The 121,896-nt window shown below is 40.0% G+C and overlaps 6 protein-coding genes and 1 long non-coding RNA gene across 12 annotated transcripts; 5 read left to right on the forward strand and 2 right to left on the reverse strand.

Moving 5' to 3' along the window:
* The first annotated feature begins 6,622 nt into the window (after nt 1–6,622).
* Nucleotides 6,623–18,155, forward strand: eif4g2a (eukaryotic translation initiation factor 4, gamma 2a). The gene is made up of 22 exons (XM_053512702.1): nt 6,623–6,661; nt 8,412–8,444; nt 9,445–9,554; nt 10,656–10,724; nt 11,217–11,342; nt 11,447–11,549; nt 11,635–11,766; nt 11,972–12,038; nt 12,669–12,820; nt 12,901–13,011; nt 13,131–13,313; nt 13,404–13,536; nt 13,934–14,079; nt 14,174–14,272; nt 14,372–14,500; nt 14,594–14,698; nt 15,731–15,946; nt 16,030–16,288; nt 16,370–16,574; nt 16,846–17,054; nt 17,158–17,279; nt 18,044–18,155. The coding sequence occupies exons 1-22, from the start codon at nt 6,623–6,625 to the stop codon at nt 18,107–18,109; spliced, it is 2,814 nt and encodes a 937-aa protein (XP_053368677.1). The 3' UTR covers nt 18,110–18,155.
* Nucleotides 18,156–20,722: 2,567 nt separating this feature from the next.
* ctr9 (CTR9 homolog, Paf1/RNA polymerase II complex component) lies at nt 20,723–33,928 on the reverse strand. Its single transcript, XM_053513543.1, has 23 exons — nt 33,792–33,928; nt 31,247–31,345; nt 30,880–31,119; nt 30,671–30,788; nt 29,850–29,939; nt 28,745–29,001; nt 28,539–28,646; nt 28,216–28,452; nt 28,031–28,120; nt 27,550–27,678; nt 26,376–26,559; nt 26,180–26,268; nt 25,884–26,069; nt 25,709–25,796; nt 24,716–24,864; nt 24,490–24,606; nt 23,303–23,448; nt 22,683–22,754; nt 22,302–22,587; nt 21,950–22,104; nt 21,730–21,826; nt 21,515–21,627; nt 20,723–21,427 (listed from the first exon to the last, which is right to left on the reverse strand). The coding sequence occupies exons 1-23, from the start codon at nt 33,834–33,836 to the stop codon at nt 21,064–21,066; spliced, it is 3,459 nt and encodes a 1,152-aa protein (XP_053369518.1). The 5' UTR covers nt 33,837–33,928; the 3' UTR covers nt 20,723–21,063.
* Nucleotides 33,929–38,869: 4,941 nt separating this feature from the next.
* On the forward strand, nt 38,870–50,913 carry LOC128542731 (protein KASH5-like). The gene is made up of 16 exons (XM_053512703.1): nt 38,870–39,266; nt 39,778–39,885; nt 39,964–40,144; nt 40,374–40,432; nt 40,970–41,030; nt 41,603–41,761; nt 41,844–42,009; nt 44,740–44,790; nt 44,862–44,939; nt 45,871–45,927; nt 46,962–47,021; nt 47,129–47,184; nt 49,350–49,434; nt 49,551–49,667; nt 50,260–50,345; nt 50,607–50,913. Exons 1-16 carry the CDS (start codon nt 39,086–39,088, stop codon nt 50,911–50,913), a joined length of 1,812 nt encoding a protein of 603 aa, XP_053368678.1. The 5' UTR covers nt 38,870–39,085.
* A 204-nt stretch (nt 50,914–51,117) lies between these two features.
* On the forward strand, nt 51,118–86,668 carry mrvi1 (murine retrovirus integration site 1 homolog). The gene is made up of 27 exons (XM_053512704.1): nt 51,118–51,123; nt 51,799–52,110; nt 53,016–53,106; nt 55,003–55,046; nt 61,324–61,402; nt 61,578–61,731; nt 62,085–62,571; nt 66,086–66,298; nt 73,054–73,160; nt 73,258–73,322; nt 73,658–73,831; nt 74,552–74,629; nt 74,751–74,791; nt 74,883–74,939; nt 75,269–75,679; nt 75,855–75,933; nt 76,931–77,048; nt 77,162–77,192; nt 78,779–78,919; nt 81,009–81,140; nt 82,255–82,408; nt 82,494–82,543; nt 82,673–82,831; nt 83,028–83,092; nt 83,691–83,810; nt 84,938–85,069; nt 85,764–86,668. The coding sequence occupies exons 1-27, from the start codon at nt 51,118–51,120 to the stop codon at nt 85,984–85,986; spliced, it is 3,723 nt and encodes a 1,240-aa protein (XP_053368679.1). The 3' UTR covers nt 85,987–86,668.
* On the forward strand, nt 56,752–61,650 carry LOC128542583 (uncharacterized). Its single transcript, XR_008365667.1, has 3 exons — nt 56,752–56,876; nt 61,324–61,402; nt 61,578–61,650. It is a non-coding gene; the product is annotated as an uncharacterized LOC128542583 (long non-coding RNA).
* A 4,689-nt stretch (nt 86,669–91,357) lies between the features above and the next one.
* On the forward strand, nt 91,358–95,475 carry lyve1a (lymphatic vessel endothelial hyaluronic receptor 1a). The gene is made up of 6 exons (XM_053513046.1): nt 91,358–91,688; nt 92,601–92,766; nt 92,849–92,988; nt 94,026–94,235; nt 94,337–94,412; nt 94,583–95,475. The coding sequence occupies exons 1-6, from the start codon at nt 91,607–91,609 to the stop codon at nt 94,761–94,763; spliced, it is 855 nt and encodes a 284-aa protein (XP_053369021.1). The 5' UTR covers nt 91,358–91,606; the 3' UTR covers nt 94,764–95,475.
* Nucleotides 95,476–95,562: 87 nt separating this feature from the next.
* ampd3a (adenosine monophosphate deaminase 3a) lies at nt 95,563–121,669 on the reverse strand. 6 transcript variants are annotated; one of them, XM_053513041.1, is made up of 16 exons: nt 121,558–121,669; nt 121,347–121,410; nt 106,842–107,064; nt 106,193–106,364; nt 105,491–105,656; nt 105,163–105,382; nt 103,706–103,835; nt 103,364–103,558; nt 102,215–102,346; nt 101,962–102,125; nt 101,347–101,473; nt 100,280–100,443; nt 99,464–99,584; nt 98,476–98,649; nt 97,374–97,484; nt 95,563–97,042 (listed from the first exon to the last, which is right to left on the reverse strand). In XM_053513041.1, the coding sequence occupies exons 2-16, from the start codon at nt 121,399–121,401 to the stop codon at nt 96,869–96,871; spliced, it is 2,328 nt and encodes a 775-aa protein (XP_053369016.1). In that variant the 5' UTR covers nt 121,402–121,410; nt 121,558–121,669; the 3' UTR covers nt 95,563–96,868. The 6 variants fall into 6 exon arrangements, with proteins under 6 accessions (XP_053369016.1, XP_053369017.1, XP_053369020.1 ...); XM_053513042.1 differs by having other exon boundaries at nt 121,554–121,638; XM_053513045.1 differs by lacking the exons at nt 121,347–121,410; nt 121,558–121,669 and adding an exon at nt 117,963–117,986.
* Between the last annotated feature and the right edge of the window lie 227 nt (nt 121,670–121,896).

Raw genomic sequence — 121,896 nt, forward strand, 5'->3', positions numbered from 1 at the left:
TTGGTGGTTAACACTGTCGCCTTGTACTGTACCTCCAGGATTCGGGTTCGATTCCCACCTTGGGTCTGTGTGCATGGAGTTAACATGTTCTCCTGGTGGGTTTCCTCTGCGGATTCTGGTTTTCTTTCCAAAGACGGGCAGGTTAGGCCAATTGGTGTGTGTCAGATTATGTTGAGAGTTGGTACTTGACATGACTTGACATTGCATGACGGACTTGCATCTGTCCTGACCAGGATTTTCCAAAAAAGTATGTTTTTTCCACTGAAAAAAAAGACGTATGTATCAACATATTTATATAAAGGGGAGAATTTTTACAAATAAAATATGTAGGTTTTATATATTTTTTTCCTTTGTTATAATTAATTCATCTTCTTTACCACATATGCTTTTTACAGGGGTCTGGAGCCTATCCCAGACACTCAAGGAGGGTACGAGGTGGGGTACACTCTTGACAGGGTGCAATCGATCACAGGACACACCAACGCTACAGGCAATTTGGGAATGTCCATTAACCTAATCTGCTTGTCTTTGGACTGTGGGAGGAAACCGGAGTACCGAGAGAAACCCCACCAAGCACAGGGAGAACATGCAAACTCCATGCACACAGAGCCTGAGGCAGGAATCAAACCGTTGGCCTTGGGGGTGCAAGACAACAGAGCTAAGCACTATGCCACCAGGCTGCCTTATTGTACAAAAAATCATATATTTAATACCGTAATTGAAGTGTGCATAATGAGGCAGTGGTGGCTCAAACAGTTAAGGGTCTATTGAAGGGTTAAGGGTGTACTGATCGGAAGGTTGGGAGGTTCAGCCCAGCACGGCCAAGTTGCTGCTGTTGAGCCCTTGAGCAAGTCACTTCCCCTTACCTGTTCTGAGGGCTGACTCTGCATTCCAGCTTCCTAAATGGGACATGTGAAAAAATAATCTTAATCATATGAATATCTTGAAAGCTATCATTTTTTGAGCATGAGCATATGGACAACATTTGACAAGGAGCAGTTTCCATCTTGTAGAGAACAGATTAATGCACGAGTGAAGCCAACTAATTAAAGGCTTCGAAAATAATTGGAATGTTTTCAATCTCGATCTTGCCTCGTTTGGATTTGGATTTGATCATGGATTTGCCTTGACCCTTCAGGACTCTGTTTTAATTCAGTCTCAGCTAGTCCTGGTCTTGGACTTAATTGAGGTCTTGACTAAAGGCCTAATTTAGCTTTTCACAAGCTAAGATTCTTTAATTATCCAAAGAACCCTTAACAAATCCTTAACAACCCTTCAATCTTCAAATCTATATACTGATATGCCATACCATTAAAACCCAAAACATTAAGCCCGATATTGTGTGGGTTCCACTTGTGCTGCTAAGGCAGCTCTGACCCTTTGGGGCTTGACTTCATAAGACCTTTGGAGGTATGCTGTGGTGTCTGGTACTGGACCGTTAGCAGTGGATCCTTTGGGTGCTATGGGTTGCGACGTGGGGCCTCCAGGAATCAGAGTTCTTTGTCCATCACATCCTGATCTCAGAATTTGGAGTCTGGATCAACAACCTTTAACTCTTTGCCTGCTGGGCTCCATACACCGGACTCTGTGATGCACTGGGTGTTTGGGTGGCTTTCTTCCATAGCCAACTAGAAAATCTTAGTTGATGACCAGAGGGTCAGGGGTTTGAGCCCCACCACTGCAGAGGTGCAGCTGTTGGATCCTTGGGCAGGGCCCTTAACCTATGCTACATAAAAACTAGCCATTAAAAACGGAGCCAGTCCCAAGCCCAGGTGGAAATAAAATGCGGAGATTGTGACCACCAATGTGGGGGCCCCTGGGACAAAATGAACAAAGCCTAAGACCAAAAGAAAGTGCTTTAGTTTAATCTATTTTCGGCAGCATGGTGGATTAGTGGTTAGCACTGTTACCTTACACCTCCATACGTTCGATTCCCTCCTTAGGCCTGTGTGCATGGAGTTTGCATGTTCTCCGCATGTTTGTTGGGTTTCCTCCAGGTACTCCAGTCCCCTTCCACTGTCCATGCAGTGGACATGCAGATTAGGCTAATTGGTGTTCCCAAATTGCCTGTAGTGTGTGAATTTCAATCGGTCATCAAGTTGGCAACCTGACTCATTAGGTACCTGCCACAGAAACAACAGGTATATCTTCTGAGTGGGGAGTATCTGTCGCCTGATATGCCGGATGGCATGTTGATGGACCAAAATATAATTTAAAAAAAAATCTATTTTTATATTTTGAAAAATTCACGTCAGTTTTTTGCTTTACAGAATTTCCGACAAGCCTAAGCTATTTACATGGAACAAATTGTTATTAAAGAGTTCTTTAGGAGTTCATTAGACAACTCTCTAACTCGCCTATAAAAGAAGAACTGATCTTTGTCCAGAACACTGGAGAACACTCTGCTATAGGAGTCTGCACAGAGCCTATAAGCGTTCTGGTAGACGGAAAACAGAAGCAGCGAAGAACCGCCCTTGCATGTACACCTATTGCATGTGTCAGATGGAACGCAGCAGTCTTGGAAAAGCTGTGATGTTTTTTTTCATCAGAGCAGAACTTCAGAAAATGGAAAAAGTTCAACTTTTTAGAAAAGTGAAGTCATGGAAGGGATAGATTTTTCAATTTTCTAAAGGCACGTTGGAAAGCAAGAGAGGAAATGTTGCAAAGTTACAAAAAAAAGAGTTTGTGATGTTTACAGACACGTGTCACACGTGATTGACGTTCAGTTTTGATCGTGGTTAAGCTACAGCAATGATTACCTCTGCATTAAAGCTAGACTAGTGTGTAATATTATATCCAGGACCGATAAAAGCCTTCTTACAGTCAGCAAAAGTGTGTCTAATAATTCCGATAGAGTGTACTGGAGACGTGTTATGAGTTTTGTAAGCACCTGGAGATATCTAATCAAGCTTTTCTATCATGCAGTTTCTCTGACAGCGTGCGGTGAGAATATATTACCTTAAAGTACAAGACTGAGGGCTTCGTTCTTCTCTATACACCTGCCAGGTACCTCTGAACAGCGTGAGCAAGACTCGGCTGTAATCTGGCACTTTCGAAGCAGATGGTGCTGGAGTGTGTTGCTCAAGGGCACTGTAGCAGCGAGCGGATCAGAATAGTGAAACTTATTTATCCACATCTTATTCTCGCTGGCCTGAGGATCTCGAACGTCTCGATGAATCTGCATGGAGTGAACACAAAGCCTGAGGCTTCAACTGCTTTTAACGTCAAAGCTGCTATCATGATACCTCAAGGTTCTATATTTTAAACTCGCATAAATTTATTTCTCGAAACTGTCGCTACAATTATTCGTTAAAACCCCACAAAGTGTGATATTTAATTGAGTGATCTCATGGATAATTAAAAGATTTGCTCATTTCGCTATTTATTTGTACTTTTTTTTTTTGTTTCTTAATTTCTTACACAGCTTTGTGTCTTGCAGGCTTGAGCCGGTCTTATCTTTGAAGAAAATGAAGTGAGATCAGTTGAAAACATGCCAAAGGGTTGTTTTACATAAAAGTGCTCCCAGCAGGCTATGTCGAAAAACTTCACTACGTACAGAAGTTTGCTATTGTGCCAAGATCTAGTCATGTCCAAAAGCATAACCAAGAATACACAATACACTCACAACCTTCTACAATGCACTGGAGTAAGCACGTGTCTAAATAACGTATCCTAGAGACTACAGAATACCCATAATGCTTTAAAGTGTTGGTAGGGAAAAAGGGGAAAAGAATCGATAATCGCTTTTAACACATTTTTGTTATGATTATCATTTTCTTCATCCTTAATTGAGAGCTTGCATGGGAGCAGAAACAACGAAAATCATTCAAACACAAATAGATCGGTCTCTAGGTTCTCCTTCTCATTGTTTGTACTACTTATCCGGTTTAGGGATCATGCACACAGTATCTGGATGCTATCCCAGGGGACAGAGGCATAAGATATGTAGGGGTCACCCTGGATAGCACTGCAGGGCACAAGCGCACATACTGTACACACACTCATTCACACACACTATGGGAAATTTGGGGACACAAATTAGCCTGATCTGCATGTCTTTGGACTGTGGGAGGAAACCAGAGTACCTGGAGGAAACCCACCAAACACAGGTAGAACATACAAACTCTATAGAGCCCCCTGAAGTGGGACTTGAACCCCAACCCTGGAGGTGCCATGCTGCATACTTAATTCCTCATTACACACTGTAGTTAATAAACAAATCCATAATAATTACTGAATGTTTCAGCCAAATTAAAAAAACCAGCATTCGCTCCATCCTGTAAAAGAGCCTGAGAAACAAAGCGTTAAAGAAAAGGAACATGACGTGACGATGGGCTGAAGTCACAGCATTACTTTTCGCTTAAAAAAAACAGCAGATAAAAACAATTACAGTAACAGACAATTACAGATAATGTTTCTAATCCATGAGAGAATAATTATACATAATTACATTGTAATGACATAAATGTATTCATATTATATAAAGCTCCAAATAATAGCAGTAAGGCGAATTTGCTTCCCAGATTAATGGCATATATAATTATGATTATTTTACACTGAATGGATTTCTAAACAAAACAACAACAAAAAAAGCATTAGCATTTAACAAAATAAGGAACTAAGTTTTATTAATTTTTTTAATGAATGTAGACTGCCAGTCAAAAGTTCTTCAAATCCCTGCATTAACATTTTGTATTTTAATTAAACTTTATAAATGGGGTCGGTTGAAATCCTGTAGACCCAGATCATAAGCAGATAAATAAGAAAAATAGTTAATTCATTACATTTAGTTTAAATCACTCGCACCACATACTGTACAGCAGGATACGCTCATCTCATCAGCCGCTTCATTGCGAGCACTGGGTTGGACTGCCTTAAATCGAGCCAGAGATTCAACAAGGTCCGGAAAAAATCACCTTCCTTAGAGATTCTGGTCCGTATTATCATGATGGTATCATCCAGTTGCTGCGAAGTTGTCGGCTGCATGTCCATGATGTGAATCTGCCGAATCTCCACCACGCCCCAAAGCTTCTCTACTGGATTGAGATCTGGTGACTGGAGGACATTAGAGGACAGTGACCTCACTGTCAAGTTCAACAAACCAGTTTGAGATGATTTTAGCTTTGTCACATGGCTTATTATAATGCGGTCATTAGGCTGTGGCATTAAAACCCTGCTCAGCTGGTACTAAGAGGCCCAAAGTGTGCCAAGAGAATCTCCCACGCACCCTTACACCACCAGCACCAGCAGCAAGGCAGTGATTGAAGATCCACGCCAAATTCTGACATCACCATCACAATCATCAGACCAGGCAATGTTTTTTTCTGGTGAGATCATGTGAGTTGTAGACTCAGTTTCCCGTTCTTAGCTGATAGGAGTGGCACCCGGTGTGGTCTTCTGCTGCTGTAGCCCATCTGGTTCGAGGTTTGACGCGTTCTGCGTTCAGAGATGCTCTTCAGCATACGGCGGTTGTAATAAAATGTCATTGGAGTTACTGTTGCCTTTATATCAGCTTGAACCAATCTGGCGATTCTCCTCTAGCCTCTGGCATCAACAAAGCATTTTCACCCAGAGAACTGCTCTCACTGGATATTTATCAGTAGATCAGCAGTTTCAGAAATACTCAGATCTTGCACCAACAACCATGCCACATTCAGAGTCACTGAAATCACCTTTCTTTCCCATTTTGATCCTCAGGTTTGAACTTCAGGAAGTCGTCTTGACCATGTCCACATTATTAAGTGTGCTGAGTTGCTGCCATGTGATGTGTTGAAAAGATATTTTATTAGCAAGCAGTTGAACAAGTGTATCTAATAAAGTGGCCAGTGAGTGTATATTTGAGTTATAATTGACACTAATTGATACTTTTCCATTCAATCATGTCTTACTGTCATGCGATTTACTGTCATGATCTCACAAGCCTTGGTTTTGATTTAAATTTATTTTTTCCTGATTATGTCCAAAAGTTATAAAATCATCCCCTGCTCTACTTGTCAATTGATAATATTAATAATATACCCTCCTCCGGTTTCCTTATCTGATAGTAAAGTCTTGCCAATGTTATATAGCATGTTAAGCCCGTACCTGGTTCTGTTCATGATATTTTATTTATTATGTTTTAAAAGCACTAATTCATCATCATATTCATATTAAAGTCCTTACATATAAAGATTTGGATAAGGACCTGAATGCTAATTTAATTAATAATGATGAGCGAACTTTAATAAAACCGAATAGCCCTGTGACTCTGACCTTAAATCACACTTCTTCACATTAAGATGCTTTTTTTCCTGCTCCGGTTGCTCTAAGCACATATCACATGTACCAGCAAGGGGCAAAGCTACAGTCCAATTAAACAGCAATGAGGTGCGAAACCCTTGCTTTCTGCTGAGACGGTACATGGTATCTAACGCTAACCTTTTATGAAGTTACAACTACAGGGATTTTGCTTAATATCTACAAATCCTAAAGAGTTTTTTAAGAGAGAGCAAGAGAGAGGGAGAGAGAGAGAATCAGGACAAACTGGAGTGTAAAATGATGATCTCTTGTCGACGAGCCAACGTGTACTTTACAGGAAGGCCACAGGGTGTGTGAGCAACAAGCGATGACGTGATTTAAGAAGATGGACGAGGATTCCAGGAAGGAGCTTTCGAAACAGACTGTGGGTACAGAATAGCGCTCCCTCCCTCTACAGCCTGTGAAACCATTACAGATTGTGAAACCAGCGGAGTGTGTCGCCCTGAAATGCTCTTCATCAGGCATCTTATCAAGATGTATTCCACTGCAGATGAAACAACAATGCTGCTTTGACGATACAATAACTGACTTTTTCTCATTTACAGATCAATCGGGTTTCTGTCTGCGTAGAGTTTCACATGTTCTCCCTGTGTCCGGCCGGGTTAACTCCGGGTTCTTCGTAGGATCCCGTTTCCTGTCTGGGTTCTTCGTAGAACCACCAGATTTGCTATTTTTAGATATTTTAAATAATTATGTGTAAATAAGCGTGTACATATAATCCATCCAATCAGGGAGAACAGAATAAGTCTCTCTTTTGATTTTTTCTGCTCCTCGACTCATTTGTAACCCTCAAAAGAAGCAAAAACATCTGCTCATCTTTCCTGTCAAAACACATACAGTACAAGGCTTTTCTTGCTTGCGACATCTCTAAAGATAATGCCTAGGCTAATTCTTTAATGTTTTAGGGAGACTTTTGACCCTTTGACCCTGGGTACTTGTTAAGAGTGACTTTATGACTCTTTAGCCTCTTGGGCCTGTACCCTATACAGTAATCCACCCATGTATGAATGCTGTCTTATAAACCACACTCCCAGTGTTCCTGGAATAAACAGGTTACTATAGATGATTGAATGGTCTGTAGGGCCATCTAGTGATCATGATATGAAATTGCATTTTATTGTATTCAGTGGTTCTGAGAGATTTTAATACCTAAACCTAAATACTAAGAACAAAGCTCAATATACTGTAATGATGCCATTTTTTGGGGTGTTGGAAAGTTTAATCTAGACTGACATTTAAAAATAATATGATCTCTGTGTTTTTTTTTAGCAATTATGTGTGTTATATTTAAATAGATAGCAATAATAACTAAATAAGATAAGAAATAATACTGTTGCGCTGATTAGAATTCAGTGGGTTTGAGAGATTCTAAAACCTAAACCTACAAATAAGTAATATTATTTATAGGTTTAAAAAATCTGATGTCTGTATATTTAAATCAATTGTGTTTGATATAATAATAATAATAATTATTATTATTATTATTAGTAGTAGTAGTAGTAGTATTAATAATAATAATAATAATATTGTTAATTATATGATTATTATAACAATAATAAACAAAAGCTCGACATAATTATGTCAGTTTTAGGATGGAAAATTTATTTTGTCATAAAAAACAAACAAAAAAAACAATATTTATCATCATTTAAGCTGACGTAAAAAAAAAACCTCGCTACTGTTTTAATAAATTGTGTGTGATAGTGATATTTAGATAGATAATAGAAATAATAAATGTATATTTCCAGATTAGAAACAAACCACACAGACTTGATCCCAATCTGAGAAATGTTAATTACTTCCCTATAATTTTCCAGCGCATGAAGCCCCGCCCACTGTGCCGCCTAGCACAATCATGATGGTGACGTAGGCGCCAGCAGGTTCGGTAGGTCTAGCGAATAAAATGGCGCCTGTCGCTGACGTCAATCCGCAGACAGCGCACGGGTGTCCTCCTTACCGGTGAAGTTAGCATTAGCCTTAAACTGCCTTTAACATTATCATTAGCTTCAGCTGAGCTTAGCTCCGGGCGCATTGTTTTTCGCCGTGATAACTAGTTAACGTTTAACCAGCTTTTTCTTTTTCCTGTCTATTTTTTTCCTCTCCTTTGGAAACAGAACCACGACAAAGCTGACGGTCTTTTAGGAAAGGTACGGATTGTTATTTCTGTTACATTTTTACAAATTTAAGCAGTTGCTAGTAGGATTAGCTTGCTGAGCTAAGCGCACGCGCAGGGTTGTGAAATGGCCGTTAGCTCGGCGTCTCCGCTCGAACAAAGAAAACCCGATTAAACCTTTATTTTAACTCGTTTGTCATTTACACCATTTCGTTTCCACGCAATGGCGTAAGACAAATCCGTATCTTGTTATAAAATACGCTTTAAATTTTTACCTCTTTCCAGTTATTAAATAATAAAATGGCGGCTAGCTTCATCCTCCTCATTAACTGTAAGCTAAGCTAACTTAGCCTGACTAGCCTAGTAGACTGTCCTTGTTACACATTTCTGCTCATTTCTTATAAATAATATCTTACCTAACAGGTTGTTGTTTATTTCTCTAAAAATACAAACAGGCGACGGTAGTTAAATGTTAAGAACCTATAAGACAATAAACATCCTGTTTAGCAGGCTAAAGGCTAATTAGCTAATCAAAGGCCGGCCATTTTTACTTTTTTTTTTTTTTAAAGATGCTTGGGTTTTGTATTTTATTTTTTTTATACGCCGACGGAAATGTTGTGTACCACCCACTACGTAACGAGAGCACTCTTTCCTGAGAGTTTGTACCATCAAGTGTTTTATTTCCCTTATGATTTCCTTCAACACCATGGCTAAAGTCTTTGTCTGGACCTGAGAGGCCTTGTGTTAGATGTAGATCAGATAAACATCATTTAGTTTTTTTTTTTTTATTGTAATCATGTCTGATTAACTGTTGTTCAGGTGGTTGTGAGATGTACTGTAAACTAAGTTTTTGATTCTTTTAACCTATAGAATCAGATCTATATCTGAATTAAGTGGGTAAAAAAAATCAATACGTTTTAGCTATAGTCACTCAACTACTACTTAACCTTTCTGCATTTATTATGAGGAGGAGTCACACAAATGACTCATCCAGTCTCTTGTTTAATCGCATAATTTCTTTATTTCTCTTCCAGATCGTGTTTCTCCACCCCACCCTTTCGACATTATTCTTTTTCAGTGTCCTTCGTTGCCAAGCCGCCAAAGTGGAGAGTGTGGTTGCAGAGGGGGGTGCTTCTCGTTTTAGGTGAGATTTTATTAATGTATCGTTTGTCCAACAGCATTTAACCCCCTTTTATGTGTTCACAAACTTGTTTGTACGATGTAGCAAATTGTTAGTCTCCTTGTGGTACTTGCTCGTGCAATTTATGTAACAAACAAAGCGATCTTTAATCGCATTCACATATTTATAAACCACTTCCAAGTTCATGACCATCGCAGACTGGCTATGAGCTTTCACAGGTTAGCTACAGAGTATCTCTACAACACATAACTTCTAGTTACATTTAATTGTGCTAAAGTCTAGGTAGAAATATGTTCTGCTACCCCGGTTGGGAGAAAATAGCTTTGGTTATGAATCTTGAATTTTTTGAGAGGAACCTGTCGATCGGCCACTAGCGAGAATTGACTGGATTTCCCGTGTGATTGGGCGTGACTGTTGATCAGCTTCTTATATAACCGGTTCCATAAGGTGTATGGAAGCTTCTGATTGGCACAACAGAAACGCTTTTTTCTGTGCATCAAAAAGCTTTCGATCTGCCCCTTTATTCCAGCTTTTTGCGCTGATTAATCTTAAACCTACTCATTACAAATGCTTGCACACCACATGTGCTAATTAGTCAAAATTGGCGTGGGTTAGAAACCCACATGCCCATGTTAGAAGTCGCACCCATCTGCGTGCTCACAGCCGCTCGACCAGTCAGGTTGAGTTTTAAAACTTGAACACCTATTGGATTGGCACCTAGATATTGTCTAGTTCTCACTAGTGACTCCCATCCCTACTTTGCCGTGCGCTACATGTCCATTTAAAATGTGGCCACCTGAACTAGTTAGTTAGGGCTGTATTCTATGCAAAGAGACACAAAATCGCTTGCCGAATGTGCTATGGCCTATCTTTCAGTAACTTACAAACTGCTAGAATATGGGTAGTTTTCAATTTAGCTGGAAGGGATTCAAACATGTTTTAAATTTTTGTGTGCTGCAGGTGCTCCCAAACCGCTGTGGCAGTGTTTTATAGCGGTTCTGGGTAGAATTCAAGAATGTAGGAAAGCATCCTTTGTAGCTGGAAACGATTTGTGTTGGCTTCACATGGTCTCCTAACAATGTGATTCTTAAACTTGTTTTGCAGTGCTTCTTCGGGAGGAGGAGGAGGTGGTCGGAGTGCGTCTCAGCACTTTCCCACGACTGTCGGCAACAGGTATGTTATCACGTGACTTTATAAGCAGCTTAATAAAAGGAATAAAGTGCTTGTGAATGGACTGGTATAGAGAAACGGTTTGATATAAGGTGAATGTTGCTATCACCACCCCAAAATTGATTTTCTTTAACATAGCTTTGTTTAGTGTTTTGTTGCTTCTATATGACTGCAGTTTGCAAACAATTTTTTATTTATTTCTTAAATATATTTGTGGTAAGAATAAATGTTCTGGAGGTTATATAAAACAAAGGGTTTGTGGTTCTAAGAAACGACATAATAATCTGTTCTATGGGCTTTCCCAAGCAGATAAGTGTAACATTACAGTTTTACCTCTAGCTACTACAGCTTTGTCGGAGTTGCTGTTTTGCAACGTTAATCAACACCTTCTGCCCAATCGGAAGCAAGAATTTAGCCGCTGTTTGGTGTAGGTTTAATCAGGCAAGTGTTTGTAAATTGAAATGTCCCCCCTTTTTTTCTTTTTTCTTTTGTTAGCGAGTTCCTGGGGAAAACCCCAGGGCCTAGCGTTCAGAGATGGATTCCTTCACGAAGCACTAGACGAGATGTCAGCTCCTCAAACGAAAAAGAACATCAGGATGCAATCTTCAGAAAAGTAAGAGGGTAAGTTTGTGTTTTTTTTTTTTTTTTTTTTTTAATTTTCCTCTAGGAATTATTTGTATAATTGGGTTGCTTATCTAATTTTTCCCCCCTCTACTTCTCCCCAGCATACTCAATAAACTGACCCCTGAGAAGTTCGACAAGCTATGCCTTGAGCTTCTAAATGTGGGTGTGGATTCAAAGCTCGTCCTCAAGGGAATCATCTTGCTGGTGAGTATTACTCGCGTTTTATTTATTAAGAATCAGGTAAAACGGGTCTAATTTTTGGCTTCATCCCCACTGGCTCCCCTAACAGATTGTAGACAAAGCCCTCGAAGAGCCCAAATACAGCTCGCTCTATGCTCAGCTATGTCTGCGTCTGGCAGAGGATGCCCCCAACTTTGATACCCAACCATCTGAGATCCAATCATCACAAAAGCAGAGCACTGTAAGTGTACACAATATTAATGATAATATTAATGATAATATTAATGATAATATTAATGATAATATTAATGATAATATTAATGATAATATTAATGATAATATTAATGATATTAATAATAATATAAATAATAATATAAATAATATTAATACTATAATAATATTTTCACTCATGGACATGTTTGATTTCGGTGGTGTTTGTGTTTCAGACATTCAGGAGACTTCTGATTTCAAAGCTTCAAGATGAATTTGAAAACCGTACCAGAAATGTTGATAGTAAGTTTTGATTTAAAAAAAATTATAATAAAATAGATAAATGGATAAAGTATAGATAAATGTTTTTGGAAAGAATAACATGTTTAGCTTTTCACTGGTTTAAATTGGTTAACACGAATTATAAATTGAGGTTTTATTATTAGTAGTCATTTTAAGTGTTGCAAAATTTTTGCGGATTATTAAATATTATTGCACTCCTGATCCCCGTGATGCACTCAAAACAAACAAATAAAATAAAAAAAAATAAAAAAACACCCTTGTAATTAAATGCCGGAGCTTTAAGGCTCATTTCTTTATCTAATCCTCCACGAACACTGTTACTTTTGATAAAAGTTGTTTGTTAGAGAAGGTTCTGAAAGTTTAACAACTGTTGAGGTCACAAGACCACACAGTGAGAATGGAGTGCTAGACAAGAATGAGTTTTGTTTGTGGTTGAATATATGGTAAATAAGTAAATAACTATTCTTGCAGTGCAACTTAAATGCTGGCAATGGTATAATAGTACAGTGCATGTACATACCATGAGCTTTTTCATACTGCCACGAAACACAGTATAAATGCAATGCAGTCTTGTAAAAGTTTCGCGTTAGAGTTTAATCTGTAAATGTTTGTACTGTGTATCTTTTTCAGTTTATGACAAGAGAGATGGCCCCCTTACCTCTGAAGAAGAGGAGCAGCGTGCCATCGCCAAGATCAAAATGCTGGGCAACATCAAATTCATCGGGGAGCTTGGCAAGCTTGATCTCATTCACGAGTCTATCCTTCATAAGTGCATCAAAACAGTAAGTTTATGGATGGAGTGTTAATGGGAGTTGTTAACTATTTATACGGACGGTGAAATGATTACGTTTTATATTTTCAGCTTCTGGAAAAGAAGAGGAGAGTCCAACTTAAAGATATGGGTGAGGATTTGGAGTGCCTCTGTCAGATAATGAGGACTGTGGGGCCAAGACTCGATCATGAGAAAGCCAGGGTAAGGAACAAACTAATTTTAAAAGCAAGCTTGGCACATTACTCCTGTTTAGGGTACACCCTGTAGTTTTCTGGCTGTGGTTTTAATTTCATCTTCTCCCTTCTTTCTCTCTCTCGCAGTCTTTAATGGATCAGTACTTTAGCCGCATGCGATCCTTAATGAACAACAAGGACTTGCCTTCAAGGATTCGTTTCCTGCTGCAGGATACTTCAGAGTTGCGAGAGAACAACTGGGTGCCACGTAAAGCTTTCAATGATAACGGACCTAAGACCATTAACCAGATCCGTCAGGATGCCGTGAAGGTTCATGCACCATTTGCACGCCTCTGATTTAGGTGTTTAAGAGCGATTTTAAGGTCTGGTGACTTATCTGTTTTTTATATTTTACCCTAGGATTTGGGTGTGTTTATTCCAGCCATGACCCCAGGAATGAGAACCGACTTCTTTCAGGATAACTCCTTCTTGCCGACTCGACTCTGCAGGGAGACTCTTGGAGGACTGGCTGATATGTTTGGACAAATGCCAGGTACAACAGTTGGTTAAAAGTGGACCTTTTATATAAACTCATAATGCAGAGTAAACTGCAATGTATGGAATGCAACCTTGAGGGTGTGAAGTTGTAGAATAATTAACATGAAGTTACTTTCACCATACCAGGGTTGGTGTTGTAGTGTTTTATACCTCTTACCCCATAGCATTTACTGTTGGGAAGCGTATTGGGAAACAAATTCGTTCCTGTTATTGCAAAGAAAACATCCACTGCTGTTACGAAAAGTTCACAGTTGTTTATAAATCAAAAAAACATCCTGATCAGTCAGAACCGATAACTTGACGGCACTGTTGTATAACTGTTTGAGGTGTGTGAGTGTCTTTTGTCCTGATTTTAGTCAGTAGTCGTCATTAGTTTCTTTGTCTGATCTCAGGCATTGGTATTGGAACTGGACCTGGTGTTATTCAAGACCGGTATTCCCCCACCATGGGGCGCCATCGCACAAACCCACTCTTCAATGGCCACATGGCTCCCGCTCCTCAGTCTCAGTTTGACAAGCCTTTCATGAAACCCAATCAGGTACCAACTGATCTCTTTAAATCTGTTTTACCTTACTATGAAAGGTTTAATTTTCGGAATCTGTGTAAACCGAGCTGTTGCTTTGTTTTCAAAGGGGCAGAATCCACTTTTCCAAAACCAGGCTCAGCAGCAAGCTCAGTCCAAGGACTTGCCTCCACGATTTAGCAAGAAAGGATTACTGAATGCAGATGAGGTAAAAAAAAAAAAAAAAATTATAATTCAGATATCCTGCAGTACAAAAGACTTAATTTTAAGTGTTAAATAATCCCCTTCATCTGCCCTCCTGCTGCAGATTAGCCTGAGACCAGCTCAGTCATTTCTAATGAACAAAACCCAAGTGCCAAAACTGCAGCCGCAGATTCCCAACATGATGCCTCCCAGTGCCCAGCCTCCTCGCACATCCACTCCTCCGCTTGGACAGGTGCTGGACTTCCCATAATCTGCTGTTTAAAAAAAATCTCTACACAACCTAGAAGTGATGTACCTTACTACTTTTATTTTTTTCCCCTTCCAGCCTCCACAGCTAGGCCTAAAAACGAACCCACCTCCCATTCAGGAGAAACCTCAGAAGACGAGCAAGAAACCCCCTCCTGCCAAAGAAGAACTGCTCAAGATGACCGTATGTATCTAATTATATATGCCCCCCCTTAGAATTAGAAGTATTTCTAATCTTTTTGAGTGGTAACAGTAATGGCATAACTACATCATGCCATCCTGTTATTTAGTATTAAAGCAAAAATAATTTGAGATCGATGGTAATGACTGGTACTCATTACCAGCTGTGATGGATAACGAGTGTGATGCTTTTATACAGTGGTTCTACAAGTAGCATTTATCAACAGCTTATGACTTGTTTGTTGATTTAATCAGTTATTTTGGCTCCAACTTATTTTCTTTCCCCTTTTTACTTACTGACAGAACTAGCATTCAGCTGGTGACCATCGGTTTGGTGCCGGAAAGGGCCTTTAACCGGGACCCACCCCCCCCGGAAAAATAATCTCCACATAATCCAGTTAAAATTAAATTAATTATATTTTTAATTAGTAAGTGCTTAAAGATTTAATTAAGCCTATGTCATGTTTGTGTAATTTTACTAAAAACACAAGGAATGGTCCAAGTTGTCATAGTAACATTTAAGGTATAGATTGTGATTTATCGTCTCCCGCACTTAGTAACATCTATAAAAACACCACACCTTTAGCAGCACTAAGATAATGGCTGTGTTCATAACAAATGGTAACTAAAAAAAAAATAAAACGTATTGAGAAATTCTTCAATTGTAGAATGTATGCACACCAGTTCTTAAAGTAATGGCTCATGGTTAGAAGGAGGGTAGCTCCATGGTTAACCACTAAGGACCCTTGAAAAAGATCCCCCTGTTCAAATCTCGTGACCGCCAAGTTGTCCCTGTTGGGGCCCCTGACCAAGGCTCTTAACTACTCCAGTGTATATTGAAACATAGAAATGTAAGTTGCTCTATCAAATCCCTTAGTTTATTTGGGTGATTTCATGTATTCAAATGTCCTACTGCTGTTATACTCCCATACCTACTTTTGGTCAGCGCTAAGTGTTCTACATGTGTATTCATTTTTGGTTCCTCCCTTAAACCAGGACCTCCTCTTGACTCCTTCGTGTCATTTTTGTCTTTCAGGAGACTATCATCAAGGAGTACCTGAGCAACAAGAAAATGAACGATGCTGTAAATGGGGTTAGGGAGATGAGGGCACCCAAACACTTCCTGCCAGAAATGTTGAGTAAAATGATTGTCGGCTCACTGGAAAGTACAGATGACGATAAGGAGCATGTTAGCAGTCTGTTCCACACACTGCGTACTGAGGGCCTTATTACAGGGGAGAACTTCATGCAGGTGTGGATTTAGGAACATCTGTTCAATTATTACTTTCTCTTCATGTCGGATCTCGCGATTAAACAACGTATATTTTCCCTCAGGCTTTCCTTAACGTTTTGGACCAGTATCCTAAGCTTGAGGGTGACATTCCCCTGGTGAAGTCTTATCTGGCTCAGTTTGCCGCGCGTGCCATCATTGCTGACCTCATGAGCATCGCCGACCTGGCTCATCCTCTGGAGAACGGCGTACACTTCCCGCTCTTCTTGCTTTGCCTGCAGCAGACGGCCAAGCTGAAGGATAAGGAGTGGCTCACAGACCTGTTCCAGCAGAGCAAAGTCATCATGCAGAAGATGCTCCCAGGTGAGTATGATGTGGAAATTCTTTCTCTCTTGCTATTGTTTCTATAGAGTTACCAATGATGTGTGATCCTTTTGCGTGCAGAAATAGACCAAAACAAAGACCGTATGTTGGAGATTTTGGAGGGTAAGGCTCTGAGCTTCCTGTTCCCGCTCATGAAACTGGAGAAGGAGTTGCTGAAGCAGATCAAAGCAGACCCAGCCCCCCAGACTATTTACAAGTGGATCAAGGACAACATCTCGCCCAAACTTCACACCGATAAGGGTTTCGTCAACATTCTGATGACCAGGTGTCTGCTTATTTTCAGCTTGAATTACTATAGCCCTGTTGAATTTTCAATTCTGTCAGTAAACTTTCTAACAGATCCTCCTGACCTGAGAATTTTACACTGTTTTATTTGGATTGAATATTACCTTTTCTGTGTTTCCTCAGTCATTAACGTTTTGTTTAGGGAGAGCAATAAAATGAGGTAGTTAGCATCATGTTGGCTGTACGTTGCTGCAGTATGCAGCTGTTATTGTCAAGTCTAAGTTTTAACCCTTTCACTTCTTCCCATTCAGCTTTTTGCAGTACATATTCCACGAGGTGTATTTGAACGAAACCGACGAACAGCTGTCCTCACCTTCAAAAGAACAGCTGGACCAGGAGAAACAGCTGCTGCTTGCTTTCAAACCGGTGATGCAGAAATTCCTGCACGAACACTTGGAGCTGCAGGTCAGCGCTCTGTACGCGCTGCAAGTGCACTGCAATGTCAAGGCTTTCCCCAAAGGTCTGTCATTTTTCTCCTTTATACTTGATTTACTTTACGAATAGATGCCTTCCCCCACCCCTTTTTCAGTAAGCATAACTGGTGGTTTTCTCCATTTTCACAGGAATGTTGCTGCGCTTTTTTGTCAACTTTTACGATATGGAAATAATTGAAGAAGAAGCCTTCCTTTTATGGAAAGAAGATATTACCCAAGAGTTTCCTGGCAAAGGCAAAGCATTGTTTCAGGTACTGACATTCGATGCATGTTATGACAACTTGTTGCTTTGTCAAGAAATTGTGTGTAAATGTGGATTTTAAAGACCCCGCCCCCATTTTTTTTTTTTTTTATATATATACTCAGCAAAAAAAGAAACGCCCCTTTTTCAGGACTTACTGTGTATTTTAACAATAATGTTGTAAAAATCCAAATAACTTTACAGATTATTGTGAAGGGTTTAAACAATGTTTTCCATGCATGTTCAATTACCTTAATCAATGAAATAACATGCACCTGTGGAATGGTTGTTAAGACCTTAACAGCTTACAGAGAGTAGGCATTTAAGGTCACAGTTCTAAAAACGCAGGACACTAGAGAGACTTGTCTACTGTGAAAAACACCCAAAGAAAGATGCCCAGGGTCCCTTCTCATCTGTGTGAACGTGCATTAGGCATGCTGCAGGGAGGCATGAGGACTGCTGATGTGGCTAGGGCAATAAATCGCCATGTCCACACTGAGACGCCTAAGACGGCGCTACAGGGAGTGCCATCAGTGCTCAGACTGTCCGCAATAGGAAAACTTTTGATCTCTATCTACGGTAGTTGGAATTAGTAGCATTTTAAATAAGATAGAATTCAGATCTAGTTTTGTTAAAAGGATTTCTAATAATTATATTTACTTTTATTCATAAACTCTAGCTGTTTAACTTTTGCAAAAATTAAAGGCAGGTTGTGAATATAGGGACAAGGTTGTGTCTTGTTTTTAAAGATGTGATAAATGTTCTCTTATTTAGGTGAACCAGTGGCTGACCTGGTTGGAAACAGCTGAGGATGAGGAGTCTGAAGAAGAGGCTGATTGAGACCGTAGCCAAAGCCTTAAGGGTCGAATTGAATTATTATTTTTTAAAGTCTCCTACCCCCCCCCCACCTACCATAACCACCCATTCATTCCCCCCCTCCCCCCAAAAAAACTCGTGCTTTTTTTTTTTTTTTTTTTTCCTTTTTTAAAAAAAATAATTCCCCTTAGCTTTATTCCCTGCATTCCGCCCCACCCTGCACCTTCATTTAAAGCACGTAGTGGTTTACTATGTTAAAAACAAACACCTAAGAAACGGTATTAGCAGCGTGATTCTGCTCATTTTTTTTTTGCTTTTAAAGATCATGTATTTGCAAAAGCCTTTTTTTCCCTGCTGCTGTAACACGACACAAGCACATTAAAATGCACTTTGTGTTCAGTGTCATGAGCTGTTGCAATACGCTCCCTCGATTGTTACAAAGATCCTTCTACTGTAATCGTCGTGACCGTAAAGTTTTAACAGTCAGCAGTTCGTTTCTACCTCTTCAGCGCGCTGGGTTTAATCAAGTCCCTCCTTCAAACAGGCAGAATTCTGCAAATCTGCACGGTGCTTCAGTCTGGGTCAGGAAACAAACAACAAAAACAAGTTTCCTTCGTGCTGATCTGATTGTGACAAAGCAAAGCCATGTGGGAGATGAGTTCAATAACCTTCTCTCCTTCAACCCATGTTTATCCCTCCATTACTCATCAAACTTTGATACTTGAAAGTGTTTTTCTTTTCTTCTTTACAGCATGTTCAGGGATTCACCAAACATGGCCTGTTTCAGATTTCAGACGCACCGCGCATTGATCGAATCGACAAACATGTAAACATACGTTTTTAGACTTTAAAATAAACTTTTAATTCGTGAAATAAAGGTAAATTGAAATCAGAACCTGCGTCGACTTTGAGAACCACTCAGCTTATGAAAAACCTAAGTCTGTTTTCTTTAATATCTAACAGATATTTATTAATCTCTATCATGAATAAAGAAAACGACTGATGCTTTATCTTTAGGTAGAACAATAAGAATGGATGCGCACGTGGTATACGTCTGTACAATGAATTACCTGCTATTTAAAGTGTTACTGTAAGATGTAAGAGCTCTGAATGTTTGTGTACCACTCGCTTTACTTTCAATAAAGTTACACACCAGGATCACACAGCTGTGTCTGTGGAGTTCTGTATAAACATGTCTGCTGTTTTCTTTATTCATTTACTTACCATATCTGATTGGTCAGAAGGGGTTTCATGTCGCAGATCTATACACCGTGGCCCCAAAGTTTAGCTCCATCAGCAGAAAGGTATTTAAAGGTATCAATTAATTAGAATTACAATTTAGGAATTATACAAGTGTTTAAGTTAGGGAAATCAGATGTTTTCTTCTGTGACTGGTTTTAAATGTGGGTTTTGGCAGGTAGTCTCTCTTCAGTACAATGTTTTCCATGCTACGACAGACGTTTATAGTAATTAATGATGAACCTGTGTGATGGTAAATGTATCGGTGGTGTTACTGCCTATTCCCATCACTCAGACTGACCTGTTATTACAGTCACAGCTTTTGGCAGATGACCTTATCTAGAGCAACTTAGATTTTTATACCATTATATACCTGAGTGGTTGAGGGTTAAAGACCTGACAGCAGCTGCTGGTGATGCTGAGGTTTGAACCTTGTATAACAATGCTGATATTTACAGTATGATAACATGATTTCCTTATTTAGTGATTGAGTTAGAAGATGGAACAGAACCAGTCCTGTTCATTTTAAAGCCATCTTGGGTTTTAATTATAGAGTGCTTTTAACAATTGATATTGTCGCAGAGCAGCTTTACAAAATCAAAAGGATTATTTAGGTTTGTATGGAATTTGTATGTTTTTTTTTTTTTTTTTACTCATTGGTCCAGACTTTAGGGCCACTTGATTAATAAATATCTATAATGCACTTAAGATGAAATGTTATTGCTCCTGTAGCAATGGCTTGCACAGTAAATTTTATGGATAAAATTATTTTTGGAAGGTGCCTCATCAAGCAGTCTTGATGAACATCTAATAAAATATTAGATATTGCTTTTGAATTTTGATTAAATGGGTTAAATAAATAGTGCATCTGGCATAGACACAGTTGGCACACCTAGAAAAGATTAAAAATAATTTGACCATTGTGAACACTAGAGTGGAACATGAAATCCCAGGACTATCAAGGCATCCTGGTGTGCAAAACAGAATAATGACCCAAAACACATATAAACAGCCAATAATGGCCAAGTGGCATTCAGAGAGGTTTGTTCATGACGAGAGACACAAACATCCTGTTATCAGATAAGTCTCACTGAGAGCAATGTAAATCATTTAATTGCAGTGATCAATAAAAATCTGACTCCTAAAGCAATATTTTGCTGTTTTGAGGTGATCATTGAATGGTTAAGTTATTTTACTAACCATTGTGGATTTTTCTTTTAACAGAAGGGAACCAACAAAGTTGTTCATGCGTGTAGCTGTGAATGTTAAATGTAACTTTAGATTAATCAGATTTTACAATAAAGTAAAAAATTGACAGATTAGGACTTCTGATTATGCAATTATTAGAAAGTGTTTCATATAAACTGTAATCAAAGGTTTCATAAGAGAAGAAAATGATTTAATTCAAAATGATTTATTTCAATTCGGTACAAATGTACACATCTTGTTATAACGAATTAATTTCTGTCGTGTTTTCATGTTGCATCGTTGGTTTATTTCTGAAATATATCCACTGCATGAAAAACAAAAGAAGTTTCTAATACACCACCATGTCACTGTTTCCTCCACTAGGGAGAAGAAAAAATGGTTTGGCCATTTTGTAAAAGAAAAAGTCACCAAAGTATGATTTACTCAGCCAGTAGATAAACGTGTCTGAAGCAGAGACAAGACCTGACCTGATCAAGGACAGAACAACAACAGGAGCGCAAAATTCATGAAATGTTTATAGTGTGTTGGACTCAGTCACTGTCGTCGTCCGAGCCTCGGTTTGAAGCCTCGTTGTTCGACCCCTCGGGTTCGGATTCGTTGTCTGAGCGCTGAGGCGATGCCTCGTTTTCAGAGCCCCGATCCGAGGCTGGTGCCGGAGAACCGGGCCGGGATTCGTCCTCAGAAGCGTCAGAGCGGCTTCTCTTGCTCCCGTTGTCCGATTGCTCGGAATCGGACTGAGGCTGCGGCCTCCTCCTCTTCACGGGTCGTTCGCTGCCGGAATCGTCCTCGTCCGAGTTGGCCGACCGGCGGCGCTCTTCTTCCGATTCGCTGTCGGAGGCGATGCGTTTCTGGTGGCCGCCGCCGTCCTCGGATCCTGAGCCGCTGTCCCGATTCCTGAGACGCAACAAAACAAGCGGGATGTAAACAAACCGAGGAGCTGAATGATCATCCGAACAATCAGAAATACACAAAGACTCTCACCGGTCCTCGGCTATTTTCAGTCCGTCCTCATCTGAAGAGGAATCCGAGGAGGAAATGATGGCCTTGGATTTGATCTTCCCTTTAAGAGACGGCGGCAGACGCTCAGGTTTCGCCTAGCAAAAGAGAAAAAATACACAGTCACTGAGTGAGACGTTCAATTACCACAGTGATGTAATTCTCAAAATACAGAGTGACAGAAAGAGAGAGGTCTGTACCTTTTCAATCCTCTTGCGCTCTCTGGGTTTGCGCTGTTTCTTGGGTCTTGAGCCCCCCTCCTCGTCATCACTTCTGTCGTCTCCACCTTTAGCTGGTCTAAAGAAAGAAAAGCAAACGATCTTCATACTCGAGGCATTGAAACGTAACTCGTAATTAGGCATTTAACTAAAGATTGGCATTTATTTCTTTTCCATTACAGAACTCTCCTCCCCCTTTTACCTCCTCCTTTTCTTGCGTGGCTTCTTCTCTCCATCTTCATCTTCTTCCTCTTGTTCACTCCCGCTCCGTGGTGCCTTCTTCTTTTTCTTCTTGATGGGCAGCTCTTCATCGGAGTCGTCGTTGACAAAGTCATCGTATTCTGCTCCTTTTTTGCGCTATAAAATTAGGGGGGGGGGGCAATTATTGACTTAGTGCAACTATTTCTTAGCTCCACCCTTTATCTTTAAACAACAGTACATTATTCGAATTATTTAATTCTAACATTGCCTTTTTCCCTAACATGACAAACTATAGTTTGTTTGTTTTTTCCTCAAATAGAAGACAAAACCAGAAGCTGGCGATTAAATCTAACCCGTCCGCCTCCTCCTGATTTCTTCTTCTCTTTCGCGGACTCCTTCATCTCATCAGTGAAGGTGAGGAGGTTCTTGGTCTTCTCCACGAACTGCGCTCGCTGCTCCAGAAGCTTCTTCTGCTCCTCAGCCTCCTTGATCTTTCTCTCCTCTTGTTCTCGGAGCAGCTGCTGCCTGAGCAGCTCTCGCTCCTGGTCCTGCTTGGCTCGCAGCTCCTTCTCCTCCTCGTCCTGTTTACGGGCGCGGGCCACGTGGTACTGCGCCTGACTCAGCAGATCGGAGCACTGCCTGGAACGGGTACAACACGAGTTCTAAGTCAGCTCGACCCAGTCACAGAGCTCCTAACTTGTCTCATTTAACCATGACTCATGGTGTGAACCCACCTCGCTTCACTTGCAGCCAACGCCAAGTCGAATCTCATCTTGTCTCCGGCTTTACTGAGGTAGCTGAAGTACCTGCATGAGGACAAGGGTTTAGACATCAAAAATAATAATACTTCAAAAAAGAATGGTGTCCTCTTTAGCGCCATCTTCTGCATACGAGATGAAATACAACACAAGTCTTAATTGCAACTAAACTGCATATAAAACTCACTTTGTCGGACTTAAGAAAAAATCTGTCTTACGGATATTAATGGAACGGAACTCGGGACAAGCTGTATTACTAACAGCACCTTTAAACCCTAAAAGAGTGTAAATACATTGATAGGCTACGGTGTTTATCATGTAAGAACAGCTCATGCGACATTACACCACACTTCTCTTACTAGTCCTAACCAGTATCAGCTAACCATCTATCACTATCTTGCTCTCTAGATTAGATTTTTGTCTTTGATGTAGTTTCAGAAGCAAGAAACTATGCAAAAAAAAAAAAAATATATATATATATATATATATATAAAATAAAAGAGCTACTTTCGTCATTTCAATGTGTTTAGCCACAGTTGGATTAATCCATTATGTTATTTACTTTTTACGTTAAGGTTACCTCGTTGTAAGCGTACCTGTGGGCAAGCTCCAGCTCTTTCACTGCACTCAATACGGCCTTCAGGTTGCTCTTCTCGTCCTTCAGCACCAGAGTGGCGAGTCGCTGCAGCACCAAGGCCACGTTGAACATCAGGACCGTGTCGCTCGGAGCCACGTGACGTGCCTACACACACGTTTTTAAGTTTATATTTTCTGGATTGCAAATCATTTCTTTACTCTTCTATGCTTGCATAGGAATTTAATTTGCTTTAAAAGATTTAATCCTCGTTCAAGTCAAACCCGGAAATCATGATCGTGCAGAATAACAGCCGAGTTCCAAGTGGTGCATTGGAAAAAAATAAATTTATTAGCATTTACAGAAGACTTACGATGATGAGTCTTTCGGCCGCAGTAAAACATTTCGATGGTGCGAACGTTTAGAAAAAGGCAGAGAACCCGCTGTGACAAACTAAGTTTCTGAAGGAGCAATAACGAAGGTCTTTTCTCCCTGCTGCTATTAGACTGTACGACTAGAGCTGCTCCCAGTCAACCAGTCACCATAACACGTCATTACTGTTATATACTGTTGTTACAATATTTGAAATTTTACAATATCTTAAATATAGCTACATGATCTCACAATATAATTACAATATCAAAGATTTTTGTGCAATAGCAACTTTGCAATAACACCTTTTTAAAGTGTGCAATATTGTATTACCTACTGCAATTTAAATTTGAAAGGGTTACTATCGTTTATACACTGTACTGTCACTACGTTAATGTTGTCATGTAACAGAAATGTTCTCACTGTGGGACATTCAGCGAGTAAAACTCCTTTTCCTTAAAAATCGGCAGGTAACTTACGAGAGACGCGTGAAAACTGTACACACGATCATTCGCCAATTCGTTTATTCGTTCCTTGCATGTTACAGGAACTCAGCTGTTATTATGCACAATATCACAAGTCCCGGTTTGACTTGGACATCATTTGTAATTACATAACTACTAAACATTATGAAAGACAGATATATCTGATATTTATTACTATTCTAGACTGTATTAAAAATCACCTTACACTTTGGAAAAGCACAATTCATTTGAGCAAAAGCTGACTGAAAAAGTTCTGTATTAGTGCGGACATTTCATTAAATGAAAAAAGCCAATGAGTTCTCGCATACAAAGTAAATGGTAACGTATTATATTGTGGTTTGAGCGGACTGACCCTCAGCAGCATCTGTTTGCACTCCTGCAGCTTTCCGCACTTAAACAGCGCTCGGGCCAGGTACAGCAGCACCTCTGTGTTCTGGTACTTGTAGAATTTCTTCAGGCAGTTCTCGTACTACGACACGAGAAGAACGAGTGATGACGACAAACCTACAGAGCCTCATAATCCTTCATAATACAGTCAGTAAAATTGGGTTTGCTATTTGTTTCTTTTTCTCGCTCACCATCTGCACTGCGCTGATGTACTGCTTCTGCTCGACGTAAATGTGCGCCAGGTTCAGCCAGACGTCACTGATATCCGCTGTGGCTTCACGGACCTGCGCAAACACGTCACGTGCCTCACGGAAATACCCCTTGTGCGCCAAAACAGCTCCTGGATGATAAAACGCACAATACACTGCATGTAACTCTGACTTGACCCTTGAAAAAAAAATGCGCCCGTAAATACAGTAAGTCCCCAACTTACAAACGAGTCCTGTTTCGGGAGCACGTCCGTAAGTCAGATTTGTTCTTAAGTCCAACAAAGTCAGTCTTATACGCCTTTGACACGAATATAAAATGTAAATTATACCAATCTACTTGAGTAAATCTCAGTCCACTTTCCCCACACTGCCATCATGTGCGCAAAAACAGCGGTAATAAATCTCACACAGGTGTCAAGTGTAATAGTGTTGTTTTTGCGCCTTTAAATCGCGAGGGGAATCCCAGGCGCCATTTTGTCTCAGAACTGTTTTCCACTGTATTGGACTGTGAAATCCATAATTAGGATTATTCAACATATCCGTTATTATTAGGTAATCCTTTCGTGATGTGCTTTTAACGAATTTCAAAGCCATAAGCAGAGCATTTGCTTCTGCAGTAAAAACTGATCTGGGATGCGTAAACCCTGCTGTAATAGATTTGTTGCAAAGGCTGCTGCCACTTTATTTCCTGATCTTGATCAATCCTTGTATACTGAAGTATGCTGTGGTAATTTTCCTCTTATGTCCAGAAATTGCTGGTGATATTTGTTCTGGTGGGTTTTAGACTTTTTTTTTTTTTTTCTAGATCCAGATAGACGTTGGGCTTTTTGAGATTCCATAGAGCAATTCTGGAAAAATGTGTCTGTTCTAAGATGTTCAAAGTCAACTTTCAGGTTCCCTAAATGTGTTTTATAACGTAAACCACTCGAGTGTTCATGACTCTGAAACTTGGACAAGGAATTGGTGAATACGTACCAATGCCATTGGCAGCGTACAGATTCTTAGAGTCGTTCCTCAGAACCTGTTTATAAATGGCCAAAGCTCTGTCCTGGTGCCTCTTTTCCTGTAACAATTAGCAAAAAAAACAACAAATGAGCTTAGAAGATTCCTATGCACTCCCATTCTACCAAGACTGAACCAGATCTCGCACCTTTTCTCTGTCCCTTGTAGGCTGGTGTAGTGTCTGCAGCCAGACGTTTCCCAGCGCCAGCATGGAGTACGTGTCGTTCTGAGTAGACGGCTGCTTCAGGATACGCTCGAACTTCTTCTGGCCAGGACCCCACTCCTGCTTGGCCAAGTGGAGGTTTCCGATTAGGGACCAGGCGTCGGGGTGATCCTAAAATAACATGCAGAAACGCTATTAAACCCTGCTGGCAGAGATGATGAGATATTACATCTTAAACATCTGCAACAATTTGTTAATTGAAATAAATACACCAGGATTACCTGGTTAATCTGAAGAGCTTCTTTAAACCAATCAGAGGCTTCGTAGAAGTTGCCTTTGTCACGGGCCATTGCTCCGAGACGCAAGTAACCTATTGAAGATCATAAATTACAACTTCTATGTTAAGATAAAAAAATAAATAAACACTCCAAGATATCTAAAAATATGTACAAAATAAGTGAGATTGAGATTTCTTACAGTCGACATAGTTTGGATGTTCTCTCAAGATGTTCTTGTAGAGCTTCTCAGCCTCGTGAAACTCGCACATAGCCTCGTAGAGCCGTGCCAGGTTGTAAGACGTGGTAACAGAAATGGCGTTGTAGTAATGCTCATCGTGCTCGCCCTCTGCTTTGGCTCTCTCCAGAGAGGCTAAGAAGTATTTCTTATAATTTATTTTAAAAAAAAAAAAAACATACAGAGGCATTATGAGTAAAATATTTCTCTTTGATGGTAAAAAAAAGGACAGAAAAAACAAAAAATAAATCAACTAGTGTGTTTGTATGCAAAGACCACCAAAATCACCATGCCATGTTCTCCAATCCAGAACAGTTCAATTTCAATTCATTCAATTAAATTCAGTACAATGTCTCTTATCCAAACTTACCTAATCAAATTACATCTATTTCTATCCCAATGTCATTTCACCCAACCCTGTCCAATCCAATATCCTAATATCGACCAATCTCATCCTGCACAATGCAATCTCAAGTCTTATCAGATCGGAATGGAATCCTATACAATTCTGCGCAATCCAACCTTATCCAATTCCATCCCAACCTAAACCCATCTAATCCTGCTCAACTCCCATCACCATCCTGTCTGATCCTGACAATCCAATCTTAGCCAGTCTTCTCAAATCCAACCCCAGGCTCATCCTAGCCCAACGCATTGTAATTAATCTCTTCCAACCTAATTCTATCCCACTTCCACGCCTTAAACCCACTGATATAATCCCAGTGCAGGGAAACACCAGGATGGAAAACCAGTCTGTCTAAGGGTTTTATGGATACACATTCACACCTGGGGCAATTTTCCGGCCTCGGTTTCCTTAACTGGTATTTTTTGTTGAGGGAAATTTATCTGTTGAAGAAAACTGGACAACCCACAGAGACGACAAGAGAACATCTGATAGTTAAATGCAAAATGTACTATGAATGCATTAGAATAACTTATCTTATAACTTAACTGTTATCGTCGGTAAACGACTGATGGAACAAGTATTGAACAAATATACTGTGTATTCTGTATGTAAACCTACAAAGCAATTATTTCTTTATATAACCCAATTTGATCGGATAGACATTCCATTCGTTTGACTTTCCTCTAACTTGACCCATCCTACACACGAACCATCAAACAAACCTTTACCTACCTTTGCTTCTCCGAGATTCCCCAGTCTGAAGTGCAGAGCTCCCAGATTGTTAAGGATCTCCGGAGGCACGTCGGCTTGTACCTTCTCCTGGAGAATGCGCGTGGCTGTGCCGTATGCAGACAGAGCGCCCTGTGGGAGGAGAACGTGATTAGAGGGTTTGTTTTATTTAGATAATTTTTTTCCCCCAGATTTTCTCCCTAATTTAGTCGTGTCCAATTTCTGCTTGTCACAAGGGTCTCCCACATTAAGGCTACTACTACCACTCAGTCTGGAGGGCCAAAGACTATCACTTGTTTCTTCCGAACCACATGATTGCCAGCCGACCGAATCTTTTCGAACTGCACCATTGGGGGCAGTATAATAATAATAATATTATAAAAAATATTATATTATATTATATATATATATATATATATATATATATATATATATATATATACACTATATCACTTATAATCATACAAAAACAAATCTATTATACCTGGATGTCTGTCTGCTCTAGAATCTGAGCGAGTTCAATCCAGGCTTCGACATCGTCAGGATACTGCTCAGTGACTTTCTTTAAATGGCCCTAAAAACACCAAGACACAGATGATCAACACCTAATCGCTTCTTTGTTGTAGACTCACCTACAATTCACGTCACTTGTTAAAACCCGAGAATTACTTTAGCGATGTCTCTTTTCTCCTGGTCATCCGATGTTGCGTAAAGCGAACCGAGGATTTTCATGGTCTCATAGTTGTTTGGGTAGGCCTTTAAGACCTTCTCGAAGCACTGCGCGGCGTTTTCCTTGTCTCGTCGATACACGTACATCTGTCCCAGGCCGAAGAACGGCAGCACGAAGGTGGACGAGGCGAACTGGGTAGCTTGGTAGTAATACTGAAAGGCCTGGTCATAATCCTCCTAAACAAAAAAAGGGTGAAAAAAAGACCTTTAACGCTTCAACATGTTTAAACCCAGGCTGGTTTGATAAAGAACCTGGTTCTAACCTGAACGTGGAAGGAACGAGCTAACTGATAGCAGCTCTCAGCCTGCATGGCTTCAACCTCCGTGTTGTGGAAAGCGTGAAGAGCCAAATGCTGGACTTTACTGTAATCCTAGTGTAAGGGGAAAAACATTTTTAAAAAGATATTAGAAATGCACAAGGCAAAGCAAAAACATCACTTGAGCAAAACCTTCTTAATAATCTGGTTACCTTTTTGAAAAAGAAGTGGTTGGCGAGGTGGTTGAGAACCATGGGGTTGCTGGGGTCGATGGTGTAAGCTCTGGAGAGCAGCTGCACGCCGTTCTTGATGGAGTCGGCTTCTTTGTTGTTGAGTTCGAGGACGGCGAGACCGACCAGGGCGCCCACGCACTTCGGGTTGAGCTCGAGGGCGCGGCCGAAGGCCAGACGGGCTTTCTCTAGTTTGTTCAGCTTCACAAAGCAGTGGCCCATACCAAGTCTCACCTCAGCTACAACAACAACAAAAAACTTATTAAAAACATATTAAAGATAACAGCAGCAAACATCAATAATCAATCATCAGGGTAATTTTGCATTTTCAAGGTCACATGATTTGCTTGATTATATTTGTTGATGGGAACTTATTAGTCGCTCTTAGACTTAGACAACAGATTTTCTATTCATTTCTCATCAAAGAAAGTGTCTATTTAATTTTAAAACATAGGTACTGGTTTAAAGATAATGTTGCACAATTAACTGCAAAATATTTTTTTTATTAAAAAAAAAAAATCAATCTGTGCCATTATTTAATGTCAAAATGCTAAAATTTGTTACAGATGGTATACACAGTCATGAATTTATGTAGTTTATCAATAATTTTAGTTTTTTTTTTCTTAAAATATTTTCAAAATGATAAATAAATATTGATATATAAACAACCTCTTAATAATATCTTGTGTCATGATTTGCTGTTAATCCAGATTAATAGGTTTGAATCCTAAGTGGTACATTTAATAGTTAAATCCTAATCGCAACGTCTTACACAATGTGTGCGTGTTTGTTTGTTTTTTAATCCACTTGTGCGACTATCAATCAGTATCGAGTATTTTCACAGGTTGTGTTTATTTACAGATATTTTTATACCGTGTTTAATTTAACACACACTATACGGATGTTTACCCAAAAGCTTTTTGCACTAACGGACCAATTCCAATTTATTTTATGTTGCTTTATTGTAATTTGTATTTGCACTGATATCTTTTCTTTAACTACTCTAGTGCCTTAAATTGCCCCATGTGGATAATTTATTATTATTATTTTTTTTTAAAGAATAAAAAAATATATATATAATTCTCACCTGGACATCCGGGGTTTGTGCGCAGAGCTTTTTTATAGTAAGCCAAAGCTCCTCTGTAATCCTTCTTGTTGAATGAAATACAAGCCTTACCTGTAAAGATGACAACATGGTTACAAATAAGAATAAAAAAAAGAAAAAAAAGAAAAACATAACCACTTAATATTACATGCATTTTTTCGAGATCCTACAGATCAGTGAGTTTTTAAGGGCATGTTCACATTACACACTATGGATTTGTGACAAGGGGGGGTCCTTGAAACATAGCCAACTAGGGACTGTGTCCTGTTTAAGTGACCAAGTGGGGGGTGGGGGGAAATCTGAATCTTAAACAGGAGTTCAGATTTGCGACTATGCTTGATGTCACTTTATCATGGTGGAGCTCATAGTAAAAAGGAGAAATAAGAAATAAAGGCATGATTTAAAGTTTTAGTTACAGGGTGATAAATATCAAAGAAGCAAATCCGTTTAAATAAAAAATGTTTTTTTTTATCACTTTTTTCATCGACTGCGGCGGTACGGAAACTTTGAATATTTATTTTATTTATCGTGTAAAAAATATATATGAGATTTTAAGTTGAGAAATGCGCAGTTGTGATCGCAGATTAACATCATAAGAAGCCAAACAACTGCTCAGAAAATAAACTCTAAAAATAAGTCTACAAAATAGTACAGTACAAAAATATCAAGTCTGATATTTGAACATTTGACTTTGTACAGTATATAAAATGTTAATATAAAATGTTCAGCCTGAAATTTTCTTCCAAAAAAAAAAAAACACACCACATAGACTATGTGAGTGAGGTCACAGAGGAGTTTCCCACCCAGCAGTGCAGGGATGTTGTTCGTCGACTGGTTCAGGACGAAGTGAAACTGAGCGTCTGCCTGATCCATCTTGTCCCCTTCCAGTAAGCAAAAACAGGCTCGTCCCAACAAGTGGTTCTGTTATGTAGAAAAAGTGGAAAGTTTTCTATCTTTATCCTCTGCAATTTAAACATCCCATGTCTGTGCTCAGCCCTGCGTTCGCTCTCACCTGATCGTACATGATGATCTTATCCGCCATGGTGTACAGGAGAGTCGACTGATTGATAAGGTCCTTCTTCGCATCCTTGTTCTTCTCTTTGCGAGCCTGCTGGACGTAATACGCGGCAAGTGTATCCAGACAAGTCATCTGGTCCTTCTCGTGGTCTCTGTAGTCGAGGTTTCCGTCGATACGCGCCGCCTCCAGCAGCTTCACAAAGTCCTCCGTCTTCCCCTGTTTGTAGTACTCCAGCTAAAGAGTAGGCAGAGACAGTGTTAGAAATGAAAGATATCTAATTAGTTTGGGGAGATTACCTTTTTATGCAGACATACAAATGAAACTGAAAAGGAAAAAAAAACAAAAAAAAAAAAACACATACAGCAAGTGCGATCCATATGTGCAGCTGTGTGTGCTCCTGCTTCAGGATGCTGATCACTTCGTCGCCTTCAGGAAGTTGATCGAAGTCCAACTCGATCACCTGAAGGATCAAATGAAAGGAGATACAAAGAAGGAGCTAGTAACTATACAATTGTGTGTCGCTTTGGAGTAAAACAGCTTTGCATTCCCGAATAACAGAATCGTTTAACATCACCAGAGATTTATTGTATAACCTTAATCTAGTTATTCAAGTATAAGGCTCTTTATTTAAACCACTAATAATAATGACCTGCCTATTTTTTGTGTTTTATTCCAAACATTTTACCAACATGAACAGATGAAGTTCAAACTGCGTCTATTTTACACTATAAACTGTTTTACATTTTTGAGTTGCTAATGCTTAGATAAATTCGGTTTAATTCGAGTGATGAGACTAAACAGAATAACTTTAATAATAGTAGGGGTGGTAACCAGACTATAACAGTGTACTTTAAATCACAGGTCCTATTTTACAAAACATCAATAAAAATTATACATCTGTGCCAAGTTATTGAGTTTTTGAGTTATTGAAGCTGGTGTTCGCACAGGCGTGTCACGGGCGTGTTACAGGTATTCTCTTGGCAAGTAATCCGAAGTGGGTTGCCATTTCCTTTTCCAGAGTAACAGTTTGAAAATGGCAATTAGCTTAGCAGGCAGCACAAGGAGAACATGCAACCTACACGCACACAGACCCGATGCAGAAATCGAACCCGGGACCTGGAGGTGCAAGGCGACAATGCTAAGCATGAAGGCGAAATTAAGGGCTGATGAAACACTAAAGCAGCGTAACCAAAACATAAACAGGATAAACAGTGATAAAAACAGGAACTGAAATCCCGAATCAGATAGTCTTTACCAGGAAACTTGGGGCCCAAGGTGGGGTACTTCATGCTGTGCGGTAAAGATACATCTTCGTTTGAATACCAGATCATCATTAGGTGGGAAGAGGGATTGCACATAATGGGAATTGGAGGGAACTGGTTTAATGGGGTTAAAAGACATCATTAATTATATACTATGCTTCCTGTTCTGCTGAGCCACAAGTAAACCACTAGTAGTTAATATAACATCAATTTGTAACATGATGATCAAGCTATAACTCTCATACGATGGAAATATTTTATGCAATGAATTTTATCATATAAATTGCCTCTTCATAGACGCCTTTATAACCGCAACACTGATTTTCTTTTTTACTTATTTTTTTTTACACAAGCAAAATACATGAATTTACATTCTTCTTCTTTGTCTTTTGGCTGTTCCCTTTCAGGGAATATATATATACTTCATTTAAGGTTTAAAATGTCAAAATTAAAGATCATTAAACTCTATATGTGGCTTTTGCATCTTTAAAAAGTTTATTTTTATACATAAAAAATACCCTGATTTATGTTTTTTTATAGTTATAAGCAAAACATCAAATTAAAGAAGCGTTTAGGTTTTATCCGATTAATCGGAAAAATAATCGCCCAACTAATCGATTATCAAAATAATCATTAGTTGCAGCCCTAATCCTATCCATCCTTGTCACTCCCAAGGAGAACCTCAACATCTTCAGCTCTGCTACCTCCAACTCTGCCTCCTGTCTTTTCTTCAGTGCCACTGTCTCTAAGCTGTGGAGCATCGCTGGTCTCATCACTGTCCTGTACACCTTTCCTTTCATTCTCGCTGATACTCTTTTATCGCACAACACACCTGAAACTTTTCTCCACCCATTCCAACCTGCCTGTACCCGCCTCTTCACCTCCTTTCCACACTCTCCGTTGTTATGGACCGTTGACCCTAAGTACTTAAAATCCTGCACCTTCTTTACCTCTGCTCCCTGTATCCTCACCGTTTCTCTTGGGTTCCTCTCATTCACACACGTATTCCATCTTACTGCGGCTAACCTTCATTCCTCTGCTTTCCAGAGCATACCTCCACCTCTCCAAATTTTCTTCCACCTGTTCCCTGCTCTCGCTACAAAGCACAAAGTCATCTGCAAAATACTTATTTACATTAGGTACCATAAACAGTTATTCCTGAGCCTTTATTATTTGGTATTTTTTTAAACTAAGGGGCAAGTTTATATAATTAAACAGTAATTTAAGTAAACAATAATTTAACAATAGTAGCCTTTATTCACTTTATTTTTATGTGAACACCAAATAAGAGATGTAGTTGAATAACATAATACTTTATTATTATTATTATTATTATTATTATTATTAATAATAATAGAATAACACTAGACTTTGACATTCTGTATATCTTCACATCATGAGACATTACTTTAACCTGCTCTTCAAATCAGATTAATTAATTACAGTTTTATATAAAAAAAATTTCTTTGTGTAATAAAGACATTATAAACTCCACTGATGCGCCACTAGACATCTTTACTCTCTGCGCTAATCATAGCAGTTAGCACAGTTAGCTGCTAGTCGGCTAACTAACGACGCTGCACTTGGCTTTCTGATAAAGTTCAGAAATTATCCAGGTTAATGTGTAATAAAAAGTCTTCGCACCTCGTCTGTGTCCCGCAGGGGGATTTCAATGGATCCCCGAGACATGGTGAGGGTTTATATCCGGACTCTCCTCTCAGACCAGTTAGCAGTTTGGAGAACGCGCTAGCCGTCGCGTCGCTACGGGATGAAGATGGAGTTCATGTGAACAACAAAGTCTTGTACTTCCGGTGTCACGACTTCCGCGCGCTAAACGCAGGAAAGCGAAGGCGTGCGCGTGCGCGCGCGCGCAAGCACGTGACGGTGCGCGTTGACGAAACGTATTTACAAAACGAGGGGTTAGAAAGTCTGACAAAATACACAAGTGTGTGAATAAAAGAGAGGTTTTGTGTGTAGATTGGTCAGAACTCGCCCTTTCTGTGATATCTTTCCAGAATTTCTTCTGTCTGTCTGTCTTGCTGTTCTGTCACTCAAACCTTCTTTGTATTAATAAGTGAGGCTGAGAGTTCTGCTGTACAGAAAGACAGACATGTACATGGGCTTCAACATGAAATTATAGCTTTAACCTTTTAACTATTTCTACAGATTCTTTTTCCCGTCAACGACGAGTACTTTAGCTGGTGATTAATTGAACTTTGCTCAACGTAAAGTGTTAAAGCACTTAGTTATGTTTTCTAACAGTTGACACAAAGCGTACATACAGTATGTTAGGATTAACTCTTCATCATTATCATCATCATTATTATCATTTTATTATTAATATTATGGCAGTCAGGTCGTCATCACTGTGCCCTCGCACCTCCAGGCTCCTCTGTTGAGGAATTTGCATTTTTCTCCCTGTGCATGGCGGGTTTCCTCTGGGTACTCCGGTTTCCTCCCACAGTAGAAGCTGGACTTTCAAATGCATGCGGTAGAGCAATCAGAGTTTTACGGTGGTGTTGTATTGGCAGTCTTGTTTAAAGTACTTGAAAGTAATACTTGGGTAAAAGTACAAGTATCTTACCACCAAATTTTTGTTTATAAACTTTATTGTGGCTCACTCATAGGTAAACCTAATATATCAGGGTTTCTACACATTCCTAAACATCAAATTGTAAATCTATTTATTATTTCGAGAGGGACAAGAAATCAGTAGTGTACTTAAAAATCTGCTTGTTGAGGCTAGCACACAGGTAACCAAGATGCTACAAGTGGAAATGTATCAGAGTACAAAGTACAATTGTATTATTTATTTGGGAAATGTAGTGGAGTAAAAGTCAAAGTTGCCAGAAATATACATAACAAAGTGAAGTATAGATATGTGAAAATTAGGTACAGTAATGAAGCATTTAGTACGTCGTTAAATTACAAAACTGACAGCACTTTACATTAAAGTTCATTTAAATTGTGCATTAATGCATTATCAGGCGGCATGGTGGCTTAGTGGTTCGCACTGTTGACCTTCAGGTCCTGGGTTCAATTCCCGCACCTTCCCAGGTCCTACCACAATCGTACAAAATGGGAATAAAACCAGTAGTCACCGTCAGACTACAGAGGTTCATGGGTGGGACGCTGGATTAATGCATTATCAATTCAGTAATAATCAAAACCAACCTCACACACAACACCTGATGTTCAATTAGAAACTGTAATTGGTCAGCATGTCTTGATTAATAATAATAAAAAAAAATGTTTATATAGTCTTATAGACAGAAGAGTTTAAGGTGGGATGTTTGCAGATGACATTGTGCTTTCTAGCGAGAGCAGGGAACAGGTGGAGGAAAATTTGGAGAGGTGGAGGTATGCTCTGGAAAGCAGAGGAATGAAGGTTAGCCGCAGTAAGACGGAATACGTGAGTGTGAATAAGAGGAACCCAAGAGAAACGGTGAGGCTACAGGGAGCAGAGGTAAAGAAGGTGCAGGACTTTAAGTACTTAGGGTCAACGGTCCATAACAACGGAGAGTGTGGAAAGGAGGTGAAGAGGCGGGTACAGGCAGGTTGGAATGGGTGGAGACGACCAATGTTAGATGTTTTGGAGATAAAGTCAGAGAGACCAGATTGAGGTGGTTTGGACATGTTCAGAGGAGAGATGGTGAATATATCGGTAGAAGGATGCTGAGGTTGGAACTGCCAGGCAGGAGGTCTAGAGGAAGACCAAAGAGGAGATTTATGGATGCAGTGAGAGAGGACATGAAGTTAGTTGGTGTGAGAGAAGGGGATGCAGAGGATAGGGTTAGATGGAGGCAAATGATTCGCTGTGGCGACCCCTGAAAGGGAACAGCCGAAAAACAAAGAAGATATAGTCTTATAGAACAGGGTTAAAACAATTTAAACCATATAAAGTATGATTTCACCCTTCACTAGGGTGCAGTAATGCCTGATGATATTACAGATCACTCAGAAATACTTACTGGCATTTTAAAAACAAATTGAATTTATGACAAAAGTGTGTGTGTGAGAGAGAGAGAGAGAGAGAGAGAGAGAGAGAGAGAGAGACTCCTAAATGTATCTTTAAGCAGCGCATTTCTGGGTATAGCCAGTAGGTGGCAGTGTGTGAATTAGGAGCTCAGACATACAGTATTCAGTTTGAGTAATGAGAAGATTTCATCTCAGCTTCACATCATCATATATTCTACTGAGGTGTTGTAGGAAACATGGAGGGACTTTTATTACAGCCTTACATTTCTTTATTCTATAATTTACACAGACATAAATAAATAAATAAATAAATAAATAAGCTCCAATTTCCACAGACAACTCATAAATAAATGATTACAATTTTACAAGTACTAATGTTCAGCAGCTGTGTGTGTTGCAATGGGGAACATTTTCTTGCAGTAATCGGCTATTAATTGTCCATTTCATATCCACTTCAATCAGGTTATGTATATTATCCCATACAATACACATTATACACATATTATCTGGCCTGGGATCAACAGATGAGGTGAGAATGAAATCATTAATTCCATAAATCTGGAAGATTACTGATGTTAGTGCGGTGATTTACTCAGTAGTGTAAGTTCAAATATAAAGCCAGATGTTATGTCCATAGTCTCTCAGTACTTTTGTCTTATGATGAGCAGAAACAAGTCCTTTTATATTGTAATATACAGTATATTTATGTATCACGTATTAATTTCTAGGCGGCACAGTGGTGTAGTGGTTAGCACTGTCGCCTTGCACCTCCAGGGTCTGGGTTCGATTGTGCATGTCTCTGTGTGCATGGAGTTTGCTTGGTTCTCCCTGTGTTTGGTGGGTTTCCTCCTCGTACTCCGGTTTCCTCTCACAGTCCAAAGATATGCAGGTTAGGCTAGTTGGCGTTCCCAAATTGCCCGTAGTGTGTAAATGTGTGTGTGTGTGTGTGTGTCCCCTGCGATGGATTGGCACCCTGTCCAGGGTGTACCCTGCCTCGTGCCCTAAGCCTCCTGGGCTCCCGGTTCCTGCGACCCTGAATACAAGATAAAGCGTTATAGACGATGAGTGAGTGAGTGAGTGAGTGAGAGTATTCATTTCCACCTGACCTTACTGAAAACTTTGTTTCCCCACCGAGGATTTCACCATTACACATCCAAACTTTACACTCCCTAGCAAACTGAAGCCTTTTTTTCTGGTAAGTCTCACTAACAAGTGGTTTTCTTATCGTCACACACCTGTTCAGACCCAATCCTGTGAGTTCTCATCACGTTGTGTTCGTCTGGAAATCCTCTTACTTTCACTATTTAAAAAAAAGTACTGGGTTTTACTGTGTGTGTGTTTGTGGGTTTTTTTTTATGAAGCAACATCCCGAAGTGTTTAAGTGATCTAGAATCAAGTTTGTTTGTGATGTTTTGCGACTACATTACTTTAGGCCTCCTTCTGAGATTGAGGAACAACACTGATTATTGGATGAAAGAGGATGAAATAGTAACTTAAAATGTTCCAATACTGGCCCTTGAGAATTCCCATCTCATGTCATTGATCATTTGTTGATCTCGTGTCCATCCAACACCAATGTGATCAGGACAGAGCGCTTTCGCTGGACTTATTCATCTTCTTCTTTCTTCTGCTCCTATTAGGGGTCACCTTAGCATCTCACTGGATGTACAGATTTGATTTAATCCAGTGTGGGAATATTGCTTAGAACCAAATCAGCTTAGAACCAAATCAAACCAGGTTTAAGTAACTTTTATGAATATGTGTCTCTGTTAATGATATGGTATCGATTTAAGAATTCATTTCAGGCGTACACACCAACATTTAGAGCTCCTAGACGAAGAAGACATGCAAAAATTAATAATAACGAATGCAGATGTTTTGTGTTATGTAATATTCTATTGCAATCTGTGCCACTAGTGCTATAACATATCACTCAACCTTAACCTAAATATTTTCATTCTAAACCCAGCCTCAATATCACATATTAATATCACATCCAGACACCGCTCGTCTCATGCATCTACTCATCATAAATATTCTTCAGGGTTGATTTCTGCCTTTGAGCCCCGAGTGAGAGCTTGATTACTGTCCAGCATCGTCCATGCGGAATCATTTGATATGGAAAACCACAGTTGTGATCATTACAATGGCCCGTTACGACATTGTGTACCGTTATGAGCCTGCAGGCAGGGGGAGGGGGGAATAAGTGGATTGGGGGGGTGAAGGTGGTGTTGGTAGTGGTGAGGCAGGAGGAGGAGGAGGAGGAGGGGGGTGGTCATGTCAGCTGGACTTGATGTGTTTGCTGAGATGAGAACAAGCAAAACGCCTCTCCAGATTCAGCTTTTCATTTTAGACGGCATGCTGCTCAGACTCGGGTTCAAGATCACCCAGGATGAGATATGTACTGTACTGTATATTTCAAATATTCTCGTCTTTTTGGTGACTGGAGTGAACTGAAGATGCTAAAATGGAGATAATGGTGAACTAAAAGGTATGTGTGTATAAATATTATTTCCACATATTCATGCAGGACACCTTCGGTGGCACGTCTAGCACAGAAATCTATTCCATTTTGTCAATTTTTTGTATAACAACTTGTACAGGAATGGTTTCAAGGCCGTAGTGGTGCCTCACTCATTGGACACACCTGATTGAGCTCAGCAGTTGATTACCAAGCTCTTCCCGAGATATAGTTGAGCTTTCATCAGCAGAGAAAACACAAACCTGTTCGGGGATCTCTAGTTCTCCTTATTCATCTACAACTTTTACTCTCCAGATCCTCTGTACAGGCATACTGAACATGTTCTTAAAGCCTCATTTCCATTTCAATAAGACTTGAGAGTATGAAAAAAAAAAAAAAAAAGATCGCAATGGCCTTTTTGTTTTGGATAAAACGCAATCCGGTTTCTATTTCATGGTGACTTGTCAAAGTGGATTTATTTGCTATAGTGTAAGTGACCATGGCTGCAGGGAATTCCAACCCGGGCTGGAGTGTTCCTGAGAGTTCAGCCAGGTCCAGGTCTCCTTCTGGGCAGAATAACGTGCAGGATGGGGAACACCACGGATACAGCGCTTTGAGTTTATCTGTCGACTCAGGAACGTCCTCCGCTGACTTTTCCCAGCTGCACTCCGACACTGAAAGTAGGTTTATTTACTCATTTATGTGTATACACACTGTTTACTGTTATAAATCCATTCATTACAAGGTATGAGAAACTGGATGGAGTACAGGACTAAAGCACTTCTGCATCACTCTCTCTGTTCCTTGTTGAACACCCTCAATTTTTCATATTAAATTAAATAGTTTAGATTAAATTAAAGAAATGTAAACAAATGTGACGGGTTGCAAAATGCCTAAGCATACAATAAAAAAAATGGTGGTTTATGTAACAACCTCAGCAGCGACCTCATTTCCCCTCTCGTCTGGTCCAACCATTCAGCATCACCAGTGTACTAATCACCCCCCTGATCATCTGTCATGCATTAAGTTAGATGTTTTTTGTTTTATTTTTTATGCTTGAATGATTCAGAGGTCACTGAGCTTCACCTGCCCCCAGTTGGAAAGTTTGTCTTTTTTGAAGCAATATATAAAGAAATGACCGCTGGCTCGAAACCTTTGCACAATACTGTATGTTTCCTCCTTCTGTTCCAGACATCAGACTTGGCGACAGGTTTTTATGCGACCACCTTGACATGAATGGCTTTTCAGAAGAAGAGCTTCTGAACATTACATTTGAGGCATGCGATGCTGCGGGACAAGGTGGACCCTATTACCTTCTTACTCGTTATGGAAAGTTTTTTAGAGACAAACATGCTAGAATTTCTCTCGTATCAACAGGAGAAGTCCTGGCCTCCACTGTGGTGCAGTTTCTACAAGCCATGACGGGCCAAAGCGGTGGACAGGACAAGCTGATCGTCCTGAAGCACATGTTGGACCCAGAAGACCGAGACCCACCTGTGGACAGAGACGCCTTTCACGCCACCATGAGGAAGTGGATCGCTCGGTGCAGCCAAGACGGGTGAGACACGGCTACACATGGAAAAAAATCCTACACAAGTATTTCCACGTAACCTTGTCTCTTTGATAATTTTTTTTTCTCAAAAGTATTAATATGGCTCAAATTTGTGTAAGTACGATTAATTTGTCGAATAAAATCCAGTTAACGTTCACCACTTCGTGGTCTGATATTTTTGTGAAGCAGCAACTTGTTTAAAGTGTTTAAGGAGAGCGTTCCCATTGTCTTGTAGATTATTTGACGACAGTTACCAGGCGTCAGGATCAGACTCTTGCAAAGTGACCGGAAGTGGTGAGTCTTCTACAGTAATTGAATACAGTCAAAATGATTGAGAAATATTGGCACCCTCCAACACAATAAGCAAGAATATGCTTTGAAACGAACATTACACCCAATTCTCAGCACAGACTCGTACTTACACTATGAGAAACATACAAGACAAAATCAAATTAGCAAGTTATAGAATGAGCCACATGATGACTCTATACTTCTCATTATTATTATTACTGTATAGGGGGAGGCAGTTGTAACGGTAATCTGGTTGCCTCTACCAGGAGGTTCAGATTTAGCCATAGGAAGAACAAGATAATGAGCCATACATACTTTCAAATCAACTTAGAAATGCCTAAACAAACCATCTTATTCTGTTCATTTAAGAATTTTGAAGGGTGCCAATAAATAAGAAACAATTAAACCTAAACAGTGTACATTAAACAACCTTTTACCAGGTCTCTCATGGCATGTAAGGCAGTTATTTTATTTTTTTATTTTAATGTATTTTTCCAAAGGGTGCCAATAATTATGCAAATGACACTGTTGTGTTCGTAGGAACTGACTTTTCTCCTTCGCCACCTGAAACTACATTTACAGACCAAAGTGAATATCACTGGTTAGTAAAGTCATTTCATATTTTGTTTTTGGTGGTGGGATGAAGCTGTGTTACTGGTCCCATTATATTATTGACTATTTTCCAATAATGGTGCAGTTTTATTCCTCTTATAAAGAACATCAACTGTGCAACATCAACTATTACTTCTTATTTAGTCAAGAACGACACATTATGCTCCTATTTGTTTGTGGTTACATTTAATGGTGGTTAACATCCGGATAACAGGTTAGTTCCTGTTATCACTTTCATTAGAGCAGCTATGAATAGACGTGTTGGGAGTTTCTTGAATTTCACAAATTTGTTTCCAAGAATTTTCCATTGAAGGAATAGTCTGAGAACAAAAATGATTACTGTAACCGAGCTCTGACACTAAAAAACTCCTTCCGTAAATGTACTTCAACATAGCACTTTTTTATCCATCCATTTCTGTAGACAAAAACCTAGGAATAATGAAGACCTTTAAAAAAACTTATTGAAACAAGCCTGTTCATATAAACACCTCCGGACCAAGAATTCGCCAGCGCTGTGGTGTAAAACTTCATTCATGATGCTGCTTTGATTTATGACTGCAGTGACGCAGGTGATTTGTTAGGCCTGGTGGCGGAGCTGAAGCACGCCCAGTGCAGACTGAGAGGACACAACAGCAGTCTGCTGAGGAGCATCTCTCAGTGCGAGGAAACCAACCTTCAGCTGATGATGGATGTTTCAGAGCTTCGCAGCAAACTAGCAAGGTGCTGCATGGTTTTTGTGTTTTTCTAGCACTTACAAATGTACCAAACATCTCAGTGTCTGTCATGTGTTCAACCTTCTTAGTGCCCAGCTGTGTGCAGGAAGAGCTCAGTCCCTGGCTGAGGAGCTGGATGAAGCCCGGCGAGCGCTAAGAGAAAGCCAAGAGAGAAGCACTCGAGCCCAGGCTAACAGCCGTTCACTGGTCTGTGACTCCCCAGTCCAACAAACCATTAAAATGTCTAGAACGTTTGTTTATTTATTTATATTCTTGATAATGAAATGGGTCTACAACCATTCATTTATACAAAAATACTCAACATTAATACGGATTTCAAAATGCATTTTTAAAATTGTTTTTATATATATTTTTATATATACAGTGGAACCTTGGATTACGAGCATAATTCGTTCCGGAAGCGGGCTCGTATTTCACAACACTCATAAACCAAATCGAATTTTCTCATAAGAAATAATGGAAACTCAAATTATTCATTCCACAGCCCCAAAAAATAAATACATAAAAATAATTAACACAAAATATAAAGTAACCTTAAAAAAAAAAGTAAAAATAAATCCTGACAGATAAGTGTTTCCGTTTGTGTGCACAGGCGCTGTGTGTGTGTGTGTGTGTGTGTGTGTGTGTGAATCTAAAGTAAGCTCCCCTCTCCCCCTTCTCCTCTTACACAGTTAGCCTTCCACCACTCTTTTCACACTTGTGATCAGGTGACGCTCGGCGTCAAAACAAGAAACGAATGCGTGATATATGATCTCGTAAACCAAAACTTGTTCGTTTTCCAAGTCAAAATTAATTTTATTTGCGGAACACTCACAAACTGCGTTAATTGCAATCCGCAATTTCACTGTTGTATATATATATAGATAGATAGATAGATAGATAGATATTTTACCTAGCATGCTGGCAAGTTAACTGCTAATCAACTAGCACAAAATTGTTACTTTAGTGGTTATCAGTGTCTCTATTTGCAACATTTTTCAACTTATAGTTCTGTACTTTTAGTTCTTTAGTTTATCCAAATATAATGTTACCTTAACAATTACAATGTGTCATTAATACATAGCTAAGATTCTGAAAATAAGGGCATTGTTTTTGTGCATCCACACATGGCTCCCCTTTGCATACACTGTACCCAGCATGGTTCATATTCTGTATTGTAGCATTGCAGTGTAGCAGATGCATTGTCTATACCGCTTTATCTTCTCGGCTAAAACATGGAATCAGCGCTGAAAAATTGCTTACCTAGTTGAAAAGTTAGATTTTTTTTAGATGGAATCATACAACATTTTTTTACAATACTTAATGCTTCTTATCACCCGATCTATACGTTCTTTTTGTAAATCTGCCAATACATTTATATTTTTATCAGATAAAAAGAAACACATTTGTTAAATACAATTTCATGTCCATTTTTGTTTGTAGTGTCCATAACTTTTTCGAATTCAGATCTTTCAATGATCTTAACTGTCATTCAGATGAAACTTGGTTAATTTAGATTTCACATGAAAAGACATAAACCTGAAAAAATATTATTATTTTAAAACGCAAAATTCTTAAGAAATTGCAACCTGAATTTCACATGGTTACAGACACTACAGATTTTTTGCTTTTTAAGCTTTTACCAAAAAGTAACAATTTTAACAGGTCATATGCTTCTGGAAGCTTACCCCCATTTTAGTATTAATAATAAAGAAATATGAATAATTTGCATTTTTAATGATTATACTGGCTCGCTTCAAACAATAATGTTGAAGAATTTCCATTTTTGGGGCACGTATAAAATCATCTCTTAAATGGCTGATGTAACAGTAGCAACTTTAGAATTTGTAAGGAAGCAAGATTCCATGTTGCATCAACATATTTCCTGTATTATATGTATAACATAAAAAAAAAACATCATAAAATTAGCATGTTCAATAAAATCATACTGTGTTTAGGCCATGTATAAAGAGTTGCAGGGGCATGGAGCCTATCTCAGGAGCCTTGCATGTAACTGTATTTATTTTAGTTGGTACACCATCAGGCCTAAACATCACTGCTCTCATTGGGTCCCACTTCCCCCATGATGACGCCCTGATGGCAGGAATATCATTTACACACAGGTCGAAGGGAATTACAGTATTTGCATAAATAAATGCAGAAAAAATACAAAAAGAGAGTAACAAAACACAATATAATGTGAAATGCAGCAGCCATGCAGGAGCCGTGCAAGAAAGAGGATGTATGTGCACAATTTCATTAGGTGTTTGTTTTAAGAATTAGCACGCATCTAATGAGTCAGTTCAGATTTTTGAGGATAAAGTTCCTTTTTTCATGATGTGCTGCCAATATTGGGGATGAATGTAAACACTTTGGAAGTATGGTGGTGTAGTGGTTAGCACTGTTGCCTTGCACCTCCAGGTTCGATTCCCATCTCTGTGTGCATGTTTGATTGTTCTCCCCGTGCTTTTTGGGTTTCCTCCGGGTACTCAGGTTTCCTCCCACGTTCCCAAATTGCCGTGATGTATAAATAAGTGTGTGTGTGTGCCCTGCAATGGATTGGCACCCTGTCCAGGGTGTACCCCAACTTGTACCCCAAGTCTCCTGGGATAGGTTCCAGAACCCCGCACCCCTAAATACAGGTTAAAGGGTATTGTCTGCATAGATGATGAGTGAGGGTGAGTGAGGGAGTGTTAACATTGTGATGCATCGATGTACTTCACCCAAGTTAAGGTATTTACATAATTGAGTAAATTAATATGGTTGATGCTTCGTCTCTATTTTTAATATCTACAATTTGATACTTATCTTTGTTTTTTTGGCTTGTTGAATTGCCCCAAGATATTGGTTCAATTTTAAAGCTAAATTTGACATGAAGCCATATGCATCTAGGATAGAAAACATTTTTTTTAAGTATAAATTAATTTATAAAAAAAAATATGAATGTCTGACTTTAATGTTGTTTTTTGTTTGTTTTTTTTTTAGATGAAAGAAATTGAACACCTGAAGGCTCATATCAAAGTCATCGAAGAAAGGGTACGCTGTTTTATTTATTAGATCAACAACCAGTTTAAAAATCAATTTTGCGGATTTTTTTTAATCTGCAGAATGATAAACTGTTGCTGGAGAGAAACGTTGCAGAAGATCGGCAGAACAAACTCAGAAGGGCAAACGCAGACGTCAGGGTGAGTACTGGTGTGTGGCGGCAGAAGTACAGAGGCAGAATTGAATCTACTCCCGGAGGCGAGCTCTTAGGATGAAATTTCATATTGTAATACTCATTTTCCCCATAAGAAATAATGTAAATGCGGGAAATCCGTTTCGGCCACCCAAAAATATTACCAATTTTCAACACTATAATCATATTTTTGCATATTAAAACCAATTAAAACATTAAGAAAAGACATGTAAACTTGCTTAACCTTAATTTATGCTTCCAATTGGCACCGGCTGCTTTAAAAATTTAACTGACTCCCTGCTTGCTACCATTCTTACAACCCCATGGTTCTGTGTCTTCACTAAATCTTGCACAAAATGCTAAGAAAAGCACAAAAATATGTAAACTTGCTTCACTTGGCTTTCCACTGACACAAATAAGGTTAAAGACATTATAATTATACTCTTATTTACATTATTGTTAAACATTATCATTGGCGTGAAAACAAGCCGAATGCATAGGACTTTACTTTAGCTAGTTACTGTAGCTAGATCACCGCTAATCCGATCTTAACCAGTGCACAGAGACAGAAGAATCCAGAGGGTCACTTTGGTTCGCTAACCAATCTGTGCTTTTATAATAACCTGCAAGTCATTTATGCAAACTTTAATTTATTAGAATTGTTTTGTTCCTGTCCTTACCATATGGGGTGTATCTCAGTGGTGATGTGTGACGGCGTGAACGTTTGTGTTTAGTTTAGAAAATCAATGTACTGTAGTGTGTAATGGAAAAAAATGGATTCCCTGCCAAATTCTCGTGGTCATACCATAGAAAACTCACCATATAAAATCTTCCGGATGGTAACAGTTACCCCGCTTCATCATCTTAATTATTTTCCTGTAACATCAGACCTGCAGGTGTTTTACCCCATACGTAATGTCTCTTTTCACTGTTTGTAGGAAGAACTGGAGGAACTGCAGGTCTTATTGGCGGTGAAAGAACGGGAAATCACCAAGGTGAGCAAATACACATGAGGTCTTTATTGTGCTGTGCAAAAGTACTTAAGTTTCCCTTAACAGGTCACAATATGAGTCGTTTCTTCCCAATTTGGTCACCTAACACGTGATTGTCCATGAATCGTCCCTGTGAACTGCAGTCCGTGCTGTTTAACGCACTTTTTTTTTAAATGTGGCGTCTACCCTCATGCATGGGCTCACTCATGAGAGTAAAAACTCCCTTTATTTCTCTATGTAACCCCCTGCTACACTACCGCACTCATCCCAGAGTTTCACTAGCGCTTGGACACTATCAAGGTAGAAAGTTTTCTCAGTATGTCGGAGCCAAGATCGGACTTTCTGCTTCTCGTCTGAAACACTGGCCTTCCAGGAACTCGCCAAACATGTGGAAATGTCTTGGAGCGAGGTCAGGACTGTACAGTACAGGGGATGCGTCAATGCGTAATGTGCAAGTGGTGTTGGTGATTGATTGTGGGTGAATGATTGTGCTCCGGGCCACCTCAGCCGGGATCCTCATTCACAGACTTGTGGCCTTCTTCGAAATGTTTGCACTCTACAGCAGCTAAAAGTTTTCTGTAAATGTCAATTGATTTTAAAGCTTCACTCGCAAGAAGAAGTCCTTGCAAGACAATAAATAGACAGAACAATGAACACACACTACAAAAGAACAATGTTCAAGGAAGCTACGGCAGAATGGACTGTATACTATTGTGTTAAGGAGAAACAATATTGGCAAGAAATTTTGCTGCCTCCTAAACTTTTGTTAAACACTTTTGTTTCCTAAACTGGTCAGACAAGCTTTGGTGTTTTCAGTGCACTTTCTATTTTAAAATCGTTCCAGTGTTCCATGCGTAAATAACACGAATTTTCATATTTTAGTGTAAATGCTTCCATGAAACAATTTGGATACATTTATGTACATTTTCTTTGTAACCAGCTTGATTAATGAGGTGTACTAAATTCTGAAGCAGCATTATTAGTTTACGGTTGAATATCCTGTTCGCTAACCGGTTGTGTTTTTCTTAAATCTGCAGAAGAACATCACGCTGCAGAAGCTGAAGGAGACGTTTCTGGACTACCTTAGAATCATAGACGTACCAAATTAACATTATTCATTCCAAATCTGTTAGAAACATGTCTGAGGAAGGGAAAATAAAATGTTTTGGTCAAAGAGACGTGTTTTTTTTTTCTTGCCTTTCAGAGTCTCCAGTGTGATCTGGTGAAATTACAGGAGAACTCCCAGCAAGCACTTCTGAGGTAAGTCCCCAAAATTTGTCTACTTCAGTGGGGGATTCCATTCCATGTGTGTCGCTCTGCTGTGACATTTATCAATACATACTGTACTGTATGAACAGTAAAAACAGGTAGAGTTCCACCACAGTAATCTATCTGAATGTTGCAGATAAATCATTATATCTGTGTGAATTATAAAGTATGTGGAACATTTCCACAAAAAGTTGCATGATCAGAATTTCCTAAAGATCATAGGAGGATAAAAGTGAGAAATTGTTCTTTCTTTTCTTTATTTTTCCCAGATGTTAACTTAAATACAGTGGAGTCTTGGATTGCAAGCATAATTGGTTCTGGAAGTGAGCTCATATATCAAAACACTCATAAATTAAAGAGAATTTCCCCATAAGAAGTAATGAAAACTCAGATTATTCGTTCCACAACCCCAAAAAATAAATATATAAAAATTATTCATACAAAATATAAAGTAAAAATGAAACAGATTAACCTGCACTTTACCATTAAAAAAAGTAAAAATAAATCCCAACAGATACATGTTTTTCGTTAGTGTTTGTGTGTGCGTGTGCAAGATACACTCTCTCTCCTCTCATCTTACACAGTAACCCTTCCTCCTCTTTTATTTGAGAGGAGGGAGGAACTACTGTGCGGGATGACTTTCTCACACACACACTAACGGAAACACTGCCTCATCGGAAAAATTTATAAGAAACATCTCTGACACTCGAGTGTGCACACACTCATGGAATCACTTCTGTAAAGTAAAAATAAAACAAATTAACCAGCACTTTACCTTTGAAAAGATTTGCAACACAGCAGTGTTTCCATTAGAGAGTGTGTGTGAAGGCGAGAGGAGAGGGGGGTGAAAGGGGGACCACATACCAACACAAAAAAAAGAAGCACACACGTGGTCACAGTGTTATGGTAAACAGTACACATGTGCACGGATGTTGATTATACTAGTGAGAGATGCGCACTAAGACTGAGCAGGGAAGACAATTACCCACAATTTCGCAGTGCAAGAGAGAAAAACCATTGGCTCAGTTGTGATCACATGACGCTTGACGTTAAAATGAGAAGCGCATGCGTGATACATGATACTCAGTCCTCGTAAACCAAGACTTGCTCGTTTTTCAAGTCAAACCGCAAACCGCGTTACTTGCAATCCGAGGTTTTACTGTATAGATACAACCGTGTTATACATTAAAGGTAGGAGAATAAAAAGTGAGTATTTGTCACGTATACCTTACAACAATATGAAGTTATTTTCTTTGCATATGCCAGGAAGGAGGTTTGGGTCAGAATGCAGGGTCAGCTGGAGTGAAGTTAAAGGCCCAACCGTGGCAGCTGGGTGGAGCTGGGGCTTAAACCTCTGACACGGTTATAGTGGTGGCTCCAAGGGTTGAGGCACTCAGTTACTGATCATATAGTTCGCAGTTAGAGCCACAACTTCACCAGATTGCCCTTGAGCAAGGCCCTTAACCCTATCTGTTCCAGGGCCGCTAAATCATGGCTGACCCTGCGCTCTGAACAGAGCTATGCTGGAATATACAAAGAATGAATTTTACTTTTTGGGCCGGTCATAGCTCAGTGTGTTAAGGCTCTGATCAGAAGTGAGGTTTGAGCCCCAGCTCCACCAGGTTGCCCCTGTTAGGTCCTTGAGCAAAGCCCTTAACCCTGGGCGCCATATAATATGTGCTCTAACACCAGCCTCCTGACAAAAAAAAAAAGCTGAGATGCGAAGAATAAAAAATTTCACTGTGTAGTAATGTATATGTGACAAATAAAGGCTAAACTTTCTGATCAGTAACCCAGAGCCTTAAACTGCTGGCCATTCTAACACACTCGCATCAGTTGCAGTTTGAAAAGATGTAGTTGACTGGTGTCATTTGTCTCAGAGGAAACACGTGCGCTAATGACTGGTGGAAATCGGCTGGGACTAAATTAGGGGGAAAAAAATTAAAATCTGGAAAAACTGTTGATTATAAATTAATAAACAAACATCTCAACTAAGTATAAAGGCCACTGAGAGTAGAAAAAAGGGCCTCACTAACACCTAAAACATGAAATCACCTATTTCACTGAAAATCCCAGAATCCTCTGTTTATTGCCGCCCTTGAAGCAGGTTGATGTTGCTGATGTATAAACCGACTCAGTCCGCTGCTTTATTGCAGGTTTGATAATTCTTCATCAAGTCTGAAAAGTGCCGCGGCCCCAAACCATTTCTCCCTACACCGCGAGATCCAGGAGGCTGAGCCGGTAAACTCCGATACACACATCCATCCCTCTGACATGCACGCTGTTCGTTTTAGTCACAGTGAATGCTAGTTCCTGGTTTCAAGTCACATTTACTGTATTCTTCTCTTTGCTATTAGATGATGCATGTCGAGGATAAGAGCGATTCGGTGTCTGAGTCTGAGCTTCAGCCTCCGTCATCTCCGCAGAGAGACCTGTACAATTTCATCCGCAAAATCAAGTCTGCAGAACTGCGGGTGAGAAATAACAGCATAAATAAATACTGAACGTGTCTCAATAAAAAATAAACCATCAATTATTAGCCAGCTTACACAGCTGTGCCTGGAAACATAATTGAATAGGCCTGGGTTTCCCAAAAAGGGGGTTCCCCGACCCCTAGTGGCTAGTAATGGCACTGCAGTATTTGTCTCAATTACACCTAGCAGTGATGCTTATAATTTAAACTAGCGTTAATACTTGTTGTTGACGGGAAAAAGAGTTTGTAAAAGATAAAAATAACCTGATCAGCTTTGATCTAATCAGTGATATTATTATTAAAATGAAAATGTTATTTGTCACATACACAGTCATACACAGTACGATGCAGTGAAATGCTTAGACGACCGCCAGTGACCTTAAAAAAAAAAAAAGATCAATAAATTATGGAATAAAATATATAAAAAAAACTTTATCTATTGAAAATATACACAGTATAAAAACAAAATATAAAAAAAGGTATTTCAGGTTAAAGGGCATGCACATGTCTGCTTGTCTTGAAAGAGTAGATCGGAGAAAGATTTTTGTTGGATAAACTTCTTTATTTGATCGGATGGCGTGATTTCTTTTCAGGACACGTACACGGCTGAATCATTACAGAAAGCGATCCTACAGGAGCAGCAAGAGCAGACCAGCTCGAAGAAACACTTACTGACCATGTAAGCAGCATTTAGGGTTTTTTCATTATTTCAGACTTTTGTTTTAATTATTTAGCATGAGACGCAACCAAGCTTCTGAACTTTTACACAGAACGATGCAATATGTTGTAGCAAATGTTCATTATCTACACTACTGAAATGAAAAGAGATCAACAAGTGATAAACTAGGTCAATGACCCTGTGTGCGTGCGTATATATGGGTCTGTACATGTGTCTCTATGTATGTGTGCGTGTGTATATATACACATGCGTTTTGTGCAGTCTGAGAGAACTTGAGAGGCCGCGGCCTGCGTGGGATCAGCAGCCAGAGCACAGGCAGATCGAAACGCACCAGCAGACGCAGGAAGTGCGTAAAGTTCCACCCATCACCTGGCGGAGAGCTCCGAGGGTGGAGGACGAGAGGAGCTGGAACACCAGAGACGTCCGGGACACCACCAGGGACATGCAGGAGAGGATCAGCGTTCTGGAGATCCAGCTGAATGACGCATTGATGGAGGTGACCGAGAGGAAATTCACGTCATTAGTTTACGTTACTTTTATTAGATTACTTACTTTGTTTATGTCCTGAATTTATGTTTATGTCTATTTGTATATGTCCAGAGTTTATATTGAATAAACAATTTAAAGAACACACACTCACCAGGATTTATGAATTTACATAAATATGCAAATTAGAAATGGCCCTCTCTCCTTCTGTCAGCCCTTACACTCTAAAGTCATCAACGTTAGCTAACTTGGCAAATTACTGCCAGTAACACGGCTCTATGTAAATATGAGGGTGAGTCAAAAATGATCCGCACTCCGGTTATATTAAAGTCCTCTCTATAGTCCTGGTCTCGCTCCATCACACGTCTGAAAGCAGCCCTACGAGGATGAAGATTTACTTCTGATGAAGAACTGAAAACAGCGGTGCAATCGTGGCTTATTTAGTGACTGAGATCATATGTAGCCCCGCCCACAAATTGGTTTTCTATAATACTGTACAGGGAAAGTCTGTTTTCACATGTAGAATCGTGTAATAAAAAATATACCTCATTATATGCTTCAAAAATAGAGGTCAGGGGTAGCTCATTGGTTAAGGCAATGGACTAGGGTTCGAAAGGGCCCAGGTTCAAACCCCCACGACTACAAAGTTGCTAGGCCCTTAACCCTCAAGTACTCATATGTGTAATGATATACAAAATGTAAGTCCCTCTGGATAAGGGCGTCTGCCAAATGCTGTAAATGTTCAACAAGTTTAATATTTTTAAAGACACATTTGAGTTATCTATAGAGAAGAGGGTTTTGAGATGTGTAGGAACAAAAGAAGATGATGCATCTTTTAGGCTGTTTTTATTTAAACTGATATTTCCACCAGTGTTTTTTTTTTCTGAACTTTGCTTATTCATGTCTTATTAATGAGCCTAGATGGAAACCTGCCCAAAACCCATTCTGCTGATGATCTCTCCATTAGGTTGAAAAGAGCAGAAAGGGGTTGGGAGAAGCCTGTGTCCGGGTGCAGAAGGCAGACGCGGCTGTGCAGACGGAGCAGGTCGATGATGAAGGGAAACACGTCGCTGCAGAAAACGTTCTGGAGTCCCTCAGAAAGGTGGAGACGGTGGTGACGAGCGCGCTGCGGATCGCCGAGACGCTGACTGAAAGCGAGAGGAGGATGAAGGGGAGGATGGAGGCGATCGGCCACAAGGTGGAGGAAGCTCTGAGCAGAACAGCAGACACACGGAACCAGCTGAGGGAACTGGAGGCTCAGGTTTCCTCCTGCACTAAGGTACAGTATATCCTGGGGTGCGATGTTCTTTCTTTGGGATGAGGCTGTAAATTCAAGTAAAGAAATGTGTGGAACTTTATATAAAATAGTCTATCATTTTGACAGAGCTTTGACTGGGCAAACCTAACCAACCAAGTAATGAATTAAACATTTTAATCATCAAGAATATTTAATTATATTGATCAGAAATGATGTCAAAAAAATGTAGGTACAGTATATTTTTTATTTTTAAAAAAGCACTTTGAAATTAATTATAGTGTGTTCGTAACTGAAAATCATTTTACAAGAACAACAGAACATAAAGATGGGCAAAAGACCTGGACAATTATTGGCTAAGCTGCTTATAAGGTTCATTCATTAGTGGTGCTTATACAAGTTGGGAATAAAAGTGAGGATAACTGCAGCAATGGTGTGGATTGTTCTCCGACGATCATCATGCACAATTTGCAGAATGGTTTCGAGTTTTTTTGGGGGGTCGAGCTCGTTGAAGGTCTTCTTGATCTCTCGTCTGATGTTCTTCCACTGACGTGCGCGTTTCAATCAAAACACCTTGAACACAGCATCGTCGTAACCTTCCCACATCATGGCAAACGTCTCTGTCTGTCTGTTTTTCATTCTTACTTACTGGTAACGTACATGCTCAGAATAGCACCAGTTGCACAGCTCCCGATGTACACAGGACGATGTCTTTTGGCAGACTGACTTATAAAGGTCAGTGCTCTCTGTGGCTGTACGTGTAGCCTTGCAATGCTATTGGTTGGTGTGTTACAAAAACTATTCTCGAAACTTCTTGACACCACCTCATACGTATATATATGACAACAACTTGTTATAATTTTAAGTTCGATTTGAACGTCTAAAGCTTTTTCTCAAATACATTTAAGTCTTCAGATATTTCCGCACAGCCAGATGTCAGGTCGGCGGACATCGGACATCATCCGGCGTTTTGCTGCAACATCCTCGTCTCGGACCCTGTGAACCCAAACAGGACTTACGGTAACCGCCACTCTGATAAATTCCAAAATTTGTTACTTCTTTCCCCACACCAAGTTGTTTACATAAGGTTTTATTTTATATCTCTCGGTAGTTAAATTGCTTCTTCCTCTTCCTGCTTGATCCTCAGGGGCCTCCATGGCTTCCATCCAAACTCTAAAATCCAGATTTTTTTTTCTCTCTCTCTCTCTCTCTCTCTCCATCCTGTCTGCAGTAAACACACAGGCTAGTTTCTTCTCTGTTTCTTCTCAGACACACTGTGTTAATATGAGCTGGCTGGTATGAAGCACAGGTCGCTTGAATCATTTTTCATCATTCGCGTGACATGAAGACGTACGTGGACGTACAAAGAAAGTGATCTTCATCTTGCTCTTATCATGTGACCGTTGTTTTCCCTGTTCCACTCTGTTGTGTTGGACAGTGTTGCATTTGCATGCCAAATAAGCAGGTAAATGAAGGAGAATATGGAAGTTCATTGGAGGCTTTTTCAGAGGTATGAAAATCGGGTTCTTGCAGTTCACCTCGGTTATGATGTGTGATAATTTGTTATAGATTGTCAAGAATCAAGTAAAGTGCATGCTGGATTTTAGATCAGAATTCAAAATTCTTAGAGTCCAGTGATTGTTGGCGAATCTTTTTATGTCCTGCTTTTATTAAAGTTGAGTGCAATATAAGGGAAAATATTACACCGATCTTTTTAAAAGTAAAGCTTAAAACATGGTTTACTTAAAGGACAAGGACTAGTCCTATTTGGACGCCATAATATTCTGTACAAACTGTTGTTTTTTTGCATTTTTGTTACGCGATAAAACGATAAAACCGTCACGTCTGGACGCTAAACATTGTGCTCTGCCAGTTTGTGCTTCCTTGTCAAAAAATGCTACCATAGTGTGTGAAAGATGAACGAGTCCATCGATTCGCTCTACCCATTCAAATAAAAATGCTAAAGGGGTAAATGTACTATAACAGTAAATAGAGCATGTTTTTATACTTAATGTGTAATATATTAGTTTAAGTAATTAGGGTAGCTTAATCTGATAGACAGATATCTCCATCAGATATTGCTCCCAGTACGTAATCATGAGTAAGATGAATGAAACCACGCCCAAGTTTGTTAGTGTTAAGTAGCAACAAATGATGCATGGATGGGCAGAACACTGATCATGTGGTGTTTCCCGTGCACGTCCCAGATAAAATCATACATTGGACTATTCAAGTCAGATGCTCATGTATGTCTAGGAAACTAAAAGTTACAGGATGCAGCGTTTGTGAATATAATTTATTAGTGCTTCTTTTAACAGCCTCGTCTAATTGCTTGCAGTACATGAATACGCTCACTATGTGGACCTTACACATGTGTTTCGAGCATCAAGTCGGAATGATGTCTGAGAGCACGAATCATTAAATCCAGCTGAAAAGCTGTGTAGTGGAGTCCTCGTCTCCGTCTCTGATCTCGTCGTCTGGTGACAGATCTGGACTCCGTCACTTAACTGGCTGAGTCACTTCCCCGGTCCTGATCCGTTCTTCTTTCCTTTTCATATTAACGTCACTGCGAGCGTATTCAGACAAACAGCTCGGCTATTACTTCCCTTCTCAGCCCTAAAGGTATTAAAACGCACGCAGACTCCGAGTCCCGTGTCGTGGGCTGCACAATCAAGCGGTTCATGTAAATGGTTGCCAGGTAATTGTTGCCCGTCGATATGGAGACGGAGCGAGCCAGAGCGAGACAAGGGAGTTGAAAAGAAGTATGGAAAACTCGACCACCAATCATTTGTCTGAACCTGCCTCAGTACGTCAATGTAGCGAAGGCTGGCTGTTTTAACTCGGTCATTTGCATGATGGACCAGTGAGATGCAAATAAACCCATGTGCCTCTTTGTAACTGCTTCCCTTCAAACAGGTGGCTGCTTTCCGCACGCAGGAGCTGAGGATAACAGCCGAGAGGTAAGATCTTTACTCTTCCGCATGGTCTTACACTCTTATTTTCCTCCATCGATGCACAGAATGGCCTGAATGTTTACTGTAGGTGTCAGATGGTGCTTTTTATGTTTAATAACATGGCTCGTGGTGGAATAGAATTTTTCCTAAGTGATGGATATTAGGAGTCATGAACTTCTCATAAACATAGTGATCGAAACCTAAAACGGACTTATTTTGGAATTGTTCAAGTCAAACCGGGACTTTTGGTTGTGCAGAATAACAGAACAGGGAGTTAAAACTCCCTTTATTTCTCTATATAATCCTCTGCTACACTAATGCACTTATCCTAGTGCTTGGACACCATCAAGGTAGAAAATCTCAGGACGCCGGAGCCGTGATCGGGCCTGCCTTCTTCATATCTAAAATGTTGGCCTCTCAGGAACTCCTTTAATGGCCCAAACATGTGGAAATGTCTTGAAGCGAGGTCAGGACTGTACAGGGGATGTGGCAATAACCCCCTGAGTTCCTGTAATGTGTAAGTGGTGTTGGTGAATGACTGTGTTCCCACAGACAGACGTGTCTCTACACAAGCTGGTGACAAGTTATCGTCATTCACGGACAGACGGGCTCCTTTAAAATGTTCGCATCATTCAAATGTATTACTGCAGCCAAGAGTCTCATCACTGTACTGTGCTTGAAGTCATCGGTCAGTGGTAATCATCTGTATGGGTTAATACACCAGAAATGGCATCACGAGTCCCGGTTTGACTTGAACGCCCCTCATGCATCATGAAAAAATGTTATTAAGAGGTTTTTAAACATGTGTAACTATTTGGGTTCTTGATAGTCTTTGGTCTTTTTGATGATCCTACTTTGGGTTCTTTTAGGAACAGGTGTAGTTAATATTGAGATCCTGTTTCATACTGTGGAGTCAGTACAACTAATTACGTCAATTCTGATTACACCAAAACTAACGAGGTCTTTAACTAGTAAATGATCCAGTTATGGTTTGGATTTGCATGTTGAATTAGCGAGATGGACATTGTGTTCATGTTTATTCCAACAGGATTATTAGACATACATACATACATACATGCATAGACACGTTCTAAGTTGATTTTATTAGCATAACTAGTTATTAGACACCATAAATTAATGTTCATGATTATATTTATCAGTTAAATAAACATATAAATAAAGTGGTTTTCTTTTTCCACTTTATGTGACTGTAGTTGCTTTCTGACTTTTACTCAAGTAGATTTTCAGCTGTGTGTGTGTGTGTGTGTGTGTGGTTGTAATTATCATAATTAATTAATTACAGATTTCCAGTAGTTTTCCCCTAACATTAAATCTATTATTTTTGTTACAACTTTGCAAATTTCCACAATAAATTAAACAAAACATTGTTTGCATAAATAATAATTATTTTTAGTTTTTGAACTTTGGGGGAAAATTTCTATTAAAAATGATCCTTAGCTGTCGAGGATTGTCGACCATTTCTCTAGTTACAACCAAACTTTCCTTTATCGACCTGTAGTGTCTTATCTTGAAGTGGGAGCCAGGGTATAAACAGGCACGAGATGGTACACGGGACACACTCACTCTTTAGCTGCAGCTTGCTGGAGCGTCGGGCGAGAGAGAGCGTACAGCAGTAACTGCACGGAGAGGCACAAAAAGCCTTCTCCTTAAATGGTCAAAGCTCCCAGGAGTCAAAGGGAGGCTGGTGCGTTGAGGGGGGAAAAAAAAAAAAAAAGTCAGGGAAAGGAAAAGGGAGAAAGAGACAAGCTGGAGTAAGAAAGTAGAGAAGAGGACAGAAAGTAGAAGGAGCGTCTGTGATCTGTACAGGACTTTCAGGTAGAGTTTTGCTGCAGATTTTATTTATTACATGCTCGCTCAAATACTTGGACAGCTGAATCTTTTTAGAAACGCACAGATGACTGATGATGTTTTTACTAGCTCAGTAAGTACGCCTGAAAGTCATTAGTGAACCGGAGTGGTGTACTGTACATCATTTTGAATGCAGTGTTGGTTTTCTGTTCTTGCCAGAACTCAAGCTGCATGCCAGTCCATATCATGATGGCTATAAACACGGTTTTATGGTGGCATCGAGATGTTTGCTCAGCTTGTCTCTGCTGGTTATTCATTTATGATGAAGCTTAAGGTGATGCTCACCTGCCATGACTCGGTCGGTCACCACTTCCTCTAGGTGCCATGTACAACCAAATTGTAAGCAAATCTGCTGAGCTGGAACAGCTTACATAACCAGCGGAGACAGAAGGCCGGGTGTTCATTTTCTCATGAAGCCTCGGCGAGAGCTTCTTTGAGGACCCCATGGGACCCGGCAGCCACATGACCCTCTTCGTCCACTCCAGACTTATTTTCTTCTGAGAGCGGACCTTTTTCAGAGCAGGGATGGGCTAAAAATAGCTCTGGTCAATGAGAAGTTCGTCCAGAGAGACACAGAGAGAGAGAGAGAGAGAGAGCAGCAAAGGCACAAATAGGATTTGATTAAACATACTGCTGTCTGCACGTTACACTGCTGAAATGCTGTTTAACATTTTCCCAGCATGCTTTATGATGCAGCCATTAAACATAGACTTAATCCTGGATGACATAATTGTATTAAATGAGCTGGATCCACCAATAAATCTATCAACCCTAAAAAGTAATAATTAGTAATCCTGGGTGAAAAAGTAAACATGGATAGTTTTACACACAAAGTTCTTTCATTACTACTTTAAAGCAGTAAAATAATACATTTTAGTTAAATACTTAAAATATTCTCCATATACCCCTTAGACCGAAAGTCATCGCACCACATTAGCAGATCTTTTAAATAGAAAAAAATAGTCATCATGAGAGCACAGGCCAAAGGATAAGGCAAAGGGGCGGGGTTTCCAAAATGTCAGTTTATATCAGGATGTTTAAAACGCCTACAAAACTGTCAATCAAGTCTGGAGTCATATGCTCGGCTCATCTATTGTTTTCAAAAGAGTATTTTGGCGAATCTGTTACCAAACTATTTAAATATAGATCTCGTGTGTGATGATCAGCATATAGTATCTGGGCCAAAACTGACAAATCCTCTGTGTAGAATGATGAGATCAAAATGAAACAGGAAAGTGTTGCATGGTTTGGCTGTATAACTTCTCCAAATTTAGAACAGGAAGTAAAATATTTCCAAAAATGATTTTGGTGGAAACGGCCAAAGGGTGGATCTTTTGTGGGAATACGTTTTGGTCACATAAGGCAATACAGGGTGCACCAGTGATTACCATGGGGTTGAGTTGAACAACCTGATCATAGAGCAGCAGGCTCTGTTGCAGCTGCTGCAGGTGTAGTCCACGCCCAACTTTGTTTGCACTGGTACCACGCTCTAACCTCTGTGCTCTCCCTCCACTGTTGGCTCATCTAAACCCTGCCTCGAAGGCATTTAGAAGCCTCCAACTATTCCAGCTTTTCTAACTTCACTTGCTGGGTTGATGTCACTAGCCATCAGATCAGATTTTTAGATGTCTTTGCTACAAAGCCAAGGCCTTCCTGAAGGTCTGGCGGCAGTGGCGATCTAACCAATGTCCCTGGGGATTGGGCGGTACTGCATACAGTCAACATAGCTGAGCCAGCTCGAACATCTTCGGATGAGCAAAACAAACATGCTTGGTATTCCCATCTGTACCAGGATGTCCGTGTTTTGAACATGTTCTAATGAAGTGATGCTCAATGTTCCTCTAAGACTGATTCTTGGCCAAGAGTACAGGGTTTGTGTTTCAGTTCTTGGTGTTGGTCATCATGGGGTTGTCCCAAGCCCTCTTGCCTGGCAGGCCAAAGCTGATGTTGCTTTTGCTAATCCATGTGTTTAGCTCACAATCCAGAGGGAGAATGTTGAAGATGGTGAAGCCAATGTAGGTGCGCCACCATTATTAAGTGTGTAATCTCCATCTCCAGGTGAATACAGTGAAGGATTCTGCTGCTGCTGTCTTGGTTCATGAGTGTGTTCTTTGAGTTTGCGAAGCAGTGGGTGACTTGTGGAGTTTCCTTATTTTGTGTAGTCGGAGCAGCAGCGTTCGCAAAAGCATCTCCCTGATTAATCCTCTCCATACAGTTGTCTTTGCTCTGAGGTTTACAAGCTTTAAGAGGTTTCCATTAGAAATTAAAATACAGAAGAGGAGCCATCATACTGAATGATATCTTGTATATCCTCATGAAAAGACAGAATCTTCTTTAGCAGCTTGGCAAAATATCCAGTCCCCTTGCCACAGAGTGGCCACACCTTTTCTTCTGACCAAGTCGAAAAACCTTTCTCCATCATGACATCATCTGGTATTGGGGCTGTTTACAAGGGTGTAATCTTACTTAACCTTGGTCCGATGGCTTTCATGCCTTTGTGGACGATGGAACAGTCAGTGGAGAGTTGTGGACGATCTGACGGAGGTTTAGCCAGTAGTGTAGCCTCAGGGCTGAGTGATCCATTGGGTGTCATTCCTGGCCTTTCTGAGTGCAGTGAGTGTCTTCTCTGAAGGTTTTCTTTTGTTTGCTGCCTGTCTGGGTGCAAATTCTGGTTTTAATTCAGTATTTTTTTCTTTGAAATAGTCTGGGTTCTGCTATTTAGCTCAAAAACTGAAGTGCACAAGGATACATCTAGTCAATATGACCTCAAAACAAGACTTTGTTCGCCTTAGGTAACGTGCAAATAAAGTCAATGTGCTAAATATAACTGCCTCAGTTATTAACTTGCCTAATGTTTCCTCTTCAGCTGCTCTCAGGATCTAACAATGGCTTTCTATAAGCCAGCTTATGTTAGCTAATGTGTGGACACTAAATCAGGGTCTATTTTAATCAATCAAAACTAGCATGAGCCTAGTTCCTATAATTAATTTATTTCTTAGTTAAGCCTTTACTAGTCTTTAAATTTTAATATAATTGCTTCATTTAATGGTAAATAGCTCCTCTCATGACTTCCAATCATGATGCTAACATAAAGTCTAGTTACGGTAATTAATGCTAACAATCATAATGCTCTAGGACTAAATATAAATGCATTTGGGGCTACTGTAGTTCTAGTCATAGGAAATATTGAAAATGCTAGTTGCAGTCATCCCACCAATGTAAAGGAAAGTTCTAGTCATAATGATCATGACTCATCCCAGTCATAATGCCATGTAGTTGCTGGATCCAGCTATTAACGTTAATATAACTGCTAATTCCAGTCATAACGCTAATTTTAATTCTAGTTCTAGTTACAATGATAGTGATTTCTACTTCCATTCATAAAAAGGCTAATAGGGAAACTAGTGCCACACCTTTTGTTTCTAGTCATTAAACCAAATTGAGCGCTAGTTCCCCTTATTAATGCTAACTGCTATTTCCAGACATAATGCTAATTTAAATGCTAATTCGAATCAAGATGATGGTTATCTCTAGTTCCAATTCTAAAACACTAATCTACATGTTAATGCTCATTCTAGCCATAACACAAATATAACCGCTAGTTCCAGCTATTAATGCTAGCATAATTACCAGTTCCAGTCATAATGCTTATTTGAATGCATTTTCTAGTTATAGTTTAAGTGCTCTTCCATTTGTTAAAGGCTAACATGGAAATTACTACCAGTCATAAGGCTAATGAGAGTGTCAGTCATAAAATGTTTGTTTGTTCGTTTCAATTATAAAACACCAATTTGGGTTTGGGGGTTCAGTGGTTATCGCTGCCACCTCGCACCTGCAGGGTTGAGGGTTCGATTCCTTCCCTCTAAGAAAATGAGGCTAATTGGATTAGGCATTTCCAAATTGCCTGAAGTTTGTGAATAAGTGTGTATGCATGTGTGTCCTCAAATGAATTGGCACCCCGTCCCGGGTGTACCCCGCTTTGTGCCCTAAGTCTCCTGGGATAGTCTTCAGGTTCCCCGCAACCCTGTATACAGGACAAAGGGGTATAGATGAGCAATTTGGGCTCTAGTTTAAGTAAAAAAAAAATCAATCAATAACTTGGTCATATGTCTAAATAGTCACATTTCCAAAATATAACCATATTAAAAAAATTTTCAAAATTATTTATCCTTATTTTTTTTAAGGAAATAGTGTACAAGGGTATGAGATTGAATTTGAATGAATCCTGGCTCTTGTGGGACTTTCAGGAGCTTCTCGCTGTTCTCTGGTGGTGTTCGTGTACATACTTTGGCACCAGTTTAGCAACAGCTACTAAAGAAAATGAGAAGGATTATTTATTTATTTATTTATTTTTGACTCAAGTGTTTAAGATCTCATTGAAATCCAAAAGTGTGTGTGTGTGTGTGTGTTTTAGCATGGAAAAGAAACTCTGAAAGACTCTGAACTGGTGGTGAAGTGCGAAATTACTGTTCTCTCAGACTCTTCTTCTTCAGGTACTGCACTCATCATCATCATCATCATCTTCTTCTCACATAATAAGTGTCATCTTGTTTCAGTCTAAAGTCTATTTAGTTTTTTCTAACACAGCTTAAGTGGGAAAAAAAAAACCTTTTAGTCAGCAGGGAAATGAACTCATCTTGATGTTCCTTAAGGTTCCTGTCTTTTTAGATCCTCTTCCTGTGGGACTGGTTCACGAACAAAACGCACCAGAGCACGACTGCAGTGAGAGCGGATCAGCTGCCCACGGCTCTGTACCGGAAACATCCCTGATCGCTGCCTGCGAGGAGCGAACGCACCATGACTCACGGGAGAATAGAGTCGGGTCAGTGTTTACATTCTCCCAGTTCTTGCAGTCTGAGTCGTGTTGGTGTGTGTTTATGTAAAATCCCCTCGCAAAGAGGTGAGACTGTGCAGAAACACCAGAGTTTACATTGTCACCCACTGAAGCTCCGATTAATTACTAGGGGCTCTCTACGAGTTCCTGCTAAAAACCTGAGTGCTTTTAGTTTGGAATAAAAGCCTCATGTGTCACCTTGACCAGGGACATATTTTTGTTGCTTAGGTAATACAACAGGATACGTTCTCTGCTGTTATTATGCACAATGATTAATTGCTTCTAGTAATGTCTGTTTGGTATTTATAAAGGCCAATATTTTCCTCCTGGTTCTGCTTCAGGTCAGAGGAACCAGGCGACGATGACGACGCTTTAAGAAGGTCTGCCAAAAGGAAGAACAGTGGATTTAAACTAGAAGAAACTGATCATGATCAAACTCTCAAGCTAGAGGAGAACGGATATTTCAACCACAAGAGGGGCGACTCAGGAAGGAGCCAAGAATCAGCAAATTCTGGGAGTTCAGAATCAGGGCCGAGCACCAAGTGGGAGGAATTTGAGTGCGTTGAGAAAAAGTGCTCTCCAGATCCGGAGCAGTGTGCCCAAACGTTTCAAATCCTCAACTTCCATTTAAGTGAAGGTGCATCGAAGACGAGCGGAGACTGTGAAGAAGGACCAGCAGCCGAGACAAACAGGAACGTAAAGGATCCAACGAGTAAGTGGACGTTCAACACACAAGAATCAGAGACCAGACAAAGCTCTGATGCATATGAAGCTGGAAGTGTTCACATCTGTCAGACGCACGCTGCAGGAACAGCTGGAACATTAAAGGTAAGGACTTGTATGTTGTCTTCTTAAGTCAGCTGACTTTATGTTAATCACAACAATCATTAAATCCTAGCTGTAAACAATTACTTCCACTGCTGCTTGATGGCTCAGGGATCTCACACCCTGATTAAAGCATGTCGGCCTTTAGGGTTTTTAAATTAGCACGTTTCCCCTGCAAGTGCACGCTGCATATAATGTTTGGCCTCAAGCCTGTCCATATTCGTTTGAACTATTAACAAATATTTGCTCAGTCATCTGGTGATTTCATTTGAGTTATTTTTAAAACTGAAAGGAACATTTAGGTTGCTTTTTCACTGAAAGAACTTGACCCAAGAGTTTTTCATGATATTTGATAATTCCAGTCAATTTCCATTATTTTATTTGGCCAGAATAATCATTGGTACCATAATGGATTATGCCATCTCGGTACCATGAAGCTGTTAATAAATTAATGAAAGCTAATTAAAAAATTAGTCTTTGTAGTTTTTCTGAACAGTGAAAAATAAAATGTAGAATATTCATCTGATAGATTATTTTTTGGATAGAAAGAGCTATAAGTAGAACACGTGGGTACAGTACAATCTGGCAGCCTAATAATTACAGTACCTAAGAAATCCATAAGAACTCTTACTATCATAATAAATTAATGAATAAGCCATAATTAGCTAAAAAACCGATAAAGAACCCCTAAAAATATAATAATCCCTTAATGAACCCCTAATTAACTAATAACCCCATGAAGAATCAGTATTTAGCTAATAAACCATTAAATAAGGCTAATTAACATTTGAGGAAAGAATAATTAGCCAATAAACTCAGAAAGAATACCTAATTAGATACCATAACCATAACGAACCATTAATTAGCTGATAAAACCATGAAGAATCATTAGCTAGCTAATAAAAACATATCCATCCAGGAACCTCTGTAGTCCACCTAAGGACTGTGGACGCCAATGGTGACCGTTTTTAAGACCATGGTAGGACCTCCGCTCAAGACTCACACACTCATTCAGACCCTACGGACAATTTTAGACCGCCAGTTAACTTAATCTGCACGCCTTTAGACTGTGGGAGGAAACCAAAGAACCCAGAGGAAACTCTCCGCACAAGAACGGGAAGAACATGCAAACTCTATGCATACAGACCCCGAGGTGGGAATCGAACCCAGCCCCTGGAGGTGCACGGTGCCGGTACAAAACATTAATTAACTAATAAGAACCATTAGTTCAATAATAAACCGATAAAGAACCATTAATTGACCAATAAAGCCATGAAAAAAGATTTTCGCTCCAAGAATGTACGTGTGTCACTTGGTTATGTATAACCAATTGGCGAAGAACATTACTGCTAGCTGCCAAGGAACAATTATTTATAACTGGTGCCAGCATGGTACTAAATAAAAAATAGGATCCAATTGGAAACTTTGGTAGTGAATCTGTGAGAGGTCAACCAAAAATAACCGTGATGTTTGATAAACAGATCATTTCTTGGAGACTCAGGAGGAGTCATAAAAAATGGGCTGAAAGATGGCGGTTCAAAAAAAAAAAAAAAATTCCATTCGCCTTTTTAACAAACTGGAAAGCTGTTAAAGTAAAAATAAACTCAAGTGTACGTCGTCGGTCTGATTTAACGCATCCGTGTAACAAGATGACTGTGATTCGACCTCCAGATGCACTTTGGTGAAAAATGCCAGCAGGTACGAGGTTGCTTTCCAGCTGACCTGTGATCTTTATAATCTTTGTTTAAAAGGTGACGGTGTTGGACTGAACGCCTCGATGCGCCACACACATGGCCTTTTTTCTGTTTCTGATTCCATAATCACTATTTCTTCCTTTTAAGGCTTACCAGCTCAGAAGTTTCAGCAGATGTGATTAAGAAAAAACGAAGGCATCTGACTAGTTAATACAGAACAGAGAAGGTCAGGAAGGTGTAGATCAGTGCTACTCTGCAGCAAATAACAAGAAGCAGACATGACGAGAACAATACGAAAACTAACACGGAAAAAAAAAAAATGGAAAGCTGCGTGCATTCCAGGTTCGATCTTTCATGTTTAAAAAAAAATATATCCTAAAACTGACAGGCTGGAAGAAAAGAAGAAAAAAAAAGTCACATTTCGATTTTAATTGCCATAGGGGTCATGGACTGGATCTTCACTCATCCGCCGCTTTGCTATCGCACGAATGCACGGAAATGCTCTCTATTCCTTTCCCTGTGCCCTCTCTGCATGATTTCTGCTATAAGAAGTTGATTTAAGTGTATATCTTTCCATAAAACGGTCTCGCTTTTCTCCCCCACATTTTTCCATCTCCAAGAACACAGAAACAGAAACAGTGTCTCCCATTTTTTTGTGTTGTTTGGATTAACCGGAACCCAAAGATAGCTCAGGTAGCACTTGGATGAAATGAAAATAGACGCAAGAGATTCAGGAATTCGTTCCTGCGGGAGTTCGAAGTAGTCTCCCAATTTGGCTTTCATTCCTAGAGCTCCATCTCCGAGAACGCTTTGCGAGAGCTGTTTTATGTGTAACCGGGATACATGATTAAAACACGTTGATGGCTTTATAAACACGGCCTTCAAACGCTGGAACTCCTGCAGTCCGGCTTGTTCAGGGATTTCTGGGATCTTGTTTATCAGGAAGATAGAATCTGTAAGTCTGTGAGCCATGGGCTGCCTGTTTGTTGCTTTTGTGTATATACGTGTTTGGTATTTTTATTTTCGTCACTGTGTGTACTATACTTGGGGTAATGACGTAAAGTATCAGATCAGTATCGGTTTTGCAGGAGGGACCATTTCCTCTCAGGCTCCACTGGTAGATGCAGAGAGATCCTGGGGATATAAGGAAACCGTGAAGGCTGAGCATATTTGATGCCTAAACGCCATAACTGCAAACTTCTGATTAAAGAAACCTATTATTCAAAATTATATAGGTCTCCGATGTGTAAACAAACAAACAAACAAAAAATGCTGTTTGGCTATGGCTTATACAAGCAAATCGAATTTTCCTCTTTTGTGACCTCATATACAAAAAGACTCTCCCTCTGGCTCATTGCAATTTTTTTTTTTACAAACTGGTGCTATTTTTTTTTTGTATTATTTATATTTTCTTTTACAAACTGCTTTTTTAGATTTTACCTCGATTTTCTTCCTAATTTAGTCGCATCTATCACATGTTTCCTTCGAAACACGTGACGCCAGCTGACCGCATCTGCTTGCGCATGCACCATTGAGCACTTTACCACTGCGCCAGTTTCCTCTCACATTCCAAAGACATGCAGATTATATGCAAGTAATTGGCATTCCCAATTTCACTGTAGTGTTTGAATAAGTGTATGTGTGTGTGTGTGTGGATTGGAACCCTGTCCATTGTGTACCCCACCTCGTGCCCTGGGATAGGCTCCAGGCCCCCCACGACAGGAGAAAGCGGTAGAGACAATAAGTGAATTAGGACATGATATGTCATTTAAACATTTGCTTTTTAAACCTGTGTGTTGTGTGTGTGATGTCTTCTGGTGCAGAAAGGAATCTCTGCTGAATGTGAAGAAGCAGAATCTCCAGCTAAACCAGCTTCTCCGAGGTCTTTTCATCTCGCAGTACCGGAGTCCCACACTCCTTTCTTTTTCCCCCGCACTCGCTCTCGCCCTCCGACTCCCCCCACCATGCCCACCCTGCCAGAAGAGGAAGAAGATTCCCCCGAGGAGATCGACAGCGCCTCCAGCTCCCCGTCCTCTGTAAGTTCATCTCAAGATATTGCACAATATTGTATTGGCAATTTTATTGACTGTTTCTCTTATACAATGTAACGTAGAACTGAAATCTTCTGCTGCATAGGGAAAAAATGAGTCACTGATCATCCGCAAGCTTCATTTAGCTCAGGTTTTTTTTTATTATTTTTTAATAAGTGCAAGTTGCTATGAAACAAATGGTTGAAAAGCAGCTGCATGGCCAGGTGTGGCTGGTTCCCTCAATTCTACATGACTATTCAAGCAGATCAAAAGCCTGGACGTGTTCGAGTGTTGCATTTGCATTTGGTAGCTGTTCACCCAAGGCGACACAGTGGTGTAGTGGTTAGGACTATTGCCTTGCACCTCCAGGGTCCGGGATTGATTCCCGCCTCTGTGTGCTTGGAGTTTGCATGTTCTTCCCATGCTTGGTGGGTTTCCTCCGGGTACTCCCACAGTCCAAAGGCCAATTGGCGTTCCCAAATCGCCCATAGTGAGAGTGTGTGTGCCCTACAATAGATCGGGCACCCTGTCTAGAATGTACTCTGCCTCGTGCCCCAAGTCAAGTAAAGTGGATGTTAGTGGAATGCTGTCCATGTCCATGAACACAATTGATGCGGTAGGCGTGGCATTATCAAAGTCTACAGTCAAAAGACAGCTTTATAAAGTAAATAGACACTTCACAACAAGGTGGAAATAGTAAGGCTCAAGAATAGAAAGGGCTTTTAGACTAGATTAGATTAGATTAGACTTTGCCATAAGACTTCTCCAGATTCTTTGGACTGATGAAGTCAAAATCGAAAGTACCAGAACAATGGGAATAGAGAATATCCATGATCCAAAGCATAGCACATCATCTGCCAAATGTGGTGGAGTGTATGGGGTGTATGGGGTGTGTATGGCCGCCAATGGAATCAGGTCACTGGTAATTATTGATGGCCTGGCTGCTAATAAGGATCAATTTTGAAATGCATAGGGCTACTCTCTGCGACGGCGAGTGGACGCCGTTTTATATTCCAGTTGGACAATCACCCCCCCAAAAAAAACATACAGTAAAAGCTACCCAAGGCAAATTATTCACTGGCCAAGTCAGTCTCCCAATAGAGCATGCTTTTCACTTACCGAAGACAACAGAGAAGGCAGAAAGACGCACCAACAAGCCCCACCTGAAGGCTGTTGTTTCATTACAATGTTTCTAATTATGTTTCCATTATTTATGGGTGTGTGATGAGAATGCATCACTTCTGTCAAATCCCTGAAATTAAATGTGAAGGTCTTGACTTTTGCTCATATCTTGCGTTTTTCAGTTCATTTTGGTGCTTTAAGAGGTCAAAGGCCCTCTTTGTTCCCAAATTTATGGACCTCACTGCATGTGCGTGTTTATGTATGTATATGCATCATTACAAATTTAAACAATAATTTCTTACTACACAGGGCGCTGTGCTGCCTGCCAGTGTGTGAATAGGTAGGCATGCACCCCCTGTAGGATTATAGAGGAACTGCCACATATTACCACCTCGAATGCAAACACAAATAAAAAAAAATTATTTATTCTGGACACAGTGTGGCGATGCATACATTGCTACACTAAAAGAATCACAATATATGCATTTTTTTTTTAAATACCTCAAGCATTGCATAGAAAGCACTCTGACTGTTCAGTCATCATTTGTTATTTGGAGCTCTGTGTGTTTTTCCTTTTATGGAGTTTTGCACATATGTCTAAATTTAAATCTGCTGTATTCTGACCATGTGTGGCAGTGTATAGCTGATTTGGCATTCATATACAGTGGTGTGAAAAACTATTTGCCCCCTTCCTGATTTCTTATTCTTTTGCATGTTTGTCACACTTAAATGTTTCTGATCATCAAACACATTTAACTATTAGTCAAAGATAACACAAGTAAACACAAAATGCAGTTTTTAAATGATGGTTTTTATTATTTAGGGAGAAAAAAAATCCAAACTTACATGGCCCTGTGTGAAAAAGTAATTGCCCCCTGAACCTAATAACTGGTTGGGCCACCCTTAGCAGCAATAACTGCAATCAAGTGTTTGCGATAACTTGCAACGAGTCTTTTACAGAGCTCTGGAGGAATTTTGGCCCACTCATCTTTGCAGAATTGTTGTAATTCAGCTTTATTTGAGGGTTTTCTAGTATGAACCGCCTTTTTAAGGTCATGCCACAACATCTCAATAGGATTCAGGTCAGGACTTTGACTGGGCCACTCCAAAGTCTTCATTTTGTTTTTCTTCAGCCATTCAGAGGTGGATTTGCTGGTGTGTTTTGGGTCATTGTCCTGCTGCAGCACCCAAGATCGCTTCAGCTTGAGTTGACGAACAGATGGCCGGACATTCTCCTTCAGGATTTTTTGGTAGACAGTAGAATTCATGGTTCCATCTATCACAGCAAGCCATCCAGGTCCTGAAGCAGCAAAACAACCCCAGACCATCACACTACCACCACCATATTTTACTGTTGGTATGGTGTTCTTTTTCTGAAATGCTGTGTTACTTTTACGCCAGATGTAACGGGACACGCACCTTCCAAAAAGTTAAACTTTTGTCTCGTCGGTCCACAAGGTATTTTCCCAAAAGTCTTGGCAATCATTGAGATGTTTTTTAGCAAAATTGAGACGAGCCTTAATGTTCTTTTTGCTTAAGTGGTTTGCGCCTTGGAAATCTGCCATGCAGGCCGTTTTTGCCCAGTCTCTTTCTTTTGGTGGAGTTGTGAACACTGACCTTAATTGAGGCAAGTGAGGCCTGCAGTTCTTTAGTTGTTGTCCTGGGGTCTTTTGTGGCCTCTCGGATGAGTTGTCTCTGCGCTCTTGGGGTAATTTTGGTCGGCCGGCCACTCCTGGGAAGGTTCACCACTGTTCCATGTTTTTGCCATTTGTGGATGATGGCTCTCACTGTGGTTCGCTGGAGTCCCAAGGCTTTGGAAATGGCTTTATAACCTTTACCAGCCTGATAGATCTCAATTACTTTTGTTCTAATTTTTTTCTGAATTTCTTTGGATCTTGGCATAATGTCTAGCTTTTGAGGTGCTTTTGGTCTACTTCTCTGTGTCAGGTAGCTCCTATTTAAGTGATTTTTTGATTGAAACAGGTGTGGCAGTAATCAGGCCTGGGGGTGACTACAGAAATTGAACTTTTAACTGTGATAAACCACAGTTAAGTTATTTTTTAACAAGGGGGGGCAATTACTTTTTCACACAGGGCCATGTAGATTTGGAGTTTTTTTTCTCCCTTAATAACATAATCTTCATTTAAAAACTGCATTTTGTGTTCAATTATGTTATCTTTGACTAATAGTTAACAGGTTTTGATGAGCAGAAACATTTAAGTGTGACAAACATGCAAAAAAAATAAGAAATCAGAAAGGGGGCAAATAGTTTTTCACACCACTGTATATGTAGAAAAGAAAAAAAAAGTGCTAGAAATGTCGTGTTTAAATGAATAAAAAAGTTAAAAATGTATTAGCATGAATTTCCACTGTATATTCTGCATCACTTTTGTGTTTTTCTGATTTAAAATTCTGTTACTCCAGACTGTACCAGCATTTCATCATGCAAATCATTACACCAAAGTGTTAACCATAGTACAGTGGGGCAAAAAGTATTTATTCAGCCACCAATTGTGCAAGTTTTCCCACTTAAAAAGATGAGAGAGGCCTAAAATTTTCATCATAGGTATACTGTACCTTAACTATGAGAGACAAAATAAGGGGGAAAAAATCCAGAAAATCACATTGTAGGATTTTTAATGAATTAATTGGTAAATTCCTCTGTAAAATAAGTATGTGTTCACCTACAAACAATCAAGATTTCTGGCTCTCACAGACCTGTAACTTCTTCTTTAAGAGGCTCCTCTGTCCTCCACTCATTACCTGTATTAATGGCATCTGTTTAAACTCGTTATCAGTATGAAAGACGCCTGTCCACAACCTCAAACAGTCACACTCCAAACTCCACTATGGCCAAGACCAGAGAGCTGTCAAAGGACACCAGAAACAAAACTGTAGACCTGCACCAGGCTGGGAAGACTGAATCTGCAGTAGGTAAGCAGTTTGGTGTAAAGAAATCGACTGTGGGAGCGATTATTAGAAAATGGAAGACATACAAGACCACTGATAATCTCCCTCGATCTGAGGCTCCACGCAAGATCTCACCCCGTGGGGTCAAAAAGATCACAAGAACTGTAAGCAAAAATCCCAGAACCACACGGGGGGACCTACTGTAGTGAATGACCTGCAGAGAGCTGGGACCAAAGTAACAAAGGCTACCATCAGTAACACACTGCACCGCCAGGGACTCAAATCCTGCAGGGCCAGACGTGTCCTCCTGTTATATGTCCAGGCCCGTCTGAAGTTTGCTAGAGAGCATTTGGATGATCCAGAAGAGGATTGGGAGACTGTCATATGGTCAGATAAAACCAAAATAGAACTTTTTGGTAAAAACTCAACTTGTTGCTGAGCACGGGGGTGGAAACATCATGCTTTGGGGCTGTTTTTCTGCAAAGGGACCAGGACGACTGATCGATGTAAAGGAAAGAATGAATGGGGCCATGTATCGTGAGATTTTTATTGAAGACCTCCTTCCATCAGCAAGGGTATTTAAGATGAAACGTGGCTGGGTCTTTCAGCATGACAATGATCCCAAACACACCGTCTGGGCAATGAAGGAGTGGCTTTGTAAGAAGCATTTCAAGGTCCTGGAGTGGCCTAGCCAGTCTCCAGATCTCAACCTCATAGAAAATCTTTGGAGGGAGTTGAAAGTCCGTGTTGCCCAGCGACAGCCCCAAAACATCACTCTAGAGGAGATCTGCATGGAGGAATGGGCCGAAATACCACCAACGGTGTGTGAAAACCATAGTTGTGGTATACCTACTGTATGATGAAAATTATCTCATCTTTTTAAATTGGAGAACTTGCACAATTGGTGGCTGAATAAATACTTTTTTGCCCAACTGTATCTTGTTTCCTATATTGTCTCTGTGTCGCAGGTTCATCTTCTGTTCTGTTCCCCTCAGAAAACACTCTGCTGTGTCACGGTTTCATTAAAGCCACATCATTATTCTTAAAAGAGAAGAAACATCCCACACAGATGCTCATAAAGTTCAGGATCCAGATAAGATTCCACTCGGGAACTATATTAAACTCCTAAAATCTAATCTCTGATTTTAAGGCAGAAGCAAATAAAAGTGGCTTTCCACTCTATGCGATAGCGGGTTTGAGAGACGACCTCCCAACAGCGAGCGTAATTCTGCCGTGTTGTGATGGAGAGCTCGATATCATAAATCATCACAGGGTTTAAAAATACAAAAGATCTTGTTGAACTTTCTCGCCAAGGAATGTTGGTTCTCCCATGAGACCAATCTGGCTTTGTGTGTTTTGTCTCATGGGATTTTAAGTTTTCATTTTTCTGTGAACGTTTTGGTAAAGGTTAAAACAATATTGTTAGGTGGTGGAATGAACTTCCTCTAGATGACTGTACAGCCCAGATTCTTAGGTATTTGGGTTAAACACCAAAAAAAAAAAAACTTATTGTTACTTACAGTTAGTAACCCAGTGTAAGGATCTATCTAATGGCAGAAACTTCAAAGCACTTTTGAAAGTCGCTCTGGATAAGAGAGTTTGCCAAATGCCTAAATGTATTGTGGCATGATTTAAAAGGTTTCATCCTGTTGGGGATCACAAGTTCAAATCCCATTAATGGCAGGGACAACTGCAGCCAATGTCTGGATAGAGGAGATGGCATACTCTCTCGTTTCAATCACAGTGACACAATCCCATAGAGGCTATCTGTGAACTGATGTAATTGGCAGAGAGGGCCAAGAGAACTTTCCTCTGGATTTTTTTTAGCTATATGCGTCTATGTAAAATATGTTCACTTTATTATGCATGTATGTTGAAATGTTCACAAACCATATAAATACCTGTTATAACCTACAGGATCTATACATACTTTTTCCTCTTTTTATTCCTTTCTCTTAATCGTGTCATATATGACTATTTCCTTAATAGATCAACACCCCAGGGATCCCCTTAAGGGCATGTGTTAATGCTCCAGCTAAAATAAACCCCTTGGATAAAGCATTTTTTTTTCATTTTTGAGTTTACATCTGATTCACTCCTTTTCCGAACTCACCATTTCAGTGTCTATGTAAAGATGCTGCTGCTGAGCCAGAGAACAGCTCAGAACAGTCAGTGGGTCGAGGGTGATCTTTTTCACATTAGGGGTGAAATCTCATTGGCTTGTTTAAGCCTCGGCCAATACAATAATGGAAAATTAACGAAAATCAGAGAATGTTTTATTTGTTTGTTTTTGTTTATACGTGGACACTGGAGACGTTGAGTTTTTAATTTATGGGCACTGGAGACTCTATACTATCTTACTATCTATAAATGTTAAAAATCAACAATATATCAGCTTACAACATGTTTTTATCTGCTTAGCCTTAAACCAGGGATCTCCGACTCCAGTCCTGGAGTTCCAGTGTTTGACACAGTTTTTTTGATTTAACGATTCTTCTGCTCAAACACAACTAATTCAACTAATCTGTGAATTGCTGGGTTCAGAGGGTGTGTTTAGGTGTCAGTGAATTACAAACTGACCTGCACCCTGACCCTCCAGTACTGGAGTTGGAGATCTGACTGTGTCTAAGCCTTTGTTTCTATCGAAACAGCAGCTGTTCTTCTGATTCAAGAATTCAACACATCATTGATGAGTGTATTAGATTAGATGTGTTTTTTGTGCTTTTCAGGTTATGCCCGTCGAATCCAAACTAGTGAACGTAACCCTGTTACCTCCTGCAATCGTCCTGCCGAGGCAAGTCAGCAAGCAGGATCCAAGGCCTGTGGAGAAAGCCAGGTTTGTTTGATTTACTCCTCAAGCTGGACGCCATTAAAGACACTTTCTTCCACCAACTTGCAGCTGTAATATATATATTTATGTTTATTCGTTTCAGACCACACAGCCCGAGACCTCGGCTTTCAAGGAACGCCAGCTCCTCTGGGCCAATCACTACAGTAGGTACGTTACTCAAGCTTAATCCCAGAGTTTATCACATGCTAAATATGTTGTTTTATTTCTTGTAACTTACTGTACAGTCTGGATACAGAAACTGGATCTTCCTTTCAGAACATGTTTTTTTTGGATTCAGTTAGAACCCCAGCATGTACAGCTATGGAACAGGCCCTCGTAATTGTCTATATTTGGTCATTATAGAAGTAGGAAACAGAGTCCAGTTGTGAGGCTATTTTGGGAAAAACAAATGCAAGAGGCTGAGATGAGCATGTTCTGATTTAGTTTCTTTTGGCATAAAGCTGTAACAAAAAGGTGATCCAGATAATGCATGTGTGGGACAGATAATGATGGTCACGTGATAGACCTGGTAAAAGATACGCTTCCAGAGATGCAGCTGTCTGATGAGGACCGGCAGAAGAACCTGGAGCTGCTGGAGGAGGCAAAGAAAGTGAGCGATCGTTTCCTGACCCGTAGGGGACGTCGTTCTACGTGTAGCCTCACGGACTCTCCTACAGGTAACAGTAACGCCCACACCCAACCAGCTTTATAGACGTCGAATCAATCCATAAGGTTGCGCTACGGCTGGGCGACATGCAGTGCATGCTTAGGTAGGAAAATAATCAAAGGTAAGGTGGTGCGATGATGCATAATGCAAATCCTGCTAAACTACTGCCACTCTAAAGTTGATTATTTTCCAGTAAAAGCACATCCTGAAGTGTTTGTGTCCTGTTATAATACAGCATGCCTTACACGTTGTACTTGTCCTCACTTATCTTATAGCCAGAGGTGGGCAAAGTGCCTGTACGCGAGTAAAAGTTCAGACTCTCTAGGATTCTAAAGTCTTTTCCCCGATGCAGAAACGTGGTGAAGTAAAAGTACAGGCATTTAGAGCGGAGTAAAAGTGAAAAGTATCCTCTAATTAAACTACTAAGCAATAAGTAAAGTACAGATGCGTGAAATGTGTATTTAAGTACAGTAACACATGTAATCAGTTCCTTTCCACCTCTGATTATAAAACAGTTGTTTACTTAATAGCCTTTTTTTTTTTTTTTAGTTCTCTCTAAAATAAAAAAATGCATTAAATTTACTTTGATTTGATTACGTCTGCTAGATCAGCCAGCTCTGCTCCACTCTCAAGTTTCTCATACACTCCTAGTTTAAAACTGTGAACTCTGTACAGCCAAAAAGAATCACTTGTGCATGCAAATTCAATCCAACTCAGTGTCCTGTTTCAGCTCTGTCGCCCAACCCGACTCCAGGCTCCTCTCCCGTCCCCTCCAGAAGCAGCTCCACCTCTGCACCACCACAAATAGGTTATACACACTGTTCACTACAACTAACGACTTAAACGTTTTTTTATTTTTTATTTATTAAATACATTGTGCCACTGATTTTATTTATTTATTTTTATTTTTTTAATACCTTCATCCACAGAAGTTTTAGCAAATCCTCCTTCAAGCCCGTCTCCAAGTCAGGTTGGTTGTCATTAATTAATAAATTGAATTTCTATCACTACATCTCAAGATTTTTTTGTATTGCTATATTACTGATGGTTTGTTTGGGCAGAGGTTGGAGGTGCCTACGGTGTCTGACCACGGGGAAGCAAACAAACCCGAGCAGGAGGTCAGTCTAGCTTCTCATCATGCATGTTTATGTAACCGAGAAAGTAAGTTTACTCATGTTATTTAGCGGTTAAATGGCTCAACATATAATCTTTAAGGGATTTTACTTGGAGATGGATCTGATGTTCAAAATAGGATCTTTTGTAACGTTATATTAAAATCAATGGTTCTACTGATGTACTGTAGCACATCAAGAATTCCCTAAAGTTTCTTACCTTATTATAAAGGCAAATCTAAAAGTCTAAGCCATACACATAATATATGTGCAAGGAGGTGTTTGTCTTAAAATGGACCAGGACCAAACTCAACCGTGTTCCTCTCCGCGTGTAGACTCTGAAGAAGCTTGTAGAGTGGAAACCACCTGAGAAACGTAAGGTTTCCTCTGGCACCCTGACCCCTCGCCACACCGCCTCCACGTCCCCAAAGGATAGCTCAGTGATGTGCGTCCTCACAGACAGGGGAAAAAAGCCAACGCCACCTGAAGTGGTCCAGAAACCAGACAGTCAGATTCCAGCAGCTGGAGTTGCCAAGCCGGTACCACGACCAACCATGCAGCAAGCTCCGTGCACAGCGGAGATCAAGACCATCGGGGCTTTTCCGCCTCTCATGAGGGCTGTTTCCTGGGATATTGTGGGCTCCCTGAACATGAGGAACGGAGGACCAACAGGAGAAGACGGTCCCTCTTACTCTGAAAACCTGAAGCCTCCTGCGCACACCCAGAAATTGTCCAAAATGCGTGAGGTAATTCTGAAATTTGACGTTACTGCCTTTTGGTGATATTTCTAACCCGGTTAAAATTCTAGGACTTTACAAGTTTTTCCTTTACAAAAAGATTACACTGAGTTTGTTTGTTGGTCTGATGTGGCTGAGTAATGACATAGAAAAGAGCTCATGGGAATTGTTTATCGCTGTTCAGGAAAATAAGCTACTGAGGAACCAGAGCATTTCAGGATCAAAGCTCCCGGAACTGTGTGAGACGGCTGAACAAGACCGAGGTGCGACCCAAGAATTAGCATTTACCACAACACACATGATTTAATCATAGAATAAATGTAAAGTGCATGCAGTTCCATGCACAGACCAAAAGGTGGCAATGTATGGCATTACGAGGACATACAGTACACATACGTATACTTTACATATATACTGTATATGTATGTATATAAATATATTTTGCCACATACACAGTACAATATGCAGTAAAATGCAACCGCCCATGACTTTAAAAAAAATTTAGTCAGCCAAAAATGTATACAAACCTTAGGAAAAAAGGAATAGTATGATGTACATTATATTTAAATAATAATATAATGTTATCATAATGTTATTATATATATACATCAATATATAATGTATAGCAATAAATATTTAATTTAAAAAAATTAGCAAGTTTTTTTCTTTTCCTGAAGTGTATACACATTTTTTGGATAACTTGGTGTGTGTGTGTACAGTATATGTGACATCCCTTGCAAAGGTCTTTGTTTTTGTTTAGTGACTGATTTTCTACATTCTACAACAATACTTGACATTTCAAAACTATGAAATAACACATGGAATTAGGTAATTATGTAACAACAACAGCAGTCAGTTGGTATTTAAAGACATGAAGGTCAGCTGTTCTGGAGTAGTTCTTGCAAGAATAGTACTGTTAAGTGCATTTGCAAAACCTATTAAGCACCATGATGAAACTGTCTCTCATGAAGACCTTCTCAGGAAAGTTCATTTAGAGTCACCAGCCTCAGAAATCACCAATTAACAACCAGCACCTCAGATTAGAGACATTATGAAGGATTTACAGAGCAGAGGTAGCAGATATACATCTCATTATCGACTGTTCAGAGGAGATTATTGCATATTTTGGACACCTTCGGTATTGTTTTACAGTGTAGAAAGAAAAAAGAAAATCAGGAATGACCATGGAGTGAGAAAGTGATCCCAAACTTTTAAGCTGTAGTGTACATATAATAACACATGGCTTGTTGTGACTATCAGATCATTCGCCTTCGATAACCGAGTCCACAGTGGCCGCGGACTCCAAAGAGAACGCCATGCCCAACATATCAGACATCATGCTCCGCAAGCTCAAACTACACCGAGGATTACCAGGCTGGTGAGCATTACATGCATTATGAAATCTATATTTATTTCTTGTCATACAATATAATATTTTTGCCACCTGTATCAGTAGAACCACAATCTAAATATCCATGTCCTTGGTTTCAGCGCCCCCCCGCTCACTGAGAAGGAAGTCGAGGTGGGTGTCTCATCATGGCGTTTCACTTTGTGGATATTCTTTCCTCTTACTTGTGTGTGTGTGTGTGTGTGTGTGCGCGTGTGTGCGTCTCAACAGGTTTGCGATTTAGGAAGCTCTAATCTTTCCTGGTTGATATTGTTAATAGTTCTAGACAACAGTACTGTTTCATTTATATGAATATTTTCATATAATGAAAATCGCTAGGTAGTAAAAATATAACATGACACAATGCAAACTTTGGTATAAACTATTTTATTTGCCTATACATGCTACATAATCAACAGTGCGTTCACAAACTTTTATAGCTAGGGATTGCAGTAATTTGAATTTGTCATTATTTAAATGTCTATATAGTCGTATTCTAACTGTTTATCATCACTGTGTTTCCGAATTGTTCACCTACAGTTCAAGCTGCTGCTAAAAAGTGCTAACTTTATTGTTGAGATATTTATCATTGTATAATAGACTAATAATAATAATAATCTTAATAATAAATGTATTAACTTCGATAATAGTGGATTGATTTCTACTGCTTTAAAGTAGAACAGGACTGTATGTCTCCAAACCCTCCTTTGAGAACAACTAGCTTACATATTTAAGCATAAATACAATAAGATAAGATATTATCGAACAGCAGAAAAGATAGATAATTTATTGTAAAGGAATCTTACAATTAGTTTGAGATTAATCATAACTCTAAACAGAAAAAAACAGTAGCATGTTCATCAGTATAATGTGTAACTGTTTAGGGAATAAAAACCTGCTCAATAAAACGTATAAAGAATTTATTTCCCCTGTATTCGAGTTCAGATCTGGATATTGTTTATGCAAACCAAATGTCCTGGAGCTTTACTTCGTGCCAGAGTGGGAAGGTCGGAAAGCTCGACCCACCAGAGAGAGTTGATTAAACCCTATTAGAGGTGGGATTACGAGGCTGATTCGAAGGATACATTTTTAATTACACTGCGATGAGTCATAACAGACTTTCTAGTGTTTTGCCACCGTTTCCCTGAAAGTATTTTTGAAAATATTAATGCGTGGAAAAATCCATGGCACTCTCAAGCCCCATCTAGGATGAGACAAACTGCAGGTCCTTGGTGCTTTCCTGTCCCTTATGTGGAAGCACAGACATGCCTCGATGTCTGGATCCCAGGATGACGCTAGCAAGCTGGCTAAGGTCACGGCCTGGTATTCTGCTCTCGGTGGCTTTTCCATCCCTGACATTCATGCTTGGCTATTTGCTTGGGTCATAACCGTAAAAAAACAGGGGCTTTCAGGACATTTCTGCATCTCTAAATCCATCTGTGCTTTGAACTCATCTCTAATGAGCTGATTACTAAAGGGCATAACAGGGTGTTATTGTTCTCCTGGACGGTTTATAGGGCATGCTGCGTAGATCAGATGCCAATATTTTCTTTTTGTTGTCCTCCTCATAGAGGACATTCCATTCTGTGTTTCTGACCTTGTTTATGACCGTCACCTTGTATACTGGTTTCCATTTGAACCTTTATATTTCCTGGGTTTTTTGTGCATGTTAACTTTTCTTTTGGCTGACGAATGACGCAAGATGCATCCTCTCCCTGCAGAATGCCTTTGTGCAGCTGTCTCTAGCATTTCGCAACGACAACTACACGCTGGACACGAGGCTGAAGCAAGCTGAGAGGGAGCGCAACCTTACAGAGGAGAACACTGACAAGGAACTGGAAGAGTTTAGAAACTCACTGAAGGTGAGTCTAGTAAGGGAAAAAAAGTTGAGATACCTTTATGGGGATGTGATAACGGGGGAGCGGTGTTATTTCACGTCATATCATTTTTAACTACCAAATGTGGTTGCGCTAGAAAGGCACTAGAAACTAAAAACCTAGTGGTCGAACTAGAACCTAAAAACGTTAGGAGCCCCTGATTTAACATAAGACCTTCACGAGGGGAATTTAAAATGGGATTTGGGATTTACCGAGGTCAGTCTTGGGAGTGCAACCTTACGGAGAAGAATTGAGAAGTTTTACAGAAGACAAGCCTCAAAGTGTCCAAAAGACTCCATATTCCTCGTAGTGACAGAATTATAGAAGAGCCAGAATTGAGCCTTGAGGCACACCACACAATGATGTACAAGACATTTGAAATGTTTTTTCCCTGCTTCTGTGTAATATTTACTGCCCAATGGATTAATGTTTTAAAAGCAATGGATTAATGTCTAGGATTAAACCATGTAAGATGATAATCAACTGTAATAATCAAAAGCTAAAATAGTCAAGAACTACAAGGAACTGGATTTTAAAATAAAATAAAAGGTCAGCCTAGTAGGGAAAAAGACTCCATGGACATTGAATAATTTTTGACCAAGACTTGAGCCATGAGGCACACCAAGTGACCACTGTATGACACATTCAGGTACAAGTCCATTGCTTCACTCCCTGTTCTCCCATGATTGTGTGCCCCTACATATCTTCAAGATGATCTGTAAATATGCTGATTCAGAGCTGAGATACTGTATGGTGTTCCTCCAACAACCTCACCTGTAATACCAAGAAAATGGATATCCAGAAACCAAAAATCAGAAGACACTGTCCCATCTACATCAACAGAACTAGAGTGGAACGTTTCCCAGGCTTAAATTTTCTAGGTATTCACATCACTGAGGAACTATCTTGGATCTGGTTAGAAAAGCGCAACACCGTCTTTACTTGTGAATGAAGAAAGGTTATCTGTCTCCCTAGACACTAGAAAGCTTTTACCGTTGCATCAGTGAAAGCATCCTGACCAACTCTTATATAGTCTAGTTTTGAAGCTCCATAGTCTCAGAAAGGAAAAGGAAGGTGAAAACCATCTAGCACATCATTGGCACCCAACTACCGCCACTGAACACCATCACCCTAACAGATGTCTTTGCAGAGAGACTCCTCCCACCCAAGCCACAACTTCTTCCTTCCAAGAGAAGGTATAAGAACATTTACACCAGAACCAGAAGATTCCAGTCCAGCTTCTTTTCCACAACTACAGTATCACACTGCTAAACTCTACACTACTGTTAAACCACTTATACCTTATTACCTAAAATAATATCTTACAACTGTATTTTTCTGGACTTCTTTCCCATATTATCCAAATATATATACTAAACTGTAGATTTCGATATATCCCTAGACTCTCATATAATAGAAATACAATTTATTTCTATATACATTGTAAATAATAATTCGGTGCTGATTTCTTTTGTATATTCAATGTATATAAATGTATGTTCAATTTCTTTTTTCTATGCTATTCTGGAATTTCCTCCAGGATCATACACACACAAACACACAATTTTATAGATATTGCATATATTCCTGTTCATATCCCTTTTGCACTTCATACAGTATCCTTATCTATTCTGTAGTTATTGCATATACTTATGATTCACTACATATATAAGCTTTACCCTGTGTGTGTATATACTGTATATTCTTATACAGAAAGCAAAGAAGCCCATTACAGGAACAGGTCTAGTAAAATCTTGTGGTCAGCTTTTCGGAAGGTGGAACATGGACATTGTCTGGATTTACTCATGTATTTTGTAGGCAGTATCAGAACTGTCATTCCTTTGTGCCACTCGGCTATTTGCAATGTAAATAATTAGCTTTGGGTGGATGAAAAAACTCTTCGGTTCCTTTGGGTGTGATAAGGACTTCATTGTTGGAGCTGTGAGAAGAGAAGCCTTCAGAGATAGAAGAGTTGATGGGCATATCAGCTTTGCTGCATAAGCAGTCGTGTTGAACTCCCAACAGGCCAACGAGGCAAATGCTCACGTCTGTTTTTTTTTTATATGCATTTCAGAGCACAGTCTCTCTATGGCAGAACGTAGAGCAGAGGGAGTTCTATCAGCGTCTCATCGAAACCATATCTGTGCTTCACCGCCTCACAAACCGCCTGTCTAGCCGGGCAGAGATGGTGGGAGCGGTGCGACAGGTAAAACGATCCACTCTCTGCTGTAAGACCTCCGTAAATAAACTCCTAATGCCCAAATTTATATTCTGTGCGAGTGGCTTAAGAGGAACAGGAATGTGCCTTTTTCCCAGCAGATAAGATATGTTTGTGAAAGATGGAGCTCAATGTTATTCTTGCCCTCAAGGTTAATGTGCGAGCCAAAGTAAACTTTGTGAATGGAGAAGCACTGAGAAGTGCTTGGGTGCATGTTGCCCGGGGTAACGCTGTTAATCTTAGACTCTGCATACTTCAGGGACTGCTATAAGTGTTCTTCGTTCCATTAGCTGTCTGTACACCAACTTCTAGTAGTTTAGCTCTGAATGCCTCAATGACATTGCATTTCTCTCTACATAATGTCACAAAATTAAAAATAAGGTAGAAACAGCAGAACTGTCAGAATAGTACGCGAATTCAGGGAATTAAAAAATATATCCACTAATTCAGTTTTTGAACAACTTTAGTATATTTATTTTCCCCTAAATAGTAGCTTAATATAAACTCAAGCAACCTCTGACCCAGAAGATACTGAGGATGAAACAATTAACACGTTCATGTTAATAAGCATGGTCTTCATTTTGCTTTTCTCTTATAACCTTTAGTCTCAACCAGATGCTCAACAAGATTGATCCTTTTTTGTACCACACTGCCTGTTAATGCAGAAGGGCAGTGGTGGCTCAAACGGGAAAGGCTCCTGGGGTACTGGCGGAAGTTTGGGGGTTCGAGCCCCAGTACTGTTGCCACTGTTAAGGCCTTGAGCAAGCCTCTTAACTCTATCTGCTCCAGGGGTGCTGTATCCTGGCTGAACTTGGATATGCAAAAAATAATAATAATAATAATTCACTGTGCTGTAAGGTGTATATATGTGACAAATAATCTAATATTAATGTATTTTCTTACACCCCCAATCAATACAGTATGATAGAGCACCGCATTCAAAGATATTTTGATTCCACCCATAATACTGTATTAAGCCACAACTGTAAAAATCTGTAGAGCTTTACTGGATCTTCACATTTTGCGGTGCATTGAAAAATAGTCCAGGCATCAAGAATATAAAGAGTTTTAGTGTTAATGATTTGGTGTTTCAACATGGCAGGAGAAACGGATGAACAAAGCCACTGAGGTGATGTTGCAGTATGTCGAGAACCTGAAGAGAACCTATGAGAAGGACCATGCAGAGCTGATGGAGTATAAGAAATTAGCCAACCAGAACCCGACACGTTGTTATGCAGGCTCAATAGATCCTGGAGGTAATCTGTGAAGCGACAAACACTCCTGTGTTGAATGAATTGATAAATTCTGAATGCTTACTGTTTCAATGCTTTTCTGAAATAGATGAGGGAGTTGCACGTTCAGCAAGATCCATGTCTTTGACAATGGGAAAGGTATCTTGTTTTCAAATGAATCATTAGTATTTATTTCAATTAATAAATGATTCCAATATTTTATATGTGGAAAAAAATGCAGTGTTTAAAAAAATGGGAGTTTGAATTCTATGTTCCTTTTGCTCCAAGGCTTTACCCAGGAGAAGAGTCAGCGTAGCTGTGGTTCCCAAATTTAACCTCCTGAACATTCCTGGTCAGACTCCAACCACAGGGGGCCCCGGTCCTGGAGCTAACCTTGGCACTGCTGCTGCTGGCCCCAGCTCGGGCCCTGGTGCACTTCCTGTACTGGTGAGCTCCAAATTCTTCCTGTCTCCATTCTGCATCTGCTGGATGATTGATAATGCCGTATCAGCGTTGCTGATAAAGTACATGCAGTCCTATTACATCAACACATCCATGAAGTGCTGGTCATTTGTCAAGATACAAGAAACTAAGATAAAAGGCAAAAAAATATATAATTCCTGCTCCTCATTTTAATGTTTAGAGCGAGGCAAACGGTATGAAGAGTGAATCTGCTTCAGATCCAGCGCAGCATGCAACAGGGGAAAAGTGAGTAACTAAATCCAAACACTTTACTTTTCCAGAGTTTGACATTTCTTGGGCATATTTCTGTAAGCTTCGGGTCTCGAGGTCATTTATGGCTCTTTCCAAACAACCTCTTGTGCTGGTTTCAGAATATTTTGTTTGTTTGTTTCACCCTGAAGACGTTCTTATCAAGGGACATTTCGGTAAATCATTGAGACTAAAATATTTAACAGTTTTGGATAGTTTTGGACGTGCTGGGAAATCCCCAAATGCAGCAGGTTTAACATGCTATTCTGAGATCAAAACCAAACATTGGACTCTAGTGTTTGACAGAGCCCAGGCATCTGGCTCGCTGCTCACGCTTGTTAATAAGGTGAGACTAAAAGGCCCGTCATGCCATGTCTCTCAGCTAAAGCCTGATATTGGGGCATGAGAAGATAAGTTTGGTACTCGGAGAGCTAAATGTTCAGACAATAATGTATTTTTAAGTCATGAGTTTTACACAAGGTCCAGGTGCTACATTAAAATGAAGGAAGGGCTTTTACATTCTAGTGCGCTCTGGGTAATGGTCAGGTTTATAGCTCCGTTGCTAACTCTTCTTTCCTATTTGAAAACAATGCAGTGGGAAAGTTCTGCAGGAGCAGGAAGGCGAGGCAGCTACCCCAGCCAAAGCTTCCTGTAGTCCAGAAGAGATCAGTGCTGAGATCAAGGCCAAGATCGAGGAGGAAGCTTACAATAAAGGGTAACACCTCGTTGTCTTTGATTACACATAGACATGTTAGCATGGCACTGCTAATAATAATGCTGATAATAGCCTGGTGTTTGAGTGCAAAAGTGTAAAATTGCTTGGCTAGCATAAAACTATTGTTTATAAAGTAGTTCACAGAGTATACAAAAACAATGAAGAAGTTCTTCTATGGTATAATGTTCCTGCGGCTACCACAAACTGTACATATTCAGGTAGAACAACAACATTTTACAACAATCCTGCCAAAGACCCCAAATCTTTTAGAATAGGCAACAAAGCCACGCCTTTTGTACTTGTTCATGTTCCATCTTGCTTGATGAAAAAAATGTTTGCTGGTTATATTGAATATTGCAGCTTTTTCCTACGAGCTGATAAGTAGCTCCTGGCTGGCTCACTAATTTAAACCCATGATCATGAGTTTTGAGATTACGGCTAATGAGGATAGTAGTGGCTGTGAGTTTGCTGATCGCATGCTAGGGTTGCCAATGTTGGATCCTTGAGCAAGAGCCTTAACCCTATACCCATTCAGTGCATGCAGTGTTGGTCCCACGCCCAGTTAGAAAATGGGAGGGTTGAAACAGGAAGGGCATCTGAAGTACAACTTGTGCTATGTCTTGCAGATCAAATGATCTGATGTGGCAACCCCTAGGTGCCAATGAACCTCCACTGGTACGTGACAAGATGAGTGGTAATGGTAGTAGACGTACAGCTGTGACTGTTGCTTTATATATAATTAGCTGTAGGAAATAAGTGTAGATTCTGGCCATAAATAAAGATGTGGGAATCATTGGAATACAATTTGATGCAGATTCATGTTTGAATCTATAAAATGTGTAGTGCATGGGCTGGTTGGACCTTGCTTTGTGGATCTTCAGAACACAGTCTGAATTGGGATAAATAAATCTGAACAACTCCTCCTTGCTGGCTCGCTAATTATGTTTCGATTTTTTGGACAGTTTTTAAAACATCAACGGATCTCCTATCTAATGCTCACAACATGCAACAGCTGTGAGCTAAAACAAGTTAACCTATTGTTAACATATCAGGTACATAAACGTACACATGATGGATGAAGACTTATATATTTTAATGGAATCTTATGGGATGCATGTACAATGCAGGTATCAAGAAGGACTAAAAAAACTTAAAGAGCTCCAGGATGTGAAGGAGGAGGAGGAAAAGGTAGAAGACAAACAAACCGAGGCAGAAGAGATAACCGGAGAAGATCTAGAAGAAGAAAAAAAGCTGAGCAGGTAAAAAGCAATACTGAATCTGGTTGTAGTGAATACATTTTTGCTAAACGGTTATGGTTTAAGTAAGGAATAAAAGATTTCATGTAACAGCAGAGTTTTTATTCCACTTACTTCACAGTGATTGGCTTTTTTTTTTTTTTTTTTACATTTTTAAAAATATATATTTATTTATTTATTTTTTACAATTTGTCTATCACTTATAAATCAATACAACATGCTTTTATTTTAATCATTTAAAGTTAATGTTATGGAATGTCCACTTCCATTCTAGCTTTAAATGGCCATTCCTTCTCCAACCTTACTTCTTAATTCTTTGAAGTTATTAAAGTTACAAGTAATCAACATATAACGTCCAATCAACACATTCTGATCAAACAGTACTGTGGTATAAAATGAACTAGATTTTAATTTCTGGCTAATATTTTGTGTCGTTATCTTGGACATTCAGTTGCTCCATATGAGTAAGTGTGGGATTTATCAGTTGATCAGATGAACCTGGAAATCAGAAACTCAAACTTGTAAATTTCTATTTTATTTATCTGTATTATATCCTTAATCCAACTCTTTCTCTCTTTTTCTTTCTTTCTTTCCTTCTTTCTTTCTCTCTCTCTCTCTCTTTCTTTTTCTTTCTCTCTTTCTTTCTCTCTTTCATTCTTTCTCTCTTTCTTTCTTTCTTTCTTTGTTACACTGGCAGGTATGAGCGAGTTCTGGAAGTCATCGAACGAATATGTCCAAAGATCTTCAGGAGGAACCAGGCTCTATGGATCGTTCTTACTTTGTTCTTAGTAGTGTTTCTTTTAGTCAACCTCATAAACATCTTCACAACCTTGTACGCTGATAACGCTGACACAAAAGAAGAGAAATCCAAGAAGTTTTTAGGACTGCGTGTGGGATCGAAGAGTCCGAGTCCTGAGTAACAGCAAACCTGCTGGTTGGAAGACGAACCGAGGAGTCGAATAACTTGAACTTTGGAACCTTAATCGTGTCATGAGCAGACAACTAACTTAATTTATAGCAGTTTTGGGGGGGCAAACAAGTTCTATAGAGTCAGATGTGATTGTAAGATTTTATATATATATAGTTCGATGGATTATAATATGAGGCAAACGTCACAACGAATTAATGACCTTGAGATTATATTACCACTTAAACTTTACTATTTTATTCTCAGGTTTGTGAAATGATATAAATATATATATATATATTTTTTTGGAAAATTAAGCACACTATTCAAGAGCATTAATCATTGGTACGGGATTTGAAATTTGTCTTCACTCACAGTCTCTTAGATTTGACATTGCATGCAATATTTGTGCAACACGATTTGTACTTTTCTGAAATCGCAAATTCCTGTTTGATCCTGTTCGTGGAGCACAGTTCGTGCGAAAAATGTTGCAAAAGAAAGATTTTTTTTGCCAGGACACTTCCTTTGTTCCCCTTTAGCACCAGAGGTTGTCATCATGTTAGAGAATAATTAATATTCACGTGTGTTAATGGTTTGTGCCACTCCACTCCTTTAAATAAAGGGGCATTTTAAATGCTCCAGCAGTTTCACACAGGGTAATGAAATACAGTATCGTGCCAAAATCTTATTTTTTTATATGTAAATTCAAATGAGTTACATCTGAAAATTTTTCCATCAAATCCTTGACATTATCATGATGTGTGTGTATGTGTGGTATAGGGTAAGATCTTGACTCGGCGAGCACCAAAGACACAAGGTCTTGCATAAGGGTTAGTTTAGTAATTATAATAAAGGAAAGGTTTAGAGGAAAGATGGAGGAATTCGACTAAGAGAAAGTAAGAGGTTAGTGTAGCAAATAAGTCCAGCGGGCACAATGACGAGCAGCTGGTGGGTGATGGCAGATAGATGAAATAGGCCCCTCAAAGGGTCCTCACCAGCATTCTCACAGTCCTTTGGTAGCGGCGGGAGGCGAGAGCTACTGTAAAAGCGAGTGAGCTAGCATGGCTATCGCGTTTCGTTAGCAGCGGTAGCGAGCTGGAATCCAGTATATCCAGGCATAATAGCTGGTCCTTGACAGCGGTGATGGTACGACTGGTATCCAAAATGAAGCTGACGCGCCTGTTGCCCTCCTGTAGCTGTGGCAGCAGTTCAGACTCTGAACCTTACCATCGGAGGCTGCGTCCAGTTCATTTATGGTGGCTGAATCGCTATGACTGGCCGTAAACAAAAGTGCCGGGACAGCTAGCGCAGTCCCTTGGGTTGTATGCTGTGTTACACACATTCATAACAGCTGTATCATACACCATATAACCATGGGTGAACATGGACCAGGCTGGTACTGGGTACGTCTAAAAGTTTCAGTGGTGGTACACAGTGTACTGGTAAGAGGGGAGAGCATCTGCCTACCAAAAGCCAAATTTATAACCAGCATCAAGGTAGCGCTTTTAGCAAGAAAATATCTGGCAACACACTGCAGCTGACATCTGATATCCAGTGCTGTATACTCAAATACTGCGAATTGTTTCGTGTAGGTTTTGTTACAACTTCATTTCAGATTCATTTTGTATAAAGCTAACTTGCTACGCTGGTGTAGGAGCTAACAGACGCTCGTCCTCTGTTGTCAGTGCTGCTGCTGGTAAAAACCTCTGTGTGGCTTAATGCCAGGCTAACCTGCTCTTAGGAGAAGCAGCTGTTTAACCGCGGTCCGAGAAGGACGTCTTGCGCTGTTGGTATTTTAGCATCCATGCTAACATTTGTACTTATTAGCTAATTGCACAGAGACGGCAAAACAACCAAGTCAATTTTCGCAAAAATACTGATCGCATGAATTTTCCCAAACGAAAAATTCAGGAAGCTGGAAAGGTTGTGGTTCCAGTAAGTACTTAAGCACTTGTGCAATACCAGTAAGAACTTTAAACTACTTTCGCCCATGCATACAGTATAACTGATATAGTAACTAAACAAAAAACACAGAAGCTTGAATTATTTTACACATTAAGGTTGACCTTTTGTCCTAGTGTGGAATATTTTTTTATTTATTTGTTGTTGTTTTTATTCTGTGTTGCCATGATGATGTGATATTACGCAAAGCTCAGCAGGAAACAAAAGTGCACGGTTTATTCCAATAGAAAAAGCTGCTGACTCGCTAATGACGGCTCATTTCTTCCTGTGTTCCTGCGTCATTTCCTTCACCGCAGAAGTGTGTGACCGAGTTTGTAGATGTTTTTGCTGGAAGCTGGCTGCATGTCAGTAAAGGATCACAGGAAGTGTAAAGAACATGTGCTTGTCCAACAGATCTGTAGTGTGAGAGTGGTTCCCAAACCCGAGGACTTTAACACTGTGCAGTGAAAATGCTATTTATTTCAAAGTTACTTACACAATGGAAGTCTACAGTAAAGGTGGTGATTGAAAATGTCAAATATTCGTAACACCCTTACAGTAACCTCATGCAATCATGTTGTTACCATGTACTGACCGATTTACACTTTTTAAGATTTGATGAGAAAAATGAAGTTTTGTACGAGTGGAGATCTCTGCTACTCTCTTCCAAGTTGTGTCTATACATATATAAAAAAAATGATTGTGTACAAGATGATGCGATGAAGCCATGGTTACAAGTTTCTCTACCAAATTAAACAATAAATGAGAAGGTTGAAAAGTTGAGTGGGGAACCAAAGAAATGCCATAAAAGGAATTGTTTAGGCCAATTTGGTTGTATTTAATAGTTTTACAAATGCATATACATTTTTATAAGAGGTGTTCAAGCCAAACCGAGACTTTTGATTGCACAAAATGACACTTTTATTTCTCTATATAATCCCCTGCTACACTAAAACACTTATCAAGGTAGAAAGTTTTCTTGGTTGGCCAAAGCCATAATCAGACTGCCTGCTTCATGTCTGACACGCTGGTCTCCCAGGAACTCCTTTAATGTTTGCCTCAAACGTGTGGAAAGGTCAGGACTGTACAGTGGATGTGGCAATAACTCCCAGTCGAGTTCCTGTAATGTGCAAGTGTTGTTTGTGAATGAGTGTGTACAGTTCACACAGACAGAAGTGTCTCTTCTGCAAGCTGGTGACAAGTTATACGTCGAGTTTCAAGCTTCAGGAGTCCCATTCGCTGAATGTTCATGAGGACGATCGCAGTGGGCTCCGAGCCACCTCGGTCAAGGTTGTCCTTCACGGATGGACAGCCTGCCTTAAAATGTTTGGACCGTGCAAACGTCAAGCCGGACTGCGGCTAAGAGTCTCGTCACCGTACTGTGCTTAAAGTCTTCTGTAAATTTCACTCGTTTTACACATTCAGTCATGAGAAATGTCCCGGTTTGACTTGGACCCCCTTGTATGTATGTAAAGTGTTGTTCAAAATAATAGCAGTGTGTTGAAAAAGTGAGTAAAGCTCCATATTCATATAATAACTTTTAATTTAAATCACATAAACGCATTGGACGCCCTGCACGTTCTATACTGAATCACAACATAAATGTGCTAAATGTGTTATTAGTTTAATGTATGTGGAGAAAAACAAATATTAGTCTGTTCAAAAAAAAATAGCAGCGTGAAGTTTAATTTAAAAAGTTTAAAAAACAGGTGTCAAATAAGTTCCCCTTATGTAAGGATAAATGCAGAAAAGGTTGTCCTGTGCATTTCCCTCTGAAAATCAGAGTAAAACGTGTCGTCCAGACATTGTTCAGAACAACAGCGTACTTTAATTGAAAAGTTGATTAGAGATGGGAAAACATACAAAGAAGTGCAGAAAATGATAGGCTGCTCTGCTAAAATGATATCAAATCATTGAAATGGAGATCAAAACCAGAAGGACGTGGAAGAAAATGGAAAACTACCATTCGAATGGATCGAAGAATAACAAGATTGACTTAAAGAACACCTAAAGTTACCTGTGAGTACTGTTACTATTAAAAGACGGCTATGTGTAGTCAAGCTATCAGCAAGAAGTCCCATTGTTGTGAAAAAGACATGTGCTGAAGAGGTCACAGTTCACTAAAGAACACATTGACTGGCCCAATATTTTGTGGACTGATGAAAGCAAGATTGTCCTTTTTGGGTCTAGAGGCCGCAGACTGTTTGTCAGGCCCCCAAACACTGAACTCAAGCCACAGTACACTGTGAAGACAGTGACGCATGGAGGCACAAGCATCATGATATAGGGAAGCTTCTTGTACTATGGTGTTGGGCCTATTTATCACATTTCAGGGAACATGGATTAATTTGAGTACATCAGAATACTTAAAGAGGTCATGTTGCCCCATGCCGAAGAGGAAATGCCCTTGAAATGGGTGTTTCAACAAGACAACGACCCCGAACACACCAGTAAGCAGGAGGCATCTTGGTTCCAGCAGTGTGGAAGCAGTTCTCAGAAAGCAGGTTATACAACTAAATATTAGTTCAAAGATGCACAAGAAAGATTAAACTTCAAGCATTTCTGTTTAAATTACTTTGTAAAGATGAGTGATGACACTTTTTTTTTGAACAGAGTAATATTTGTTTTTCTTTACTTACATTAAACTAATAATACATTTAGCACATTTTTCTTCATGTTGTGATTCAGAATAGAACGTGCAGGGTGTCCAATGCATTTGTGTGATTTAAATTAAAAGTTATTATATGGATATGGAGCTTTACTCACTTTTTTCGACACACTGCTATTATTTTGAACACCACTGTATGCAGATTATGAAAGGCCATTATTTCAGCAATTTTTAGTTAATTCTATTTAAATTAGGCATAAGAATAAAGCTATAAATTAGCCGTTAATGTCTCAGATTTTGTCCTTTCTTCAGTTCCCAACTTCAAACCTGCAATAATTTCACTGCTTAACACAACAAAAAAATATGTAAGAACTTGGATCTGCGGTTTTATCTCATCCAGTCAAATCTGACCTTCCACTAAATGCTTACAGAATCATTATAAAGGAATGTGACCTGAGCGAAAGTTGGACCAGTTATACATTTATTGCTTTTAGACCTCTTTTACACAAGTTTGCAGAAAAAATGTCCTGAAAAGGGAAATGTGTACTGTAATTAGCATATTACAGATAATATGCCATGTTGCCCTAATCACTCCAGTAATTGTAATCCAAAGCTAAACAAACAGTCCAGAAGGACAGAATGTTTTCTTATCAAGCATTTAACCACTGTCTCTTGGGAAAGCATCAAAGACTTTCACTGCTTTGGGAGCATCTAGAATAAACAAGTGTCTCTTAGTCGATCTTTACCACACTACAAGACTCGAGGGGTGCCAATATTTTAAATCACACCGTTGCACACGTTTGTTTAGGCATACAGTCCGTTATCAGTGAGTCATCTCTGCTCTGCCATGAGTTCCATCCTGACCTCCTCAGAGATGCAGGCCTATTTCCTCCTGTTTCCTCTTCCTCCGGTACCGCGGCCCCGCCGTGACATGCTGTACTGGGTATTTATGAAATAACCGCCCCTTTAATCTCCCGCCCTGCTACCCCAGGGGAGATCTGCACTCTATAAATCATGGACACGCACACATCAGTCCACAGGCCCATCTCCGAGCGCTGAGAGAGGAGAGACTCAGACATTGACCATGGCCAGAACTGGGATGCTGCTGCTACTCTTGGCTCATTTCGTCACATCAGCTCTGCTCATCAACGTCACGCAGATCAAAGGTATGATCTGCTTATTCTTACATGTTAACGTTGACGACTTCTGTTTGTCAATATTGTGATTATTTACATTTCCACTTATAGTGTGGTTGAATTTTCATATACTGTAGATATACTCCAAGGTTTGTAGACGAAGAAAAATTTATTATTGCTTGATTCACTAGTTAAGAGAACCTTGTCTAGAACCAAGTGTTTCGAGGCTTCAACTCTGAAGTTTTTCTACATAGAAGGGTTATTCTTGTAGCTGTTAATTGTTTTCCCATATAGGTTTACTCCAAAAAACAAAGGTTTAACTTAGAACCTTACAGTAACAGCACCCTTGAATTTTTTTTCTTTCTAGGAAGTTTTTTAAGGTTCTATGTAAAGCTAAGAACACTGTTTTTTTTTAAATAACCTTATTTGAAACTTTTTAATTTAATCTCATTTGTCTGAGTTACTCTCTCGAGAAAGAAAAAATCTTAAATCCTAACAGTTTCTTTGGTTCCTCTCACACTCCATCAGAGAACTTTTAAAGGCTCTACACAGAAAGTTTCTCTCTTGGGGAGCGTTTTATGTAGAACCCCTTTTAAAGGCTAAAAGCCATTGAACATCAGGTTCCAGAAAGGGTTCTTCTTGAGAACCTTCACTGAAACTTTTTTCTTACAGATTTTGTAGTATTTTGGAGTTTCCTCAATGGCATACTCTTAAATTGACTCTTGTACTTAAATTTTCTTTCTCTGAAATTTTAATGATCTTCCCCTTTTTGAATAATGTTTCAAGTAGAACCCTTCGCTAAGAACATTTAAATATACAGAGAAGCCCAGGTTTGAGAACCGTTGCGTTTTAGCTTCGTACACTTATTGGAAATCTTGGAAGAGAAAAAGCTTTATTGATAAAATATTTCATAGTTAAGTATTTATTTACTCCCTTGAACAGTTTACCCTGAACGAGGCACTGTGTATGGAGTGTTCCAAGCATCGCTGTCCAGCGGCTACTCCTTCAACGCGTCCGTAGGGAGAGAGGTGTGTGACCGGCTGGGTGTGGTCATGGCGGACAAGGCGCAAGTGGAACTAGCTCTTAGGCGTGGCTTCGAGACGTGCAAGTATGAACTTTGATGCTTCAGTACAGTTTGCATGAATGATGTTACATCGTGTCTCTCACACACGGCTGTTTTTGTCCTGCAGGTTCGGCTGGATCGATGAACAAGTCGCAGTTATTCCCAGAATTCATTCCAAAGACTCCTGTGGCCAAGGCAAGGTTGGGATTATTACCTGGCGTACAAGTCTCGACAGACTATTTGATGTCTTCTGTTTCAATTCAACAGGTACGCAATCTGTGTGTTTGTGTGGTTGCAAAAGTATTGACCCCCACTGCTGTCTATCTATCTATCTATCTATCTATCTATCTATCTAGTATTATGTAAATGTCTTAGGCACATGCAACTACCTGCTGTAGAGTAAGGATGTCTCAAAAAAAAAAGAAGAAAGCACTAAACAGTAATTAATAATAAAAAAAAAGGTCAATAATTGGTGTGACGACCCTTAAAATATGCTCTCCGGTACAATTAGTGCAGTTTTATAAGAAAACGAGCTGCTTAGTTTTACTGAACATCCTGCAGAACCAGCTACAGGCCTTCTGAGCACCATGACTTGCTTTGCACCTGCTTTGGGAGCATTGGTGGCTCAGTGGTAGGTTTCTTGCCTGCCATGTGGAAAGTCCGGGTTCAGTTCCCAGCCAAAGCCCAAACCCCCGCTGCTGGATGCAGTGCCGGTCCCAAGCCCGGATAAAATGAGTTACATCAGGAAGGGCATCCGGCGTAAAACGATGCCAAGTTGTGTGTGAATCAGACGGGCAACTGTAGTGACCTTTCGACGGGAGCAGCCAAAACACTAACATAATATGCTGCTTTATTTTCTGCCCTACAGATATTTTCTTGTAAGATAACTTTGGAAACGTTACAAGAAGTAATTGCATGATGCTAAAATATTTTATATCTAAATATAAATACATATATATATATAAAAAGTAGAGGACTAAACTGGTCTAAATAACACATGCCACATCATGTCTACTGCAGTCTCAGTGACTAGTGCTTTTGTAACACCCATGAGAAGAAAATTCTGGTTCAGTCAAGCAGCTCTCCTTCCAGCTTTTGTCCAGTCTTGGCATCAGGTTAAAAAAGGGTGCAGTGCTCTCACAGGAAACGGAAATTTTTAAATGTCAATTCAGCCAAAACTAGTTTCCTCCTAGAATACCGGAGGAAATCAGCGGGCTGTAATGTACTGACGCCTAGACAAACATTGCGGAACATGTGTGCTGCGTAATGATGATGACGATGATGACCGAATGATTTCATTGCAGATTGCGAAGCTCAGGTGGACATGTGGCACGAGACTCATAGCAGCACCGTCACTCCTGCAGCACTTACATCCAGGGGACATCCGAAATGGGCCAAAACGACTCGACCAGCGTCTCGGGATAATCTGCGATCCGCTTCTAGCAGTGTTCCTGTCTCTGAAAACGACACGCCTGAATCGCAGGCCTTCAGCAACACAAGCTCTACCAGTGCAGGTGCCTTTTATTATTATTATTATTATTAATAATTTACATTGATTTTATTTATTTGCTTGACAAACATTTGTAAATTTTGCAAATAAACAAATTCCTTCTAGGCCTAGTTGTCCTCATCGTTTCCTTGATGACCCTCTTCGGTCTCCTGCTGCTCTCTGTGTTCTGTTACTACAAAAAGTAAGTGATGCTCTAATTACTTCATTAATGAAAAATCTGTTACAGAAATGAATAAATCATTCAGAGCGCTCATTAGGAAGCCTTATCCGTCACTGTTTGTACACTGTTCCATATAATGGTCTTTTTCAAAACGTAAGAGTTTTTTCTTGCCCTTTTTTCCCCCACTGTAGGTACATCGTGGGCCAGTGGAACAAAAGTCATCAGAAAGAGAACATGGAAACTAAAAGTTGTGGGAAAACTGGGAAGGAGGAGCCTCAGGCTGAGTTTAAGAAACAATACAAATCGACGTCCAACACAAACGACGTGAGCGTCACTATCAAAGCAGAGAACAAAAACGAAGCAGCACCATAATCAGTCGTTGCACATGCGCCATCACTATGAGCTCAGCATCTGCTCTTAGGGCATCATGCAACTGGATTTATTTATTGTTTAACTAAAAACATTTTTTTATTTTATTTTCTGCTTTGATGATTTTTCCTTTTGTATTGTAATCTTTTATAGTGATATTTTATTAGTGAGTTTTGTATTTTTAAATAAACATGACTTTTTGGCTCAGTTTGTAAAAAAAAAAAAAGAAGAAGAAAAAAAGCCAACTCCAGAATTATTGGAACGCTACGACAATGAGCAAAAAATGAGAAATAAATATCATGCGCGTTTTCATTTAAAGCAACAGGAACAAACTGTTGCCTTTCTTTCAGAGTTTATCATAAAGCAGTGTAAAATATTCTCCAACATAGAAGACTGTAAATATTTTTGAAACCTGCTTTTACGTTTGGTTCTACTTTAAAATAAATATACTTTACACCATTCTAACAAATTTAAGCCATTTTTTTTTTTATGATTCATCTTTAAGGGGGTGCCAATAATTTTGGAGTTGACTGCCGGCGAATGAGTGTTTCAGCTTCAAAAGATTTCAGACGTCTTTTTCTTTTCCACCCTCCTAGAAAACAATTTATTTCTCACTATAACAATATAAAGATACATTTGATTCGATTTTTTTCTCTCTCCCTCTCTCCATACTATTCAGGTATTAATAAAGAATAACGTGCTATATATCTTTATATACATTATGTGCAATTTCGTATGACTTCTGAGAATAACAGAGGAAAAGGCCACTAAAAGCTTTCAGGGTGTTGGATGAACATTATTATTAGCACATTAGCTACGAAGCTACGTTGTTTTTCGAGGTCTTATAGTATCTTAAAATGCTCAAATTAATGAGGTCCAGGATTCGTATCTTCACTCTGCAGCGCCAGAAACAAGATCTGGTTATAGATCGTTTTAACATTTTTTTTTTTTTGTATTGGTTAAAACCTAGCATATATGTATATATATAAAAATCGATCAACCATAACATTAAAACCAGCGAACATCATAATAGTGATGGCTGTCATGGGGTGGACAGATAGCGTGCCGGCGGTCATTTCTCAATGTTGACGTGTTGGAAACAGAAAGAATGGGCAAAATGTAAGGATTTGAGTGTCAAAGAACAAATTGTCCTGGCTGGATGACTCTTAAATTCAAAGCAGCTCTTATTGGGTGTTTCCATGGAAGATGGCGGAATCACATTTTATTTTACATCACATGGACAGCCGGATGTACGCATGTGTGTCACTTACATGGGGGAGAGATGGCATGAGGATGCACCGTGGGAAAAATTTGAGACAGCAGATGCAGTGTGAAGCTTTGGATGATGTTCTGCTTGGAAACCTTGGATCCTGCCATTCATGTGGATGTTGTTTTTAAACATCCCACCTACCTGAACATTGTTTCAGACCAAGAACATCCCAAAACAGTATTTCCCAAATATTGATGGCCTTGTTCAGTAGAATAACACTCCCTGCAACATTGCAAGCATTGTTCAGGAATAGTTTGAGAACCATGATCTCAATTGTACAGGACCAAAAAATAAAGTAAATCAGATCCATGGAGGCCCCAACCCGAAGTTTAAAGGATCTGCTGCTAACGTCTTGGTGCCAGATACCATCAGAGATTCCTCGATGAGACAGGGCATTTGGGGGGATCTGGTTTTAATGTTATGGCTGATCGGTGTATATAATCTATATGTTATCACAGCACATATTTCACATCCAAAACCACAATAATAGCTAACACATAGTTTTCCCATGTTTCCACCAGGGGGTGCCATTGCATGGGCTTTAAGTACCACGCATCACCTCAATCCCTGACGTGCTTCATCTCTGAGAATGTACTGCTCAGTGCAGAACCGCAGGCCACAGTAAACACGCATGCAAACCTGGACTCACATGGAAGACTAACAGTGGATTACAGTGAGGCAGGTTGTTCTGTTTCATTATTATTATTTTTTTTACCCCACTAACCCGAGCAGCAGCAATTAAGTAATACCTGATGTGTGCAGTCTTGTGTACAAGGCAGCATGCAAGTGTTTATGTATGGCTACAGTCTTATGGCAGTGTGTGCGTATGTTGTTCTGTCTACGTCAACGAGCCCAGGGCTTCGGATTTCACCGCGTCCACCAGGAAGCTGAGCTCGTTACACAGCGTCTCGTGTCTGTAGGCCATACGGATCTGAGCCACGTTGGTGCGCCGGATGTCGTTCCCTTCAGGTCCATCCTTTAGGTAGTTGACCCCGAGGAAGTGCTTTTTCTCCTGTTGGCAAATCCTTGCTGTTACACAACACTAACACTGGAGACTCCTTACATACATGTTAAGTAAATATCTTTTATTTTGTATAATAGCAATGTTTTAATGTCTCTATTATTTTTATTAGACCTATATTATTACCTACTATGTGCGCCCATATCATGTGCTTTACAAGCCGTTGCTATAGAAATAGTACCATATTCAGACAAAGTGCATTAGCATAAACACTTTTTTGCTAAGGAAAATTAATCAGCACTTTCTGACCAATCAGAACCAAGAATAAAAAATAAAGAGTTATAAGACAGATGAGTACACGAGCAACATGTGAGAAGGTTACCTGATGAGATAGGCCGCTCTGGAGGACGCTGTTTCTGGCGATTTCGCATAAATCACACGTGCTCAGCTTCCAGAGCTGGGCTGCAATAGCGTACTCTTCCATTAGGGCTTCCTGGAACACATTACAGTAACTTGAGCAACGATCAATAGGCTACTACAGTTTGTCCCCTACTTATGAACCAGTTCTGTTCCAGGAGCACGTTCTCAAGTCTGATTTGTTCTTAAGTCCGACAAAGTAATTCTTATCCATCTTTGACATGAATATACAACGTAAAGCAAAGCAATTCACTTAACTAAATCTGTCCCCTCTCTCCAGACTGCCATCATGTGGTCAAAAATCATAATCGCACCTAAGGAAATTAATCGCACTGAAATTTTGTCTCTGTGCCATAAAAATCGTGAGGGGAATGCAGGACACCATTTTGTCTCTGTTTGCTGTTGTGTTGAGGATTTTCCAAAATTTGGACTATCCATTTTCTATAATCGTGCTCCCGGACTGATTTACTGAAACCGGTGAGGCCGACTCATTTGTCCTGCAGCCCTGGGACACGCACACACATACAATATACCAAACTTAGAACATTTTATACATACTTAGACACAAAAGAATATTGTATATTATTGTCAATAATAGTATCTGATTTACTGCAGTGTTTCCTTTTTTTTTTTTTACACTATACATGTAAGCTACTTTTGAACCAGAAGTAGAACCCCAGTCCGTTCATATCTGCGGAAAATCGTAACTCGAATGTTCATAAGTCGGGGACTACATGTATTAATGAGCTTTTGCGAACAAATATAATATACAATCATATACAATGTCTACTTTATTTAAATAGTGCTATAGTACACTGTTTGGTCCCCCCAAAAAGTGCCATTTTAAAAGGATCTGCAAAGAAAACAATTAAGAAGGCTATGAGTGGAACTGGATAAAGAGCTGTCCAACACATTATTATTAACTTCATGGAAGAAATGTGATTATACAAAATCATGAACAGCATAATCAGAGATCACATAAAAGCTTAGTAAAGTTGCATAATTATACAAAAAAAACAAAAAAAAAAACACTAGAAAGTAGAAAAGAAGAAAGGGGTGTGTCGGACCTTGGTGTAGTGGAACTGCATGGGGTCGTCTGTGGACAGAGACACACACAGACCCTTATGCAGGAACTCGCGCAGCGGGTTCTTCGAGTACTCCAAGAACAGACTGTTATTACTGAGAGGGGACATGGCGATGGGGACCTGGGCCAGGTAGTACAGGTACTGAAGGACAGGGCTCTGAGAACACACACACACACACACACACACGGACATGTACATGATAACATGGTATGTACATAAAAAACAGCTTTCTTTCACAAGTTTAACAATTAATAAAATGAATATGGGTCTATTTGTTTATTATTTCATATAAAATCAATGTATTTAAAACGAACGAACACTAACGATAGGAATCAATAATTTTACTTTATTTCACCTCATTACAAATAGGCTGGAACTACAAGAGAAAAAAATAAACAAATATTTTAATTTTTTATTTTAAATATATTTAATAAAATTTCCTCTTATCCATCATGCAAAAAAGGCTATTATTTTGTCAGATTAATTTTTTTTTTCCTCTTATGTCTTTTTCAGATTTCTTTCTCCTTATATATCCCTTAAGGGGCTCAGTAATGATGTAATTTTTTTTTCTTTTACATCAAAACCCTAGGAGCCATCATTATGTTTTCTTTCTGTCTGAAAAGTGGCGTGTTACATAACATGTCGCTTTCTTTTATGACATAACATTTTCCTGAAACAGAAATCAAAAAGCCCAGCAAAGACTGCAATTATACCAAATAATGTGCTATAAACTATAAGGCATGAGATTTTACAACAAATGAATAAAATAACGAAATAATATTGAAATGAAAAGTGGGGGTCTGAGGGAGAGCCTCGACTCCCTCTATCTAGAGAGCAGAAGGGTTTATATAAGCTGTCCACTGGAGTGTGAGACGCTAATGGAAAGTGGTCGTGGAAAAAGGCAGAGGAGAAGAAGAGAGAGCGCGAAAAAGAGAAAAAGAAAAAAATGTAATAAAAAAAGGCACTTTACCTTCTTGAGGTTGAGGCCGTGAGAGATGTTATCCGCGGTGAGGAACGCTGAAACCAGATGAGTGATGGAGCCGGCTTCGCCGCAGTGTGGACGGAACTGGAAGGTACTCAGACCTCGCTCCCTACACACATGAAAACCAACACAAAAGTTTGAATCCCATGTGATTTCTGGGCTTCAGGTTACGGTTTGTCATTTTTACAGGGTGTGCCAACCTTTGCACACACTTCTGTATAGAAATAAACAGCAACAATGTGTGCTGGTGTAGACAGCATGGTTTCTTGTGATCATGGAGCAGTCACTGTTGCCGTCCTTAAGTTGATTAGTTTCCTACAACAGCGTGCCACGAAAGGTTTTGTTCTTACAACATAAATATAACAGATAGATTTATTATCAGGATTATGTGAAGCATGTGGACATACTCGTCTCTTTGATTGAGCTGTTGCTATGGAAACAATAACGTATTGTAACAAGAGCATTAATAATTGTATACACATAAAACTGTAACCCTATAGGCTGCATAAGCCTTTGATACCATGGTATTTATAGAAGTCAGTGATTCACCACACACACACACACACACACACACACACACACACCAACCCACCGACCTCACACGTCCCCCAGAGATTACTCAGAGTACCTCTAATCACTGTAGTAAAGCGCCTCCTCCGTGGAGGACCCATTAAGACAGACCCATAAGGCCTGCATTAGTGGCATGAGTGCGGTGATCCTCCCCCCATTCTGATAGACATTAGATATCTCGCGCTCTAACTGGTTCTGGTGCGTGCTGACGAACAGCCGGGGGCGATCACTTACTTGCGCAGGTTGTTCAGCACCATGATGTTGGCGTACATGTGGAAGAGGTAGTAGCTGTAAGGCGGGTTCTCGTCCGTGGTCCATTGCTCGGGTTTGGGGCTTTTGTAGGAGAACATGTGATCGCTGTGCTTGGACTCGTCGTCCACGCTGTCGAAGCCGGTCACCTAAAGGGGGAGAAAACAAAATGACAAAAACAAAAAAGTTGTTAGAAACACACAGTAGTGAGGAGGTTAAAAGCTAAGAGGGATAAAGCTATTAATCAGGAATGAAGTCCAAGGTGAATAAATCTAACATTAACACTTTGGCATTTTGTATAAGGCATGATATTTTTATCTCATTATATATCTAAGCAGTTGACGGTTACGGGCCTCGCTTAAGGGCCCAACTGTGGCAACTTGGTGAATGTGGGGTTTGAACCTGGGACCTTCCAAACCATAGTCCAATGCCTCAACCATAGAATCATGTTCTAGGACTGAAGCTTTGATAGTTCAAATCATGGGTTTATTATTAATGTACAGTACTGTGAAAAAGTCTCTGCCCATGCAAATAAATGCTGTAAAGCAAGCATGTCTTCTGGGAAAAAAAACCTATGAACCCCAGTAAGCAATAATTAATGAAACAAAGTCTGAATTTGGTGTGAGCAGACTTTAAGGACTCATTAGTCTCGGGTTTTATAAGGAAGTTAGATGCTGAACCACCCGCAATTTTCCTGAGGGCTTTGCCAGTTGCGCCTGCTCCTTTTTTTGCATGCTTCTTTTTTTGTGTCTAAAAAGTGGTCACTTATATCCGGCTATGATTCACAGCTACGCACTGCGACATGCCAAAATGAAATAAATGTAAGGTATCTGTGTTTATTTTCTTCTTTTTCTTCAAAGTACCATGTGTCATTTGAATATAAAAACTTAGATGAGAAAAAGAGAAAAAATATTTCCGGCTGCAAAACATTGGTAAAGGTTTAAATATAAAAACTTTAAATAAATTTCTAGATTGCTACACGACAAACCTGGTGAATAAACTGAAGTTCTGTAAATGTGTGTGTGTGTGTGTGTTTATTCAAACCCACTCACATATTTGAGGAAAACGTGCAGCTCTTTGTGCTTCTGAGGATTCACCGTCGCCTCAAACAAGGGGAGGAAGATGTTCTCCAGCATCTTGGCGAAGTTTGGAATCAGCTTCCGTGACATAAAAATATCGCTGTAAAGGAATTATTTGCACAGAAAGGTTTTAAATAAAATGCTACAGGACATAGATGTCATGGAAAAAACATACAATTTAGACTAATTGACCTAGAGAGACACAAAGTACTATGTGGAGGGGTGCCAATAATTCTGACACATACAGTACTGTGCAAATGTTTTGAGCCACCCCTAATTTCTTCATATTAATTTAAATTAAACGATGATTAAAGAAATGGAACCAAACTTTTTTTTTTTTTTACTGCGACAGGCTGCAAGGTGCCTAAAGATTAAAAAAAAGGGTTGTTTATGTAACAACAACCACATTAGGAACCTGATTTCCCCTCTCGTCTGTTCCAACCTTTTAGCAGTAAGCATCACCGTCCTGATCCTCAGTCACCATTCGTACCCGTTTCTCACTGGTTCATGCCGTAAGTAAGATGTTTTTTTTTTTTTAGCCACAACATTTTCTATAAAGTCGAGCGAGGTGCGGTCACCATCACTTACTATATCCTGGGCACCTGAATGACCCAGCGCATGTTGGGGGAGTGGACTTTATGTTGGATGAACCAATGAGAGAGGCTCTCCCACTCCTCCGGCGAGCGTCCGTAGATGGACAGGCGGGGCTCGGCGTGCTGGTATTTACTCTCCTCCAGATCATGAGCGACTTCCTGTGAAATGAGAAGAGGTTAGATGCATTAAAAATGAACGGAAGTCGGATTCTTTTTAAGAAATATATCTATCTAGAGAGACGACGTACCTTTATCAAAAGTGCAAAGTACTCTCCTTCGATGTAGTTGTCGGTTTTCAGGTAGATTTCTCGTAGCTCGCTCGCTCCCACGGGATTATACTTGGAGTTGAACTTGTCAAAACGATGAAACGTCTGCCTGCCCTGTGTGAGATTAACGTTGGCTCGCGTTAGTGTCAAAGTGCAGAGGACACCACGGTTGTCATACCAGGGTCAGATGCTTCACATTGACCGCGCAGGATTTTACAGAACTGCTGCGAGAGGGTTTACACATCCATTCCTTTTAAAGTCTGAAAACGCCAACTCGTAATTTTCTACGAGACGTTATACAGAACATCCTGAGATGCTTTATTCCTTTAATACCACAGCAGCTTCCTAAAGACAACATTTTATTTATTTATAGATTAACATGTAAAAATACTGTTTATCTGGAGCTAAATTAAATGCTGGGGGACGTCCCTAAAACAAGCCACAAAAAATCTTTCCCATGGTGGTGTCTGTTTTTAAATAGACTGTTAGAGAGGTTTTTATTATTATTATTTTTGTCCAATAATAAAAAACGAAAATGTGTGAAAATGATTCAGCAAGCTCCAAGACACCGTAGGGCCGTGCCATCAGGGAAGAGAAACGTTCAGTACATTCAGGTCGTCAGCTGACTTCATTTTATTGCAGAGTCTCGACCTGAGCCACTGATCAACCCCAGATCATAACACTGTCTCCAGAGACTTGTACAGTGCATCACTTTACGCCCTTCCCTTCTTACCCTGACACGGCCATCACTATGGGATAGGGTCAATCTGGGCCCGTCAGACCACATGACCTTTTCCATCGCTCCAAAATCTAATCTAATAAAAAATATAATGCATTGGACAGTGCTTAACCCAATTCCAGTCATTTTAAGAACAACCTTTTGCAGTAATTCGAGCTTCCTAAAAGGATTCACTGTGCATTTTACTGAGAAAGTGAAATTTTTTTTTTTTACTATAAACCCTTAAAAAAAAAAAAAAGGATCCGCTTTGAAACCTGAAGTACTCGGATAGTCCAATCTGACCCATCAGAAATCAGAATGCAAGAATGTTGCGGTATTAAAACATACATATAGATTTCATAACCCTGTATAATGTTAATGCAATATGCCAAGAGGCACCTGGGAGTGCTTACAGCATGCACGTCCAGCGAGTCCACAGTGAGGTCATAAGGGTCCATGTTGAGGTTATTGAAGACCTGTTTAAGGGTCAGTTTCTGTCCTGCTTTCTCCAGGACCACACGCTCCGAGTCCGTCTTATAGGTGGTCTGGATGAAGTTAAGCAGGTGTTTCTGGTTCATACAGGCTGCAGCGTGGATGTGAGTGTCTACCTGTGAGCAGTCAATCACAAACAAATACTGAATGGGGGAACTGGTACAAGTACAGGCACAGACGCATGGCTAAAATAATACTACAGTAATATACAGTAGGAGCCGTCATATTCTACACATGTCGGCTAATATAAATACGAGTCGCACCTTCCTGACGTTATAGAAGTCTCGATGCGGGACGCCTTTGAGTTCTTTAAGCTCAGCCATTTCGTTCAGCATCTCATGCAAGTAGAACTTCGAGCTCAGGAAGTTTAGTCGTCTGTGACAGTATGTCTTTCTGGAATGAGAGAACAGATGGAAAGGAAATTGTGAATATTTTGTGAATGTTATTGTTGTTAGTCTTTGGTTTATCTGATCCGCGCACACAACTTAGCACAGGTTTTACGCCGGACGCCCTTCCTGACTCAACCCTCACACTTTATACGAGCCTGGGACCGGCACTGCATCCCATGGCTGGGGTTTTCAAGAAGAAATGCACCTTCTTTTGTTGTTTGTTTGTTTGTTTAAAAGAGCGATGTGTTAGTAATAACCAGCGCCCTCTAATGACTGCAAGGGAAACTGCAAAAAAACTACTTGCAAAACTTACTACTGTACACTGATAAAAATCTGGGAGTTTTTCTAGAACGAGAGAAATAATAAAAAAAAAATGGGGAAACAAATGTGGAAACACGCTCCCAAAACATTTTAGTTTTTTAATTAACAGGCAGCATGATTGACGGTCATTATTAGTGCTGGGTATCACCAGAGAAAAAATATTTTGATCCTGAGTGCCGGTTTGATTTTTCGATTTGTATTGTTATCACGAGAGAACAAATATCACGATTCAATATTAATCTTGCAATCCTAAACAAGTACTTAACAAATAATTTGCTCCTACTACACGGGATGATGTGCTGCCTGTCAGTGTGTGAATAGTTTAGAACATGGCCTTAAAAACCAAAATTTTGCATAAAATTTTCCTCGGCATACAAAGCATTTTGGGCATACGAGCGAACGAACCGAGCCGAGTCGAGCCGAACCAGACGCTGGCCAAGTTACACATGCGCCGGGGAGTCGTTTAAAACTCGTTTGCATCAGTAGAAAGCCAAGTGACGCAATTTTACCTTTTTTTTCGTTAGGGTTTTATTAAAATTTTTGCATTTTATGCAAAATTTTGTGAAGACCTAGCACCATCTAGCCCAAAAATGTTAACAAGGACAATAGCAAGAAGGAAACACACAGTTTCGTTTTTACAACAGCAGGAAATTGTTAATATTGTAATATTGGTGATATTTTTGGGTGGCTGGACCGGATTATCTGCCTTTACATTATTCCCTATTGGAAATTGCGTTTCGCAATACAAACTTTCACCTTAAGATCTCGCCTCCGGGAACGGATAAAATTCGTATGCCGAGGAACCGTTGTACATAAATACATTGTATTTTGGAGTCATATATGAACTGCCACACGAAGGACTCACGATACGTGACTGGATCAACACCTCTAGTCATTATTTATCCATACAATGTTTTGTTTTTCTCATTTTACCAATCCAGCGATACCTCAAAGACGGCATTCCGACTTCTGAATCACTGACCACACCTTTACCCCTAGCACACACTCACGTGGGTCCGTCTACGATCATGGCCAGGACGTGGCTCATGTCGATGGCGAACGTCTCGAGGTCGGGGTACGGCAGACAGTGAGGTCTGTTCTCCCTGAGCGCCGCTTCGTTCTCATACACGTATATAATCCCGTCCCTCATTTTCAGCTCATAGCTCAGGTTCTCCGGAACGTTCTCCGTGCTGTAGGGGTCCTCTCCTTCCCGAGGGCACGGGCAGATGTCTGCACAGCGGACGGCCGGGCGCAGCACGACATGAAAAAACAAGTCCGACAAATATTATCCGACATGCCTTTAAATAATGTCAATAGTGCACGAGGACACACGGGTACCTGGCAGGACGTCATCCTCCTCTCTCCACTTCAAGTTCTCAGCACTGCGCAAGAACCTGGCGGTGGTCTGGGGGAAGCGGTGGTACGCCAGCCTTGAGTATTTCTCACGGATGAGTAGCGCCTTCAGAAGACTTTTGGCTGCTTGCTCGTAGTCCTCCACAGTGATCTGAAGCAAAAATAATCAATCTTATCTGAAAAGAGCTCTTTAAAAGGTGTAGTCAGCAAAAAAACAAACAAAAAAAAAACTTTTTAGTGCAAATATTTATACAGTATATCGCTGGCCTGCCTATGAACTTGAGTAACATCCATTTCTTTATCCATAGGGTTAAATATAATGTTAGCCCCGCCTCCTTTGCAGCTTTAACTCCTGGAAAGGCCAGGCCTTCTCATTCAACATCAGTGTCTGACCTCACAAACGCGCGTCTAGAGGAACGGTCAGAAATTCCCATAAACACACTCCTAAAACCTCACAGAAGAGTTGAAGCTGTTATAGCTGAAAAGGGGGCGGGGCCAACATCATATTAAACCCTATGGATTAAGAATTGGATGTTACACAAGTTCATACGCATGTAAAGGCAGGGGAGTAAATACTTTTGGCAATATAGTGTATATATATTAAAACTGGATTTTCTGCTCCTCCTTTATTGACAATCCAACATTTAAACTGAGTTAGCGAGAGAGTGTGCGAGTGTACGAACTCACCCCGGCACAATAATCCCCACTGATGGTGACTCTCTGATACTCGGGGAAGTTGTCTGGGATGGAGGGACAGGTGGAGGACGGGGACACTAGCGGAGTGGGCGTAGTTCTTCCCCAATCCACACAAACGGGCATTTGCATGGACTGAGATCGAATCATCCTTAAACTCTTCTTCCTGTACGTCCAAGAAGAAACGTGTCCTTTGGTTAGCAATTAATGACTAGCGCCCTCTGCTGACTGCAAGGCAGAGTGCAATTATTTATTAAAAGAAATAATAATAAATAATAGACGTGTGTCTTCCATTTTTCCCAAAATTCAACACATTGATAAGAATCTGCATCTAATAAAAAAGGGGACGTGACTGAGCAGGGTTGCTTTGGTTGGGAATTGTGTGGTGTGATAAGCTGGAAAAATGTGAAATACTTTTAAAAATCTGAGTACCTTTGAATTCAAAATATTGTCACCCATTAAAAAATTCCAGACTGCACCTTTAATCATGTTTTTTAAAATCATTTATAACTGATCTAATTCACAGATCCTTGTGTGTCGTCTAGAAGACTATAGTAATGGTTTCTTTGTGGGACAGAGACAGTAGTGAAGTCACCCCATCGGCCCCACCCCCCACCCCCCACCCCCCATACCCCAGGCTGACCTCTTGACCGACTCCTCGGAGTGCTGCTCGGCCAGCTCCCGGAGCAGCTCCCTCTCCTTGGCCTGCTGGAGACCGATGGGACAATCCTCAGGCACCGTGTACATGGACATGGCGTCTTTACTCTCCTCCTCCTTCAGCGCGGAGGCGTAGACCTTCTCGGCCAGCAGGCGCACCTCCTCGTCCACGTCACTCAGCGTGACCTTGGGGAACTGCCGCGGCATTTCTGCAAGAATACAGAGGACGCTATTGACGTGCCGGGGGCTGAAACTGTGTCTGCTTTAAGAATAGAAAAATGGAATTGGAGTAATGTAAGGTAATCTGAAATCCAGAACCTGATTCTGACCTGAAAATACAGTATACAGCTACACTCACGTATACATACTCTATCTATACGCCCCATTCATCATCGCCTCTTATGATACATTCCTTTGCATGATCTCTTTTGTTCGTGATCAAAAGTGGCGCGAGGAGGCCTCTCAGTCACTGCCAGGCTCGTAATCACTCCTGTCATTTGAACAGGCACTCGTCCATATATTTGATGGCTCCTATCAACAAGCTGGAAATAGCTCTGGGTTGCCTGGTGTGTGTGTGTGTGTGTGTGTGTGTGTGTATATACAGACACTACACTCTGCAGAAAACTGGTTAGTGGGCCACAGGAACACAGATCTATTACTGTGCATATGGCGTTAACACGTTGGACCACTGATCAGAAGGTCAGGAGTTCAAACCCCAGCGCTACCAACACCACGCTAACCCTGAAGGTCTTGCTCAGATGTGTAGAGATAAAACACAAGCATCATAAACATAATTGATAATAGTAACGAAATGTACAATTCCGGGTCGAGAGCACACACACACAAACACACACACCAGAACGACAAGAAAGAGGAACCACTGCAAAGAAGAAAGGGGTAAATAATAATGAGCATGCAGTGTTTTATTGTGACAGCATGGAGCGTTTGAATGGACTCGTTTTAAAAGCATGCACATATGAGGAGGACGGGTCAAAGAAAAGAACGTAAAATAAGTCACTGAAGCATTAAAAAACACTAATAATTTAAAGCAATACTTACTGTGTTACGGTATATACAGTACAGTACTGTGCAAAAGTCTTAGTGTCAGATACAGTTAGTGCACTTTTATAAGGAAATAAGCTGCTTAGTTTTACTGAATTTCCTGCAGAACAGTCTTTCGGATTGCTCCGTCACATTTTTCCATGCAGCAAAACCCAGAAACCTTTTTCTTTTTTGTCAAGAAAAGTGCACTATTACATAACACACTGCCTCCTTTTCTGGCCTCGAGATATTTTCCTGTAAGATTAATTTTCTTTTTGCTGGAGTACTAATGTTTAGAAATTAGAAATGTTTTTTTTTTTTGTACTGACTTAATAATGAAGTCTTAAAATAAACATGTGTAACAAAGTTTAAGCAAAAAAAAAAAAAAAACAAGCTACATAAACTTTTGCACAGTACTGGACTTGATATGCCTACAAATAAAAGACAGAATTAATAGAATGTTAAAAAATAAATAACACAATATCTAAAATAAAAGAAATCAAATTAAATCATTGGAGATGGAATCATACTAAAAATATATATTATATATATACGCGAATAGTAAAGAATAATAAAAGAAGGTAAATATTTAAAATAATAGTAATATAAGGTTTAATAAGTTTACAGTTTCCTCACTTGATTGTACAATGATACAGTAGTTATAATAAAAATAATGACAATCACAACTGTTTTGATACAAGTTAAAAAAATAAAAAATTATCTGATGAGCTTTAATGCAAGTGATATTATTTCAGGTTGTAGGCCACGCACATGTCTGCCTGTCTTTCTGTACAGCAAAGTAATAACAACATGTTAGGTTGAGTATCTTTACACCTTGTTTACGCCAAGTTGTACTTCTTTCGTCGTCAGACAAATAAATACACTCCATTTGTTAATCAGAGAGAGAATCACAGATGAGAGATCGAAAAAGTAGATCAGATAAAGTTTTGTCTTAAAACGACTCCAGCGCTTTAAAATTCACTGATTCCACTTCAGCGCTGTTATTTTAGCTGTGAAAATATGAACTAATCTTAGTAAAAATATTCAGTTTGATTTCACAGCTGGTGCAGGTTAAACTTAGGCAGATGTCGAACTACTGCAAAAGTTTCATTAAAATCTGTTGTTTGTGATGCACCACGGTATCTGAACATATGAGACAAACTGGTTTTAAAATTCCAGCAGAAAGAATAAACATACATTGATCTCTTCATACATCTTTGAAGGTTCAGTTTTCATCCTCTACTTTCCTTCTTTTTTTTTTTTGAGTACTACATGCTGTGTCATCCATTCTTCTCCTGTTTCTTAAAGATTTGGGTGACTTGCAGGTGCATTACTGTTGTTCGCCATACTCTGTCTATACACGGTGAACTATTGGCTCTGTTGAGTGACATGTATAGCCACACCCACCTTAAAGGGAAAAAGTGATACATTTGTTTAAAAAAAAAAAAAAAAAAAAACGCTAGATGGTGGGACAAAATTGCCTATAGCGACCTTTCTATTAAACATTTTGATTTAATTTATGGTGCAGATAATGAAATTTTATTTTATATATATATATATATATATATATATATATATATATATATATATATACACACACACACGTGTACACACAGTGGAACTACAGTGGAGTGCGAGCATAATTCGTTCCGGAAGTGGGCTCGTATTCCAAAACACTCGTAAACCAAATTTAATTTTCCCATAAGACATAATAGAAACTTAAATTATTCGTTTTACACCCAAAAAATTAAATACATAAAAATAATTAATACAAAATATAAAGTAAAACTAAAACAAATTGACGTGCAATTTACCTCTTTCAAAAAAGTAAAAAATAAATTCCAGCAGATAAGTGTTTGTGCACGCAGGTTCTGTGTATGTGGGTGAGGCTAGAGTAAGTGGAGACTCTTGCTCTTAGCCCCTCCTGTCTCAGCCCTCTCATCATACACATTAAAACTTTCTTCTCTCGTTTAAACACACACACACATCAACAGAAAGACTGTTGTTCTCTTCTAAATTCTTAAAGCTTCTCCGCTTTATTTTAATGTTGCTTGCGACAGCGTAACAGCCCGATAATCCATGCTTGTGTAACGATGAGATGGACAAACTCGTCGATGCCCATTCTTTTATTTGCTACATTGGCAGGTTATAGTACAAACTTTGGGGTGGATCCTGCACTTAAATCCAACAAAAAAACCCACTGAAGAACAAAACTAAGGCTCAATATCCTAGCTTACATCTCACATTCGCGTTCACACACACCAGACTGCATTACCCACAATGCATCTCCCGCACTGGACGACACTCACGTAAATAGCGGTCATAAATCAACGTCTCTCTCCCGCTTCACTGTTTTATCAGAAAATTAGCAATAAACATCGCTAATGACACTCGTGTGAGCGCAAAACTAACAAAATCACTGCTGTAAAGTAAAACAAACAAACAAATGAACCAGAACCTTACCTCTGAAAAGATTTGCGACAGAGCAGTGTTTCTTCAGAGAGCAGAGTGTGTGTCTCTCGCCTTATTTTCTGTGCGCGTGTGTGTTTGTGAACACACACAAACACAGCTGGCACAGTGTCAAATTACGCTCGCGTGCGCACACACACACCGCGATAAAGAATCTTTTGCTTTACTCGCGCGCACACACGTGTGTTATAAGAAACAGTCCAAACACAAAATAAAATTTGTTTTACACACACATGGGGTCACAGTGTTATAGTAAACAATACACTCGTGCATGGATGTTGATTATACCAGTAAGAGACAAGCACTAAGACCCAGCAGGGGAGACGATTCCGCAGAACAAGAGAGAAAAAAAACGATGGCTCAGTTGTGATCACATGACACTCGGCGTCAAAACAAGAAACGCTTGCGTGAAACATGATACTCGGTGCTCGTAAACCAAGACAATGCTTGTTTTTTTAAAGTCAAAAATGTATTAAAAATCTTTGCTCGTCTTGCGGAACACTTGTAAACCACGTTACTCATAAACTGAGGTTCCACTGTACATAAAAATAATTAACACAAAATATTAAGTAAAAATAAAACGGATTAACCTGCACTTTACCTTTAAAAAAAGTCTAAATAAATCTCCTCTTTTCACACCGTGCACGCACACAACGGAAACACGGTTTTATCAGAAAATAAACAAGAAATTTCTAATGACACTCGATTGAGCGACACACTATCGGAATCACTGCTGTAAAGTAAAAATAAAACAAATTAACCTGCACTTTAACTGTAAAAAAAATCGCAACAGAGTAGTGTTTCTGTGTAGAGCAGAGAAAGAAAAAGTGAGTGTGTGTGTGTGTGTGTGTGTTTGTGAAGGCAAAAGTAGGAGGGATGTATGTGTGTGTGTGTGTGGCACGGTGTCCAATACAGCGTGCGCACACAGATACACACAGCAGGCAAAGAGCAGGCTAAGCCTTAAGCAGAGAGAGAAAATGGATCTTTAACCTCTCTAATGAGACTTGCTTTCGCTTTACACGTGTGCTGTACACACACGCATGCAGACACAAAATAAAATATGTTTTACACACACATGGTCAGTGTTATGGTAAACAGTACACGTGTGCACGGATGTTGATTATACCAGTAGGAGACCCAGCAGGGAAGACCATTACCCACAATTCCACAGCGCAAAAGAAAGAAAAAAACGTTGGTTCAGTTAAAAAAAAAAAAAAAGGGCAAAAGATGCAAAATACTCGGTACTCGTAAACCAGGACTTTTTTCCAAGTTAAATTTTATTAAAAATCTTTGCTCGTCTTGCAGAACACTTGTAAACCGCATTACTCACAATCCGAGGTTTATACATATACACACCAATATAATCTTTAATGTATCTTAGAAGCAAATATTTGAGAGCTTTCTGCAAATCTTAACATTAATTAAAGAGAGAAAGATCAAGAGTTCACTGTGATGCCCGCTTGATGTTTTTGTGCCAAGATCATTTTGTAACTAAATACATTCAGCTCCTGCATGAGAATTAAAATAGGGTGAGGTATAAGACAAAAACCCTCTGTACCCTCCCCTCCCCTCATCCCCGTGCCATTGGATCCTGTAACACAGTCCTAGCTCTGACTCCGGCCGCTCAGCCCCTGGTGTCCTCTCGCTCTCTCGCTCTCTCTTTCTTTCTCAGAAATGTCAAGGTTTGCTTTAGTGCCGATAAGGAACACGCATTCCTGCCATGCTTGTGTTGTTTTGCGCGGCGCTGCGCTACTTACCCGCTCAACAGCTGCATGTTCAAACCCAGCACACACACACACAACTAGCCACCCTACACACCTGTGTATAAGGTTTTTCATCCGGTTCTTTTCTAAACGGTGGCTATGTAAAATTACCGTTCTATTACTGGAGTGAGCGGGTGATCTTCGTGCTTTCCGCAGAGTCATACAGTACAGTACTCTGTACCCCATCCTTAAAGAACCATACGGTTCTCGCAGCTCTCCAGCACCGCATTACAGCCCTCTGATGCACATTAAGAAACTCCGCTGCGTCCATTAATCTTCCTACGCTACAGAATCGATCGTGCATACACCCCAAGTGAAAGTGCACTCATCCTTACCGTCGGCTCCTGTCACAGCCATCTCGGCTTCTGCTCCTGCTCTATGCCGTACGTCGGTATGTAGGATGTATGGTTAAGTGTGTGCGCATATATGTATATGTGTGTGTGTTGTGTCTCGGATCCGGACGCGCTCTGAGCCACTGCTAGGTATCGGCAGGGCTTTTGTTTTCTTCAGCGTCCCCGTCTCCCTCTATTTTAAGAGGCTAACGGCATCATTTTTCGCAGCAGCCTCTAATCCTGAGCGCCTGTCAACACACACACACACACACACACGGAGAGACCTCCAGCTCAACGCAATAAGCCTTGTATGCACGCGCCTCAACGTTTCCACACGCGCAATCTCTTCCCCTGTTCCTGTTTTGCTCAGGATCACTGCGGCGCTCCGTCCTGTCCTGTCCTGTCCATTATGCCCTCTACATCCTGCACCAGTACTGGGATCAATCTCCAGGGCTCGCGATTCCTTATGTAAATCTCATCATTACTATTTAATCACTAGAGTTGTGATTTGGTTCAATATTTTTCCTCATTGCTTTTAAAAAGGTTTGATAGTTTTTCATCCATCAAGCTTTCAATATTGTGACTAGTGACAGTTTTCCAACAAATTTTCAATCCATCCTGACAACCACTAGGGGGCAAATTTCTGACTGTTGTATCCAGAACTAGTATACAGTTCAGGGTTGATTAACTTCTCGAATCTGATTTGTCAAAGCCTTTGGACTATTTTCCATTAGAACAATTATAGAATTGTATTACGGGTTTTTATTAATCACCTCGTTCTAATACATTTACATTTAGTCATTTGGCAGACGCTCTTATCCAGAGCGACTTACATTTTTATCTCATTACACATCTGAGCAGTTGAGGGTTAAGGGCCGCGCTCAAGGGCCCAACAGTGGCAACTTGATGGTTGTGGGGTTTGAACCTGGGATCTTCTGAACCGTAGTCCAATGCCTTAACCACTGAGCTACCCCTGGCCCTAATACGTTGTTGTTTCCATAGCAACCACTAGGTGTTTATGGTATGTGTATTTACTGAATATTCCGGTTTCTCAGTAACGGTTTAAGCTACCTATCTTAAGCCCCGTTTACACTGCAGGTCTCCATGCCTTATTCTGATTTGTTGCCTATATCTGATTTTTTTGACCATCGGTTTACACGTTCTTTCAACTCTGACCCATATCCGATTCAAGTGTTTACACAAGGATGCCATACCACCTGAAACATCGCGCATACTTAAAGGGAGGTTATTGCGCTACACACTAGCCAAGATGGACGAAGGTGAAATATGCTCAATGCTAGCTCTGCGATATATGCAAAGTTCGCAAAACGTCAACATGGTTTTAAAACGAAAGAGGAGGGAAAAGAAAAACGCCATAATTGCAGCCTGTGCATATGCTTCATTCACCAAATACTGATTTCTTAATGTTATTTAGCCTAAATAAGCATTAACACAAGGCGGGGGGCTTTTTCCTCTTCCATGTCACCTGCGATGTTATCATTCCACACGCACTTCCATCGGAGAATAACATTACGTCATTAAACCGCAAAGGAGTCACGGTTTTATTGACGTACCGAACACATTGCCTTAGGAAAGCCGATCTGTCTGTTTACACGACAATCACATTAGCACATATTTGAACATGTATATCTGATTTATTTCCACATATGAAGGATGCCTGAAATATCTTGAAATATCGGAATGCATGCGTTTTTTTTTTTCCTGTTTACATAGACATAGAACATATCCGATACGTGTCACATATGAGCAAAAAAAAAAAAAAAAATTTGGGTCACATTTACCTGACAGTGTAAATGTAGCTTTAGTCTTTGAAAGAAGAAAAAAAAAAAAAAAAGAGAGACGGGTGATGCAGAGACGACTGATGGCAACTTTAACAGAAGTGATCCCTATAAACTTTCGCAATTAAGTAATATCACACAGGATGGAGTGCTGATATTCAGTACAACAGCATGGCCTCGAATGTGAAATTACTTTTATTCTGCGACAGAAGGAACTAACTTACTGGGACTGCTGGATCTGGGGACTGACAGTTATTGTAATTAACAGAAGTGAAAGTAGTTTTAAATTCTTTAAATTAGTGAACCCTTTGTGATTTCCTGCATTAATTCGATGTGAAATTTAATCACAGCTATAACTACAATTATACATTTTAGCAACAATTCTTGACATTTTTTCAATAAGCTTAAAGCTGATATAAAACTGCACTTGGGTGCATCAAAAGCAGAACGGTGCTGTGTGTAAGAATTGATTAAGTGTCGTGGTACTCGGTGGCTCACTGACTCACGGTGCCTCATGGCGTTAACACCGACTCCTGCGACACAAGAGTCGCAGCTCAAAATAAATATTCCTGTCAGCCTTTAACCGGACTTGTAACAGATCCTGGGATTAGTCTCCGTCCAACAACTGCAACTTAACTGATGACACAGAGACTCGTGGCATTGCCATTTGTGTACAAACACACACACACACACACACACACACACACCAGTGTTTTGAGCCAACTTGTAACTGCAGATGGCTCGGCGGGTCTGTTTACCGCATGAAGAATAGAGTAATCCTCTCCAGTGTGAAAGCTCGTGTGTGTGTGGTGGGGGGGAGGGGGGGGGAATGGAGGGGGTTGACGAGGATTACATGAGCCGCCTGTTGTTCGTCCCCTCGCATTTAATTACTGACGATCGTCTCACCTGCCTTTATTCTCCTCACCAAACGAGCCATTCGACTACTTTAATTACAATAAGCTAATTATTATCAATGTTTGCACAGAACTGACTGAATACACGTTTATTAAAGAACGCAGGCGTTGGATATAAATGGAGTTTTAAAATCGATTCCTAAAATTAAAGGTTTGACCTGAAACGTGTATATTTCTCCAAAGCCGATCTGCGACAACGTTCATCCTTAAAACTGTTATACAAATACATAAGGACGTAATCACAGGGATCACCCGATACGATATCACGAGACCCGAGTGTTGATTCGATTTGTACTGTGATTCCATAATAAAGAATGGTATAGAATGTTTGTTTTATTTTTTGTAGGTTTTTCTTTAACTGTTAAAAAATAATAACAATAATTTGCTTTTACAACACAGGATATATTATATATATATATATACAGTGGTGTGAAAAACTATTTGCCCCCTTCCTGATTTCTTATTCTTTTGCATGTTTGTCACACTTAAATGTTTCTGCTCATCAAAAACTGTTAACTATTAGTCAAATATAACATAATTTAACACAAAATGCAGTTTTTAAATGAAGATTATGTTATTAAGGGAGAAAAAAAACTCCAAATCTACATGGCCCTGTGTGAAAAAGTAATTGCCCCCCCTTGTTAAAAAATAACTTAACTGTGGTTTATCACAGTTAAAAGTTCAATTTCTGTAGTCACCCCCAGGCCTGATTACTGCCACACCTGTTTCAATCAAAAAATCACTTAAATAGGAGCTACCTGACACAGAGAAGTAGACCAAAAGCACCTCAAAAGCTAGACATTATGCCAAGATCCAAAGAAATTCAGAAAAAAATGAGAACAAAAGTAATTGAGATCTATCAGGCTGGTAAAGGTTATAAAGCCATTTCTAAAGCTTTGGGACTCCAGCGAACCACAGTGAGAGCCATTATCCACAAATGGCAAAAACATGGAACAGTGGTGAACCTTTCCAGGAATGGCCAGCCGACCAAAATTACCTCAAGAGCGCAGAGACAACTCATCTGAGAGGCCACAAAAGACCCCAGGACAACAACTAAAGAACTGCAGGCCTCACTTGCCTCAATTAAGGTCAGTGTTCACGACTCCACCAAAAGAAAGAGACTGGGCAAAAACGGCCTGCATGGCAGATTTCCAAGGCGCAAACCACTTAAGCAAAAAGAACATCAAGGCTCGTCTCAATTTTGCTAAAAAACATTTCAATGATTGCCAAGACTTTTGGGAAAATACCTTGTGGACCGACGAGACAAAAGTTTAACTTTTTGGAAGGTGCGTGTCCCGTTACATCTGGCGTAAAAGTAACACAGCATTTCAGAAAAAGAACACCATACCAACAGTAAAATATGGTGGTGGTAGTGTGATGGTCTGGGGTTGTTTTGCTGCTTCAGGACCTGGAAGGCTTGCTGTGATAGATGGAACCATGAATTCTACTGTCTACCAAAAAATCCTGAAGGAGAATGTCCGGCCATCTGTTCGTCAACTCAAGCTGAAGCGATCTTGGGTGCTGCAGCAGGACAATGACCCAAAACACACCAGCAAATCCACCTCTGAATGGCTGAAGAAAAACAAAATGAAGACTTTGGAGTGGCCCAGTCAAAGTCCTGACCTGAATCCTATTGAGATGTTGTGGCATGACCTTAAAAAGGCGGTTCATGCTAGAAAACCCTCAAATAAAGCTGAATTACAACAATTCTGCAAAGATGAGTGGGCCAAAATTCCTCCAGAGCGCTGTAAAAGACTCGTTGCAAGTTATCGCAAATGCTTGATTGCATTTATTGCTGCTAAGGGTTAGCAGCAATACCAGGTTAACCAGTTATTAGGTTCAGGGGGCAATTACTTTTTCACACAGGGCCATGTAGGTTTGGATTTTTTTCTCCCTAAATAATAAAAACCATCATTTAAAAACTGCATTTTGTGTTTACTTGTGTTATCTTTGACTAATAGTTAAATGTGTTTGATGATCAGAAAAATTTTTGTGTGACAAATAGGCAAAAGAATAAGAAATCAAGAAGGGGGCAAATAGTTTTTCACACCACTGTGTATATATATATATATATATATATATATATATATATATACACACATTTGTAGGCAGTGGTACCTCAGCATACAAATGCCCTAAGAATTTTCGCCTTAAGAACTGCAATTTTGCTAAAAAAAAAAAGCAGTTTTTGTCAGTGGAAAGCCAATTTTTATTTATTTCTTTGTGAAAAAAGCAAGGACGGAAGCAAGAAGGAAAGGAAGCCACTTTCAGTTTGGGTTTTAAAGAGGAATCATAAATTAATGTTAAGTAAGGTTTAATGTCTATTTATTTCATATTTAACTTCATTTACACGCCTTTTCTAAATGTGTTAATTGTTCTAAGATGCAAAAATTTGTTTATAGTGTTGGAAATTGGTCAGATTGGTAATATTTTTGGGTGGCTGGAACGGATTATCTGCAGTTACATTATTTCCAACAAGAAAACAGGTTTCACACTACGAAATGTCACCTCAAGAACTCACCTCCAGGAGGGATTAAATCCGTGTGCCTAGGCCCTGCTGTACATAAACCGCCACAAAAACAACTGCGATACATCTTTGACTGAACTCCCTGCCCCATCTTTACAATTAAAATTGAAAAACAAAAACCACTGATGTCACACCATCTAATAAAAATCACCCAGAAGCGAACATCCGATCAGATGTTAGTCCATTCCATTCTAAATGTTTTTTCCCCCTTTAGTCATCTCTGCTTTTCAGGCTCTATCCCCTCAAACTCCAGCATACGTACCCCTGGCACCGTCATGGCTGTTTTCTACTTTTTAGAAAAGTGCTGAGCAATCCCAGGCATTTTTTATCTTCAGATCGCAGCTGGTAAAGTAAGTGAGGGAAAGCAAGATAGCATAAGCAGAAAAAAAACAAACAACTCTTGCTAGTGAGTGAACGTTAGTTAGAGCTTAACACTTTAACTGTAACGCTGTGTTCAAAGCAGCGACATCGTTCATTTTGGGACTCAGCCAGGCGACCAGAATTCACAAAAACACCCATGTTCACAAAGCTCCGCCCCCAGGACAAACAGTATGTTGGCCTGTAGAGCGTCTCTAGTTCTAGGACTGCCTGCTTTATGTCTGAAACGTTGGCCTCCCAGGAACTCCTTTAATGACCCAAACATGTAGAAATGTCTCGGAGCGAGGTCAGGACTGTACGGGGATGTGGCAGTAACTCCCAGCCGTTCCCACAGACAGATGCGTCTCTTGCTTTGGCAAGTTGGCGACAAGTTATCCGTCGATTTTCAAGCATCAAGCGTTCCAACTCAGTGAATGTTCACGATGTTCACGAGTGCAGTGGGCTCCGAGACACCTTGAGCAGGATCGTCATTTATGGATGTGCAGCCTTAAACGGCTTTTATGGCTTATTTACTAGAAATCTAATCACAAGTGCTGGTTTGACTTGAACACTCTTCATCTACTAGATTATTTATACACGTGAGAATATTTTAAATGTCTCCTGCCATTTTTTTTTGCAGCATAACCTCTAATGTAATACAACTTTAATTTGATCTTTTTGCCATTTCTCTCCCCATTCTAGAACATAAGCGCATTGCCGAGTCTCTGCCCAGCGTCTCTGCGCTCTCTTCCTCATTGATCAGGAGGAGGTGTGGATCAGATGGCGGGATGCTGAGGGATTTGAGCTTTATGGAAGATTAATGGGATGCAGCGCTGATCGTTAATGGCCTAAGCTCGAGCTTGGACTGGGAAGGTCAGGGAGAGAAGGAGCTCGGGAGAAGGAATGGAGGCGTGGACACGGCCTGGAGATTCTATTAAACAGGAAGAAATGAGACGCATGGTGAATCGATCACTGCATCCGTGTGTCTGAAGGAGAGCAGCTCAGAGTCTGAACTCTTCCTTTTCTCCCCATTATTCTACTCAGTTCCACATTAACATCAGTCACCTTCTTCTCCTGACTGAGCAGAAAGCTGGAGCGAGCGAGCGAGCAGGCAGAAAAGTGCGAGAGAACGAGTTATAATGAGACCGAAGTGAGAAAGACTAGAGAGAGACAGGAGAGAGACAGGAGACGAATAGCATCTTAGCATGACGAATAGCATCACAGAGGAGAGGAGAGATGCAGGGGGAAAAAAAAAACGAAAACACAGAGAGAAAGACTGAAACAGTAGACAACCGTTTACAGAAAGACTTACAGAGACAGAGAGACAGACAAGTAGACTGAGAGAAAGAGAGAGATACTAAATGTTTATACTCTTATTCTATATACAGTTATTTATTATTACTCTTTCTATACTATTTTGTTTTTGTTTGTTTTGTTACTATATATATATATATATATATATATATATCTCCGATGTGCAATATCATTACTACTCTATATGTAATATCAAATATTATGTGCAATATAAATCCTGGGTGCAATAACATTTATGTACATTACACAAAAGAGACAATTCTGCACCTTTCTGTACAGTCTGTAGTTTTTTCTATATATTTTTTTATTATATTTATATCTGTTTATATTGTATTTTTCTCTTTTTTTGTCTTTTCTTTATCCTATTGTATTCGTATCTTTTAAATATGCAGCCACTGGAGAAACAAATCTTAAATATCTGCCATGTGAATAAGGCATTTAAAAATCTTGACAGATCTCCTCCTCATTAATCTTCTGGCAGATATAAACAGACACAGAGTGACATAGAGAGAGACAGAGTGAGGGGAAACAGGTGGAGAGACAGACACAGGGAGAGAGACAGAGTGAGACAGACTGAGGGGCAGAGACAAAGACAAACAGGCAAAGAGAGAGTGGGGGGTTGAGTGAAAAAGACTGACAGGCAGAGAGAGAGAGAGAGAGAGAGAGAGAGATAGACAGAAAGAGGGACAGACAGGCAAAGAGAGAAGGACATAGAGAACAAGAACGACAGACAGATACAGTAGGCAAAGGGAGAAACAGGAAGAGAGACAGAGAGAAAGAGAGAGAGAGAGAGACTGAGGGGTAGAGACACAGAAACAAAGACAAACAGACAAAGAGAGAGTGGGGGGTGAGTGAAAAAGACTGACAGGCAAAGAAAGAGAGAGAGAGGCAGAAAGAGGGACAGAGAGAGAGAGGCAGAAAGAGGGACAGAGAGAAAGAGAGAGAAAGAGGCAGAAAGAGGGACAGAGAGAAAGAGGGACAGAGAGAAAGAGGAAGAGAGACAGAGAGAGGAAGAGAGACAGAGACAGACTGACGGGCAGAGACACACAGAAACAAAGACAAACAGGCAAAGAGAGAGTGGGGGTGAGTGAAAAAGACTGACAGGCAAAGAAAGAAAGAGAGGCAGAAAGAGGGACAGACAGGCAAAGAGAGAAGGACATAGAGAACAAGAACGACAGACAGATACAGTAGGCAAAGGGAGAGACAGGAAGAGAGACAGAGAGAGAGAGAGAGAGAGAGAGAGAGACTGAGGGGTAGAGACACAGAAACAAAGACAAACAGACAAAGAGAGAGTGGGGGGTGAGTGAAAAAGACTGACAGGCAAAGAAAGAGAGAGAGAGGCAGAAAGAGGGACAGAGAGAGAGAGGCAGAAAGAGGGACAGAGAGAAAGAGGCAGAAAGAGGGACAGAGAGAAAGAGGAAGAAAGACAGAGAGAAAGAGGAAGAGAGACAGAGAGAGGAAAAGAGACAGAGACAGACTGACGGGCAGAGACACACAGAAACAAAGACAAACAGGCAAAGAGAGAGTGGGGGGTGAGTGAAAAAGACTGACAGGCAAAGAAAGAAAGAGAGGCAGAAAGAGGGACAGAGAGAGAGAGAGGCAGAAAGAGGGACAGAGAGAGGGAGAGGCAGAAAGAGGGACAGAGAGAGAGAGAGGCAGAAAGAGGGAGAGAGAGAGAGAGAGGCAGAAAGAGGGAGAGAGAGAGAGAGAGGCAGAAAGAGGGAGAGAGAGAGAGAGGCAGAAAGAGGGAGAGAGAGAGAGAGGCAGAAAGAGGGAGAGAGAGAGAGAGGCAGAAAGAGGGACAGAGAGAGAGGCAGAAAGAGGGACAGAGAGAGAGGCAGAAAGAGGGACAGACAGGCAAAGAGAGAACAAGAACGACAAACAGATAAGCAAAGGGAGAGACAGGAAGAGAGACAGAGAGAAAGACAGAGACAGAGAGAGAGAGAGAGAGAGAGAGAGACAAACAGACACTGACCTGTCTCTCCTCGGTGCCGCTCGGTCAGAGGAACAGCAGCGCCGCCTCGCAGCATGACTCAGCACTGCAACCCAGCACTTCTTATTTATTATTCACATTACACCAACGAGTCAACACACACACACACATATATATATATATATATATATATATATATATATATATAACCACACACACATATACATACATACATACATACATACATACATACGTGATAATAGCGATGTCACGTTTCCAGTGTTAAACAGGGTCTAATCCCGCTGCAGCATCACTACAGGAGCAGCACAACAACCGCTCACCTTCTCCGTCCTGTTCCCGCTTTATCCGCGTTATTCACCCCCGCCCCCGCCCCCCTCCTCCTTCTTCCACCTGTCTTCTCCCCGCCCCCTTCTCTCTCTCCGCTCCTCCTCCTCCTCATTAATCTTCCCGGGGGTGAAAAGCAGAAACGCTAGCTGCGTGATTGACAGACTCGGGAACCAATCTCCGACAAGACTCACGCTTTGACGCTTGATTGACACACATTTACTGCTTTATGATTGGTCGAGTTTAT

Source organism: Clarias gariepinus, chromosome 15, assembly GCF_024256425.1.
Source record: "Clarias gariepinus isolate MV-2021 ecotype Netherlands chromosome 15, CGAR_prim_01v2, whole genome shotgun sequence".
Classification (NCBI taxonomy): domain Eukaryota; kingdom Metazoa; phylum Chordata; class Actinopteri; order Siluriformes; family Clariidae; genus Clarias; species Clarias gariepinus.

Excerpts from the sequence above, each read along its gene's own strand:
- eif4g2a (XM_053512702.1), top strand. The coding sequence starts at position 6,623 with ATGGACGAGGATTCCAGGAAGGAGCTTTCGAAACAGACT. Across the intron at positions 10,725-11,216 it reads CCCACGACTGTCGGCAACAG|CGAGTTCCTGGGGAAAACCC; the intron begins GTATGTTATCAC and ends TTCTTTTGTTAG. Across the intron at positions 16,575-16,845 it reads GTCAACATTCTGATGACCAG|CTTTTTGCAGTACATATTCC; the intron begins GTGTCTGCTTAT and ends CTTCCCATTCAG.
- ctr9 (XM_053513543.1), bottom strand. The coding sequence starts at position 33,836 with ATGTCTCGGGGATCCATTGAAATCCCCCTGCGGGACACAGACGAG. Across the intron at positions 31,120-31,246 it reads ACATATGGATCGCACTTGCT|CTGGAGTACTACAAACAGGG; the intron begins GTATGTGTTTTT and ends CCTACTCTTTAG. Across the intron at positions 22,105-22,301 it reads AATCAGGAGGAGGCGGACGG|CGCAAAAAAGGAGCAGAATA; the intron begins GTTAGATTTAAT and ends CTAATTTTATAG.
- LOC128542731 (XM_053512703.1), top strand. The coding sequence starts at position 39,086 with ATGGCTGCAGGGAATTCCAACCCGGGCTGGAGTGTTCCTGAGAGTTCA. Across the intron at positions 40,145-40,373 it reads GCTCGGTGCAGCCAAGACGG|ATTATTTGACGACAGTTACC; the intron begins GTGAGACACGGC and ends ATTGTCTTGTAG. Across the intron at positions 44,940-45,870 it reads GGGCAAACGCAGACGTCAGG|GAAGAACTGGAGGAACTGCA; the intron begins GTGAGTACTGGT and ends CACTGTTTGTAG.
- mrvi1 (XM_053512704.1), top strand. Across the intron at positions 62,572-66,085 it reads GAACAGCTGGAACATTAAAG|AAAGGAATCTCTGCTGAATG; the intron begins GTAAGGACTTGT and ends CTTCTGGTGCAG. Across the intron at positions 82,409-82,493 it reads AGGCTCAATAGATCCTGGAG|ATGAGGGAGTTGCACGTTCA; the intron begins GTAATCTGTGAA and ends TTTCTGAAATAG.
- lyve1a (XM_053513046.1), top strand. The coding sequence starts at position 91,607 with ATGGCCAGAACTGGGATGCTGCTGCTACTCTTGGCTCATTTCGTCACA. Across the intron at positions 92,989-94,025 it reads CTTCTGTTTCAATTCAACAG|ATTGCGAAGCTCAGGTGGAC; the intron begins GTACGCAATCTG and ends ATTTCATTGCAG. Across the intron at positions 94,413-94,582 it reads GTGTTCTGTTACTACAAAAA|GTACATCGTGGGCCAGTGGA; the intron begins GTAAGTGATGCT and ends CCCCCACTGTAG.
- ampd3a (XM_053513040.1), bottom strand. The coding sequence starts at position 117,791 with ATGGGGCAGGGAGTTCAGTCAAAGATGTATCGCAGTTGTTTTTGTGGC. Across the intron at positions 107,065-117,694 it reads GGATTTAATCCCTCCTGGAG|AAATGCCGCGGCAGTTCCCC; the intron begins GTGAGTTCTTGA and ends GTATTCTTGCAG. Across the intron at positions 102,347-103,363 it reads ACTCGCTGGACGTGCATGCT|GGCAGGCAGACGTTTCATCG; the intron begins GTAAGCACTCCC and ends AATCTCACACAG.